General features: G+C 41.7%; 3 protein-coding genes across 15 annotated transcripts; 2 read left to right on the top strand and 1 right to left on the bottom strand.

Annotated features, from left to right (window-relative positions):
• Positions 1-5,226: 5,226 nt before the first annotated feature.
• Positions 5,227-12,982, top strand: LOC139368044 (COMM domain containing 9). Its single transcript, XM_071106580.1, has 6 exons — positions 5,227-5,334; positions 11,046-11,171; positions 11,520-11,659; positions 11,787-11,821; positions 11,932-12,035; positions 12,371-12,982. The coding sequence occupies exons 1-6, from the start codon at positions 5,284-5,286 to the stop codon at positions 12,506-12,508; spliced, it is 594 nt and encodes a 197-aa protein (XP_070962681.1). The 5' UTR covers positions 5,227-5,283; the 3' UTR covers positions 12,509-12,982.
• Positions 12,983-14,351: 1,369 nt separating this feature from the next.
• LOC139368036 (L-fucose kinase) lies at positions 14,352-56,981 on the bottom strand. Of its 3 annotated transcripts, none has more exons than XM_071106547.1 (23): positions 56,651-56,981; positions 45,335-45,489; positions 45,021-45,071; positions 44,718-44,843; positions 36,078-36,150; positions 35,878-35,975; positions 32,952-33,032; positions 32,501-32,620; positions 32,086-32,257; positions 31,881-31,987; positions 27,228-27,329; positions 26,950-27,123; positions 26,779-26,852; positions 26,320-26,675; positions 25,787-26,003; positions 25,443-25,609; positions 24,334-24,561; positions 22,374-22,517; positions 21,874-21,993; positions 18,072-18,259; positions 17,387-17,486; positions 15,772-15,995; positions 14,352-15,572 (listed from the first exon to the last, which is right to left on the bottom strand). In XM_071106547.1, exons 1-23 carry the CDS (start codon positions 56,730-56,732, stop codon positions 15,501-15,503), a joined length of 3,231 nt encoding a protein of 1,076 aa, XP_070962648.1. In that variant the 5' UTR covers positions 56,733-56,981; the 3' UTR covers positions 14,352-15,500. The 3 variants fall into 3 exon arrangements, with proteins under 3 accessions (XP_070962648.1, XP_070962669.1, XP_070962659.1); XM_071106568.1 differs by having other exon boundaries at positions 32,501-32,594; positions 56,651-56,963; XM_071106558.1 differs by lacking the exons at positions 36,078-36,150; positions 44,718-44,843; positions 45,021-45,071; positions 45,335-45,489; positions 56,651-56,981 and having other exon boundaries at positions 25,787-26,021; positions 32,501-32,594; positions 35,878-35,909.
• Positions 56,982-69,294: 12,313 nt separating this feature from the next.
• Positions 69,295-143,674, top strand: LOC139367989 (nucleosome assembly protein 1-like 4a). Of its 11 annotated transcripts, none has more exons than XM_071106500.1 (15): positions 69,295-69,357; positions 70,418-70,464; positions 86,426-86,498; positions 89,552-89,696; positions 93,763-93,849; positions 99,501-99,632; positions 99,797-99,868; positions 100,151-100,290; positions 102,794-102,939; positions 129,904-129,923; positions 130,285-130,404; positions 130,595-130,630; positions 130,734-130,772; positions 140,075-140,113; positions 141,874-143,674. In XM_071106500.1, the coding sequence occupies exons 2-14, from the start codon at positions 70,437-70,439 to the stop codon at positions 140,078-140,080; spliced, it is 1,044 nt and encodes a 347-aa protein (XP_070962601.1). In that variant the 5' UTR covers positions 69,295-69,357; positions 70,418-70,436; the 3' UTR covers positions 140,081-140,113; positions 141,874-143,674. The 11 variants fall into 11 exon arrangements, with proteins under 11 accessions (XP_070962601.1, XP_070962565.1, XP_070962626.1 ...); XM_071106525.1 differs by having other exon boundaries at positions 69,322-69,357; positions 70,423-70,464; XM_071106509.1 differs by lacking the exon at positions 69,295-69,357 and adding an exon at positions 69,358-69,436.
• The last annotated feature ends 505 nt before the right edge of the window (positions 143,675-144,179 follow it).

Genomic DNA, 144,179 nt, shown 5'->3' with positions numbered 1-144,179 from the left:
TGTTCTGCCATGGCAAGCAAAGAGCCCGGATCTCAATCCCATTGAACACGTCTGGGACCTGTTGGATCGGAGGGTGGGGGCTAGGGCCAATCCCCCCAGAAATGTCCGGAAACTTGCAGGTGCCTTGGTGGAAGAGTGGGATAACATCTCACAGCAAGAACTGGCAAATCTGGTACAATCCATGAGGAGGAGATGCACTGCAGTACTTAATGCAGCTGGTGTCCACACCAGATACTGACTGTTACTTTTGATTTTTATCCCCCCCCCCCCTTTGTTCAGAGACACATTATTCAATTTCTGTTAGTCACATGTCTGTGGAACTTGTTCAGTTTATGTCTCAGTTGTTGAATATTTACACGTTAAGTTTGCTGAAAATAACCGCAGTTGACAGTGAGAGGACATTTATGTTTTTGCTGAGTTTATATACATACAAGTGACATTATTTAAAGTGACTAGTGTTCCATTTATTAAAGTGGCCTATGATTTTAACTCTGTGTATGTAGGCTTCAGCCTTTCTGTGCTAGTGATGGCTATTTAACAGTCTGATGACCTTGAGATAGATGCTTTCCCACCTGGACAAAAGGAACACTATGTGAGAATGCTATTCATTGACTACAGCTCAGCGTTCAATACCATAGTGCCCACAAAAATACCCCCTCTGCAACTGGATCCTGGACTTCCTGATGGGCCGCCCCCTGGTGGTAACGGTAGACAACAACACATCTGCCACGCTGATCCTCAACATGTGGGCCCCTCAAGGGTGCCTGCTTAGTCCCCTCAGATCCTCAAAAAGTAGGCTGTTCTATCTGCTACCGCACGGCAAGAGGTAGCAGAGCGCCAAGTCTAGGTCGAAAAGGCTCCTTAACAACTTCTAGCCCCAAGCCATAAAACTGATGAACAATTAATCAAATGGCCACCTGGACTATGTGCATTGACCCCCACCCCTTGTTTTAACACTGCTGCTACTCGCTGTTTATTATCTATGCATAGTCACTTTACCTCTATATGTACAAATTACCTTGACTAACCTGTACTCCCGCACACTGACTCTGTACCGGTACCCCCTGTACATAGCCTCATTATTTTTATTTGATTGTGTTACTTTTTATTTTATTCTTTTTTTAATGTGTTACTTTATTATTATTTTCTTTTGTTTATTTAGTAAATATTTTCTGAACTATATTCTTAACTGCATTTTTGGTTAAGGGCTTGTAAGTAAGCATTTCACGCTAAAGCTACACCTATTGTATTCGGCGCATGTGACAATTACAATTTGATTGGGAGAGAGCGAGATGAATAAACTTATTAGGCCTACCTGTAATGATTGATAGACTGGCAAATTGTTCTTCAGAGGATTGGTGGAGTGACCCACTATTTTCTTACTGTATCCATAAACGGAAAAAACATGGGTCACGCAAAACATGACAAGCTTTCCGTTTTGGTCAACATGCAGTTTATGACCAATGTACTTTGTGTTGTATGGTACAGCATTAAGATTCTGTGCACCCTAATAAAAAGCCCCCCCAAAAAAAATCCTTTATCAAATAATATGGAAACCTGCCATGTTTTGGCATAGCCTTGTATCTATAATCAGAGGGATTCTTCACTTTTAGCTAGATCATTAACTATAATTAATTATAATTATAGAAATATTCCATAAGCTTTTCTGACTTTTTCCATCATAAAAACAAACTGGTTGGTAAAATGGCTCTGTTTCATTGTGCTACAGGTTTCTTGGCAAAGGAGTAGGGTAGAACCCTTAGAAGATAGAAGGATTCTATGTATAGGTTCTAGGTATCAGACTGTTAAACAGCCATCACTAACATTGAGTGGCTGCTGACTCAACTCTAGCCACTTTAATAATGGAAAAATTGATGCAATTAAATGTATCACTAGCCACTTTAAACAATGCCACTTTATATAATGTTTACATACCCTACATTACTCATCTCATATGTATATACTGTACTCGATACCATCTACTGCATCTTGCCATCTTGATGTAATTAAATGTGTCACTAGCCACTTTAAACAATGCCGCTTTATATAATGTTTTCATACCCTACATTACTCATCTCATATGTATATACTGTACTCGATACCATCTACTGCATCTTGCCTATGCCGTTCTGTACCATCACTCATTCATATATTTTTATGTACATATTCGTATTCATTCCTTTACACGTGTGTGTATAAGGTAGTTGTGAAATTGTTAGGTTAGATTACTTGTTAGATATTACTGCATGGTTAGAACTAGAAGCACAAGCATTTCGCTACACTCACATTAACATCTGATAACCATGTGTATGTGACAAATAAAATTGGATTTGGGTTCTAGGTAGAACCTTTAACAGAGGGTTCTACATAGAACTCTTCATATACCTAGAACCATAAAGGGTTCTCCTACAGGGACAAGCCGAATAACCCTACATGGTTTTAGTTGGAACCCTTTTCTCTATACGTGTATGTTTTGAGACTACATTGCTGGGTTTACCTGGCATCGTGCCTGATGATAGGGTTGACGCATAGATCTCAGCAGCCTTCCCACTCGACCGGCCGATGCAGCGACCCTTTCGAAGACAGATAGCCAGTCATGAACTTCCGTCCACATGTCGGTCCCGTCTGTTGATGAAAGAGATTAGCAAAGACTTAAGTAGAAGACGAGTAACTAAACGTCTGGTGAAAGTCATTGATGTTGTCTGGCAGCCTGGGATTGGTGCCAACAACAAAGCAACTTCCCTTAATGTATCCTGGAGAGAAAGAGAGAAACCATGTGGCAGTGGAGGGATCATTCAAATGATGTGAAAGGGATGCAGTATTCTAACAATCAGGTAACAAGTAAAATGCCTGATGTGGACACCAATTCAGAAGCAAACTATGTTAGGAGTCATCAGTAGGTAATACCACACAACATGAAAGAGATACCTTGAAAGCATCATGCACAACAGGAAGTGTAAAGAAGGTACTTTCCTTAAAAGATTGAGAAGAGAGGAATGAGAAGAGAGTCTTAGCTGCAGTCCAAGCATTCTGATACAGTAGGTTCAGTTCAGTTGCCCCTTAAACAGGCCTGCAGATGCCTTCAACCACCCTAAATACAGTTGAAGTCGGAAGTTTACATACACCTTAGCCAAATACATTTAAACTCAGTTTTTCACAATTCCTGACATTTAATCCAAGTAAAAATTCCCTGTCTTAGGTCAGTTAGGATCACCACTTTATTTTAAGAATGTGAAATGTCAGAATAATAGTAGAGAGAATTATTTATTTCATTTATTTCTTTCATCACATTCCCAGTGGGTCTATGCAGCAGGTACCTCTGGCCGGGCAGCTTCATCTTGTAGCAGGTTGAGGAACACACTTACTTCCCTAGCTACTACTAGCTAGCATGTGTATAGCCAGTAGCCAGTTATGTCTAGCTAGCCTGCCAGCAGTAATGTTAGACAGCTAACCAGGCAGTGCAAGGCTAATTTATTCAGTTGTTGTTGAGTTTGTTCTATTGGCATGCTAACATCATGATAAGTTAAGCATCTTAGCTAACATTACTATTTTTATCTTCCTGTCACACAAATGTCTAATCCTTTCTCTGTGCTGCAGACACTGCAGCTCAACCCAGACTGGAAACAAACACCCTGCTATGCACAGTGAACATTATATTAGGGGGTGTGTACTTCCAGGTATGAAGAAAAAGAAACTGGGATAGAAATGTTATCATTTATTTTCTATTACTCGATGCCATTAACGAGAAAAACTAGTTGACATCTGATTTTCGTTCATAAAATGATGAATCCAAACCCAATAAAATGAGTAATTTTCAGGTTTTTCCACAATTTGATTTGAATGAAAATCAAACTGCCAAAGCACTCACGGACCTGTGAGTTATCCTGTTAGAGTTTTTGTGCTGAACCCACTGCTGTGTTTCTGGTGCCATGTGTATAGTCATGTAACAGGAGGGAGATTTCAATATGTGGGAAGTGTGCAGGAGGGCATGGGACAGAGGATTGTGTAGTTTTGGTGGAAAAACATAGGGATTCCCCCATGTTGCCTGGGTTCGGAAGTTTCCGGTGCGAGAGAGGCATGTTGAGGTGGCTAAAGTAATGCAGAAGATGTCATATGCTGAGGCAGTGAAGATAGTAGGAGGAGGATGGGTCAAGGGTGAGGGATCCTGAGAGGATCCCTGTCAGTAGTAGATCTGTGCCAGCACAGAGGGATAAGCCAATGAGTATATATGCTTCAATAAGGTTGGCTTCTTAGCTATGGTTATGAACTGTACTGCAGAAATGGAACATAAATCACAGAAAATCGATATTGTTGTGGCAGTTGCAGAGAAGTACTTGGGTGTACAAGATATGACTTCAGAAGCGTTGCATGGTGTGTTGAGTGGTGATGTCCTGTGCTCCCAGGCCGTTGGCATGGTGTAGGAGCAGGTAGAATCAAAGAAGTGGAATGGGGTAGTGACTTTTTAATGAGTGTAGGGTAAGTCAAAAGGGTGTTTTTTTAATGTACTTTCTAAAAATAAAAAGTGTAATTTTTTATTTATTTTACCTTTATTTTACTAGGCAAGTCAGTTAAGAACAAATTCTTATTTTCAATGACGGCCTAGGAACAGTGGGTTAACTGCCTGTTCAGGGGCAGAAATGGTTTACACTCCAGTCCAGTTGGTGAGTGTAAAGCCCGATGAGATTGCAAACTGCTTTTTAAAAACCAAATAAGAAAAATAAGAAACTGTGCCCCCTAGTCTTTGTTGAGCACATGACTCCATGTTTACAGATATTTCAACAAAGATTTTTATAACTAACCCAAGATAGACCAGAGCCTGTCGTTTCCAATGGTAGCACATTAATCATAATGAGCAGAACAAGCAAGGAGGTGGGCAGGGCCAATGACGAACTAGTGAGATCCTATTTACGCTTGTAACATTTATTTGTATATTTCCGTAAGGGGATTCCTACTCAGTGAAATTCGCATTAACTTAAACGCAACAACAACAACAAAAAACTTCCGCAAAGGGTAAGTCTACAAAATGCAGTCCACTCTAACAGATTTTATTTTTGAAAACATAAAACTATACGAGATTAAACGTTTCATCGATGAGAACATTTGCAAAATTTCGGCCAAAATCCATCTCGCTCCATCTTCTCCCACTGCTGGCCACTTGGCTTCCTCTCCTCAACATATTTGGTAGTGAGTGGAATTGCCAACCGGATAGTTCACATTTATACATCCGGTGAAATATCTGGAACATCTTTCTTGCTGCGATTGCCATCTGTGTCACGTGGCAAGATGGCTGCCATTTCAGATGAATATTTTTCTTCCTTGCAAATTCTTTTAAAGGTAAGCTATCTACTGTTTGTCGGCATTGCTGTATTTATTAGTGTGATAATCTGTGTGTGTTATCGGTTTGTTATATTAGTCGAAGTATCGGTCGCTTTTGTTCATTTCGTAACGTTAGCTAGTTGAGGTTAACTAGTTTGATTATTATGGCTGGCTTGCTGTATGGAATAGGCTCTGCTAAGTCTACAGTACTATAGCGGTGCGTAAAATCACTCGGGGAAAAGTGGCGTGTATGCATGGGTGCCAAGGGAAGACAGTCTTTCCTCAAACTGGACCAAGAAAAAAACTTTGTTTTCCTTCTTGTCCTTCAATTCCCAAAAAGCTGAATGCATATCACCGGGAAAGCATCCGAGCGAGACGGTGCCCCTTTGAAATATTATTGGAATCTGTGTGGGTAGCTGGACAGGTAGGATGATTGACAGTGAGGGTGAACAGGAGGTCATGGGTCAGGTGACAGAGGAATGGATGAGACTGAGGCAGGAATTCCTTTAACCACAAAGTGGTATATTTACTGGGCAGTTTGTGCTGCATAACAAAGGAAACAGAATAACATGTATCCAATCAAATTCATAATCACAAAGATCAAATCATTCTCATTAACATAATTAGGTAATTCAGGTCAATAGGAATCATTGAGTCATTTAGGCTCGGAAATATTCATCATAATCATGAGAAGAATAATACAATCAGTTATCGGTTATTCAGTCTAATCCCCATCAGTTTCATATCAGAATTAATCAGTTCAGCAAACAATGACATTTCATATTTCATCCTTTCAGGTTCGTCTTCATATGTACATGTAATGTCATTACATATTAACCATATCGATGGCATAATTGGCCTGTGACGATCCCGTGATCATTGTCCATTTACATTACACAATAGGTTTGAAGCATGCACTCCAAGGTTAAAACTATAAACAATAACTGATGGCCTGCTCTCCCGATCGCAACAGATTACCTTTCATCTGAACTGATTCGGTGGATTTACGTTGATTCATGGACGCACAAAACATCTGGATTAGAAGGAGTTAAGGCTCGTATGAATGTCCTGCTTAATGTTTGTCATTATCGTAAATCAACTGCATTGTACTTACTGTAAGGGCTGTAACATAACAAAATGTGGAAAAAGTCATCGAGTCTTTGTTTGCGTGTCCAAGTAGAAGAAAAAAGACCCTCTCTACTTGTAGAGAAATGCCAAACCGCTCGTTCATCTATGACTCTGTCATACAGTAGGCTACATGCTTTTAGTTTTTTTGTCCTAACTAAAATGCTTGTTCACTAGCCTTACTTTCATTGGCAACGAGGAGCCAGCTAGTTAATATTAGCATATATCTAGCTACATATTGAACTTTCATCTTCTCAGGCATTATGTATGAATTTATGGTTGGATCAGAATTGCCATTATAATCATTGGCCAGTATGGAAAATTAAGTAAAACCACAAGTCAAATTCCCTATCTCCATCCATGGCCAATTTTAGTTACAGTGCATTCAGAAAGTATTGAGACCTAACTTTTTCCACATTGTTACATTACAGCCTCAGTCTGAAATTGATTCGTTTTCCCCCTCAATCTACACACAATACCAAAGAAAAAGCAGGCTTAGAAATGTTTGCAAATGTATAAACAAATAATTTACAGAAGTATTCCAAACTTTGTTGAAGCACCTTTGGCAGCAATTATAGCCAAGTCTTTCTGGGTATGATGCTACAAACTTGCCACACTTGTATTTGGGGAGTTTCTTCCATCCTTCTCTGCAGATCCTCTCAAGCTCTATCAGATTGGATGGGGAGCGTCGCTGCACAGCTATTTTCAGGTCTCTCCCGAGATGTTCGATCGGGTTCAAGTCCGGGCTCTTCCTGGGCCATTCAAGGACATTCATAGACTTGTCCCGAAGCCACTCCTGTGTTGTCTTGGCTGTGTACTTAGGGTCATTGTCCTGTTGGAAGGTAAACCTTCACCCCAGTTGGAGTTCCTGGGCGCTCTGGAGTAGGTTTTCGTCAAGGATCTCTCTGTACTTTGCTCCGTTCATCTTTCCCTCGATCCTGACTAGTCTCCCAGTCCCTGCGGCTGAAAAACATCCCCACAGCATGATGCTGCCACCACCATGCTTCACCATAGGGATGGTGCCAAGTTTCCTCCAGGCGTGACGCTTGGCATTCAGGCCAAAAATGGTTCAATCTTGGTTTCCTCAGACCAGAGAACCTTGTTTCTCATGGTCTGAGAGTCCTTTAGCTGCCTTTTGGCAAACTCCAAGCAGGCCCTTGTGCCATGTGCCCTTTACTGAGAAGTGGTTTCAGTTAGAGGTCAACCGATTATGATTTTTCAACGCCGATACCGATTATTGGAGGACCAAAAATACCGATACCGATTAATCGGACGATTTAAAAATATATATATATATTTTTTTTATTTGTAATAATGACAATTACAACAATACTGAATGAACACTTATTTTAACTTAATATAATACATCAATAAAATCAATTTAGCCTCTAGTAAATAATGAAACATGCTCAATTTGGTTTAATTAATGCAAAAAAAAAAGTGTTGGAGAAGAAAGTAAAAGTGCAATATGTGCTATGTAAGAAAGCTAACGTTTCAGTTCCTTGCTCAGAACATATGAAAGCTGGTGGTACCTTTTAACATGAGTCTTCAATATTCCCAGGTAAGAAGTTTTAGGTTGTAGTTATTATAGGACTATTACCCTCTATACCATTTGTATTTCATTAACCTTTGACTATGGATGTTCTTATAGGCACTTTACTATTGGAGGTGTAACAGTATAGCTTCCGTCCTGCTCCTCGCTCCTCCCTGGGCTCGAACCAGCAACACAACGACAACAGCCACCTTCGAAGCAGCGTTACCCATGCAGAGCACGGGAAACAACCACCTCAAGGCTCAGAGCAAGTGACTTTTAAAATGCTATTAGCGCGTGCTAACTAGCTAGCCATTTCACTTCGGTTACACCAGCCACATCTCGGGGCTTGAAGTCCTAAACAGCGCAATGCTTGACGCACAACGAAGAGCTGCTGGCAAAACGCACGAAAGTGCTGTTTGAATGAATGTTTACGCGCCTGCTTCTGCCTACCACCGCTCAGTCAGATACTTGTATGCTCAGTCAGATTATATGCAATGCAGGACACGCTAGATAATATCTAGTAATATCATCAACCATGTGTAGTTAACTAGTGATTATGATTGATTGTTTTTTATAAGATAAGTTTAATGCTAGCTAGCAACTTACCTTGGCTTACTGCATTCGCGTAACAGGCAGTCTCCTTGTGGAGTGCAACGAGAGAGAGGCAGGTCGTTATTGCGTTGGACTAGTTAACTGTAAGGTTGCAAGATTGGATCCCCCAAGCTGACAAGGTGAAACTCTGTCGTTCTGCCCACCGTTCCTAGGCCGTCATTGAAAATAAGAATGTACTCTTAACTGACTTGCCTAGTTAAATAAAAGGTATACATTTTTTTTTTTTTAATCAGCGCCCAAAAATACCAATTTCCAATTGTTATGAAAACCTGAAATCGACCATTCCGATTAATCGGTCTACCTCTAGTTTCAGTCTGGCCACTCTACCATAAACGCCTGATTGTTGGAGTGCTGCAGAGATGGTTGTCCTTCTGGAAGGTTCTCCCAACTCCACAGAGGAACTCTGAAGCTATGTCAGAGTGACCACTGGGTTCTTGGTAACTTCACTGACCAAGGCCATTTTCGCCCCAATTGCTCAGTCTGGCCGGGCGGCCTGTTCTAGGAAGAGTCTCGGTGGTTCCAGACTTCTTCAATTTGAGAATGAGTGAGACCACTGTGGTCTTGGGGACCTTCCATGCTGCATAAATTTTTTTGGTACCCTTCCCAGATCTGCGCCTCGACACAATCCTGTCTTGGAGCTCTATGGACAATTCCTTTGACCTCATGGATTGGTTTTTGCTCTGACATGCACTGTCAACTGTGGGACCTTATATAGACAGGTGTGTGCCCTTCCAAATCATGTTCAATTATTTGAATTTACCACAGGTGACCTCCAAGGATGATCAATGGAAACTGGATGCACCTGAACTCAATTTCAGTCTCATAGTAAAGGATCTGAATACTTATGTAAATAAGGCCTTTGTAATACATTTGCAAAAATGTCTAAACATGTTTTCGCTTTGTCATTATGGGGTAGTGTGTGTAGATTGAGGGAAACAATGTATTTAATACATTCTAGAATAAGGCTGTAACTAGTGATGTACTGATATGACATTTTTGGCCAATACCTAATATTTTCCTTGCCAAAAAAAGCAATACCGATATAAAAATAGTCTAACAACTTTATGGGCTTTCCTGACACCACATATTATATAGGTCCTGGATTGCAGGAAGCTTGGCCCCAATAGGGTTAAGTAGCTAGCTAGCTATTTATTTTAATGAACATGAAGGTCAATTGCAATAGGCGAAAAAGTGGCTACCTAGCTAATACTTACAAGGATTCCTAAATCTTTGCTAAGAATAATGGAAAGGACTGCAGTTTCTATTGGTCATTGTTTTATTGGTGCTAGCTAGGTACCACGCTAAAGCTAGGTTTTTATTACCAACGCGGTATTGTAAACACATAGTTTGTGGCCGGTGTTTGCTTGTTTGTAGACTTTTGTACAGCTTTGACAGTGCTACTTATAGTGGCGGCGCTTGGCTTGCACATGCAATTTCAGAACACACAACATTCTATAATATAACTGTTATTTGATGTAAAAATTAAAAGCTTATTTAACACTAACACGCAAAGACCCAAACAGCGTTCCGTTTGCTACTACTGTGTAACTCCTTTAGGGCAACATCTGAAAAATAGCACACTTGGTAGTGTACCGGTGCTCAACCAGTTGGCGAAAGCCAACATCACCCACAACAGAACAGTTGATTGTCAAGGGCAATGAATTCCATTATCTTGGCGTTTAATGGATTTCGCCTTTGAGTTGTCTCGCTGAAATTGTCTTACTCTTTCAAATGAATACTCAACTTGACTGCTCGATCAACACAGCAGACATTGTGGGATAGGTTAGGAATGCTGTGTAGTGCAACATTTTACGTGGCGTCATTATCATGTACCTACGCACGTAGGCTTTGAAATCGGTGTTAAACTGGACAGACATCGGGCCGATACCAATGTTGGCATTTTTATTTAATGTCGTCTGATTCCGATATCATGCATACCTAGCTGTAACATAACAAAATGTGGAAAAAGTCAGGGTTCTGAATACTTTCTGAATGCACTGTAGCTAGCCACTGGAGAACAATTCTAATTCTGTCAACGACATCTGGCTTTTGTTGTGAAGCCAAATCCAAACTGGCTTCCTTTGACTTTTTTTGGGGGTGCGCCAGGACCATTTATAGTTGAGCTCGTTCAGTTAGCTCAACGCTGTTTGGATTATTTGATTCAAAAAAAGGGTGGCCAAATGCTCGCTGGCTTCCCTTGCATTCAATGATAGATGGGCTACACATACAGAGGGGCACTTATTTGCTTGCTTTCTCCGGTGAAATACATTCAGCCTCTTGTGAATTGAAGGAAAATGATGGCTTCCCTTGGCACCCATGAATACACGCCACTGTAAAGGCTAGTCTTACCTATCCCATAATGTGCCTCTGTAGTCTATAGATGTTCACTGTGAGATCATTCAGGGCTCGTCTGTCTCTAATCCCTTTCATGTCGACTCACTACCATGAATGAGAGAAGGCTCCATCGAAGGATGCGGTGCGGCAGCTATGTGCTGACAGTTTCCCTTCTGGAGCCCCTGAGTCATGGCGACTCGCGGAAAGTACAGCAGGGACCCTGTCTGTATCTGCCATCGAGGCAAAGGAGGTGAGTGTGAGAAAGTAAAGTAATTGCAATATCAGTCATCAACCAAGGAGAGAAACAGGTTGCACTTCACACAGATGGCAGCTTTCTAATTCTAACTGCCATTCACTAATTCTCATCAGATTCCAAGAAGCGTTTACATGTCAGGGATCTAGTAAAGCCCGGCGACCCGGGGTCATAATCTGCGAAGGGCATTGTACTGTCGCTGTTTGCTACAATATTATTACAGAATGCAGGCCTAATGTATAGAACCACCAACATGACTCTTTACACATCTCTCAAACCACCAGTGTTTGTCAAACTGATCATCTGGGAGAGGACACCAATTGATCCTGTGCTCTTCTATTTCAGCTTATTGCAGCCCTGCACACCCTTTCTCACCACATCCTGTTCCATAACCTGACAGCGCCCGAGCAGATCCTTGTACTATTCCCCAAGTCATTCCACCCCAGCCTCAAGATCCTCATTACCAAGATTATGCTTGAGCACAGGTCTGTAGCCATTCCTCCCACGCTCACCAAGGACCACTTTCTCATGGTTCTTCAACGTACATGTCTAATTTTGGGAACTGAAATGGTGTCAAATGTTTGAAATACAGTTGCTGTTTTTTTTTTGTAGCCCCACATGGAGAAATGAGGTTCTGTCTAATCAAAGTAAGCATGTTCTTTCATATTCCAGCTCTCTTCTTTGAACTATCTGTTACTGAATGAGTGTGAACGTGTGGTACCAACCCTGACACAACTGTTGGTTGAATGTTCTCCAGTTTCGCTGCCCCATCTAGTGGAGATGGACTGGAGAGTCGACATGAAGACTGCATCTGACTCGGTCAGTCGCATGGCTGTGCCCACCTGCCTGGTGCACATGAAGGTATGCCAATGTGCGCCATGCACTGGTCTCAACAAACATGTGTTCTCCTCACTTTAATATTACAATTTTCGGCACTTTGTCACATACATCCAGTGCTTAACATGTGCAGGGGCTCACTGGAGCCTCAAATGTTCTACTGCTTGAGCTCCTGCACCTCAGAATATTAGCTAAAAAATATTGTACTTGTACCCATTTCAGTCAGTCAAGCACTGCTTTACATCCATACATCACAAGCACTGCAATAACATTTATAAATGTGTAGATGCTACAACTAGGGCTTGTTGAAGTTGGTCTGGGTATAAGTGACTGTCACTAACAGTGTGTTGCCATTGCAGGTGGAGGACTCCAGCTGTCTAAGGGGCAGTGGCGCTCTCTCATCGGTCACGGTGGAGTTGAGCAAGGAAACTCTGGACACCATGCTGGACGGCCTGGGCCGGATCCGTGACCAATTGTCAGTGGTGGCCGGAAAATGAGACCCCTCACCAGAATGGCCACACCGTAGGCCTTGGGTACATCATTCTTGATACTCTAAAGTGACTTTTACTCATCTCCTCTCATTTATCTGCACAAATCTGAAAACAGAGAAATCAATTATGGGTGCCCATTTTCTACTAATAAACATAAGTCTCAAATGTAAACACTTGATAAAGTGGCTCACACGACGTCAGTGACACTGCCAGGGTATCAGCCACAAAAGTTGTGTGTCAGTGCCGTTTTAAGGAAGGTGGGAAAGAAGAGGTAGCAATTTTAGACATGGGCTAAAAGATGGAAAAGAAGAAGAGACTTGTTCCTCTAGTCCCGGAGGGAAGAAACAAACAAGTACACACAATCCCATCATTAGCACTGATCTGGTAGTGCCACTACATTCCTCCTTGTTCTGTCAGTACAGTCAAGAGGGTCTTTTGAATTCAATGTTTATGTCAATAAATGAAGAGATTAATGCTGAAGTTTGTCTTTTTACTGCTCTTGTACTAGGACCATCAAATCAGTCAATACACTGGACCAAGATATTGCAGAGCTGGATTACATGTATTTTAGTCTCAGACCGTAAACAGTTAGTTACGAAACAAGTTATGGTTCATCTTCATTCAAGTATGTTATTATTGGCTCATTTCCCTTACAATTATATTGTACACTGCAAATACATCAAGGCTACAATCTCTTATCACAGCATTTTTGTTAACAGGAGGCCCCTACATTTAACAAGCCAAATCTTTGGTGTTAGGATAATTTTCAAACATTTCTATAGACAAATATTCCCATATCAAAACACAGTAAGAACCTCACATCAATACCATATTAAACATTTTGATCAAGTGTGTTGATCTTGTTGCATGGGAAAGTAGCAGTTAGTAGTGTGACGAAACCCATAACTAGCCTACAGATATTGTTGCACACGCTTTGTCTAGGGGTCCTGTAACATGAATGTGTGCATTTGTGAGAAATCAACGTATGTGCCGAGATGTTGCAAAGGGAGACCGCAAACTTGCCTTGGTCCAGGGCCGGCTCTGTCTCTTGACCTCTTGGTTGGCCATCCAAGCGGATTCTTATTTGTTCAGATGGTGACGAAACACATGTACAAAAAGGAAACCACCAGCAGGCATGTCCAAACGAACCAGCAGCCTCACAGCTTACAAGCTGAGACGCTGACTGACGATCACCCTAATTGGCAGCACCAATGTGTGCCGATCAACCAAGCTCAGCACCTGGACCCGGTCGCTGCCACCTGAGGGATTGAGTGTGAAAGGGTATCCTTGACAATGTCCATTAGTAGTAGAATTTGAACCCTTTTTTACAGATAGCCACGGGCACACTCCAACACTTAACACTGTTTAGTGAGTCCGCCAGATCAAAGGAAGTAGGGTTGACCAGGGATGTTTGCTTGATAAGTGTGTGAATCTTCCTGTCCTGCTAAGCATTCAAAATGTAACGAGTACTTTTGTGTGTCAGGGAAAATATAAGGAATAAAAAGTACATACTTTTCTTTAGGAATGTGGTGTAGTAAAAGTTGTCAAAAATGTAAATAGGAAAGTACAGATACCCCCAAAACTACTTAATACTTTACACCACTGTTACAGTATTTTGCCTGGTAAATTGTTTTCTCCCAATGTTTATATGACCCCCAAACAGGCCCATTGTTGCCTGCATACGCCTTTTATACCTCCCGTGCACGAGTGGTTGTAGTGGTGTGCAGATGTGGGTGGTTGTCTATTTTCATAATTCCATTGAATATACACCATAACAAAAATCCATTATTCATTTGTTTAGGCAGATCCTAAGAAACATAAGACTAATAAAAAAGGATAGAATTTCATATTTTGAGTTGAATTATGTTACTTGTCTGTGCAGCCTCTATGGTTGTAGCATGCACATGAATATTGATTGTTTATTAAACAGAAAATACACAGTCACACATTTGATAGTAGGCTAAGAATGAATAATATAATAAAATACAAAGAATATCCCACACAACTTGCATCATGACAACATAAAAATATTTATCAGAGCCCAAATTAAACCTGATTATTATTATTTTTAAATCTACGTGTCACCTCTTTCCAACCCTCACTCTGCTTTGTTAGGGAGCAGGTGTAGGATATTACATTGATAGTATCTTCATCACGACACCGATAGAAAATAATAGCAATCTATATTTTCAAAAGCATTGGAGTCTCGTGTTCCTACTGCGTGTGATCAGTGCTAATAAATGAGCCAATTTGACAAGATGATCATAAGCAGCACTCAAATCAAATGTAGGCCTATTATAACAATTGGATGACTTTGCGAGTTTAAGTAAACAATAATTTGATGCCTTCAATTGCATTAGCCTACTTTATTCCAATATTTTCATCATTCAGTGATATGTTTTCACAGTTGTGGTTAAGGAAATTGCATGTGGTGGGCTATGCGAAGAGATGGGTGACATGCCTCGCAAAGTTTCTAACTGCCAGGATGATAGTAGTAACGGCCGCTGTCTAGCAACCATCAAGAGCTTAAGAGCGGAGTGCGTGCCAATGCCGCCTCAGGTTTTTATGGCTACATTTCATTCTAAGCCGTAGGCAGAACTTTACCGTAATCATGACTAGGTCGGTTGGCGGAAATAAACATATGGGCTTTGTCTCGCGGGCTTTCTTATATAGAGAGAAGTCAGCATGAAGTTGGCAGAATAATGTCTCAGTTTGAAAGGTGTACATGTCCCAGTGGAGGCTGCTGAGGGGAGCGGCTTATAATAATGGCTGGAAGGGAGCAAATGGAATGGCATCAAGCACCTGGAAACCATGTGTCTGATGTATTTAATATCATTCCATTCATTCTGCTCCAGCCATTAGCACGAGCCCGTCCTCCACAATTATGGTGCCACCAACCTCTTGTGATATGTCCTAACACTAACCGTCCCCCAATAGATCATAAAAGTTAGAAATGTGTATAAAAATGGCTTAGGGTCCAGACGTCCATCTGTCTGTCTCAAGAAGACTTCAGCAGTGAGATGCCTTCCATGTCCAGCTCAACTGGATGGACACTGAAGTCTCGGAGGCCCTGGGACACAAACAGTCAATGTCAGCTGAAACGCTGAGCATACCTCAACTCTGCTTTTAAATTAGTTATTTTGGTTTCTTTTTAAACTCAAGTTTTAAACACATAGGACTGATATAACTGCCCTGTTCGTTCCCTGCCATCTTCATTTGAACTATACCTGATCCTTTCAGTATATCGCCATCTGTCTATATATACTCACTTGTGTGTTGTTGAGGACCTGACGCACTGCCTCCCCCTGCTGTGGCTGGCGGGTCAGCAGGTAGAGGAAGCCCCCTCCGCCCGCCCCAGCCAGAGTCTGTCCCAGGGCCAGCGGGCGCAGGGCATCCATCATGGTCCGCACAGCTGCCGGCTCACACCCCGGAGCCATCACCTTCTTCTGGCCCCAGTAACGCTCCAGACAAGCCCCCAGCCTGGGGAGAGAGCCTAGAGGGAGATGGAGAGGATTAACAAACACATTTAGCATCTCCTGCCTTCCACATTTAGCCTACAAGCCACTGATGCAGACCTTTGGAACATCTACATTTTAAAAAGTCTAATAAATCCATGTAATACACCATCACAATAAATCCATGATGTATTTTAGACAGGACTAAAGAAACATGATATGAAGAAAATGTATATTTCAGAAGAACAGAATAGCATACTCTGAGTTGTCCTTATGTTAGGTCCTGATCTGGCTATGCCAAATGGCTGTGGGCTACACTACTTCATTTAGCAGACAGGATTTCCTTAGAATTCTGTGGCATTATTTTATAGTATGAAGAATACAATTGAACAAAGCTGAATAAAATAGAAAGTATATTTTCTCAAAATAATTTGAGTGTGCGCGCACATGAAGCCATTCTGTGCACGTTTTTAACCAATTCCGAGGTGCGTATTGAAGATATTGGAAGAACTGTCCACATTTACTTTTCGTCAGTTAACAATATGAGTAGGCCTAACGAACAGCAAAAGCACTAGACCATAGTACAAAGGTCGACCTACTCTATTCTGTGCGAGAAATAAATATTCCAAACATAGTCTGGGACAGTTGTGTGATGCGACAGATCCCAAATTAATACAACCACTAGCATAAAAAAAATGTTTTAAACGATGAGCCTGACACAGCAGATGAGAACATTTAGCTGAAAATTTTGATAAACTATGCTATTTCTTCACATTATAAGCACAGCAATGTGCACACGGCAGTAGGCTACAAGCACGAATGTCCCACTAGCAGGAAAACACCATTCACAAAAAAGTGACCACAAATGTGATTATGCATTAAATGCTTTTATTATCAAGATGCATTTTTATGGTGAAAATTATCTTCCCCAAACTTGAAACTATTTAGACTCTACACCTGTTGTAAAGCGGATGAATGTGCTTTATTTGGCCACTTTAGTTGTAATATAAACCTTATCAAAACATATAGGCCTATGGGCTAGGCTACATGAGGTGTGCGACTGAGTTAAAAAAGTCACCCAAAAAATAATGCACTGTTTACCTTAAGCAGGGCATCATTCACGAGTGATAATTTATCATTCACAAGTGATAGGCTAATATTGTCACCATCACACTATTCAATATATATATATATATATATATATATATATATATATATATATATATATATATATGTATATGTATATGTGTGTGTGTGTGTGTGTGTGTGTGTGTGTGTGTGTGTGTGTGTATATAATTTGTTTTCATTTAGAAGGGACCATTATCATGCGCCCATCTCAAAACAGGTGCAGCTAGAAAACAAATCTGACAATTAAAATATGCAGCCCCACTTAGGTACGAGTTTAAAAGACCATTCCTCTCCCTCTCACCTTCTGTACAGGCGCGGGCACACTCTTCTGCGTTGTCCACTAGCTGCCCGGCGTTCTCCACGATGGAGGGCACACGGCTGTACCAGCGCCGCACTGTGTCCTGCACAACAACATGGCAGCCATTTTAGAGACGAGACACCCAACATCCTTCAAACTGCACCAGGGGTACAGCTCAGTAGTCTGAAGTTTCTTCCTCTCCTTGGCTATTCCTCTAAGTAGCTGTAGAAGTTGACATTCTGTTTTGATCATGTAGTTTTGAAAGATTTCAGCTAGTAAATACATGGTACATGTGAAATGACAAAATGCCTGCAGCACTGAGAGGAGGTGTTCTACCACAACTGTACACTGTAAACAAGAAGTGATCAGAAATATTATTGTGGAAACAGGAAGTGTGGATGCTTGGTGAAAATATATTAAAAGGAACTTTACAGAACCTCATTAAATCCCAAAGCGATATTTTGAACCCTAAACTTGACTAAAAGCACGAAACAAGGTGTTCTAGCACACAGTCAGAAAGCGTTGGATTTATTACAGTGGAGATTTAAACTCAATACAGACTAAAAGGCCTGATTTATAAGTTACAATTATTTTTTGAAAGTACAAAAAGTCAGTCTTTTCAATGAATGGTATAAAGTTAAGGGGTTAACATTGTGACTTTGAATAAGTGGAAGGCTGGATGGTTAACCTGCAGCAAGTTTCGTGCAAGCCGAGTCTTGCCGGTGTAGACCAGCAGGAGGTGCTGTTGCAGTGAGAGCAGAAAGTCGTCGGAGAGAGGGAGACGTTCCACTTCCACCCGGAGGGGGAGACAGGCTTTGGAGCGCGCCACCTTTACTCCCCCCACCAAGCCTCCGACCTGGTCCTGCCAACCACCACCTCAGGAGGGAGATCGGGAGAGAGAAGGAAACAGAATGAGTGCATCATAACAAATAACATATCATAATATTCTATTAATATAATATGCCATTTAGCAGACGCTTTTATCCAAAGCGACTTAAAACCCTTTGACACGGGTGGTCCCTGCTGTGTACGCTCAAACCGGTGTGATTAGAATGTCTAGTTACGATTGACATGTTTGAGCTGGCCACACTGTTTTATACCAAAACAATGTTGCAATTATCATTGTGTTTTATAGGCTACATTGGTCCTAGCGCTAACTGAGAAAAGAAACACAAGCTGTCATATTTAGACAACTCTTGGCTGATAGAAACCATAATATGAATTAACAATGACTATTTACACTTCATCACATCATGGGTGAGCTCACCAGTGATCAAAATAATTGAATAAAGTCCTTGCTAAAAGTCTAAAGTAGTCCAATGGTGTGTAGTTGTGCGCGCCGCCATGGTTGTTTTTCTCCATCAACCAAAGATAAGAGGTAAAAAGATGAGTTGGGTCTGTTTGCAGTATGCATGTTAAAGACGAAGGGGATGTGTCGTCTCCCATCATTCACTTCCAGAAGTTCTCGAGTGAACCATCCTTTCACCTTGCTATACCATCGTTTGTCTGACAGACGTTTTCGTGACTCAGAATGCATTGAATGATGTCAACAAACATGGCTCCACACATAGCCGGCAAACAGCTTAGCAAAATATATTTATAACGGACTTAAGCTGGTTAATCTGTGTCGTTTACAGTGGGAGCAAATGAAGCATAGTGGGCAGAACAATGAAGAAGGTGAGCAAAGCCAAGCATGAGCTAGTGAGATCCTATTGGCACATTGTAGCGTATATTTGCATTTTCAGTCAGGGAGCGCCTCCTCTGAAGAGTGCGTGTACACAAACTCAATTCGAACTTGCATTCTTAAACAACGCAATTTTTTTTTACTTTGGAAAAGTGTCAAATCTATAAAACGTAGTGCACTGTGTTTGTAGCGGATTCTAGTTTTGGGAACAGAAAAATGTATTGAGATCCAGATGTTTCATAGATGAGAAAATGACCAGAATCTCGGCCCAGTTTCACTACTAACGACTGGACTTCCTCTCACTTCTATATTTGGTGGTGAGAAAACGTTCTAAACTGATGCTTCAGCTTCATAGCCCCTGTGACGTGCCTGTGGCTTAGCATTAGCTCATCATAATCAGAACAACCTTCAAAAAAGTATTTTACACACGTGTCCATTACAATCTATGCAAGAATCCAAAGTTATTTTAAGTAAGGAAAAGAACAATGAAGGCAACATGGGCGCCAGGGTTACGGCTAGAAGGGATCCCAGCTTTTGTCAGATTTGACTTTTCGTAGCAGGTTAGGAAAATTAATGTAGCAGGTTAAGATAATTAGGTTAAGGTTAGGAAAAGGGTTAGGATTAGCTAAAATGGATCCCTTCTAGCCATGTCCGGACGCCAGTCGGAAAATGCGCCAGGGGGAAAAAAGTTAGTACAGGTTCTGTTCTCACTGGAGATGCAAATGTCTGCATTCTTGATCCTAAGAAACACTGGGGAAGTGCTTGGGCTCTCATCTAAGAGAGAAGTTTGAGGCATTACAATGAGCCGGACAAATGTAAATTGTTCGCCACAGTGAAATGGGCTGCTTCTATGTGAATTATTGAAGAGGGCGAAACACACATCAATTCAAATTGTTAAATAAACCTTGTTTGAAAATAATTTGAGATTGACAAGTTGAAACATAGCCTATAGATAATTAGCACGCAGCACGCCATGGTTTAAGGGCAGAGCGGGTTAACTGTCCTGATGCGTAACAATCACATTTTGCAACAGTGAAGGCATTCTTCACAAGCATAAAAACATCTCATGCTTTGGGGACAGTTACAGATATTTGGAAGTCACATGTGGGTGAATAGATTTTCGTATCAGTGGCCCCAGCGGTAATTGATCCCTCTATCCTAACGTTGCAAGCACAATGCCTTACCTGAGCCACACAGCATAGGATGTGAATGGTATCCTGTGTACAGTGCATTCGGAAGGTATTCAGACCCCTTGTCTTTTTCCACATTTTGTTACGCTACAGCCCCATTACAAAATGTATTACATTTTTGGTCATCAATCTACACACAACACCCCACAATGACAAAGCAAAAACGGTTTATTTTTAAATGTTTGCAAATTTATTAAAAACAAAAAACTGAAATATTACATTTACACAAGTATTCAGACCCTTTACTCAGTACTTTGATGAAGCACCTTTGGCAGCAATTACAGCCTTGATTCTTCTCGGGTATGACGCTACAAGCTTGGCACACCTGTATTATATTCTCACGCTCTGTCAGGTTGGATGGGGAGCGTCGCTGCACAGCTATTTTCAGGTCTCTCCAGAGATGTTTGATCGGCTTCAAGTCCGGGCTCTGGCTGGGCCACTCAAGGACAGTCATAGACTTGTCACGAAGCCACTCCTGCGTTGTCTTGGCTGTGTGCTTAGGGCTGTTGCCCTGTTGGAAGGTTAACTTTAGCCCCAGTCTGAGGTCCTGAGCCCTCTGGAGCATGTTTTCATCAAGGCTTTCTCTGTACTTTGCTCCGTTCATCTTTCCCTCAATCCTGACTAGTCTCCCAGTCCCTCCTGCTGAAAAACATCCCCACATCATGATGCTGCCACCACCATGCTTCACCGTAGGGATGGTGCCAGGTTTCATCCAGACGTGAAGCTTTTGCATTCAAGCCAAATAGTTCAATCTTGGTTTCATCAGTCCAGAGAAACTTGTTTTTCATGGTCTGAGAGTCTTTAGGTGCCTTTTGGCAAACTCCCAACGGGCTGCAATGTGCCTTTTACTGAGGAGTGGCTTCCGTCTGGCCACACTACCGTAAAGGCCTGATTGGTGGAGTGCTGCAGAGATGGTTGTCCTTTTGGAAGGTTCTCCCATCAACACAGAGGAACTCTAGAGCCCTGTCAAGAGTGACCATGGGGTTCTTGGTCACTGACCAAGGCCTTTCTCCCCCGATTGCTCAGTTTGGCTGGGCGGCCAGCTCTAGAAAGTGTTGATGCTTCCAAACTTCTTCCATTTAAGAATGATGGAGGCCACTGTTTTCTTGGGGACCTTCAATACTGCAGAAATATTTTGGTACCCTTCCCCAGATCTGTGCCTAGACACAATCCTGTCTCAGAGCTCTACGGACAATTTGTTTAACCTCATGGCTTGGTTTTTGCTCTGACATGCACTGTTAACTGTGGGACCTTTTATAGACAGGTGTGTGCCTTTCCAAATCATGCCCAATCAATTGAATTTACCACAGGTGGACTCTAATCAAGTTGTAGAAACATCTCAAGTATGATCATTGGAAACAGGATCCACCTGAGCATCAAAAGTTCTGAATACTTAAAGGTATCCGTTTATTTTTTTTTGAATACATTTGCAAAAAATTCTAAAAACCTATTTTCACTTTGTCATTATGGAGTATTGTGTGTAGATTGACGAGGATATGTATTTATTTCATCCCTTTTAGAATAAGGCTGTAACAAACTAAATGTGGAAGAAGTCAAGGGGTCTGAATACTTTCTGAATGCACTGTGTGTGTTTTTGTGAGTGCGTGTTGTCTCACCAGTGGTCAGCATCTGCTCCAGGTGGAGAACAGCGTGAATGAGAGAGTCTGTGTCGTAGGTTCGCCCCGTGCATCTATAGACAGCTGCCAGCACCGCTCCCGCCAAGATACTACTGGTACCTGCAGGTGCAACAACAAGCAGTGCGAGAGAAAACGGGGAGAAAGATGGAGAAAGAGTGAGAGAGGGGATGTGAGGGGAAGGGGAGAGAAGGGTGAAGGAGTGAGTGGGCAATGTGTGCCACTTGTCATTGATGACCATGTAGTGTTTTTTGCTTTTTCTGCAGCACCACAACAACAAGAGACAATGTGGTGGTTTATGTGTTATGAGACGCTGACACTGGCCCATGGTCATGTGCATTAGGCACCAAATGGAAGAAAACAGACTGAAACAGGGAGGGACTACTTAGACTCTCTAATAAAAATGACAATACATTTTCCATTGCAAAACATTCTGTTTTCTGTTACATGCCCTATTGAGCACAACCCATTGCTCTTCTTACCCAGTCCTGAACCGTGCGGCAGGAGGGACCAGGTGTGGATCTCCACCCCTCCGCCCCAGCGCTGCAGGAGCTGCTCATCCAGGGACTGCCGAGAGGGATAGGTAACCAGGCCGCTGCATACACACACTGCCTTCAACAGGGCAGCTGGGACACACACACACACGGGAGCAGATGACCAGATATGACCAACAGGGATGTAGTGTAGCGTAAAGACACATCGATTCTGTTCACGCACCCTTTTAATTGGTGAGCATTTAGTGTTCACAGTGACAGCTGCCAGTTTTACCACAACATGATTGATGATTGAACATGATTGATCACAAAGCATGACCTGGACTGAGTTATCAAACATGACAACTAGAAATGTGCCTTTATGAAAAACTGGATCACGCAATAGAAGTCAACAGACAGCACAAGGATATAGAATTATTATTAAGATCGTTTAAAAAACAAAACATGGAAAAATGCCACACAATACTCCACACACATACTGATCAGCACGGCCCACATACACTACCGTTCAAAACATACATGAAATGAGTTGCAAAATGAATAGGAAATATAGTAAAGATGTTGACGAGGTTATAAATAATGATTTTGAATTGAAATAGTAAATTGTGTCCTTCAAACTTTGCTTTCGTCAAAGAATCCTCCATTTGCAGCAATTACAGCCTTGCAGACCTTTGGCATTCTGGTTATCAATTTGTTGAGGTAATCTGAAGAGATTTCAACCCATGCTTCCTGAAGAACCTCCCACAAGTTGGATTGGCTTGATGGGCACTTCTTACGTACAATACGGTCAAGCTGCTCCCACAACAGCTCAATAGGTTTGAGATCCGGTGACTGGCCTGGCCACTCCATTATAGACAGAATACCATGACTGCTTCTTCCCTAAATAGTTCGGAGCTGTGCTTTGGGTCATTGTCCTGTTGTAGGAGGAAATTGGCTTCAACAAAAATTAAGTGCCGTCCACAGGGTATGGCATGGCGTTGCAAAACAGAGTGATAGCCTTCCTTCTTCAAGATCCCTTTTACCCTGAACAAATCTCCCACTTTACCATCACCAAAGCACCCCCAGACCATCACATTGCCTCCACCATGCTTGACAGATGGCGCCAAGCACTCCTCAAGCATCTTTTCTGCATCTCACGAATGTTCTTCTTTGTTATCTGAACACTTCAAACTTAGATTCGTCGGTCCATAACACTTTTTTTACAATCTTCCTCTGTACAGTGTGTGTTCTTCTGCCCATCTTAATCTTTTATTTTTATTGTCTAAGATATGGCTTTTTCTTTGCAACTCTGCCTAGAAGTCCAGCATCCCGGTGTCGCCTCTTCACTGTTGAAGTTGAGACTGGTGTTTTGCAGGTACTATTTAATGAAGCTGCCAGTTGAGGACTTCTGATGGGTCTGTTTCTCAAACTAGACACTAATGTACTTGTCTTCTTGCTCAGCTGTGCACCGGGGCCTCCCACTCCTCTTTCTATTCTGGTTAGAGCCAGTTCTGTTCTGTGAAGGGAGTAGTACACAGTATTGTACGAGATTTTCAGTTTCTTGGCTGTTTCTTGCATGGAATTGCCTTCATTTCATAAACTGACGAGTTTCAGAAGAAAGTTACTTGTTTCTGGCCATTTTGAGCCTGGAATCGAACCCACAAATGCTCCAGATACTCAACTAGTCTAAAGGCCAGTTTTATTGCTTTATTAAAACAGATTTCAGCTGTGCTAACATAATTGCAAAAGATTAGCTAACAACGTGACATTGGAACACAGGAGTGATGGTTGCTGATAATGGGCCTCTGTACGCATATGTAGATATTCCATAGAATAAAAAAAATCTGCCGTTTCCAGCTACAATAGTAATTTACAACATTAACGATGTCTACTGTATTTCTGATCAATTTGATGTTTTTTTTTTAAATGGACAAAAAAATGGACATAAAAATGCCCATTTAAGTCTTACCAGGTGCATATGGCACACAGTGGTCTTTCAGATCCTCCAGCCTCTCGCAAACTGTCTCCATGGCGATAGCATCATCCTGCACTCCGCTGGAACTGACCAATAGCAGACGGGGCTCTTTGATGCGACGAGCTCGGGCACCAATGGGCCGTCTCCCGTCGACCTTCACTGCCACGTTGACCACTGTGCCGCCATGTTCAAAGGCAATGGGCGGAGTGTCGCTCCAGCCACCTGTGGGATAGAGCCTATTGTGAGAAGTACTCCGACGGGCTTTGTGGCAAGAAAACACAAACTGATATAGGACCAGGCTAATGACTTTCCATTCCATTTTTTGTTAAACTAAGCATCCCATAGCATTGTTGGGTTCCAGTATGAAATACATGCTATACACGGCGTTAATGGGCACATGTATGAGGAATGTATATGGTGGGGTCAATGGAGGTTGGATAAGAGCCAGGGGTTTGGCATATTACTAAGTAAGGGAAAGGCAATCACATGGTTGCGGTCACTAATAAGGGTGGATAGCTGTGGATTAATGAGGAATGGGGGCTGAGGTCAGGTCACATGAAGGTAGAAGGGACAGTTTATTGCCCACATCACTTAACTTCCTGCCTAACAACAAAGATGTAGTGTTTATAGAAAAGGAGGAGACTCCACCTAAAAGGGGGTTTAAACACTTGTGCTGGTGGAAACACGTCTTTGCAGCTGTTTGACACAGTGGGTGAATAAACTTGGTTTGAGCTTTGACTAGATGTCTGTTAGGTTCTAAATAAACAGAGTAGAAACTTACGGCATGTTTTTAGGGGTATTGTCCCGGTTTAAAAGAGTAGGGATAACTCCTCAAAAGAGCTTTGCCATTAGAGTTTGGCTAAGGGAAAGATCTAGGGCAGAGTTCCCAAACTCGGTCCTCGGGACCCCAAGGGCTACACATTTGGGTTTTTGCCCTAGCGCTACACAGCTTATTTAAATAATCAACTAATCATCAAGCTTTGATCATTTGAATCAGCTGTGTAACATTAGGGGAAAAAACAAAAAGCGTACCCCTTCAGGTCACGAAGACAGAGTTTTAGAAACGCTGTTCTAGGGGTGAAAGAACAAGGCTATTGACTCACCTGAGAGGTCCAATCTGGCAGGACACTCCACATCTTGCCATTCCCCAAGGGGCGGGACCTCACCTTGACCAATGTAGATAAATCTCTGTGATAACATCACAGCCTGTCGTAACAGCACCTGCCCGGCCGCCTCATAGTGCCGTGCAGCACGCACCAGCAGGTCTGGCCTGCAGGGGGCAGTCATATACTGTCATTTCTGACTTAATTTAAATGTATTATAATAATTAATGGTTTCCTTCCCTTCTTGACCACAGTCTTAAGGAATTGATATTGCAGAGAGTAAACATTATGGTGCATATGCAGATGTCAGCAGTTAATAGTTAATAGTATCAGTATGGTCTGACCTGCTGAGCCACTTGGCTCTCTCGGTGGCCAGGGCCTGGACGCCACCCAGCAGGTCTCCCTGCTCCAGGATGGAGAAGGCATGGCTCCAGGCGGGGTTAGCAGCCGGCCCGCTCCTCAGCCCCCCTCGGCCCTCCCCGGCCAGGCAGGCCAACACGTCAGCTATACAGGCCAGGCAGCGGGCCGCCACTCCCAGGTTCTCCCCGCTGCCCGCTGCAACTGGAGCACACAAGGTTACTATTGTCATTGAGAGCGTGTCTGCACGTAGATAACAGTATGTCTACTTGGTCTCCACCAGCCTTTTTTCCATTCTTATGGCCGTCTGACAGCAGGAGTGCAAAATGAACCTGTATAATGCATTCAGGCATCTGCACCCCCAGGAATTCACACAAACACACATTTAGAGAACATAAACTTCAAGTGTTGAAAAGGTGAAAGAAATAAGATGGTGCCTGAGACTCCTCCACACTGCAACTCCTTGCAGTGTAAATGCCCATGTGTTCTCACGGTCAAATAAAGGAACATCAATACTCACTGGAGTCTAGTGTGCAGAGGAGCTCCTCATGCTGGCCTCCAAGCACGGCAGCCCTGAAGCTGGGTAACAACCCACGATCGCTCTGGCTCTTCAGGTTGTCCATCACTCTCCTCCTCCCCACCTGGAAGAATAGAGTCTCCCTCCAGCGCAGCTCCCCCTCCTGGTCAGTAAGGGAAAGGACCTCTCGGAGAGAGAGCCTCCACACGGCCCTCCACTGCTCCAGTGCCCCCGGCCCACCCAACAGCCAGCACACCCCCACCTCCAGCCCCACCGCACCACCCCGCGGCTGGAAGACTGGGAACAGGCGGGCCTCCATGAGTGACTGGGACCTCCCGGACCCCCACAGATCCTCAGGCCTAGGGAGAGAAAGAGCAGAGGGACCCAGCAAATATAACATTCATCATTCCAAGGGTCCAAATCATGAGCAGAGTAGGTTAGCAATCAAGCTAACATGCTTACTGTATTCCAGTGCGGCTGTAGAGGTCACTCCATCTGTGATTCAGAAAGGTGGCACCATCGTCATCGCATGAAACCTATGGGAAAGCAAAGTCTGTAAGAGACCAACAGACATTCTATACATATCTAAAGAAGGTGGAAGGGAGGAGGAGAGAGAAGACAGCGCCCTGCTACCTTAAGATCATCGTAAGCCCCCAGCACTGTATAAACAGTAATCTTCATCTCTCCCAGTTGTATGTGGTGCCCTTGGATGATGTGGTCATTGGTTAAGGCCAGCTGCTGGATGTGCGAAGATGAGGTCACTTCCAGGCCTGAGAGTAAACAACCTGAATGCACATCCATTGGTCCCTGGGAAAAGAGGTCAAAGGTCATAAAACATCCAAGCATACGGGGACACAGTGAAATAAATGTTTTAAATACACATTTTATTCTACGTTTGAGTTCCTCCAGACCTGAAGGTGGCAGTGCTGGATAACTGCTCCTGGCGCAACAATGACGTCCCCCTCCAGAACACTGTTGATCACCCTGCCTCCATCACTCACACACTGAGTATTCTGAGGACAACACAGACAGAAATACATGGACAGATATTAAACACACACAATACTTGGTCCAGGGTTGGGTCCAGGGTTATGACCAAGGTTGGGATCAATTCAATTTATTGTTCCTGACACGTTTATGGCAGCTTTATGTAGACCTTACGAGTGAAGGGTTACCTAGTACGTAGTGGAAGATCCTAAGAGGAGGAAGAGGAAGACCATGCTCCTCAGAAAATGTCATAAAAATAAAATAGTGAAACAATAAAACAGTGATCCTTTTTAGTTAAAACTATTCTAAATATATTCACAAGTCACCAAATAATTGATTTAAAAAAAACACTATTCTGCCATGAAGATCTACAGTAGCTTTAGCAGCACTTGGTGGAGCCGGAGGAAAGCTAGCTTCTGTCCTCTGGGTACATTGACTTCAATACAAAACCTAGGAGGCTCTTGGTTTTCACCCCCTTCCATAGACTTACAACCTATCAGAGCTCCTGCAGCATGAACTGACATGTTGTCCACCCAATCAAAGGATCGCAGAATGAATCTAGTACTGAAAGCATACTAGTACTGAAAGCATAAGCTTCAGATATCTAGCACTGCAGCGCATAAAATGTGGTGAGTAGTTGACTCAGAGAAAGACAATAGTTGAACAGATGAACAAATTAATTTATTCCAGAATAAAGGAGAAGCAAGAGAGAAAGAGCTAGCTGAATGCAACTAGCTAGTTTAGCCTACTCAAACAGAAAAGGATGTTAGCTAGCTGGCTATGGCTATCCAACACTGGAACTCTTCCAAGTCAAGGTAAGCTTTAGGTTTTATTAATTTATTGCCAAAGGGGCCCGCCGATGTAACTGCTAAGCTGATTTGACTGTACTGCATGATTGTAGTGGGTTTACAAATGCATTAGTATAGTAGCTACATTATATGACCAAAAGTATGTGGACATCTGCTCGTTGAACATCTCATTCCAAAATCATGAACATTAATATGGAGTTGGTCCCCCCTTTGCTGCTATAACAGTCTCCACTCTTCTGGGAAGGCTTTTCACTAGACGTTGGAACATTTGTGTGGGGACTTGCTTCCATTCAGCCACAAGCGCAATCGTGAGGTCGGGCACTGATGTCGGGTGATTAGGCCTGGCTTGCAGTCGGCATTCCAATTTCTCCCCAAGGTGTTCAATGGGGTTGAGGCCAGGGCTTTGTGCAGGCCAGTCAGGTTCTTCCACATCGATCTTAGGCTTGTGTGCAGCGGCCCGGCCACAGAAGCCCATTTCATGAAGCTTCCGACAAATAGTTATTGTGCTGACATTGCTTCCAGAGGCAGTTTGGAACTCGGTAGTGAGTGTTGCAACCGAGGACAGACGATTTTTACACGCTTTACACGTCCAGTCCTGTGAGCTTGTTACCTACCACTTTGCGGTTGAGCTGTTGTTGCTCCTAGACGTTTCCACTTCACAATAACAGCACTTACAGTTGTCCGGGGAAGCTGTATGAGGGCAGAAATCTGATGAACTGACTTGTTGAAAAGGTGGCATATTATGACAGTGCCACATTGAAAGTTACTGAGCTCTTCAGTAAATTAATTATACTGTCAATGTTTGTCTATGGAGATTGTATGGCTGTGTGCTCGATTTTATACACCCGTCAGCAACGGTGTGGCTGAAATAGTCGAATCCACTAATTTGAAGGGGTGTCCACATACTTTTGTATATATAGTGTATGTTGACTATGATGCAGGCTGTGTGTAGTGGTTGGTAATCATTATATGGCTTCTATTGTGTTACCAAACTCACTAAAAGTGAAAAACTATCGGCCTATATTGAATCTTCCATTCCTCTCAAACATTTTAGAAAAGGTTGTTGCGCAGCAACTCACTGCCTTCCAGAAGAAAAACAATGTATACGAAATGCTTCAGTCTGGCTTTAGACCCCATCATAGCACAGACTGCACTTGTGAAGGTGGTAAATTACCTTTTAATGGCATCAGACCGAGGCTCTGCATCTGTTCTCGTGCTCCTAGACCTTAGTGCTGCTTTTGATACCATCAATCACAACATTCTTTTGAAGAGATTGGAAACCCAAATTTATCTACACGGACAAGTTCTGGCCTGGTTTAGATCTTATCTGTCGGAAAGATATCAGTTCTTCTCTGTGAATGGTTTGTCCTCTGACAAATCAATTGTAAATTTCGGTGTTCCTCAAGGTTTCGTTTTAGGACCACTATTGTTTTCACTATATATTTTACCTCTTGGGGATGTCATTCGAAAACATAATGTTAACTTTCAGTGCTATGCGGATGACACACAGCTGTACATTTCAATGAAACATGGCGAAGCCCCAAAATTGCCCTCGCTAGATGCCTGTTTCTCAGACATAAGGAAGTGGATGGCTGCAAACTTTCTACTTTTAAACTCGGACAAAACAAAGAAACAAATATCTTCTGTTGAATCTGACAATTAATCTTAGTGGTTGTACAGTCACCTCAAATAAAACTGTGAAGGACCTCGGTGTTACTCTGGACCCTGATCTCTCTTTTGACAAACATATCAAGACTGTTTCAAGCATAGCTTTTTTCCATCTACGTAACATTGCAAAAATCAGAATGCAATGCTCTACTTTCCGGCAACCCGGATAAAGCACAAAATAAACTTCCGTTAGTGCTAAATACAGCTGCTAGAATCCTGACTAGAACCAAAAAATGTGATCATATTACTCCAGTGCTAGCCTTCCTACACTGGCTTCCTGTCAAAGCAAGGGCTGATTTCAAGGTTTTACTGCTAACCTACGAAGAATTACATGGGCTTGCTCCTACCTATCTCTCTGATTTGGTCCTGCCGTACATACCTACACGTACGCTACGGTCACAAGACGCAGGCCTCCTAATTGTCCCTAGAATTTCTAAGCAAACAGCTGGAGGCAGGGCTTTCTCCTATAGAGCTCCATTTTTATGGAATGGTCTGCCTACCCATGTGAGATAAGCAAACTCTGTCTCAACCTTTACTGAACCTTTACTGAAGACTCATCTCTTCAGTGGGTCATATGATTGAGTGTAGTCTGGCCCAGGAGTGTGAAGGTGAACGGAAAGGCTCTGGAGCAACGAGCCGCCCTTGCTGTCTCTGCCTGGCCGGTTCCACTGGGATTCTCTGCCTCTAACCCTGTTACAGGGGCTGGGTCACTGGCTTTCTGGTGCTCTTTCATGCCGCCCCTCGGAGGGGTGCGTCACTTGAGTCACTTATGTGATCTTCCTGTCTGGGTTGGCGCCCTCCCTTGGGTTGTACCGTGGCGGAGATCTTTGTGGGCTATACTCGGCCTTGTCTCAGGATGGTAAGTTGGTTGTTGAAGATATCCCTCTAGTGGTGTGGCGGCTGTGCTTTGGAAAAGTGGGTGGGGTTATATCCTTCCTGTTTGGCCCTGTCCCGGGGTATCATCGGATGGGGCCACAGTGTCTCCTGACCCCTCCTGTCTCAGCCTCCAGTATTTATGCTGCAGTAGTTTATGTGTCGGGGGCTAGGGTCAGTTTGTTATATATGGAGTACTTCTCCTGTCTTATCCCGTGTCCTGTGTGAATTTAAGTATGCTCTCTCTAATTCTCTCTGAGGAGGACCTGAGCCCTAGGACCATGCCTCAGGACTACCTGGCCTGATGACTCCTTGCTGTCCCCGGTCCACCTGGCCGTGCTGCTGCTCCAGTTTCAACTGTTCTGCCTGCGGCTATGGAATCCTGACCTGTTCACCGGACATGCTACCTGTCCCAGAGCTATTATTTGACCATGCTGTTCATTTATGAACATTTTAACATCTTTGCCATGTTCTGTTATAATCTCCACCCGGCACAGCCAGAAGAGGACTGGCCACCCCTCATAGCCTGTTTCCTCTCTAGGTTTCTTCCTAGGTTCTGGCCTTTCTAGGGAGTTTTTCCCAGCCACCGTGCGTCTACACCAGCATTGCTTGCTGTTTGGGGTTTTAGGCTGGGTTTCTGTACAGCACTTTTGAGATATCAGCTGATGTACGAAGAGCTATATAAATAAATTTGATTTATTGGCTTGGAAAGCTTTTTTCGCCTGGTCACAGAAAGCTGAAAGCTGAAGCCCACAAGCGAACGGAAAAGGTGCGAGAAGGAATTATATATATACACACAAGGAGGAAAGTGATCTATGTTTGTGTGTGATCAGGGGCGTCTTCGCTCTGCCGATTCTGTTGAAAAACTTTTCTTAAAATGTCAGCAAACGGAACATACCTGAATTTGTCCAATAGAAACAGATGGACTAACGATTACATCCTAGATCAGTGTCACCGTCTGTCACCTTGATAACTTAAAATTGTCTCGACCTGTGCACCTACGTTGTAAACTTTCATTCATAGGCTAGGTTGTAGCAACCTCATGATGGGCACAGGGAAAATGAGTATCATGTAGTAGCCTAAACCTATCGATTTTACATTGAGCTGGGTGAATGGAATATGAATGACAGTCATCAAATATGCTGTAATAGACATAAGGCCATGCTCATTAACAAGGAAAATACTCCATCTTAAAAACGGCACCGACCGCCACTGCCAGTACGGTACCTGTATGTGTGACAAAGTGTCTCTCTCTGTCCCCTTCTTTGTCAGGCGGCCAATGTGCTCTCTACCGGACAGAGTCAGGTAGTCGTAGCAACCGCCAGGAACGTAAACTGCAAGGAGAAAACCAAACACACTTATGAACCACTTGTAATAGGATGGCACATTTGGCATGTACAGAGAATGATGTACCACATAGAAAGAGACATACCCATATGGAGAGTAGTGCCTCTCAGTATCCTCCATAGCAAGGCCCGTGCGCTCCTCACTACTGCTCCCTGTTGACTGATGGGGGAACTGCAGCCCGTCCTCTCACCATTCACAAACTCTGACTCACTCAGGTCTGAGCAAAGACACATCAACAAATCCAGGAAGAGGGAGATCTGCAGATAATAAATAACCATGGAAAGAAAGACAATGAAGGGATGTAACAGAGGATAAGGCTGTATCAGAATAAAACCAGCTTTGTGTAAACCTAGAAAAAAACAGAACAGTGTTTGAGGGGGGAGGGTGCAAAGATATGGAAGAGTGAAATTGAACCAGAAGATGAAATGGAGCGTGACAGGCACAAGAGAGGTAAAGAAAATGAGAATTAGAAATGAGAGGTAAAGATGAAGACTGCATACCTGAATGGGTGGTGCCCCAGAGTCCATGCCCATGTACGTGCAGCCGTCAAGGGGAGGGGTAACATGGGCCTTCAGCAATCGCTCGACTACCCTCCTGCAGAAGAACACAGGCCCTGACACCTGAATGGAGTTACATCATTACATGTGTTGCAGGCTCATAAAATAAAACGAGGTTATTTTATCACATACAGTGCACGCAAGAGGTACAGTGAAATGGGTTGTTTCACAGGGTCAGCGAGTGCCCCTGGAGCAAATTAGGGTTAATTGCCTTGCTCAAGGGCACATAATTTTCACCTTACCATCTCGGGTATTCGAACCAGTAACCTTCGAGTTACTGGCCCAACGTCCTAACCGCTAGCCTACCTGCCGTCTAGGTATTCCCATTACTCTTTTTATTGAAGGGAAAAATACGTTTCTGGATATTTTCCTATATTCACTATCTTTGACTTACCAGTGGCACCATCCCATCAGGCTGTGCGGCTCGGCGAATCCGCTCCTCTGACCCCTTGTAGATGATGTCACGTACTCTACCCTATGAGCAGAGAGAAACCACCATTTGGCACTACTTATGAATGATCATCTTCATGCAGACAATGTGTACAGTGCCTTCAGAAAGTATTCATTGGCTTATTCCACTTTGTTGTGTTACAGCCTGAATTCAAAATACAAAAACATTCTCACCCATCTACACACAAGACCCAATAACGACAAAGTAAAAACGTGTTTTTAGTTTCCAAATGTATTGAAAAATTAAATACAGAAATCAAATTCACATAAGTATTCACTCCTGAGTCAATACTTTTGTAAAAGCACCTTCGGCGGTGATTACAGCTAAGAGTCTTTTTGGGTAAGTCTCTAAGAGCTTTCTACACCTGGACTGTGCAACATTTGCCCATAATTATTTTCAAAATTCTTCAAGCTCTGTCAAATTGGTTGTTGATCATTGCTAGACAACCATTTTAAGGTCTTGCCGTAGATTTTCAAGTAGATTAATTCAAAACTGTATTGTCAGCTACTCAAGAACTTTCACTGTCTTGGTATTGGTAAGCAACTCCTACTGAAAGGTGTGCAGTGCCTTCAGAAAGTATTCATTGGCTTATTCCACTTTGTTGTGTTACAGCCTTAAAAACCTCCGTCCTCAATGATTACAAGCATACCCATAACATGATGCAGCCACCACTATGCTTGAAAATATGGAGTGGTACTCAGTAATGTGTGTAGTGGATTTGCCACAAACATAACACTTCGTATTCAGTACAAAAAGCGAATTCTCTTCGCCACATTTGTTTGCAGTATTGCTGTAGTGCCTTGTTGTACAGGCTTATTTATTTTCACTACCAGTTAGGTTAGTATTGTGGGGAGTAACTACAATGTTGTTGATCCATCCTCAGTTTTCTCCTATCACAGCCATGAAACTGTTTTAGTCAACATTGGGCCTCATACTAATCTACCAATAGGTGCCCTTCTTTGCAAGGCACTGGCACTGGAAATCCTCCCTGGTCTTTGTGGTTGAATGTGTGTATGAAATTCACTGCTCGACTGAAGGACCTTACTAGGGATTAACACAGGTAACCGGGATCCCTCTTCACATTTCCCTAAAAAATAAAAACTACAAAACAGGAAAATTACAAAAATATTCCCTCAATGTCACAATAATGCAATACCACAAAATACACAACATGTACAGCAGCAGATTGGATAATATGCCACTACATTTTTTTCCAAACAGGTTGTTGGATAGAAGCCTTTAGCCTAGCGTATTTACTTCACACAAAGTCGCCATTAATTCAAAGCACACGCATAATTGACACTGCACACGAGACCAGAATGCAGTTTAGAGTGTTAAGTTCTAATTCTCAGAGTAAAACACTCAACCAAGTTTATTCTTCCCAATATAGCTGCATTCAGACAAAAACATTTTTCACACAAGCACTGATATTTAACTGTTCCTCATAGGCTGAGTCCCCTCCTACTCATCTGTACAAACGTCATTGTTTACTGCTAGGCAGGACACTGGTGATACAGGCAAAAAACGTATATTTCTCCATCACCAATCCATGGCTCTTTTGGTCTAGACCCTCCACTATATACCTTCCTCCTATAATCATTAACTTCTGGTGTAGACCCTACACTATATACCTTCCTCTTATAACCATTAACTTCTGGTGTAGACCCTCTAAACCTCAGCACTGCCTCAGTGACATAAGTATATTTCATATTCTCAGAACCCAACGAGAGTTCGCCTACGCATGTCAAAATACCACTAGAACATTTCCCCTGCTTCTCTGTGCTGTCTCATATTGCTGCCCATATGAGAGCGTCGTTTGAGAATGTGTGATCAACAAACGGTATGAGAGTAGATATGAATATTTTTAACAGAATTGGTCCCCGTATTGGAGACCTTAATATTTAAAACAACTTCCTCTCTTTATCTCCCACGTTATTCATGAGCTGATCTGCTATCTGTATAATCGTCAACTCGATTTTAACAAATAGGAGATATTCTGTCATTCATGGGAGGTTATCTAGCAAACTTATCAACTTTGGTGATTTGACTTTTATTTAACTGGCATTGCAAAGTTTGTATGATTCGACAACGCTATGGCCTACTCGGGGTGCGCTCTGTGCGTCCTGAGCAAGCTCTGTGTCGAGATAGCCTAGGCCTACTGCTGAAATAATTAAGGAACATGATAATGCTCTGAATTTATAAAAGGCCTGTTCACAATTAATGTCAGTGACAATCAAAGCTACTCTATCATTACGAAATATCAGTTTCACTTGCTGTGAAATCTTTACATAGGAGGTGCAGCTAAGAAGGCAAAGTGGCGCAGCAGCAATCTTATTTTGGGAGAACCCTGACCATATCTTGGTTTCAAACACTTTAAATTGGCACTTACAGTTTCTGTGGTATTTCCCGGGACTCTCGGGATGAATTATTCCCGGTATTGAAACTTGGTAGATTTCCGGAAAAATATTCATCCCTTACAGATAAATTGTATGTGTGGAGTAAAGAGATGAAGTAGTCATTCAAAAATCATGTATATTATTGCACTTATGCAACGTATTATGTGACTTGTTAAGCAAATGTTTACTCCTGAACTTATTTAGGCTTGCCACAACAAAAGGGGTTGAATACTTGACTCAAAACATTAGTACTTTAAAAAAATTTTTTTTACAAATTCCAATCCCCTTTGGCTTTATGGGGTATTGTATGTAGGCCAGTGACAAAATAAATCTTACATTTTATCCATTTTAAATTCAGGCTGTAACACAACAATATGTAGAAAAGGTCAATGGGTGTGAATAGTTTCTGAAGGCACTGTATCTAGAGTTTGTCATTCCATTCAGTAAGAGTCATATCCTTAAAAGTTATGTACCTGCTCATCAGCAAAGTAGACTCCATGATTGGCGGCGTAAGAGACATCACCAGGTAGTGCCAACACACGGACCCCAGAAAAACCCTCCCATGACATTTCTGAAAGACAGAAGAGAAATAATATTAAGGGACAGTGGGGGAGACCGGTTTTTAAAAATAAATGGTTAAAATATAATCTGAATGGAATTGTAGAGATCTAACTGAAGGTAGTCGGCATGGTCAGGATCATGTCAGTGCTGCACACCCAAACACCCGGTGGAGAACCAGGGCACACCTACAGATGGATCAAACAAGGCAGAGACAAAAAACTGTGTGAGGCAGACAACACAACAAGTGAGTTCGGCCATTGACCCAAAAAATGGAGGTAGGTAATTTGTTCTAGACCTGGGCCCAGATTCACAAAACACTTCTTATGCAAAAACTTCAGAAGCTTATTAAGAAAGAAAACAAGTACGTAAGTGCAATTCCTCAACAATATCTTAAGATTAAACCATTTTCTCAAATATCTTCTTGTTGCTAGGCAACCGTTTTAGCTAGCTATCTAGCTAGCAAATGGCAATCATGTTAGCATATTTCTTATTGAGATTACTGTTCTTAAACATGTTGGGTTTAAAATAATCAATACTGAAACTTTCAGGTGAAGTTTGTCAGTGAATTAAACATGTTCAATAGCTTTCATGAGTTTCCAAGAACTTTATTTTCAATCATTTTCTTCCTTTTTGCTTAATAAGAGAAACATAAGAAATAGCACAATGTAACACTCATCTGATGAAGGAGTGGACCAAAGCGCAGTGTGGTACATGTTCATGATATTTATTTAAATCTGAACACTAGAACAAAAATAACAAAGCGAGAAACGACCAGTTCTGTAAGGTAACTCAAATAATTACCCACAAACCCAGGTGGGAAAAAAGGCTACCTAAGTATGATTCTCAATCAGAAACAACGATAGACAGCTGCCTCTGATTGAGAACCACACCCGGCCAAACACAAAGAAATAGAAAACATAGAAATAAAGAAACTAGAATGCCCACCCTAGTCACACCCTGGCCTAACCAAAATAGAGAATAAAAACCTCTCTATGGCCAGGGCCTGACACACGAGAACATTTCCAACATCTTTTTAGGAATAGCAACTTTGCTTAACGTTCTTCTTAAGTCTATAGTTAAGGAAAAAAATGTCAGTTAAAAATACATTTCTTAAGGTTTTGTGAATCTGGGCCCTGGTTACGTTAAATGTATTCAAAAAGCACTGACCCCAAACATAGAGCCTTGTGGCGCACCATATTCAAAGCAATTGATTAATCAGTTTATTATGTATATTATTTTAAAATCAGAAGTACTAACCAAATTTGGGCTAAGAGAGAATGGTATAGTCAATGTTGTAACCAGTTTATCATGCCCGAAATCGCAGCTAATACAAACAAAGTCCATGGACATGACACACAAAACAAACATCAACAAATTAACTATTTATCAATAAAAAAAGACTATAGTCCTACTAAAAACACAAACAATTCACTATGGGCTAATGAATTGTTTTAAGAAAAAACAGAAAGCATTTGGTTTCAGAATTCAGATCAACCTGCTATTACTGTAATTACATTGGTAGCAATTATTTATTTCAGGAAGCACCGCCCCAATGCATTATATTTCACAGCGAAGGTTGCAGCAGAAGTTAACTCCTTTGTCGACGACTCTTTCATCCGCGTGTGCATGATTGGCTGGGGAACGATAGGGTAATCTCGTTTAAACCGGTCTGAAGGCTCTCATATTGGGTCCCTAATGCCCTAAAACACATGGTTCATATGGGAAGAATATTGTATATACACTTGTTGATATGGGCTGACTATTGTATAAAATAAATGTGCTGCATTCACAGTCTTCCTTTTCAGACGGAATAAATACAACAGGTTTGGGCAAATAACTTAAAATGTCATCCATAAGCCTACTAATTAATTAAAAACATGCACATAAAGAAAAGCAATTTCAGGCCTCCCGATTGGCGCAGCGGTCTAAGGAGTCACTACGGAACCGGGTTCGATCCCGTGGTCGCGACTGGGAGAACCATGAGGCGTCTCACAATTGACCTGGCGTCATCCAGGTTAGGGGAGGGTTTGGCCGGCATGTCCTTGTCCCATCGCGCTCTAGCAACTGTGTGGTGGGCCGGCTGTGAGCAGTGCGGCTTCGCCTCTCCCAAGTCCGTCCGGGAGTTGCAGTGAACGGACAAGCCTATAACTACCAATTGGGAAGTAAAATGGGGTAAAAAGTAAGTTTTTTTTAAGTAAAAAAAATCATAAAATACATTTCAACCTTGTAATAATGAATTTTCTTTCAATTTGATAAATAGAAGATAATTATCAATATAACAAAACTAGGCCTATGATATTTCCTTCCGACCCCGTATGAGTCATCAGCGGGACAAAAGTCTTGCTGCGTCTATGAGATAGTGCCCTATTAATGGCAGCACCGCTTTATCAAATGTTCATATTGATATTTTAGGCTATGCCGTGAAACCAGTTTTCATGGGCACACAAATCCAAAATGACGCATGCAACTGCTAAATCAAATGCTTCTAGACCGAAAGTCACCTAATTTACGTGGTACTTCTATAAGCTATGCGTAGGCTAATAAACCTACTTGTTGAATGCGCATTTGGTATCCAGCTGATAGTTAGGCCTATGGATATTGTCGACTATCAGCTGATCCAGGAAATATTTTTCTGAACAACAGTTAAGTGACAATCAGCTGTTGTGAAATAGCATGCAATGCAAAAACAGCCGGTGCGGAAAACGTCAGAAGTCAGTCCAGAATATTTTGATGTCTCGATCGTTGCGTCAGTTAAGTTGTGAATCACAACTTCACTGGCACAACGAACGAGACATCAACATTTTGAATCCAATGCCCCTACATTTATGTGGATTATCTGCTTGATTTACAGCACAGTCTAGAAGATTTAACAGAGAAAGTACGAAGGTAATGAGTTTGTGTTTAATGTGAATGCTACCATGATTACGGATAGTTCTGAATGAATCGTGAATAGTGATGAGTGAGAAAGTTACACGCACAAATATCATACCCTAAAATGGTGTAACAGTGCGAGGTTAGCATGTCTTGGAGGTATTATATTTGTGCGTCTAACTCTCACTCACAATTCATTCAGGACTATCTGTAATCATGGTAGCATCCACATTAATGTAGAAGTGTTTAGAAACATACTCTATTCTTGTTTACAATAAAAGTGACTCCAAAATGACAATACATTACCCACCATTCATTTAAATTGGGCACAAAACAATCTGAAACAACCAAAATGAACAGCAAATGCATTCAACAAGTTTATAGAGTCACAAGCTTGACGTTAAATTTGCCTGCTAGGAATAGAAGACAAAATATGAAACTTTTGACTACTTCAATACGCAAATGAATGTGTAAAATGGGGGGACTATGTACAAAAAGTGCTGTCATTTCTAAACGGTTCAACCGATATGGATGAAAATACCCTCAAATTAAAGCTGACAGTCCTCACTTTAACCTCAGACATTGTAACATTTCAAATCCAAAATGATAAGAGACAAACAAAAAATGTGTCACTGTATAATAATTTTAGAGCTCACAGCATTGTTCTGCATTTCTGCAAAGCTTAAGCCTCCACTAGGTTTCACACTATTTAAAAAAAAAAAGAGATTCTCAGGTGCTTTTGTATACTTTTTAGCCAGTAGTTGTGAAAGTAGCTCTCACAAGCAGATATGTGCACCACGTCATTGCTCTCTCTTTTGCTCTGCTGGGTGTGTATCTTGGTAGCTGTCACTCAAATGGCGAGGGGCTAAAGCTCATTGGCTGGAACTCGAATTGCTAGGGGGCTGACCCACGTCGGCAAAAGTGGCGCTGCACAGCTTCCAGCAAACAGTCACTTTCAAACTTGGGATTTCGTGGCTAATTGAGATAAAACAGTAATTCTCCCCATAGACTATGCACTGGCCAGATACCTCACAGAGCTCGATTGGTTGCAAAAGATAGGTTGGCATGGAAACCTACATTCACTGTGATTTTACCACAGTCCTTATAGTGTCCTAGGCTTGAAATTAAGTGTATTGCTGTTTAAAATCAGTGGCGATGCCTCATTCAGCCCCAACTGTTTTGAGCCACCTGTTTAGCTAATGCGTGAAGAAGATTACAGGCTACAAAGGCATTATGTCGACCAACCAAATTTTAAAGGGAACATCAAGCACGATGCAAAACAACATTTTGGAATGTATGTATGAAGTGTACAGAGAAGCTGTAGCTAAGGTGGTATCTGAGACTCCTTTTGCGTCTGTACAGGCAGACGAGACCACTGACGTCTCCTGTAAATCACAGATGGTAATAGTGCTGCGCTACATATTAGCAGACAACAGTGTGTGAGAGGTTTTTGTAGAGGTGAATGACAAAACTGGTGTTGGCCTCTCCAACACCATGAAACAAGTCCTAGCGCCACTGAATGTCAAGGAGAAGCTGGTTGCACAAACCTATTACAGGGCAGAGGTGATGAGTGGTAACGTACATTGTATCTTAACACTACTGAAGGATTCTGTGCTAAAAAGCTATGGCCTATGGGAAACAAGGAAAAGTTGAAAAGGGAGCTGTTCACTGTCTAGGCATCCTGAGCTGCACACCGAAAAGACAGCCCTTTCTTTATTAAAATCACTCTACGAAAACAACGTGCAGGAGGCCTTGTCTGAGACGGTCTTCTCAAATTCATCATCCCCACTCCGATGATAACCGTCCGAGATAAACTTTTACACCCTTAAAAGGATAAAAACCTTACGCAACTCCATGGCCCAGGAAAGGTTAAATGCATTGGCCATGCTGTCAAACTAGCATGACTTCATCCAGAGAATGCCAGATTTTGATGAAAGTAATTGAGAAGTTTGCCCACAAGAAGTACAGCCGTGCCAACTTTCTGTTTAAGTGAGCACAACAATGTTGAGACCATAAATAAACTCAGCAAAAAAAAAGAAAAGCCCCCTTTTTAGGACCCTGTCTTTCAAAGATATTTGGATTTTTCGAATTAACTTCACATATCTTCATTGCAAAGGGGTTAAACACTGTTTCCCATGCTTGTTCAAGGAACCATAAACAATTAAAGAACATGCACCTGTGGAACAGTCATTAAAACACTAATAGCTTACAGATGGTAGGCAATTAAGGTCACAGTTATGAAAACTTAGGACACTAAAGAGGCCTTCCTACGGACTCTGAAATACACCAAAAGAAAGATGCCCAGGGTCCCTGCTCATCTGCGTGAACATACCTTAGGCATGCTGCAAGGAAACATGAGGACTGCAGATGTGGCCAGGGCAATAAATTGCAATGTCCGTACTGTGAGACACCTAAGACAGCGCTACAGGGAGACAGGACGAACAGCTGATCATCCTCGCAGTGGTAGATCACGTGTAACAACACCTGCACAGGATCAGTACATCCGAACATCACACCTCCGGGACAGGTACAGGATGGCAACAACAACTGCCCGAGTTACACCAGGAACGCACAATCCCTCCATCAGTGCAATAGGCTGAGAGAGGCTGGACTGTGGGCTTGTAGGCCTGTTGTCTGGTGAGGACCTGCCTTACATCACCGGCAACAACGTCTCCTATGGGCACAAACCCACCGTCGCTGGACCAGACAGGACTGGCAAAAAGTGCTCTTCACTGACAAGTCGCGGTTTTGTCTCACCAGGGGTGAAGGTCGGATTTGCGTTTATCGTTGGTGTAACGCTCATTTCTTCGAGGCCTGTACTCTGGAGCGGGATCGATTTGGAGGTGGAGGGTCCGTCATGGTCTGGGGCGGTGTGTCACAGCATCCTCGGACTTAGCTTGTCATCATTGCAGGCAATCTCAACGCTGTGTGCATTACAGGGAAGACATCCTCCCCCCTCATGTGGTACCCTTCCTGTAGGCTCATCCTGACATGACCCTCCAGCATGACAATGCCACCAGTCATACTGCTCGTTCTGTGCGTGATTTCCTGCAAGACAGGAATGTCAGTGTTCTGCCATGGCCAGCAAAGAGCCCCCCATCCCATTGAGCACGTATGGGAACTGTTGGATCGGAGGGTGAGGGCTAGGGCCATTCCCCCCAGAAATTTCCAGGATCATGCAGGTTCCTTGGTGGAAGAGTGGGGTAACATCTCACAGCAAGAACGGGCAAATCTGGTGCAGTCCATGAGGAGGAGATGCACTGCAGTACTTAATGCAGCTGGTGGCCACACCAGATACTGACTGTTACTTTTGACCACCCCTTTGTTCAGGGACACATTATTCCATTTCTGTTAGTCACATGTCTGTGGAACCTGTTCAGTTTATGTCTCGGTTGTGAATCTTGTTATGTTCATACAAATATTTACATGTTAAGTTTGCTGAAAATAAATGCAGTTGACGGTGAGAGGACATGTCTTTTTTTGCTGAGTTTATGTCTAGTATGCTGCTGCATAAGTGATGTAATATGTCAGGGAAATGTGTATACTGTAGCTAAGAAAGGAATACTAAGTGTATGTTGTGTAGTAAGCAGTTAGTAGCCCATGTGCCTCATGCTAAGAATGTGATCCCTTTCCCCCTCTTAGAACTTAGCTTACTGTTCTGACTTGGTGGTGCACATGTAGCTTATAGCCAGTTTTAGAGCAATGTAATAATCAAATATTTTAACAGCTTTCATTGCCCACTTACCTGTTCACATTGTAAGATCTTTCATAGTTTATTTTATTAAACTAGGCAAGTCAGTTATGTGCAAATTCTTATTTACAATGATGGCCTACCAAAAGGCCTCCTGCGGGGATGGGGGCTGGGATTAAAAATTAAAAATAAATACAGGACCAAAAACACACATCACGACAGGACACCCCACAACACTACATACAGAGAGACATAAGACAACATAGCATGGTAGCAACAACATGGCAGCAGCACAAAACATGATACAAACATTATTGGGCAAAGACAGCAGCACAAACGGCAAGAGACAACAATACATCACGCAAAGCAGCCACAACTGTCAGTAAGTGTCCATGATTGAGTCTTTGAATGAAGAGATGGAGATAAAACGGTCCAGTTTGAGTGTTTGTTGCAGCTCGTTCCAGCCGCTAGCTGCAGCGAACTGAAAAGAGGAGCGACCCAGGGATGTGTGTGCTTTGGGGACCTTTAACAGAATGCGACTGGCAGAACAATTGTCTGCTTATGTGCCCCTGTTAATTTAGCCTAGAGACAGTTTTAGAGAAAAGTAATCATTGAATATTGTAACAGCTTTCATTGCCTGCTTATGTGCCCGTTAATAATTTAGCATACTGTTCGGACTGGGTGTACAGGGAGAATACTGTAAGAGTGGCACATGTTCTGAATTATTGCATTTAATCTTTTCTTACTTTGTGTGTTATAATTATCTCTGGTGCTTTTCTCCACAAGGAGGGTGGTAAGTTACAGACCCAACAACATTATATTATAGTATCCCCTCCTCGTAACCATGTTGACAGGGACAGCCTCTTCCCATTCAAATACTTTTTTTCAACAAAAAGTTCAGTACTAGACCCATGTAATTCCAGTTGATATCGCAAGGGTTGTTTTGTTTGCTCAATGAGCTCTCAGTATGTATATTGTCTATAAAAGTGGATCCTCGTGATTGTATTTTCCTTCCTTTTTACTTACTTACTTTATTGTCCCCATGGGGACATTTTGTTGCAGTGTCATGTACACGTTTAAAGTGGCGTTTAAATACCAAACAAAATTGACAATACAACTTTCATAACAGTGACATACCAATAAAAAAAAATAAAAAAATGTTTTAAGACTTACTGAGTCGATAGGAACATTAGCCCGAGCTACAGTGCCTTGCAAAAGTATTCGGCCCCCTTGAACTTTGTATTTATCATCATTAGTCATTTAGGTCAACATTGGATCATTCAGAGATCCTCACTGAACTTTTGGAGAGAGTTTGCTGCACTGAAAGTAAAGGGGCTGAATAATTTTGCACGCCCAATTCTTCAGTTTTTGATTTGTTAAAAAAGTTTGAAATATCCAATAAATGTTGTTCCACTTCATGATTGTGTTGTTGATTCTTCACAAAAAAATACAGTTTTATATCTTTATGTTTGAAGACTGAAATGTGGCAAAAGGTCGCAAAGTTCAAGGGGGCCGAATACTTTCGCAAGGCACTGTATTTAGGAGGGATATCACACCTGGCACAAATGATTGTCTAGCTCTGTTTTTCCTGGTGAGGGGTGCCCTATATCTGCGCCCAGTTGGGAGTAGTTCAAAGTCCGGGTACAGACCAAATAAAATACTTCAAAATGGAAGGCTAACCGCTGAGTGACTTAAAGAAGAGTCAAGTTAAGGCCTCAACATTTTGCTGAATTTATCTGAACTCCTCTCATTGTCCATTTCAAAATTGCTGCAAGAATAGGCCTGCCTCATCCCAGCTCGTTTGCTTGCACTTGCTTATACTTCAGAGCTAAGTGTTAATTATAAGAACAAACATTGTGAATTTATTGAACATAAATGTATTAATGTCTTGTGCATGGTTCAAAAGTCAAAACTCATTCCGATATTCATTGTTATTGAAGGAGAACGCAGTTCTTATCCAGTTACACAAATGGATTTACACATGCTAAAATCGCCACTGTTATCGTCACACTTAATGACGGAAGGTAGCTTGAAAACCTGAGAAAATATTACAGAGCAGCCTGTATTAATGGATGACACCAAGCCACTTGTACCAACTGCCCCATTAACGGAGAAGTAATCCCACTCCAGGACCAGAGTAGGAGACCCTTAGTCTAGATGGTGTCTCCGACAAACAGGATTATGGCTAACCTGATTGGAAAGGCAGTCAAGCAGCATATCCAGGCAGCAGACAGGTCCCTGCACAGTCTGAGCTGGCTTTTCCACAGGTAGCCAGCAGAAGGCCCTGCCACAGCTATCCCAGGGAAAGTCACGTCCCTGCAGAAAGACAGGAGAGTTGGGGAGAGAGAAAAATACAGAAGAGAGAGATTACTCCCATGTCCGTGTGAATAATAATAAATGAAATCTCACAATTGAAAGCTCGATCCTGATCCATTCAGTCTCTCTGCCCCACTCTCTCCTTCTCCCCGTCCTCTGCTACCACTCCAGTCTTACCGTGTGCAAGATCAGAATATGGGCATCGTCAAGGACATCCGCGGTAACAACCTGAAAACAACATTGGATAAGTGCATTGTTCACCTCCACAATTAATATACCCCAACAAGAGGTTTACAATAATATTGTATATTTCAGTTACAAGAATATATTCCACCTGTAAAGTATACAAAAATGTAATCAATCTACAAATACTATGGTCTGATAAACTAAAATGCACAAACTGACTCACAATACTTGCAGTGGAATTTGTCCTTTGTCTCTAACTTCTATCTTTATGATATTTTATGGACATATTGTGTGGAGTCACTTACAGTGTATCCAGCTCTAGCACTCAGGTGCTCGGCTGCCACCAGCAGTGCATTGAGAGTGGCTCCCCCACTGCCCAGTCCAGGCTTCTGGGGGTCTGACACAGTGAGCAGTAACGTCCCCTGTAAGAGACCTCCACGCTGCTGCCGGACCTCCAGCTCTGAGACACAAAACACACATAAACACCCTTTCTTTAGACAGTGAAGCTAAAACTTTTAATTTGGCTCTATAGTTCAGCATTTTGGATTTGAGATCAAATGAGACCGTACTGAATGTAACCTTTTATTTGAGGATCTTTTCATATAAACAGTGCCTTCGGAAAGTATTCAGACCCCTTTACTTTTTCCACAGTTACATTTCAGGTGCATCTTGTTTCCATTGATCATTTTTTAGATATTTCTAAAAACTAAATTGATTGGACATGATTTGGAAAGGCACACACACCTGTCTACATAAGGTCCCACAGTTGACAGTGCATGTCAGAGCAAAAACCAAGCCATGAGGTCGAAGGAATTGTCCATAGAGCTCCTCAAGAACACAGTGGCCTCCATCATTCTTAAAAGGAAGACGTTTTGAACCACCAATCAGGACTTTATGGTAGAGTGGCCAGACAGAAGCCACTATTCAGTAAAAAGGCATATGACAGCCCGCTTGGAGTTTGCCAAAAGGCACCTAAAGGACTCTCAGACCATGGGAAACAAGGTTCTTTGGTCTGAGGAAACCAAGATTGAACTCTTTGGCCGGAATGCCAAGCGTCACGTCTGGACGAAACCTGGCACCATCCCTACGGTGAAGCATGGTGATGGCAGCATCATGCTGTGGGATGTTTTTCAGCGGCAGGGACAGGGAGACTAGTCAGGATAGAGGGAAAGATGAACAGAGCAAAGTAGAGAGATCCTTGATGAAAATCAGCTCCATAGCACTCAGGACCTCAGACTGGGGCAAAGGTTCACCTTCCAACAGGACAACGACACTAAGACAATGCAAGAGTGGCTTCAGGACTAGCCTCAATGTCCTTGAGTGGCCCAGCCAGAGCCCAGACTTGAACCCGATCAAACACCTCTGGAGAGACCTGCAAATAGATGTGCAGGGACGCTCCCCATCCAACCTGACAGAGCTTGAGATGATCTGCAGCGAAGAATGGGAGAAACTCCAAATACAGGTGTGCCAACAAATACAGGTGTGCCAAGCTTGTAGCATCATACCCAAGAAGACTCGAGGCTGTAATCGCTGCCAAAGGCGCTTCAACAAAGTACTGAGTAAAGGGTCTGAATACTTATGTCAATGTAAGAACAGTTTATTTTTAATAAATGTGTCAACAAAATTCTAAAAAGCTGGTTTTTGCTTCGTCATTATGGGGTATTGTGTGTATTGATGAGGGGGAAAAAAACAATTTAATACATTTTAGAATAAGGCTGTAACGTTACAGGCTGACTACACCTTTCGTGTCCCGTGCGCGAGCATTGCAAAATACATTTTGAAATCTATATTATTCAATCATTGCACCCACAACAAGCTTCTGCGTTGCCAAGGGCTAAAATAGAAGTCAGTTCTATTTGTGACGCAGATTGCGCTGCAACTCCTGCCTCTCCTATTTCCTCATTGGTTTATAGAAGCAGGTACCCACATGCCATCTCCTCATTGGTTATACCCACGTGGGTGACTGAAAGATGAACGAGGTCAGTGGCAGTAATGCACCTAATTTATGAAAGTTGCCAATTGCAATATAAAGTCAAGAGAAAAAAAAGCCTAGGAGGTGAGATGACTGGAAACGATTCGGTTGACCGTTTTATGTGTGGATTAATTGTCGAAGTAGAGGACCTTGTGCATTTCAGGTACAATAACAACTCAATGTTTATATCCCAGGACAAATTAGCTAGCAACAGCAAGCTAGCTAGCTAAATTGCAATAAATGTTTAAAGCTTTTCGACCTGTCCCCAAATTAATATAATTGGTTCAGAGTTTGTTTTGATATTTTAACCTGCGTGTCGTGATCGCATTTGGTGTGGGGGGACAAAATACATTTATGCACAATGGCACGCGACCGGTTAGGGATCCGTGTAATATTTCTTTTTGAAAAAGTCAAGGGGACTGAATACTTTCCTAAGGCACTGTACACTACATTACCAAAGTATGTGGACACCTGCTCGAATGTCTCGTTCCAAAAGGGGCAATAATATGAAGTTTGTCCCCTTTTTCTGCTATAACAGCGTCCACTCTTCTGGGAAGGCTTTCCAATATTGGAAAGCCTTCCCAGAAGAGTGGACGCTGTTATAGCAGAAAAAGGGGACCAACTTCATATTGGAACATTGCTGCGGGGAATGGCTTCCATTCAGCCACAAGAGCATTAGTGAAGTTGCCAATGATGATGGGCGATTAGGCCTGGTTCGTAGTCAGCGTTCCAATTCATCAATGGTGTTCGATAAAGTTGAGGTTAGGGCTCTGTGCATTCAAGTTCTTACACACCAATCTCGGCAAATAATTTCTGTATGGACTTCGCTTTGTGCACAGGGGCATTGTCAAGCTGGAACAGGAAACGGCCTTCCCCAAACTGTTGCCACAAAGTTAGAATCACAGAATCGTCTAGAATGTCATTGTATGCTGTAGAGATAAGATTTCCCTTCACTGAACTAAGGGGTCTGAACCATTAAAAACAGCCCCAGAGCAATATTCCTACTGCACCAAACTGTACAGTTTCCACTATGCATTGGGGCAGGTAGTGTTCTCCTTGCATACACCAAACCCAGTTTTGTCCGTCGGACTGTCAGATGGTGAAGTGTGATTCATCTAGGGTTGCAAAAGGGTCAGAAATTTTCCATGAGAAGTTAAGGCCGGGAATTTAGGTAATTATGCTTAAATTCATTTTTTAAAATGTTTTATTAGCTTATAACAGTGAACCATTTTTGTGGGATACAAGGTAATTCTAGGTCTTGTGGCATATTTTGGTTAAACTACCATCAATTCAATGGAATTGCAACCCTCTGCATGCACAGTGCATTCTTCCATCACATGTACAGCTGATTCTCAAGATCTTGCACACTAATGAGATGCTATTGACTACTACACTGCCTGAACCTAGGACTACACGCTTTCTGGTAAGTTTTGATTACAATACTGGGTGAGGTGAATATATTTTATATGACATACATTATTTTTTGTTAACTTGTAAACAGTAGCCTACAGAAAAGTGTGTTTAAATCATTTCTAACTTGTTAACAATTTCTTCTAGTTAGTTTTTGCTACCATGTTGGGTTTAGCTTGCTTGAGCCTAACTGTGTTAATTCACCTGTAATTCACCTGTTCCAATACACATTTCATTTAAAACATGTATTTTACAAAGGAGGTGTTTAATCTAACTGCTTAATTATTTATCTGTACATGGAATTGTATTACATTTTCACAAACATTTTTTCTAATCTTTACAGGAAAATGCCACAGGCACTATCTGATGTGTGGAGACATTTCACTGCAGCTAATGTAGAAGGAAAAGCTGTGTACATTTGCAAATACTGTGCCAAATCATATGTGAAGATTGCAATAATGATGCAGAATCATCTGACCAATGGTTCAAGTTATAGACCAATGGTTCAAGTTATAGCAGCAATCTACCTCACCAAGCAAAGTGAGAAGAACAAGACCACGACATTGAAGCTGCCCAGCAACACCCGTTGGAGTAGTGTTATCATCATGTTTTTATTTATTTTACCTTTATTTAATTAACTAGGCAAGTCAGTTAAGAACAAATTCTTATTTTCAATGACGGCCTAGGCCCTGTTCAGGGCCTAGGCCGCAGAACGACAGATTTGTACCTTGTCAGCTCAGGGGTTTGAACTTGCAACCTTCCGGTTACTAGTCCAACACTCTAACCAATAGGCTACCCTGCCGCCCCATATTTGACAGTCTCCTGGAGGGGAAGGAGTCTCTCCAAGAAATGGCCATATCCTGTCTGCCGATATGGACAGCCCCATCAAGAGGATCCTCCTGGATGATGTATTTGGGAGAGTGGTAAGCCGCCTGAAACTCCTGAAACCTATTGCAGTAGCCATTGCACGGATTGAGGGGGACAATGCCATCCTGTCTGATGTTCAGACTCTGCTTGCAGATGTAAGAAAATAAATCCGTACTGCCCTGCCCACTTTTGCTCCAAGCAGAGGAAACTGCAGTTCTGAAATACATCAAAAAGCATGAAGACTTCTGCCTGAAGCCCATACACGCTGCAGCGTACATGTTGGACTCCAAGTATGCTGGCGGGTGCAGAGATCAATAAGGCCTATGGTGTCATCACTACTGTGTCTCACCACCTTGGCCTGGATGAGGGCAAGGTTCTTGGCAGTCTGGTAAAGTACACTTCCAAGCAAGGGCTTTGGGATGGAGATGCAATATGGCAGTCATGCCAACATATCTCATCAGCCACCTGGTGGAAGGGAATTTGTGGATCTGAGGCTCTTTCTCCTGTTGCCTCCATCATCCTCTAAATCCCACCAACATCAGCCGCCTCAGAGCGCAACTGGTCCTTGTTTAGGAACACACACACACCAAATAACACAATAGGCTGACCAATTCAAGGGTTGAAAAATTGGTGGCCATCCGGGCTAATTTGAGGCTTTTTGAGCCTGACAATGAGCCATCCTCAACAAGGTTGGAAAGTGACAGTGAAGATGAGGCCCCAGAGTCTGATGTTCAAGGGGTGGACATTTAAGAGGTCCAGGGAGAAGACATGGAAGCCTGAGAGGAAGACAACCAAAGCATTCGTTTCTAGACTATCATTTTACAGATGCGATGGATCATTGGGGATCATTTAATATTCCCATTTTTTGTTGTTCAGTGAAATCATGTGAAGTGAACTAATTTAAAAAGTTCAACTCGTAACTAAATTGTTTTTATTTCTATTTGAAGGATTTAAATAATTTGCAATGTCTACTTATGATAAGGTAAAATGTTATGTTTGTCTCCATAAGATATGGTAAATATATCCAATGCAAAAACCATCACATTTAAAATGGTATTAATATTAATTTGCATATTTCCATTAATTCGCATATATTCCCACGTTAAATTTCCACCTCTGAATATTCCCCAAAATGTGCAACCTTAGATTCATCACTCCAGAGAAAGTGTTTCCACTGCTCCAGAGTCCAATAGCGACAAGCTTTACACCACTCCAGCCGACGCTTGGCATTGCGCATTGTGATTTTAGGCGTGTGTGCAGCTGTTTGTCCATGGACAACCATTTCATGAAGCTCCCGACGAACAGTTATTGTGCCGACGTTACTTCCAGAGGCAGTTTGGAACTCGGTAGTGAGTGTTGAAACTGAGAAAATACCATTTTTACAAGCAACGCTCTACAGCAGTCTGCGGCCCCATTCTGTGAGCTTATGTGGCCTACCACTTTGCGGCTGAGCCATTGTTGCTCCTAGACGCTTCCACTTCACAATAACAGCACTTACAGTTGACAGGGACAGCTCTAGCAGGGCAGAAATTTGACTAACTGACTTGTTGGAAAGGTAGCATCCTATGACGGTGCCACGTTGAAAGTCACTGCGCTCTTCAGTAAGGCCATTATAGACAAACATTGGAAGTATAGAGATTGCATGGCTGTGTGCTCAATTTTATACACCGGTCAGCAACGGGTGTGGCTGAAATAGCCAAATCCACTAATTTCAAGTGTTGTCCACATACACAAAGTATATGTTTTACCATTTAGAAATGAAATTACTTCATGCATTTAGTCCCCCCCCCCCCCACTACACAAAACCAGGGAACTCATCAAGAGGGTCCTACCAGAAGAGTTCCTGCAGGTGTTGCTTTGCCTGCAATCCAGCTCTTCTGCCATAGGGTAGCAGGGCTTTAGGTCAACAACATGCACCTTCCTGACATCTTCCCCCGTTTCCTCCAAAGAGACCAAGTAGTTCACCGGGTCCAACTTCTGCACCACAAAGAAAGGACCTTTCCATCTCATAGCTTGTTTTGCAGTAAACTGCTTGGACGCCTTTGACAGATGAGAACGGATCAGACATGAGACTCGGGTGGGAAACACACGTCTCGCCTGTTTGTCATAGTTTATGAGCTGTCGTTGTTTGGCTAGCAAGGTATGGTGGTGGTGGACTGCATCAAATGCTGGGAAGTCAGATGAAACGGGGGAACTTTGCAAGACTCTGTCCATCGGATCTTCTAGTGGTCTTCCCAGGTGGAGTATGGCGGGAGTGACCCCAAAATGCTGCGGTCCAGGAGACTTCAATGCAAAGTGAAACTACGGAAGATGCTGATCCCACCTTGTATGCTGGTCCCCCAAGAATGACGCAATCATCCTCTTCGGGGTGCGGCTTACCCTCTCGTCAGGTTGGTCTGAGGATGATAGGCAGTGGTCAGCTTGGCAACTACACCCCAGTAGGTGCAGGGTTCTTTGTAGATTCCTGACATGAACTTGGGACCTCGGATCAGAGAGAATGTGGTCTGGAATCACAAATCTGGTAAAGACCTCCATTCGCAGAATTAGAGCAATGGCGGATGCAGTGGCTTTGCGGAGTGGAAACAACGTAGTAGTCCACTACCACCAATAAGAATTAATTTCTGGTACCCCGCCTGGGAGGAAAATTTCCAGCATTTCATGCAGATGATCAGTGACAGAGGAATAGATTATGTCATCCAGATACACAATTTTTCCCCCTCAGATCTCCCAGGGCAGTCTCCATCAGCCTTTGGAAGGTTGCTGGAGTGTTCTCCAAACCAAAAGGCATGAATTTGAATGAGTACAAACCAGCTGGGGAGATGAACACAATCTTGTTCTGAACGGCGGGATTCATTGCCACCTGCCAATATCCGATGTTAAGATCCAGATTACTGAAGAAGGAATAAGGACAACTGGAGAAGCCCATATGGAAAAGGAAGGTTTGACAACTCCAGTCGCCAACATACTCTCAAGCTGTTCATTGAGAAATCAGCAGTTTGGCGGGGGACAGCCTGTAGGGACGCTGCTTAATGTGGCCTTCATGCCAGGTATAGATTTTGTGTTGGAAGACTGCTGCATGGCCGGGTGTAAGAGCACAGATCTCACTGTTCATTTCCAACATCTGGGAGAGCTGCCACCTCTCATCTGACAGACATGACTGTTCCATTGCTTGTTTGATGTAGAAATCAGCATCAGTTTTGCTTTTGCCCTGGAATATATACCGCCCTGGGGGGTGGTATGACTGTAATCATTGTGATAGTTGGGTTTCTGGCTTCCCTGGTGGAACACTGAAATCAGTGTATTTCCAGGTTGAAATGGATGAGGCCGGAATGGTCAGAGCGCAGCTGACATGATGGTTCGGACATTGAGATGGTTAGTCCGCTGAAGAACATGCAGTCCAGGCCAAGGTCTACAGCAAATGCAAGGCTCGGATTGGCAATAATAGCCACAGGAAAATGAATAATGTCATCATACAGCTTAATTTTCATCAGTCCAGCCCAAGGGATTGATCGGTTCACCATTGGCCACGTTCAATGGTCCTTCATCCCAGGTTCGAAGCACCTCATGCAGTAATGCCATCTTTTGCCACAGGGGCTCCTGCATCAGGGTATAAGTTGCTCCTTTGTCCATTATGGCCTCCCCTCTCTTGTTCCTACCAGTCAGAGGAACCAACATTTGTTGCAGAATAGGAATAAGACAGCTAGGTGAGCTGTCTGAAGGCTTCATGGTGGGCATTGAGGCCGTTCTAATTGTACCCAAGCCACCACGCCTGTTGGTCTTCTGTTCTTTCTAACCTTTTTCTGAATCCTGATGCTAGCCATAGACAGGGCAAGAACCTGAAGGATGTTGGATCTTACACTTCCAGCACGTCACTGGACTTTTGTCTTGGTTCTTGGGCACAAACGGCTAAGCCAGTTTAGCCCCAGGAGAGTTGTTGGGATACCGGAATGAGGGAACAGGGTTAAGTTTGGAGGTGGTTCCAGTCCTTCTCAAACAGAGTCCCAAGACACACCAGATCATCCACATTCTGCACACGTTCACAAAGTTGACTGGCATGGTAGCATCCACATTAGTGTGGATGTGTTCCGAAGAAACATTCTATTCTTATTTACAATAAAAGTTAGACAATTCATTATTTACCATTCATTTCTATGTGGAACAACAATCTGAAACACAACCAAAACAAACTAGAAATGCATCAAACAAGTTTGTCGAGTCACAAGCTTGATGTAGTCATTGCGTTCTAAGAATATTGGACCAAAAACGAAATTTTTGACTGCTTTAAATACACACACGTGAATTTGTCCAAATACTTATGACACCTTCAAAATGGGGGGACCATTTACATAAAGTACTTTCATTTCTAAACAGTAAAACAGATATGTATGTAAGAAAATACAAAGACAAATACACAATGCAGAGAACTAAAGATCAATGGAACAAGTTGTTTTTCTGTAATGGGGAACTGAAGAATAATTGGTCAATGGAACGGGTTGTTTTTCAGTTCAACATCTGTGTAGGGGTTCCAGTCCGGGACTCATAGCTACATGTGGCAAGTTCTCATTGGTTCAAATTGTCTATACATTAAGCCTGAAACTTGGTAGCTGGCTATCGGCCAAATTCTATTGCAAGGAATTCTAATTGGTCAAACACAGACGATGTTTTGGTATAAACCACATCCGGTCTCTTTCTTCAGTGGAGAAAACAACAAGAACAAGGAAGAATGAACATCTACCATCCACTTTACAGCATAACTATGATCTGTTCTCTTGGAAAAAAAGTATTTTCTCTCCCTGATTTGCATTGGGGTCTGCGTAATTGAAGAATAACATCAAATAAAAAGGTGACATTCTGTACTGTCACCTCATGAGACAAATTAAAAATTTTAGCTTTATTGTCCAAGTAAATAGGTAGTGAAGTGTATATGTTTTCTAATGAAAAATAACAAAATTTAAAGTAATTTGACAAAGTCACGAGTACAGGGTTAACATAAAAAATAAAAATACATTTTGACAGCTCATTCAATGTGTCCATAGTAGACTGTGTAAATCTGTGTGAAGTTAGCCACAATACTGAAATTTGCGGTTCAAAATCGAAATGTATTAGTCGAGTACACATATTTTGCATTTGCTATTGCAGGTGTAGCAAAATGCTATGTTCCTAGCTCCAACTGTGCAGTAATGTCTAACAGCAACAAAAAACATTACACACAAATCCCCCCCCCCAAAAAAAGTATTTAACAAAAGTAGAAATATTAGAACGAGCAATGTCAGAGTCTGGAATATAAATATGAGTCCATAATGTCAGTACAAACAGTATATGAATAGAAAAGGTGTACATAGGATGAGCCTTGACCAGAATACAGTATCAGTCAAAAGTTTGGACACACCTACACATTCAATGGTTTTTCTTTATTTTTTACTATTTTCTACATTGTAGAATAATAATTAAGACATCAAAACTACAAAAAAACATATGGAATCATGTAGTAACCAGCAAAAAAAAGTGTTAGACAAATCCAAATATATTTGTATTTGAGATTCTTCAAAGTAACCACCCTTTGGCTTAATGACAGCTTTGCACAATCTTGGCATTCTCTCAACCAGCTTCATGTGGTAGTCACCTGGAATGCATTTCAATTAACAGGTGTGCCTTGTTAAAAGTGATATTGCTGAATTTCTTTCCTTCTTAATGCGTTTGAGCCAATCAGTTGTGTTGTGACAAGGTAGGAGTGGTATACAGAAGATGGTCTTTTACCAAATAGGGAAAGAAAGACCCAGTGTTACCTCTGCTGCAGAGGATAAGTTCATTAGAGTTAGCAGCCTCAGAAATTGCAGCCCAAATAAATGCTTCAGAGTTCAAGTAACAGACATCTCAACATCAACTGTTCAGAGGAAACTGCTCTGAATCAAGCCTTCATGATCAATTTGCTGCAAAGAAACCACTACTAAAAGGACGCCAATAAGAAGAAGTAACTTGCCTGGGCCAAGAAACACGAGCAATGAACATTAGACTGGTGGAAATCTGTCCTTTGGTCAGATGAGTCTAAATTTGAGATTTTTGGTTCCAACGTTTAAGTCTTTGTGAGATGCAGGGTAGGTGAACGGATGATCTCTCCATGTGTGGTTCCCACCGTGAAGCATGGAGGAGGTCTGATGGTGCTTTGCCGGTGACACTGTAATTTATTTAGAATTCAAGGCACACTTAACCAGCAGGGCTACGACAGCATTCTGCAGCGATACGCCATCCCATCTGGTTTGTGCTTAGTGGGACTATCATTTGTTTTTCAACAGGACAATGACCCAACACACCTCCAGGCTGTGTAAGGGTTATTTGACCAAGAAGGAGAGTGATGGAGTGCTGCATCAGATGACCACAATCACCAGACCTCAACCAAATTGAGATGGTTTGGGATGAGTTGGACCGCAGCGTGAAGGAAAAGTAGCCAGCAAGTGCTCAGCATATGTGGGAACTCCTTCAAGACTGTTGGAAAAGCATTCCAGATGAAGCTGGTTGAGAGAATGCCAAGAGTGTGCAAAGCTGTCAAGGCAAAAGGTGGCTACTTTGAAGAATATAAAATATTTACATTTGTTTAACACTTTTTTGGTTACTACATGATTCCATGTGTGTTATTTTGTAGTTTTGAGGCAGTCAGTCACATTTGGGGATGTTTTTTTCTCCCCTCTTCAGAGAAATTAGTAATTGAGTTTGTTAGCTTCATGTCCCATCCTACATCCTTATATCACCAAGTTCTGACCACTAGGTGGTGTTGTTGCTACTATGATGTGATTATTTGTTTTTAAAGAATCACCCCATATTAAAGGGATAGTTCACCCAAATGACATATTGTTTTCCTTACTATGTAAGCAGTATATGGAGAAGGTATGACAACAACCCATTTAGTTTACCTGGAAACTGTTTAAAAATGATAACTTTTCAAGACAATGGTACCTATATTAGCGTGTCTGGGCTTCATTTTAAATGTTTCTTAACTGTTCTGTTTTATCAAATTAATAAAGAATGTATTTTTAAGTTATATAACATGGCAAAATTGTTTAGCATCATCTTGTCGAAATATGGTATTATTCCACTATTTGTTTGGATCTGTTTCAAATAGGGGACTTTTATTTTAATAGGGGACATTTAGCGGACTTTTATTTTGACAGCTCATTCACAATCCTGCTTCAATAGTTTTAGATTGGTAAACACGAGAGTAAAATGAAGTTTAGTAACTTATTATTCAGTACATTTAGTAGATTTAGGCCTACAGAAGGCTACGCATGCATCTGGTCTATTCCTCATCTTTTGCATTATTAGACTACAGTGGGCAACTGTGCATTACTGTAAACAAGAAGAGGAATAAGAGACTCACCTCTTTGAAAGGCGTAAACGCTATCTTTATGTTGACAGGTCAGGACTACTACAGTCCAGCTGAACACCTGCTCGCTTGACATGTTGACGTATTTATGAAAACAATATATCTTCCAATTGAGCCACGAAAGTAGTCTGCTGTCTTCATACACGGAACATTTAGCCTAATTTACCAATCTAAACTAAAACGCCATTGGCGGAAAGTAACAGGAAGCAAACATTACGTCCATGCAAACAATGCTAAAACCGTTCAACCAAGGCAATAGCTAAAGAGACTACACTGTGCTATTCTTGCAACAGTGTAGCTCCCGAATGAGTGGAGACCGCAAAATCAATCGTTTGCGCGACCAGTTCTTCTTCTTTGATGAGGTTTAACGCCGGTTGGCATCCAATTAAATGTTGATTACCGCCACCTACTAGACTGGAGTATAACTCTCTTATTCTTTGCATATTTTTTTCTCCCCCCCAAAAAAATTTTTAAAATAAAAAAAAATAAAACAAATACCCTACCATCTAACACTACACTCACAATTAATAATAATAAATACCATACTCCACTATTTAAATCTATTTAGTCCAAATTAAGGCCAACAGCCTGAGAGGATGGGACACCACCACTCAACACACACTGTAACTCTTCTGATGTCAAGTCTCGCACACCCAAACACCTCTCTGCAGTTGCCACCACAACCTCTATTTTCTGCAACTTACATTCCATCCCTGCAGTACAGTTGATGAACATAAATGCCCTAAATCAAATCTTACTGAAACATACACCACCAGTCAAAAGTTTGGACACACCTACTCATTCAAGGGTGTTTCTGTATTTTTACTATTTAATACATTGTAGAATAATAGTGAAGACATTTCAAAACTATGAAATTGCACATATGGAATCATGTATTAACCAAAAAAGTTTTGTTTTAAAGTGTTAAACAAATAATAACATATTCCAGCTTCACCTGGAATGGATTTCTCACATGATGAGCAATTGGCTGCTTTTCCTTCACTCTGTGGTCCAACTCATCCCAAATCACCTCAATTGGGTTGAGGTCGGGTGATTGTGGAGGCCAGGTCATCTGATGCAGCACTCCATCACTCTCATTCTAGGTCAAATAGCCCTTACACAGCCCGGAGGTGTGTTGAGTCATTGTCCTGTTCAAAAACAAATGACAGTCCCACTAAGTGCAAACCAGATGGGATGGCGTATCACTGCAGAATTCTGTGGTAGCCATGCTGGTTAAGTAAGCCTTGAATTCTAAATAAATCACAGAGAGAGTCCTATTGATTTAAACAACAATAACAAGGTGTGCTATCTTTCCCTATATGCACATCAACAACAACAAGGTCAACACAGTCAGATGAGTGCTCTGAAATCGAAGTATATAAATCAAATCAAATCTGATTTGTCACATGGTTAGCAGATGTTAATGCAAGTGTAGCGAGCGAAATGCTTGTGCTTCTAGTTCCGACAATGCAGTAATAACCAATGAGCAATCTAACAATTTCACAACAACTAGTGGTCTGATACTCCTTCCATTTCAATATTATCGCTTGCACAGTGCTCCTTGGGATGTTTAAAGCTTGGGAAATCTTTTTGTATCCAAATCCAGCTTTAAACTTCTTCACAACAGTATCTCGGACCTGCCTGGTGTGTTCCTTGTTCTTTATGATGCTCTCTGCGCTTTTAACGGAACTCTGAGACTATCACAGTGCAGGTGCATTTATACGGAGACTTGATTACACACAGGTGGATTGTATTTATCATCATTAGTCATTTAGGTCAACATTGGATCATTCAGAGATCCTCACTGAACTTCTGGAGAGAGTTTGCTGCACTGAAAGTAAAGGGGCTGAATAATTTTGCACGCCCAATTTTTCAGTTTTTGATTTGTTAAAAAAGTTTGAAATATCCAATAAATGTCGTTCCACTTCATGATTGTGTCCCACTTGTTGTTGATTCTTCACAAAAAAATACAGTTTTATATCTTTATGTTTGAAGCCTGAAATGTGGCAAAAGGTTTCAAAGTTCAAGGGGGCCGAATACTTTCGCAAGGCACTGTACATGGTTATCGAAACATCACATCAGGGTAAGCTTACACAAAACATAGCCCTTGAACGTTTTCCCTATGGGAAAAATGAAAGGGGGAAAAATTATTGTAACCATTTCCCTGTTTGACAGCTAGGTTTTATGGGTATTATGACACCTCCACTGTGGGGCTCGGTTAGGCTCTTAGAATTAAGAGTGGGAAAGTGATCTTGTCAGGTGAAAATTACATCAAACGTTTTACCATTGCAACATTTGATGCAGTACATAATTGGCGATCACTATTGCTTACTCCCATCATTTGGTATTTCCTTTGTGGTACCTCAAACTTTCAATATTACCAGCTGAGATTAAGGTTTTGGGATGATGTTAAGACACTGCTCAGACAAACTCTGAGCCAGGAGTAAAATCAACTCATAAAAATGTATCTCAGCTGGTAATGACTACAGTTTGAGGTACCGCAAGGGAAAAATAGTAATGACGACCATTGACATTGTTGCAAATTATGGGAATAATCAATCGAGATGAGGCATCGCCGGCTGTGCACGCTTCAGCCAACCAAGGTGAATGTGACTGTCAAATGTTGCAATGGTAAAACGTTTAATAGAATTTTCACCTGCCACAATCAATTTGCCAACTTTAACCAATTCTGATGGATGTAAAAAATTAATAAAAAATACAAGTATTATAGTACCATTATATAAACATACTCGTCTATGGAAGCATTTAGCTGCCGAAACTCAATTGGAAACTTAAATGGAAAAATTATAAATCAATTTCATTTTTGCAATTTATTTTCCTAAATGGGTATGCACATTTTGTGACAAAATTCTAATTGAAATGCAAAAAAAATATGTTACATTATCATTTTCATGATTGAGTGTGCATAATGAAGGCCAATTGGAAAAAGAAATAGCAAAAAGTGTGTTTAATATTTCATTTACATAGTACTAACCAGTACAACACTGACACATTTAAAAACTACATTTAAATGCTTAAATGACAAATAATTTCTCACGTTTGCCATGTTATTTCCTAGTGACAGCATGAATTGTGACAAAAATAATTGCAACTGATAATTATTTTCCATACTGAGTGGTTTCATGGTTATGGGCTTAAAAAAAGAACACCTATACCAAATACTTTTTATAACTAACCCAAGACAGACCACTGGGAGCAAATTCATCATAGTGGGCAGAACAAGCAAGGAGGTGGGCAGAGCAAAGCATGAGAGTCTATTGGTGCGTTCTAGGATGTATTTGCATATTTCCTTTAGGGAACACCTACTTTGTGAAGTGCGTGTTTGCAATAACTCAGTTCGTCCTTGTACTCATTCTAAACAACGCATTTTTTTCTACTTAGGCAAAAAGTAAAGTCTACAAAACTAAGATTTGAAAACAGAAAACTGTATTCAATTTGCAGGACGTCCATCTCGCTCCATCTTCTCCCACTGCCGGCCAATGGGCTACCTCTCACCATCATATTTGAATGTGAGTGGTAACGCCAACTGGATGCTTTACATTTATACATCAGGGGAAAGATCTTTCTTATTGTTCTATCTGTGCCGGTACCATGTCAGATATAGAGTGGAAATGTATTACATTTAGAGTTTGCCTCCCAATATTACACTTTATACAGTGCATTCGGCAAGTATTCAGACCCCTTAACTTTGTCCACATTTTGTTTTGTTACAGCCTTATTCTAAAATTGATTAAATAAAACAATTCCCTCATCAATTTACACACAATACTCCATAATGACAAATTTATAAAAAATTAAAAACAGAAATACCTTATTTACATAACTATTCAGACCCTTTGCTATGAGACTCGAAATTGAGCTCAGGTGCATCCTGTTTCCATCATCCTGGAGATGTTTCTGCAACTTGATTGGAGTCCAACTGTGGTAAATTCCATTGATTGGACATGATTTGGAAAGACTCTTCCTAGAGCTGGCCGCCCGGCCAAACTGAGCAATCGGGGGGGATAAGGGCCTCGGTCAGTGAGGTGACCAAGAACCAAGTAGCTCTAGAGTTCTTCGGTGGAGATGGGAGAACCTTCCATAAGGACAACCATCTCTGCAGCACTCCAACAATCAGGCCTTTATGGTAGAGTGGCCAGACGGGAACCACTCCTCAGTAAAAGGCACATGACAGCTCAATTTGAGTTTGCTAAAAGGCACCTAAAAGACACTCACACCATGAGAAACAAGATTCTCTGGTCTGATGAAACGAAGATTGAACTCTTCGGCCTGAATTGCAAGCATCACGTCTGGAAGAAACCTGGCCCATCCCTACAGGGAAGCAAGGTGGTGGCAGCATCATACTGTGGGGATGTTTTTTAGCAGGAGGGACTGGGAGACTAGTCAGGATCAAGGCAAAGATGAACTGTGCAAAGTACAGAGATATCCTTGAAGAAAAACCTGCTCCAGAGCACTCAGGACCTTCTAATAGGACAAAGACCATAAACACAAAAGCCAAGACAATGAAGGAGTGGCTTCGGGACAAGTCTCTGAATGTCCTTGAGCCCGGACTTGAACCCGATCTAACACCTCTGGAGAGACATGAAAATGGCTGTGCAGCGACGCTCTCCATCTAACCTGGCAGACTTTGAGAGGATTTGCAGAGAAGAATGGGAGAAACTCCCCAAATACAGGTGTTCCAAGCTTGTTGCGTCATACCCAAGAAGAATCAAGGCTGTAATCTCTGCCAAAGGTGCTTCAACAAAGTACAGAGTAAAGGGTCTGAATACTTAATGTATGTAACTGTTTTATTTTTTTACATTTGCTTTGTCGTCATGGGCTATTGTGTTTAGAGTGATGAAGGGAGAAAAAAAAAACAATTTAATATATTTTAGAAAAAGGCTGTAACGTAACAAATGTGGAAAAGGCAAGGGGTCTGAATACTTTATTAATGTACTGTATGTGAACATGCTTGTTAACAACTTTGCAGTAGATTTTTCAGTAGATACGGGTGCTGAAGTCACTGCATTGACCACTTCTTATGCAAAACATATATTTACTGAGTACACTGGCAAGAAGATGAGAGCAACAAGGGGTGGGGGGCTGGGGGAGACAGATATGAAACAGACCAAACCATTATCAGTTTCTATTGATCCAATTAAGATTGATGCAGGGGTGTGAATAGGCTCCTTTGAACAACCTATTTTAGGCCTTGATGTTATTATGCAACTTTACTCTACACATTTTTGAAGGAAAGGTGACATGGCGAACTGCAGGGCTCTACAGTTCAGAACCATCCTATTTTGACTACAAAGAAAAAGGAGTGTGGAATTTTGGACATGGATCCAGGGCGCTTGACAGGTGTTGCCCCACCGTGCACAAAACAATATCCCATCATCAGGGAAGCTATGGCCGCTACTAAAGAAGTGATTAGAGATCTATGTGACATGGGTATTGTTGAAAAGACACACTGCCTCTAACTAACTGTCCGGTATGGCCAGTGAGGAAATCAAATGGTGACTGGCGGGTGACGGTGGACTACAGGAATGCAAATTAATCTCCAAGTTCACTGCAATGGTGGCTAACCCCTCAACTATTTTTTCCTCTTTGTCACTCTGTGTTCTAGGTCATTGATATGTCTTTCTTTTTCTGTGGATAGTCAACAGTATCAATGTACTATGACTCCTATGGGCCTTCATAATAGTTCTTCAAATTTACCATCAAGCATTGCAACGACATCTCCAAGATCTCCCTCCGATGTCATCTGTTTTCATAAGATAGGTTGATGATATATTGTCGACTGCACAAGATGAGGCAACACATGCCAAGGACCTAAAATCACTGTTTGACCACTTGCATGCCAAAGGCCTAAAGCTAGCCCTGATAAAGCCCAACTCATGCAATCACAGGTTATCTACCTCGGTCAACTGGTCTCGCAGGGAAAAAGATAGCTGACACAAAGTCGTACTGCCGCCATACAAGCCGCCAAGGAACCCACTACTATTAAAGAACTCAGCTCCTTCATGGGCTTGTGCAACTACAACAAATGCTGCATGGACTCCTTTTCCGAAATTGCACAATCCCTTAACGACCTCCTCAAGGGAGACCCCGATTCAAAAGACCTTGTAGTCTTCACGGAAGAACAGAAAGAGGTTTTTGGCAAGCTTAAACTAGCTCTGTCATCAGTTCCGGCTTTAGCCATTCCGGACTCAGGCCAACCGTTCACCCTCTTTGTGGCTGAAAAATATGGCACATGACCTCAGTGCTGACACAACACCATGGTGATTGTCAGAAACCTGTAGGCTACTATTAGAAGAAACTAGATGATGAGGCATTGGGGTTGGCCCTAAGGCACTACATTTCAGTGCAAGAGGCGTCATTACAGTCCCTGGTTAGACTCCAGGCTGTATCACATCTGGCCGTGATTGGGTGTCCCATAGGGCGGCGCACAATTGGCACAGCATCATCCGGGTTTGGCCGGGGAAGGCTGTCATTGTAAATTTGAATTTGTTCTTAACTGACTTGTCTAGTTAAATAAAGGTTACACAGGGCCAAAATGGGAAGGTCCTTATCAAATTTTGCTCATACTGTAACGAGGTCAGCAGTGAAAGTCCAGGGCAAATCACGATGGATACATGTCATTCATTGCAAGGTTGTCCATTTTGACGACAAAGCGGAGCCTGGAGAATAAAGACCTGATTGATTAGCAATCGGGGGGCGATCTCGAATGAAAAAGCATAGTAAGTCGATCAGAACCTGATAAGCTTATATGTTGTACACCGCAGTTATCATATTAGGGATATCTAGGTAAAATGCCCACTTTTTCCTGAAAATCGGGAGAATTAGGGAGGTGTAAGTGAAATAACCATTTCTCCTGAAACCAGTACATGTTTACTTATCAATTAGCTGGTCTAATATCAGAATTGGGCTGCCTGTGTTAACGCAGCCAGTGTGGCTCAGCATAAGCCCATGTAAAAGACACAGGAGGCTGCTGAGAGGAGGGCGGCACATAATAATGGCCGGAACGGAGTGAATGGAATGGCATCAAACACATGGAAACCATGTGTTTGATGTATTTAATACCGTTAGACTAATTTCGCTCCAGTCGTTACCACGAGCCCGTCCTCCCCAATTAGCTGCCACCAACTTTCTGTGGTAGAACAGGGGTCTCCAAACCTGTTCCTGGATATTTTCCCTCTGGGTTTTTGTTCCAACTCCAATTGTAACTAACCTGGTTCAGCTTATCAACCAGATAATTAAAATCAGGTGTGCTAGATTAGGGTTTGAGTGAAAACCTACAGGACTGTTGCTCTCCAGGATCAGGGTTGGAGAGCCATGACATAGAACCACCATAAAATACATATGCAACTTTTCTATCAATCTTTGAAATGTGTATTCCCTATTTATTTAAGCTGTACGGGGCTCTGTAGCATCAAAGAGATGCTAGACATTCAGATATTCAAGGTTGGTTGAAAATTCACAGTTCTACACCAAACAGTACCTATCCTATAACTCCCAGTAATGGATACCAGAAATCTTTGGCTAAAGCACATTATCTGGTGTAACAATCTGTAGCTAAGAGAACTGGTGATCACAGCAGATGATGGGAGGGGTGGTCATGCTGAAATTACCATCCCAAAGAAACATACAGTAAGTTCAGGGAATACTTGTAAAGGTGTGGGAGGCGTGTTGTCATGATCAGACTGCCATTCAGCTCCTCATGAGAAATGTTCCCACAATTTTTTGGGGGGCACTGAACAAATTTCAGGCCTGTGTGCAAACTTCCAGGTTGTAAAAATTCTGTGCAACTTCCAACATCTGTTTACTATGAACACTGAGGTTTACCCACTTTATGTTACAGTTTCAGACCATGGTTAAGTAGGCTACTTGATCATAATTTAGTCTTACCAGAGCGGCCTACCATCACAAACAATGGAGAAAATACATCCCATAACATTTTTACATGGAAATAGCTGTTCTGTCATTCAGCCTACAGTAGCAGCCAAAGTATGGTGTTCAATGTAGGCCTACATTCCATGAGCCCTTTGAAGAAAAACATGCAGGGCTTCACATGAACCTGTTTATCCACTTGTCCTTCAGACAAGGATGTGACTGAAAATGTTGTTGTGTTTGATGCAAGAAACCACTTTACAAAATAAAAGGCATTATTATTCCCATACCATTAGTACAGAGAATCAGACAAATTATGCTACCCTCTGCCTATTGGCTATTTAGCATATTCAATCCTTTCTCAAAATACAAATCAAATCAAATCTAATTTTATTTGTCACATACACATGGTTAGCAGATGTTAATGCGAGTGTAGCTAAATGCTTGTGCTTCTAGTTCCGACAATGCAGTAATAACCAACAAGTAATCTAGCTAACAATTCCAAAACTACTACCTTATAGACACAAGTGTAAGGGGATAAAGAATATGTACATAAAGATATATGAATGAGTGATGGTACAGAGCAGCATAGGCAAGATACAGTAGATGGTATTGAGTACAGTATATACATATGAGATGAGTATGTAAACAAAGTGGCATAGTTAAAGTGGCTAGTGATACATGTATTACATAAAGATGCAGTAGATGATATAGAGTACAGTATATACGTATACATATGAGATGAATAATGTAGTGTATGTAAACATTATATTAGGTAGCATTGTTTAAAGTGTACAACACTGCCCCTTTAAGACAAAAACAGTAGTTTACCCGACTGATTTAAAAAAAATGTCTAGCAATGCTAACATTTTGTGCTGTTGTAGGAAGCAATCACTCCTCCATTGCTGACTATAAATTATTATTTTTAGATGGGCTAATAACTCATTAACTAGCAAATATGAACAAATGTGCACATATCTGATTGGATACGCCACATTGGCTGAATGGTGCTTGTCAATGCATTAGAATCATCCTCCAATGCGTTATGCCTACTACAAAATATCTTGCATAGTTAGTTTTGCATACTAAGTCTTGGATAGTTTGTTTAGTTGCTAATATTGTGTTGATTCATCACAATTCTCACAGGAAAGGGAAAGGTTTTTAACACATTTTAGTGTTAAGAGGGAAAACTCTAGAAACTCTAGAAAGTTGAGTGATGTTCTATCTTGTGGTTCTCTGCGTGGTTTCTTCTGTGTGGCAGTCCCGGGGAACTGTGCCTGCAGTTTAGAGGGAACATTGGTGGGGGAAGGGAAGTGGTGTCCATTGCTCTATTTCAACTTCTAAGAGGAACAGGAATAATGAAGCTAATTTAATGTAGGTAGGCCATTACTGGCCTCACACTCCAGTACAGTAGGTGGCGCTTTAAAAGTTGGATGCGATCCACCATCCCAATCCCAAAGAAGAAGAAGGAGCAAGAGCAGCACAGACCCTGAGGTAAAATGGCAAGAAAGATAGTGAAAGTGGATGTTGGGTTCGAATCAAACAGCACGTTGAGCAAAGTTGGTGAAGACAAATGTTCTGAATGGACAACAGGAGTATCAAAACTGGAACAAAAAGGAAATTGTCTAAAATTGGAGGATAATGAATCGCTTCTTGTTTGGATATGTTTGTTGAGTAAGGATGCATATGTGGGAGACCCATTTCAGGTGTTGAAAATGGTGAGGTATGCACTGGGAAAAGTCTGTCAGTGACCAGGAGCGGTCTTATTTAGATTAATTGTATTTCTGAAGAACAGAGGAAGATTGCAGTGAGCCTCAAAAGAATACGAGCAACAGAGGTTTTGTGTTTCTAACTTCGGAGTAGAGCACTTCAGAGTCATCTAAGGGGTGACGACAGATGTTCAGGTTGAATACCTGAATAGAATTCCCGGAGTAGTGGTGCCTGGCGTCTGACCCTCTGGGTGAATGGAGAAAAAGAAGAAAGTCTGTATGTCCTGTTGTTTTTTGATAAAGAACAAATACCAACGCATGTGAAGCTTGGTTATGTAAGATACGCTGTAAGAGCTTTCGTCCCAAAACCATTGCAGTGCAAGAATTGTAAAGAATTTGTCCATGTTTCAAGTGTGTGCAGACGGACAGAGTATATTGAAGAACTGTGGGTAGAAGGACGACAGTGTTGCAATTGTGGTGGGGCTCATGATCCCGAGTTCCTGGAGTGCCCCGTAAGGGTGAAGGAGATTGAAGTGACAAAAGTTAGAGCGGTAAATTGAATCTCCTATGGGGAGGCGATTAAAATAATTGAGAAAACAAGTGAAGCTAGTGACGATATGGTTGTGGATACACCACAGCCTGTAATAAAGGTTTGCTGCCAGTCAAAAGATACCCTGTGTGTTACAAATGTGGATTTTGTGGTGTTCATTGCCACAGTTATAAACTTTATAGCACAAGTCTCAAAGAAGTCTAAGAAACTGGACATTATTGTGGCTGTGGCAGAAAATATTTTGGGACTTAAGGATTTTACATTTGAAGACTTGCGAGGAGTACTGGTGGCAGAAGACCCTCCCTCCCAGGTTCCCCTTGAACCTATGTAGGGATCAGATCTGATTTAGTTAATTTATTTTTTGATAGTTTGGTAGTTTTTTTTGTAGTTTGGTAGTTTAGTTTTTTTTGTGAATCTTGTTTCCATCCTGCACAGTAGGTGACAGGATGCACATTAAATTGTGCGACCAGCAATTTACCGAAGAAGAAGACCTAGCTGGGCTGAAGGTCAACCATCTCTCTTTGCAAGTTCAGCTGAAGGCAACGTTGAAGTTCTCAGAATCCCAATGCACGTCCAGAGTGATTGAGGAGAAAGGATTAGCCAGGGGAAAATGACTGCCCTTAAGAGGGAAAGAACAAGATGTACAGTATGTCAGGAGAAGTGCAGTATTATCATAGTGAGATGTATACTTGGAATATGGAGGAGGAATGGAGGGAAAATGAGAGGCAGAGGAGGTTGAAGAAAGATAGTGAGCTTGAATTGGTTAAATATGGAGGGAAAAAATGATATGTTTTGTTAAAGAAGAATGGTAGAAAGTGTAAGCCGAGTGAGCTGAATGCTGATTTGAGGACAGGAGGAGAAATGGAAGTGCGAAGTATCGGAGGTGGTAGATGTGGTGAAGTTCTCGAAGCCCGAGGTTTGCACCGAAAGTCAGAATAAAGATGAGTCTGTGACGGTAGGAGTGCATTTTTTTGGAAAAAGTGAACCCTTGCCTTTTGGCTCATCCATTTGTAGTTTCAGGGTTGGTGAAAACAGAGTTGGGTACTGTGGAATCGGTGAAGGTATCCAGAAGTGGTCTTATGATAACTGTTTGTGATTTTGCTGGTCAGAGGGAGCAGGCGCTCAGCGTTAAATAAATGGGGACACGAGGTGTAAATTGTTTTGCTCCCAAGAAAAGGGCGCCATTGAAAGGAGTGATTACTGGGGTAACTGTAGGTGTGAAAGTTGACCAACTGAAGGGGGAGGATTCAGTGTTTGTGATGCTTGTTGTTGGGTGCAACGCACCAATCACGTGACAAGGTGACGTGATTGGTGAAACAGAAGAGTCGTTGTCTGTTCTTTTGAGTTTTGATGTTGAGTCTTTTCCTGACAGTTATGTTAGGGTATATAACTTATACTGTTCAAGCTTTTGTGCTGAATACATTACGTTCTTCAAAACGACTGACCAGAATAGTAGATGGCGTGCGGAAGCCCACTCCATCCATTCTATTGTTTCCTGAAGAAGAGTCTCTCCCTTCTCACATGTATTTGGGTTAAATGAGATTCCCTGTGAGAGCCTTCATGCCCAAACCAATGCAGTGAGATAAGTGTCACTTATTCTGTAATGTGTCAAGTGTATGTAGATGAGATGAGTATTATATGCCAGCTGAGCCTAAAAGGTTCAATTGTGGTGGTGAACATGCACCCGGATTTCTGAAGTGTCCCGTTAGAGTGAAGGAGACTGATGTGGCAAGAATAAGTGCTGTCCAGAATGTCTCCTATCCGGAGGCAAAGAGAAGAGTGTAAAAAAAGGTGTTACGTTGAATAAGTAATGGTAGTAGGAGTAGAGAAAGAAGTTGATGTTCCTTGTCAATGCAGCGGCATTGCAAAGAATCTTGTTGATGAATGCTCCACCCTCACAGGCACCTGAGCCTGTGTAGGAGTTGGTTGTTTTGATTTAATTTTGTATTATCTCACCAGCAGCATATCCCACTGCTGGCTTGCTTCTGAAGCTAAGCAGTGTTGGTCCCTGGATGGGAGACCAGATGCTGCTGAAAGTGGTGGTGAAGGGCCAGTAGGAGGCACCCTTTCCTCTGGTCTAAAAAAAAATATATCCCAATACCCCAGGGCAATGATTGGGGACATTGCCTTGTGTAGGATGCTGTCTTTTGGATGGGATGTTAAATTGATGTCCCAACTCTCTGTGATCACTAAAGATCCCATGGAACTTATCGTAAGAGTAGGGGTGTTAACCCTGATGTCCTGGCTAAATTCCTAATCTGGCCCCCATACCATCACGGTCACCTAATCATCCCCAGTTTACAATTGGCTCATTCATCCCCCCTCCTGTCCCCTGTAACTATTCCCCAGGTCGTTGCTGTAAATGAGAATGCGTTCTCAGTCAATTTACCTGGTAAAATAAGGGTAAAAAAAATATATATATCTGGTCCCCCTTCCCGCAATGGAATATATTATTTTTTGTTTTGTTTCAAAACCCTGTACAGTAGGTGGCGGCAATACGTCAATAGGTGTAATCTGTATAATAAAACTCTCAAGAAGAAGAAGACCCTGAGGTAAGAGAGCAGAATTCGCCAGATATCTACGTAGCTATTCTCATTGGATTTTGTTACATTGTTTGTGTTTCAACAGGAGGTATTGAACAGTGAAATTGTAGAAGCTGTCAGAGGCGTGTTGCTAGTGTCAGAGAAGTTACTGTTTGTGACATTTGATTGTTAGCAACAAATGCCTGGCTAGCTAGCGAGATTCCCACATGTCATGTGGCTCGTTGAGTGGGGGCATTTGACTTAAGGAGAAACAAGCTTATATGAACAGGTTTTTCCGTCGTGGTCGACCATTAATATTCGTCGTTTGGTAGTGTTTTCTGTGTGTGACGTTAGCTGACTAACTACTTGCTGTCGTGTTACCGGGTTTTTGTTGGCCATAAAATCTGTTTCTGAGGGGCAGCATGCGAACATGCTATCAGCTAGCACGCTAACGTTACTGCTAGCTAACGTTTACTGTCAAATAATTGTGGCACCGCCCATAGTTATTTGTGGATGCTAGAATTGTCTAGCAGATAGGCAACTAATGCGTACAGACATAACATGTCAATTTCGTTGTTTTGAGGATCTGGTAATACGACATTTCTCTTCGCGACACGGTCCGACGTAAAACAATCTTAGCTAGCTATTGTAGGTACGCTAGCAACGTAGCATGTCAATGTGTCATTATTGCCAAAGGCAAGCATAATTCGTGATCTAACTGCGCTCTTGAGGCTTGTTGTGTTCCAGTTACTGGAGCAAGCTAGTTCATTTTGATTTCACAATACCTATTAAGGCCGTCACTTTAACTTTAAATATTCGATATCCAGCCAAACAGCAGATCTTAGCTAAGTTAGCTAGTCAACTAACAGGCTTGTTTGGTTACTGACAATAGGTTTGTCAGGAACTCTTGGTAGTAGCTACGTTAATTTAACAATGCTAGCAAAGTTACCTAACCACTACTGTCGCACTGCCTATGAACATAGGTTGTTAAAACTATCATTCCAGTTATGTTTCACACAAGCATGCCTCGTTTATTAAGAGCATAAGTCACTTAATTCCCAGATTGACCCCTGTATCTATTTTGCTACAGAGCAGAAGGAGCTGTTACGATGGAGGCCAACAAAGCTGAAGGCAGAGGTATGTTCTGTGTGATCTAATGTGGTGAAGGAATGTGGCAAGTATCTGCTCTGCCCGTGTAAGACCAATTATATTACTCATAATCAGTTTACTCAAGTGTCTCAAATCAGACGACACTTGTATTTTCAATTCTATGAAAGACAGCTATTTCCTAGTGAGGATTTGAGGATACAAAATCTGATTTTAAAATATGAAATGAAGATGTAGGAATTAAACTTATTTCAGCCATCCGGCTGAGTTAGATGAACCTCTCTACTCTGATGGCCGGTTATGGAACAATCATGTCTCAATTTGTCATCTGTTTTATCTGACAGCCTCTGATCTAGGCTGTCATACGGTCATGGATTTTCCTGCACTGTACCTAACCTCGGCATCGTGCCAATTCTGTCACCTCCGGAAGACAAATACATTTTAAAAGCATCATTCTATGTCTGCATAACATTCCTCTTAGTTGGATGCTGTGGAAATACTTTGTATTTTCTTCCTTTTGATAATAGCTTTTCAGATCCCCTAGGATGTGCACATTTCTTTGTACACACAACCCTTTTTCAGGAACATGGCACCCTCTTTGTTAGAGTTAACAGGAACTTGGTGCCCTGTGTTTATTTGTATGTATGTATGTATGTATGTGTGTATGTGTGTGTGCTTTGCAAGTAAGTTCACAACACAAACTGAGCTATTGGTTTAACCCAAGTGCCTCCTTGCCCCACCATTAGATCACTCCTTCTATGCCTCAGCTCATTATTTCACAGCAGACTATTTTGCATGTAGCATCTCACTGCCTTAAACAGAAGTCATGGGCAGGGCTATGATAAGATTGAAAGAGGTATGAACAATCATTCGCTGCATCTTTGCTATCATAAAGAGGGCATTTATTAATATAAAGGGAAGCAAAAGCCTGTTGGATCAGCACAAACTGCCTGTCACTCGTCTTAGGCAACGAACAGAAGAAAACGGAATGAAACAGGGAGGGACTGCCTAGACCTGTCGGATTTGAATCACCCATTTTCTTTTTCCATCGCCAAATATTTACAAATGTTTTCCATTGTGGGACATGATGAACACGACCCTGGTCACAGAGCTGCTGACATGTTCTTATCTTGATAGCTAGCATCTAGAGATATGAATAATGGAACATTTGTAAAGGTCCAATACAGCCGTTTTTATCCCAAAATCAAATTTCTGTGTAACAATTTGTATTGTGATTGTTTTCAATTCAAATGGCCAAAAAGAAATATAGTATCTTAGAAAATAGCTATTTATCAAGTAAGAATTTGCTAGTACTGTCTGGGAGGGGAAAACTGAGAACTAGCTGTTATTGGCAGAGGTTTGGAACTCTTTCTTATTGCTCTATTAACCATCCCACCTAAACAGGCTGAAATTCAAGGCAGTCTTTTCAAACAGTTCTTACACTAAAAGGGTTACCTAGGGCGGCAGGTAATCAAGTGGTTAGAGCGTTTGGAAGAGCGGTTAGAGCGAATCCCTGAGCTGACAAGGTAAAAATATTTTGTTCTACCCCTGAACAAGGCAGTTATCCCACTGTTCCTAGGCTGTCATTGTAAATAAGACCATGTTCTGAACTGACTTGACAAATGACATTTAAACTTTTTTTTTTGTTGTCATTTTCACAGTATTATTCCAACTTCAGTGTGAAAACGTACGTAATATATATCGGCAAAAAAATAAACGTCCTCTCACTGTCAACTGTGTTTATTATCAGCAAACTTAACTTAAAAATGTGGTTGAACATAACAAGATTAAACAACTGAGACATAAACTGAACAAGTACTACAGACATGTGACTAACAGAAATTGAATAATTCGTCCCTGAACAAAGGGGGGTAAAAATCAAAAGTAACAGTCAGTATCTGGTGTGGCCACCAGCTGCATTAAGTACTGCAGTGCATCTCCTCCTCATGGACTGCACCAGATTTGCCAGTTCTTGCTGTGAGATGTTACCCCACTCTTCCACCAAGGCACCTGCAAGTTCCCGGACATTGCTGGGGGGGGAATGGCTCTAGCCCTCACCCTCCGATCCAACAGGTCCCAGACGTGCTCAATAGGATTGAGATCCGGGCTCTTCACTAGCCTTGGCAGAACACTGACATTGCTGTCTTGCAGGATATCACGCACAGAACAAGCAGAATGGCTGGTGGCATTGTCATGCTGGAGGGTTATGTCAGGATGAGCCTGCAGGAAGGGTACCACATGAGGGAGGAGGAAGATGTCTTCATGTAACGCACAGTTTTGAGATTGCCTGCAATGACAACAAGCTCAGTGATGATGCTGTGACACACCGCCCCAGACCATGACGGACCCTCCGCCTCCAAATCGATCCCGCTCCAGAGTACAGGCCTCGGTGTAACACTCATTCCTTTGACGATAAACGCAAATCCGACCATCACCCCTGGTAAGACAAAACCGCGACTCGTCAGAGAAGAGCACTTTTTGCCAGTCCTGTCTGGTCCAACGACGGTGGGTTTGTGCCCATAGGCGATGTTGTTGCCGGTGATGTCTGGTGAGGACCTGCCTTACAACAGGCCTACAAGGCCTCAGTCCAGCCTCTCTCAGCCTATTGCGGATAGTCTGAGCACTGATGAGGGATTGTGCGTTCCTCGTGTAACTCGGCAGTTGTTGTTGCCATCCTGTACCTGTCCCGCAGGTGTGATGTTTGGATGTACCGATCCTGTGCAGATGTTGTCCTCACAGTGGCAGACCATGTGTAACAATCAGCTGTCCGTCCTGTCTCCCGGTAGCACTGTCTTAGGCGTCTCACAATATGGACATTACAATTTATTGCCCTGGCCACATCTGCAGTCCTCATGCCTCCTTGCAGTATGCCTAAGGCACGTTCATGCAGATGAGCAGGAACCCTGGGCATCTTTCTTTTGGTGTTTTTCAGAGTCAGTAGAAAGGCCTCTTTTAGTGTCCTAAGTTTTCATAATTTTCTACCGTCTGTAAGCTGTTAGTGTCTTAACGACCATTCCACAGGTGCATGCTAAGTAATTTATGGTTTCTTGAACAAGCATGGGAAACCGTGTTTAAACCTTTTACAATGAAGATCTGTGAAGTTGTTTGGATTTTTATGAATTATCTTTGAAAGACATGGTCCTGAAAAAAGGATGTTTCTTTTTTAGTTTATATTTGTAATAATACAGTTCGGAAGTTTACATACACCTTAGCCAAATACATTTAAACTCAGTTTTTCACAATTCCTGACATTTAATCCTAGTAAAATTTCCTGTCTTAGGTCAGTTAGGCTCACCACTTTATTTTAAGTATGTGAAATGTCAGAATAATAGTAGAGTGAATGATATATTTCAACTTTTATTTCTTTCATCACATTCCAAGTGGGTCAGAAGTTTACATACACTCAATTAGTATTTGGAAGCATTGCCTTTTTAAATTGTTTTAACTTGGGTCAAAGGTGTCTTTCCTGCAGCCTTCACAAGTTAGGTGAATTTTGGCCTATTCCTCCGGACAGAGCTGGTGTAACTGAGACAGCTTTGTAGGCCTCCTTGCTCGCACACGCCTTTTCAGCTCTGACCACACATTTTCTATAGGATGAGGACAGGGCTTTGGGCCACTCCAATACCTTGACTTTGTTGTCCTTAAGCCATTTTCCAAAACTTTGGAAGTATGCTTGGGGTCATTGTCCATTTGGAAGATCATTTTCGACCAAGCTTTAACTTCCTGACTGATCTTGAGATATTGCTTCAATGTATCCCCATAGTTTGTCTTCCTCATGATGCCATCTATTTTGTGAAGTGCACCAGTTCCTCCTGCAGCAAAGCACCCCCGTGCTTCACGGTTAGGATGGTTTTCTTCGGCTTGCAAGCCTCCCCCTTTTTCCTCCGAACATAACAATGGTCATTCTTGCCAAACAGTTCTATTTTTGTTTCATCAGACCAGAGGACATTTCTCCAAAAAGTACCATCTTTGTTCCCATGTGCAGTTGCAAACCGTAGTCTGGCTTTTTTATGGTGGTTTTGGAGCAGTGGCTTCTTCCTTGCTGAGCGGCCTGTCAGGTTATGTCGATATAGGACTCGTTTTACTGTGGATATAGGTACTTGATTTGACTGATTTACACTTTTCGCACTGAAGTACGTTCCTCTCTAGGAGACAGAAGGCGTCTCCTTCCTGAATGGTGTGACGGCTGTGTGGTCCAATGGTGTTTATGCTTGCGTACTATTGTTTGTACAGATGAACGTGGTACCTTCTGGGATTTGTTAATTGCTCCCAAGGATGAACCAGACTTGTGGAGGTCTACACATTTTTTTTCTGTTGTCTTGGCTGATTTCTTTCGATTGTTCCATGATGTCAAGCAAAGAGGCACTGAGCTTGAAGGTAGGCCTTGAAATACATCCACAGGTACATGTCCAATTTACTCAAATTATGTCAATTAGCCTATCAGAAGCTTCTAAAGCCATGGCATTTTCAGGAATTTTCCAAGCTGTTTAAAGCCACAGTCTACTTCTGACCCACTGGAATTGTGATACAGTGAAATAATCTTTAAACAATTGTTGGAAAAATTACATGTCATGCACAAAGTCGATGTCCTAACCGACTTGCCATAACTATAGTTTGTTAACAAGACATTTGTGAAGTGGTTGAAAAACAAGTTTTAATGACTCCAACCTACGTACATGTGTGTAAACGTCCTACTTCAACTGTGTGTGTGTGTATGTATGTGGACATCCCTTGAAATTAGTGGATTTGGCTGACAGGTGTATAAAATCGAGCACACAGCCAGTTGGAGAGCTCTGTGATTTTCAACGTGGCACCGTCATAGGATGCTACCTTTCCATCAAGCCAGTCAGTCAAATTTCTGCCCTGCTAGAGCTGCCCCAGTCAACTATAAGTGCTAACGTCTAGGAGCAACAACGTCTCAGCTGCGAAGTGGTAGGCCACACAACCTCACAGAACTGGATCGCCGAGTGCTCAAGAGTGTATAAATAATCTGTCCTCCGTTACAACACTCGCCACTGAGTTCCAAACTGCCTCTGGAAGCAACGTCCGCACAATAACTGTTCGATGGGAGCTTCATGAAATGTGTTTCCATTGCAGAGCAGCCGCGGACTAGCATAAGATTGCCATGCACAATGCCAAGCATTGACTGGACCTGTGTAAAGCTCGCCCCATTGAACTGTGGAAACACTTTCTCTGGAGTGATGAATCACACTTCGCCGTACTGACAAATCAGTGTTTGGTGGATGCCAGGCCCTTTAGTTCCAGTGAAGGGAAATCTAAAGCTGCAGCATACAATGACATTCTAGATGATTCTGTGCTTCCGACTTTGTGACAACAGTTTGTGGAAGGCCCTTTCCTGTTTCAGGATGACAAAGCCCCTATGCACAAAGCAAGGTCCATAAAGAAATTGTTTGTCGATCGGTTTGGAAGAAATTGACTAGCTTGCACAGAGCCCTGACCTCAACCCCATCAAACACCTTTGGGATGAAATGGAGCGCTGACTGCGAGCCAAGCCTAATTGCCCAACATCTGTGCTTGACCTCACGAATGCTCTTGTGGCTGATTGGAAACAAGTCCCTGTTCCAACATCTAGTGGAAAGCCTCCCCAGAAGAGTGGAGGCGGTTAAAGCTGCAAAGTGTGGACCAACTCCATATTAATTCCCATGATTTTGGAAATGAATGTTAATGAGCAGGTGTCCACGTACGTTTGATCGTGTATGTGTGTGTATGTGTGTATATATATATATATATATATATATATATATATATATATATATATATATATATATATATCAGTGCCTTGCGAAAGTATTCGGCCCCCTTGAACTTTGCGACCTTTTGCCACATTTCAGGCTTCAAACATAAAGATGTAAAACTGTATTTTTTTGTGAAGAATCAACAAGTGGGACACAATCATGAAGTGGAATGACATTTATTGGATATTTCAAACTTTTTTAACAAATCAAAAACTGAAAAATTGGGCGTGCAAAATTATTCAGCCCCTTTACTTTCAGTGCAGCAAACTCTCTCCAGAAGTTCAGTGAGGATCTCTGAATGATCCAATGTTGACCTAAATGACTAATGATGATAAATACAATCCACCTGTGTGTAATCAAGTCTCCGTATAAATGCACCTGCACTGTGATAGTCTCAGAGGTCCGTTAAAAGTGCAGAGAGCATCATGAAGAACAAAGAACACACCAGGCAGGTCCGAGATACTGTTGTGAAGAAGTTTAAAGCCGGATTTGAATACAAAAAGATTTCCCAAGCTTTAAAACATCCCAAGGAGCACTGTGCAAGAGATAATATTGAAATGGAAGGAGTATCAGACCACTGCAAATCTACCAAGACCTGGCCGTCCCTCTAAACTTTCAGCTCATACAAGGAGAAGACTGATCAGAGATGCAGCCAAGAGGACCATTATCACTCTGGATGAACTGCAGAGATCTACAGCCGAGGTGGGAGACTCTGTCCATAGGACAACAATCAGTCGTATATTGCACAAATCTGGCCTTTATGGAAGAGTGGCAAGAAGAAAGCCATTTCTTAAAGATATCCATAAAAAGTGTCGTTTAAAGTTTGCCACAAGCCACCTGGGAGACACACCAAACATGTGGAAGAAGGTGCTCTGGTCAGATGAAACCAAAATTGAACTTTTTGGCAACAATGCAAAACGTTATGTTTGGCGTAAAAGCAACATAGCTGAACACACCATCCCCACTGTCAAACATGGTGGTGGCAGCATCATGGTTTGGGCCTGCTTTTCTTCAGCAGGGACAGGGAAGATGGTTAAAATTGATGGGAAGATGGATGGAGCCAAATACAGGACCATTCTGGAAGAAAATCTGATGGAGTCTGCAAAAGACCTGAGACTGGGACGGAGATTTGTCTTCCAACAAGACAATGATCCAAAACATAAAGCAAAATCTACAATGGAATGGTTCAAAAATAAACATATCCAGGTGTTAGAATGGCCAAGTCAAAGTCCAGACCTGAATCCAATCGAGAATCTGTGGAAAGAACTGAAAACTGCTGTTCACAAATGCTCTCCATCCAACCTCACTGAGCTCGAGCTGTTTTGCAAGGAGGAATGGGAGAAAATGTCAGTCTCTCGATGTGCAAAACTGATAGACATACCCCAAGCGACTTACAGCTGTAATCGCAGCAAAAGGTGGCGCTACAAAGTATTAACTTAAGGGGGCTGAATAATTTTGCACGCCCAATTTTTCAGTTTTTGATTTGTTAAAAAAGTTTGAAATATCCAATAAATGTCGTTCCACTTCATGATTGTGTCCCACTTGTTGATTCTTCACAAAAAAATACAGTTTTATATCTTTATGTTTGAAGCCTGAAATGTGGCAAAAGGTCGCAAAGTTCAAGGGGGCCGAATACTTTCGCAAGGCACTGTATATATATTTTTTTACCGGTACTGGTTACCTTCGGACTAGTCACGTAACACTTGTGGGGGTTGTAGTGTAAAATGAAGAACACCTTCGTGGGGTCTCATTAATTTGTAGCCCAAACGGTTTGGACGCTACCAAACAAGTTGGCACCTCAGTGGTACCGACTTCAGATGAGTCTCCTGACACTTGTGGGTGTCGAAGAACAAAAGGGAGAACACCATAGTGTTCTTGGGTGTCTTCTTTCAATAGAGGGATCATAGTCAAACAATTTGGACGCTATAGACGTCTTTGAGAAAACAGATTTTCGCTGATCCATGGTCTGACAAACACGGCTTTAGCTTTGCTATCTTTCACTGCAGATGCCTTGGCGGATGCAGTGGATTGTGACGCATCCAATGCAAACAAATCCATGATTCGGAGTCCCATAGGGCGGCGTACAATTGGCCTAGCATCTTCTGGGTTAGACTGTCATTGTAAATTAGAAGTTGTTCTTAACTGACTTGCCTAGTTAAATAAAAGTTAAATATTTCTCTCGTTTAAACTGAAAGATTTTGATTTTTTTATGTAACTTAGATTCCCAGTGTGTCAATTCATCCAAACTGCTCGTGCACGTCAACAGAGTTCTCCGTTTAACACGCTGCAAGTCCTGCCTCTCCCATCTACTCATTGGTTTTAACGAGAATACTAATTGAATGAGGTCCCCAGTCCAGTTGGTGGTGGTAATACACCTTAACCTCTTGGATCTCTAGGGGCGCTATTTCATTTTTGGATAAAAAACGTTCCCGTTTTAAGCGCAATATATTGTCACTAAAAGATGCTCGACTATGCATATTATTGATTCTGAAGTTTCAGAATCTGCAAAGATATTGTCTGTAAGTGCCCCAGAACTCATTCTACAGGCGAAACCAAGATGATACGTCAACCAGGAAATGAGCAGAATCTCTGAAGCTCTGTTTTCCATTGTCTCCTTATATGGCTGTGATTGCGCAAGGAATGAGCCTACACTTTCTGTCGTTTCCCCAAGGTGTTTGCAGCATTGTGACGTATTTGTAGGCATATCATTGGAAGATTGACCATAAGAGACTACATTTTCCAAGTGTCCGCCTGGTGTCCCTGCGTCGAAATTGGAGCGCAAAGCCAGGTGCAATTATTTTTCCATTTGAGAGCAAGGAGAAACCAGGCTTCCACGAAGGATATATCATCGAAGAGATATGTGGAAAAACACCTTGAGGATTGATTCTAAACCACGTTTGCCATGTTTCAGTCGATATTATGGAGTTAATTTGGAAAAAAGTTCGCGTTTTGAGGGCTGAATTTTCGTTTTTTTTTTTTTTGGTAGCCAAATGTGATGTACAAAACGGAGCTATTTCTAATACACAAAGAATCTTTTTGGAAAAACTGAGCATCTGCTATCTAACTGAGAGTCTCCTCATTGAAAACATCAGAAGTTCTTCAAAGGTAAGTTATTTTATTTGAAGGCTTTACTTGTTTTTGTGATAGTTGCCTGCTAAATGCTAACGCTAGCTAGCTACTGTTACACAAATGATTGTTTTCCTATGGTTGAAAAGCATATTTTTAAAATCTGAGATGAGTGTTGTTAACAAAAGGCTAAGCTTGAGAGATAGCATATTTATTTCATTTCATTTGCGATTTTCATGAATAGTTAACGTTGCGTTATGGTAATGAGCTTAGGTCTATAAATAGAATCCCGGATCCGGGTTTGGTCGTCGCAACAGGTTAAAGTTGGTTGCCAACTGCCAAATAAAATCCACAGAAGTTGAACGAAGAGAGAAAACAAACCCTTTTATCTCTGGATTAATTGTTAGATTAGAGAAAATACGATTTTGTATGACTCAAAATTCTACAAAGATTCTGCAAAAAAAGAACCTTAAACATTGGGTGAATTTACCTGAAATGCATATCTCAATTTATGAATTAGCTAGCAACAGCAAGCTCGCTAAATGTCCATGAATACTTTTTTTTTGTCTCTATGGTTGGTTTTTGCATTTTAACCTGCGTGTCATGAATGCGTCTGGTGGGTATAGACAAAATCAACATACGCATGTGCGGCTCCGGCTTGGTCGAGGTCTAAGAAAAAAATCTTTAAACATGTTAATTCACAATACAACTGCGCTGCTTGTTGCCAGCAACGGTTTGGGTCTCAGTGCGTACCTTTTCAGATGGTGATGCATTGCACCTGTACTACTACTGGCTTGTGTTGATGCACAGATCTGGGGAAGGGTACAAACATATTTCTGCAGCATTGAAGGTCTTTAAGAACACAGTGGCCTCCATCATTCTCAAATGGAAGAAGTTTGGACCCACCAAGACTCTTCCTAGAGCTGGCCGACCGGCCAAACTGAGCAATCGGGGGAGAAGGGCTTTGGTAAGGGAAGTGACCAAGAACCTGCTGCTCACTCTGACAGAGCTCTAGAGTTCCTCTGTGGAGATGGGAGAACCTTCCAGAAGGACCACCATCTCTGCAGCACTCAAACAGGCCTTTATGGTAGTGTGGCCAAACCTTACCTATTCCTCAGTTAAAGCTACATGACAGCACGCTTGAAGTTTGCCAAAAGAACCTGATGAAACCAAGATTGAACATGTATCACGTCTTGATGAAACCTGCTTTGGGGATGTTTTTCAGACCAGTGTCAGGATTGAGGCAAAGTACAGAGAGAGCCTTGATACTCCAGAGCGCTCAGGACCTCTGACTGGGGCGAAGGTTCACCTTCCAACAGGACAAAGACCCTAAGCACACAGCCAAGATAATGCAGGAGTGGCTTCGGTACAAGTCTCAATGTCCTTGATTGGCCCAGCCAGAGCCCAGACTTGAACCTGATCAAACACCTCTGGAGAGACCTTAAAATAGCTGCTACAATGCTCCCCATCCAACCTCACAAAGCTTGAGATGATCTGCAGAGAAGAATGGGGTAATGTAACGTGGAAAAAGTCAAGAGGGCTGAATACTTTCCGAGGGAACTGTCTTGCACTCTGCAGGAATGCGCAACACCTGCCCTTTCTCCTCTGCTTTTCTCTCATTTCAACCGTTAACTAGTTAGTCTTTGGTTTAGTGATCCATTTTGTCACAGTATGCATTGTGACTAGAGGTCGACCGATTTATGATTGTTCAAAGCCGATACCGATTTATTGGAGGACCAAAAAAAGCCGATACCGACTAATCAGCCACTTTTTTAATATATATATGTGTGTATCTATCTCTGTGTAAATGTATGTAAATCTGTATGTGTATATATACACACACACACATACTGCTAAAAAAAATAAAGGGAACACTTAACCTCTTGGATCTCTAGGGGCGCTATTTCATTTTTGGATAAAAAACGTTCCCGTTTTAAGCGCGATATTTTGTCACGAAAAGATGCTCGACTATGCATATTCTTGACAGTTTTTGAAAGAAAACACTCTGAAGTTTCAGAATCTGCAAAGATTTTGTCTGTAAGTGCCCCAGAACTCATTCTACAGGCGAAACCAAGATGATGCATCACCCAGGAATTAGCAGAATTTCTGAAGCTCTGTTTTCCATTGTCTCCTTATATGGCTGTGATTGCGCAAGGAATGAGCCTACACTTTCTGTCGTTCGCCCAAGGTCTTAGCAGCATTGTGACGTATTTGTAGGCATATCATTGGAAGATTGACCATAAGAGACTACATTTTCCAAGTGTCCGCCTGGTGTCCTGCGTCGAATTCGGTGCGCAATTGCCAGCTGCTTCCACTTTACCATTTGATTCAGGGGAGAAAGCATGTGTCCAAGAACGATGTATCAATGAAGAGATATGTGAAAAACACCTTGATGATTGATTCTAAACAACGTTTGCCATGTTTTCAGTCGATATTATGGAGTTAATTTGGAAAAAAGTTCGCGTTTTGAGGACTGAATTTTCGTTTTTTTTTTGGTAGCCAAATGTGATGTATAAAACGGAGCTATTTCTAATACACAAAGAATCTTTTTGGAAAAACTGAGCATCTGCTATCCAACTGAGAGTATCCTCATTGAAAACATCAGAAGTTCTTCAAAGGTAAATGATTTTATTTGAAGGCTTTTATGTTTTTGTTGAAATGTTGCGTGCTGGATGCTAACGCTAATGCTAACGCTAAATCCTTTGTTTGCTAGCTACTGTTACACAAATTATTGTTTTCCTATGGTTGAGAAGCATATTTTGAAAATCTGAGATGACAGTTTTGTTTACAAAAGGCTAAGCTTGCGAGATGGCATATTTATTTCATTTCATTTGCGATTTTCATGAATAGTTAACGTTGCGTTATGGTAATGAGCTTGAGTCTGTATTCCTGATACCGGATCCGGTATGGGGAGTTCCAAGAGGTTAAACAACACAATGTAACTCCAAGTCAATCACACTTCTGTGAAATCAAACTGTCCACTTAGGAAGCAACACTGATTGACAATACATTTCACATGCTGGAATAGACAATAGGTGGAAATTATAGGCAATTAGCAAGACACTCCCAATAAAGGAGTGGTTCTGCAGGTGGTGACCACAGACTACTTCTCAGTTCCTATGCTTCCTGGCTGATGTTTTGGTCACTTTTGAATGCTGGCGGTGCTTTCACTCTAGTGGTAGCATGAGACGGAGTCTACAACCCACACAAGTGGCTCAGGTAGTGCAGCTCACACTTTGGATGGCACATCAATGCGAGCTGTGGCAAGAAGGTTTGCTGTGTCTGTCAGCGTAGTGTCCAGAGCATGGAGGCTCTACCAGGAGACAGGCCAGTACATCAGGAGCCGTGGAGGAGGCCGTAGGAGGGCAACAACCCAGCAGCAGGACCGCTACCTCCGCCTTTGTGCAAGGAGGAGCACAAATGACCTCCAGCAGGCCACAAATGTGCATGTGTCTGCTCAAACGGTCAGAAACAGACTCCATGAGGGTGGTATGAGGGCCCGACGTCCACAGGTGGGGGTTATGCTTACAGCCCAACACCGTGCAGGACGTTTGGCATTTGCCAGAGAACACCAAGATTGGCAAATTTGCCACTGGCGCCCTGTGCTCTTCACAGGTGCTCAGTGTGAACCTGCTTTCATATGTGACAGACGTGACAGAGTCTGGAGACGTCGTGGAGAACGTTCTGCTGCCTGCAACATCCTCCAGCATGACCGGTTTGGCGGTGGGTCAATCATGGTGTGGGGTGGCATTTCTTTGGGGGGCCACACAGCCCTCCATGTGCTCGCCAGAGGTAGCCTGACTGTCATTAGGTACCGAGATGAGATCCTCAGACCCCTTGTGAGACTATATGCTGGTGCGGTTGGCCCTGGGTTCCTCCTAATGCAAGACAATGTGGCCTCATGTGGCTGGAGTGTGTCAGCAGTTCCTGCAAGAGGAAGGCATTGATGCTATGGACTGGCCTGCCTGTTCCCCAAATGTTTTCAGTCTTCACAAGGTTTTCACACACTTGCTGGTATTTTGCTCCGTTCCTCCATGCAGATCTCCTCTAAAGCAGTGATGTTTTGGGGCTGTTGCTGGGCAACACAGACTTTCAACTCCCTCCAAAGATTTTCTATGGGGTTGAGATCTGAAGATCTTGAAATGCTTCTTACGAAGCCACTCCTTCGTTGCCCGGGCGGTGTGTTTGGGATCATTGTCATGCTGAAAGACCCAGCCACGTTTCATCTTCAATTCTCATGCTGATGGAAGGAGATTTTCACTCAATCTCACGATACATGGCCCCATTCATTCTTTCCTTTACACGGATCAGTCGTCCTGGTCCCTTTGCAGAAAAACAGCCCGAAAGCATGATGTTTCCACCCCCATGCTTCACAGTAGGTATGGTGTTCTTTGGATGCAACTCAGAATTCTTTGTTTATGGTTAGGTACAACATTGGTGCAATGACAGTGCTTTTTTTTCATGAATGCGCTTGTTAAATCACCTGTTTGGCGAAATAGGCTGTGATTCAATGATATTAAACAGGCACTGCATAGATTATATGCAATGCAGGACAAGCTAGATGAACTAGTAATATCATAAACCGTTTGTAGTTAACTAGTGATTATGTTAAGAGTTTTTTACATTTTTTATGAGAAGTTTAATGCTAGCTAGCATCTTAACTAGGCTCCTTGCTGCACTCGCATAACAGGTAGTCAGCCTGCCACGTAGTCTCCGCGTGTAGTGCAATGTAATCGGTGTCCAAAAATGCCGATTACCAATTGTTATGAAAACTTGAAATCGGCCCTAATTATTCGGCCATTCCGATTAATCTGGCAACCTCTAATTGTGACTATCCCTCGCACTTCTGTGAAACATTGCTGCCAATGTGTTGGGCTTACTTCTCTCTAATGTTCTCCTGTGTACTGTCCCACGTTGCTTCTCTCTGTCTTGGAACCATCTACTTTTGTCTGTCAGATTAGCCTTTCTCTCTCGGCCTCTTTCTGCAGGAACCTCATGATTTTTCACACTGAGAACATTGTCATACCCTTTTTGATTAACCAGAGCTCTTCTGTGATAATTTTTCTTAGTATTTGGCATTGTAAGTTACTTTAATTGGTCTCGTCAACTCCCATTGAGTCTAGACTGTGGATTTGGATTTCAAATTAAATTTAAAAAAATTGACACGTGCCAAATACAACCGGTTTAGATTTTACCTTGAAATTCTTACTTACAAGCCCTTAAAGAAGTTTAAGAACATAGAGGTAGGACATTTACCGAAGTCGAAAATAAACAAAGTAACACAATAAAATAACAATAATGAGGCTATATAAAGGAGGTCCCGGTGCTTCGTCAATGTGTGGGGATACAGGTTAGTCGAGGTAATTTGTACATGTAGGTAGGGGTAAAGTGACCTTGCATAGATAAACAGCGAGTAGTAACAGTGTAAAAACACGGGTGGGTGGGGGGGGGGGTGTGTCAATGCAAATAGTCCGGGTGGCCATTTAATTAAATGTTAAGCAGTCTTGTGGCTTGGGTGTAGAAGCTGTTAAGGAGCCTTTTGGACCTAGACTTGGCGTGCGTGTACTGCTTGCCGTGCTGTAGCAGAGGGAACAGTGTATGACTTGCCGTGCAGTTGCCATACCTGACGCTGATGCAACCAGTCAGGATGCTCTCGATGATGCAGCTGTAGAACATTTTTAGAATCTGGGGACCCATGCGAAATCTGAGGCAGAAAAGTCATTATCGTGCCCTCTACAACTTTCTTGGTGTGTTTAGACTGTGATAGTTTGTTGGTGATGTGGTCACCAAGGAACTTGACGCTGTCAACCTGCTCCACTTCAGTCCCGTGTGGGGGTGTGTTCGGTCCTCCATATCCTGTCGTCCACGATCATCTCCTTAGTCTTGGTTATGTTGAGGGAGATGTTGTCCTGGCACCACACTGCCAGGTCTCTGAACCCTTCCCTATAGGCGGTCTCATCGTTGTCTGTGATCAGGCCTTCAACTGTACGTCTGAAGTCACTTGAGCTTGTTTGTGTGCACATTAATGACCTAGATCTTTACTTCCAAATCGTTTTGGATTGCATTTTCTTGTCATTATTTAATGCTAGACCTTCAACTACATTTGCAGCTGTACCGGTTAGTTGAATTTACAGTGTTCTGACTTACTGAGATTTGGGTTATTTTCAATTGTTGTGTTTGACTGAAACGTTTGCCATTGGCTAATGTCCCCAGAGATCTTTTCAATAACCAGTTTGGGTAGTTTCACTGATTTCACACATTGTTCAAACGATCGGAAGTAGAGCGTGCATTGTCCTCCATTTGCATTTTTCATAAACCGTTTAAGTGTTTTACTGACCTTTTTAAGTCCATATAACTCATTGCACTGTTCACTTCTTGTTTTAAGTCCATGCGAGTTTCATTTTCAATGTCCCGTTCATACTCATTCAATGTTTGTTTCTTTACAATCAGTTCCATAACCCTCATGTTAATGTCTTGGAGGAATTTCTTCTCCTAGTACCTGATCAATTCTGAATAACAGCCTTGGAGTTGCCGTCCTTGTCTTTCCCTGACTCCGTATTTCATCGTGCAAGTTGCTCGGCCATGGTTTCTGAACTCCACGTTTCCAATGTAATCCTCAATATCCCTTGTCATTTTCCCATTAAGGAATCCCTCCCTTCTGGGTTTCGGTAGTAATTTGTGGCGTATAATCAGGAGTCCCAACACAGTACTTGCAGTTGAAAATAAATCGGGTTTTTATTTCCTATTGTTTTACAAATCTAAACTTTGGGGGAATAATAATAATACAGATCAATGTAGTGTTTGCCAAGGTAGGAGAATAAACAATTATCTGTAGTATCTGCTCATTAAGAGCTCTCCACTGCCATGTTGCTGAAGTGAGTGGTTTCTCTTGCGCTTGGTTACGGTCCCTTCGCTGTGGTCCTTAAAATATTCTCTGGCTCACAGGTTATGATGACATTTCTTCATATAGTTACAGCACCCCTGACCTCCTTGCCTCCTCCTCAAAGCACATTGGAGGAGATGGGACATGAGGAATGATGGAAATACATTTTAGATTCCGTCTAAATTTGCAGATTTGGAACGTGGCCAGCATGATTCACACAGTGAATTGGTGAGGAGTAGTAGTGCTCAAGTGTGAGTCAGTGTGTGTGCTCTGGTTTGATTGACAGGTAAGGGAGACCATGGCATGCAGATCCCAGGAGGACCGTTGGACAGACAGGACAGCCTCCACAACATGGAGAGGTGAGCACTAGTCACATATATTTTATGGGCGATTCCAGCACTATGGATGTTACGTTTTCACGCAAAATAAATGTTTTCATGTCTTGCATGATGGACTAACCAAATATAAACCTAACTTTTGATGTGTGTGCCTAGGGCTGTGGCGGTCGTGAAATTTTGTCAGCCAGTAATTGTCATGCAAAGTCTGCCGGTGTCACTGTAATTGACCGTTAACTAACATAAAGGTGTTTAGCATCACTGCGTTTCTACGCGTACAAGCTGCTGCTGCGTGGCTTTGGAACATCTACATTTTAGAAAGTTGAATAAATCCATTTAATATAGCCTACACCATCACAATAAAATCCATGATTTATTTTGTGATAGGCCTACAAACCTGAGAATGTCTTAGAAATCAAAGCATAAGGGCACTATATTGTTGTTCTGGAAAAGTTTGGGGGAAAAAGCATGCTTTCTGATCCTTTCAATGTGCTCGCTGTGGAGAGGCAGTTGCAATTGGTGCTCTGCTGGACGGAAAGCAAGTTAAGAGATCTAATCGATGGAAGATGGAATTAAAATGACATAATTAAAGGTGAACTGAAAGAGGCTACAACTAGGGCTGCATAAATTCCTCACACTGTTGTCACAAAGTTGGAAGCATAGAATCATTTAGAATATATGCTGTAGTGTTAAGATTTCCTTTCACTAACTTTACACTCCACCAAACTTTACAGTTTGCATTGGCAGGTTGCGCTCTCCTGGTCTCCTCCAAATCCAGATTTATCCGTTGGACTGCTAGATGGTGAAGCGGGATTCATCACTCCAGAGAAAATGTTTTCACTGCTCCGTAGTCCAATGGCGACGGGCTTTACAGCCAACACTTTTAATTGTGCATGGTGATCTTGGGCTTGTGTGTGGCTGCTCGGCCATCGGAACCCATTTCGTGAAGCTCCTGACAAACTTATTGTGCTGACGTTGCTTCCAGAGGCAGTTTGGAACTCTTGTGTATTGCGGTCCCGTTCGGTGAACTTGTGTGGCTTACCACTTTGCAGCTGAGCCGTTGTTGCTGCTAGATGTTTCCACTTCATAATAACAGCAGGGCAACAATTTGACTAACTGATTTGTTGGAAAGGTGGCATCCTATGATGGTTCCATGTTGAAAGTGACTGAGCTCTTCAGTGAGGCCATTCTACTGCCAATGTTTGCCTGGAGATTACATGGCTGTGTGCTCGATTGTTTACTCTGGTCAGCAACCGGTATGGCTGAAATAGCCAAATCCACTAATTTCAAAGGGTGTCCACATACTTTTTTGAATAGTATATGGTCATTATTTAAACTGGCTAGCCAGCTAATGTAACGTTTAATTGACCAGACGTTTTAGTAATAACTTGTTTAGGGCGTCCACCCACAGTGCTCAGAATGACAAATCACATTTTGAATATGGTCATTCATATTAACAGAACATGCAAGTCGAGATTGCAATGATGTGCAGTCCTTACTGAATTCTAATGTGCTCTTTGAACTGTCCACATTTTACTTTTCCTCAGCCAACAAGACGAATAGTAGAAAAGTTTAAAAGTTCTATTTGTCAGCTTGTCTAGAAAGAAATTGCCTATTCCAAACACTCTGGGACAGTTGCGGGATGATAGATCCCAAATGTATTCAACCAGTAGACCTAGGCTACATAAACTTAAAAAAAAAATACATTAAAAAGCAATGAGTCTGATGCAGCCGAAGAGAGCGTTTAGCTTAACGTTGACAAACCATTATTTCTATACATTATAAGCGCAGCAATGTGCACAAGGCAGTAGGCTTCTTGCGACTCTTCGCTCCATAATGCTATTAGCGGGAAACCACCATTGTCAAAATATCACTGCACATGTGAACAGTTTCATGTGATAGAATGAAATGTCCATTAGCAGTTTAGAAGAGTGATCTAAGAGGCTGCTTGGAAGCAAGGTAAGACATGCCTCGTATTAAAACGTTCAGGTTTCAAATAATGAAGTATATGTTTTGGTAAATGCATACTGCCTCCATCTCATTGTAAAGTGTTGTGTGACGCGCTGATGAAGCCTGCCTTCCGTTGCCGTTTGCCGCCGTGTTGAAAACAACTGAACTGGTTAAATAAAGGTTAAATAAATAAAATGTGTGAGTTCAAGACAACTGGGAACTGGGGGGGAAAAAAATTGCTCAGACTGGGGAAAAATAGTTTTGAATGGTAGTCCAACTCGGGACCTCGGGCCTCTTTCTAGAGCTCCGACTTATCAACCTGAATATGTAATGATTTTACCTCTGTATTTTTCAGAGTTCCTAGTTGTCTTGCAACAGCTCTTGTGCTGTGTGACAGATTTTCCACTCAAAGGCTCTATCTGTATGCTGTTCGGATGTGAGAAGATGTATAACAAATATCCTGTGCACTCCAAATTTAACTGCACTTAATTATGCAAAAATCAGACAAACGCTGGCTATTACCGGCTAATGGGCTTCCGAGTGGTGCAGCGGGCCTAAGGCATTGCATCTCAATGCAAGAGGCGTGTCCCTGGTTCGAATCGAGGCTGTATCACAACAGGCCGTGATTGGGAGTCCCATAGGGCGGCGCACAATTGGCCCAGCGTCGTCCGGGTTTGGCCGGGGAGGCCGTCATTGTAAATAAGAATTTGTTCTTAACTGACTTGCCTAGTTAAATAAATGTAACGTTTAACTGGTTAGGACAGCTCATGAGGTCTAGGTAGGAATCTTATGACTAAAGAGGCTTCATGCATAGCTTTTGATTTCTACCCCCAAGTCAAATGTATATTCTGGGCACTTACATCCAATTTTCTTCTCTGAGAGCCTTTGTTGACACAGCCCCATTTGCAAATGACAAACTTTATTTTCCATGCTCCAATTGACTTTCCCACAGAATTGCCCTCATAGAAACATGCTACTATACTTTATTTTAAACATGCATGGCTCTGGGTTCTGGGATGTTATATATTCACTTAATCTGTCCTTTCTCCTTATGTGTGCACTTTGCTACATGGATTTACCATTTTGTGATGAGTGTGCATGATTATGCCTCTCCCGCTCTTCCCCAGCCTGCTCCCCAAGGCTGTGAAGAGGCGAGTCTACGCCCTGAAGAAGCTACAGGTGCAATGTGCCAGCATAGAAGCAAAGTTCTATGAGGAAGTCCATGAGCTGGAGAGGAAGTACGCTGGCCTCTACCAGCCCCTCTTCGACAAGGTACAGTCACACTACAGGTGTTATCTCTGTGGCTTCTTCTTGTGTTCTTTCATCTCCTGTGCACTGAGCACAGGATTAGTGAAAGCAAATGACGGACATATACTAGGAATTTCTTAACAATTTGTACAGACTAAGGGCAGGAAACCACTTTTAGATAATGACGCCCCACAGGAAGGGCAAGAGGTGGACTACTTCCAACAGTGACTCACTACTCAATGCAAAAAAGAGGGAGCGCTGCTTTGGCATCAAGTATGAAGACCGGTGCTCATCGGACAACAGGTTATAATTTATAGCGAACAAATTAAGTTGCAGCTACCATTTACGTATGCCTTCTGAGAGTATTCAGAGCCCTTGACTTTGTCCACATTTTGTTACTTTACATCCTTACACTAAAATTGATTTAAACAAATATATATGTGTGTGTATATATATATATATATATATATATATATATATATAAACTCAGTAATTTACACGATACCCCATAATTACAAAGCAAAAATTTTTCTTTTTTTTTTTACACTAGCAAATTTATTACTAATAAAAAAAAATACCTTTTTATTTACATAAATATTCTGACCCTTTGCTATGAGACTAAAAATTAAGCTCCGGTGCATCCTGTTTCCATTGATCATCCTTGATGTTTCTAAAACTTGATTGGAGTCCACCTGTGGTGAATTCAATTCATTGGACATAATTTGGAAAGGCACACACCTGTCTATATAAGGTCCCACTATTGACAGTGCATGTCAGAGCTAAACCAAGCCATGAGGTCGAAGGAATTGTCTGTAGAGATCCAAGACTGGATTGGGTCGAGACACAGATCTGGGGAAGGATACCAACATATTTCTGCAGCATTGAAGGTCCTCAAGAACACAGTGGCCTCAATCATTCTCAAATGGAAGAAGTTTGGAACCACCAATACTCTTCCTAGAGCTGGCTGCCCCGCCAAACTGAGCAATCAGGGGAGAAGGGCCTTGGTCAGGGAGGTGACCAAGAACCATATGGTCAGTCTGACAGAGCTCTAGAGTTCCTCTGTGGAGATGGGAGAACCTTCCAGAAACACATTAATCTCTGCAGCACTCCACCAATCAAGCCTTTATGGTGGAGTGGCCAGATGGAAGCCACTCCTCAGTGAAAGGCACATGACATCCCGCTTGGAGTTTACAAAAGGCACCAAAGGACTCTGACCATGAGAAACAAGTTTCTCTGATCTGATGATGGCATGATTGAACTCTTGGGCCTGAATGCCAAGCGTCACATCTGGAGGAAACCTGGCACCATCCCTATGGTGAAGCATGGTGGTGGCAGCATCATGCTGTGGGGATGTTTTACAGCGGCAGGGACTGGAAGACTAGTCAAGATCTAAGAAAATATGAACTGTGCAAAGTAGAGACCCTTGATGAAAACCTGCTCAGGACCTCAGACTGTGGCGACGGTTCACCTTCCAACAGGACAACAACCCTAAGCACACAGCCAAGACAGCGCAGGAGTGGCTTGGGGACAAGTATCTGAATGTCCTTGAGTGCCCAGCCAGAGCATGATCTTGAACCCGATCTAACATATCTGGAGAGACATGAAAATAGCTGTGCAGCGACGCTCCCCATCCAACCTGACAGAGCTTGAGAGGCTCTGCAGAGCAGAATGGGAGAAACTCCCAGAAATACAGGTGTGCCAAGCTTGTAGCATCATACCGAAGAAGTCTCGATGCTGTAATCACTGCCAAAGGTGCTTCAACAAAGTCCTGAGTAAATGCTGAAAAATGTAAAAGCGATTAAGTTTAATTTTTAATAAATTAGCAAAAATGTATAACCTGTTTTTGCTTTGTCATTATGGGGTATTGTGTGTGTGTGTGTGTGTGTGGGTTAATGAGGGGCGGGAAACAATTGAATCAATTTTAGAATAACGCTTTAACGTAACAAAATGTGGAAAAAGTCAAGAACTTAATTATTTTCGAAGGCACTGTAATATCACCAGTAGTACATTTACCCTTAATCTGCATTGTTTATAATCTACAATGTTTGGTTATGCTATTTTCTGTTAATGCATTCAATTTATTGTTATTCGTTTACTCTTCTCATTGTCAGATTGGACATTTTGTTTGCGGAGTTCACAAAGCCATGCTACACTTGTGAGAAGCAAGTTTTGGTTTATTTCATCCCATTTGAGTTCTTCATTTATTCATTGTCTTTTGTTTGAAACATTTTATTCTCTGATCCAGTAGAAATGTCTTAATATACCTGGGTACTTCTTATCCCTTGCGCAGATACAGATGTCTGTCCGGAGCTCACTATTATGGAAACTGAGGGCCTAGAATAGTTGATGCAATGTTTCAAGTTCATTGCAGACAGGCGGAGTAGAGCAACGACTATGATTTGAAAGAACATAAACGTGCGAGCCAATGTGATGTTAGTATCAGCTTGAAATGTAGAAAAATCTAATGGTCTACTTTGAAACAAGGTAAGACATGCCTCGTATTAAAAGTTCAGGTTTGAAAATGCATACTGCCTCCAGCTCATTGCAAAGTGTTGTGTGACGCGCTGATGAATTCTGCTTTCTGTTTGAGCTGCTGCTGCATCTCAATCAGATTTTCCACTCAAAGGCTCTGAATCTGTATGCTGGTACGGTTGTGATAAATAAGTTGAATATACTGTAGCTTACGCACGTGCCAATTTAAAGCAAAATAACCTGTAAACTAAGCATGACCAGTCAAATGTATTTACATTGACTGGTATTTCCATCAATGAAAAGGCAAATATTCATTATTTCTCTTTTTTTGTATTCTCCCGGACAATTGACCGCCACCATTTTTATTTATCGGCTTTTCAATTTTGTGGCTAGCGGAAACACTGCCTGGGGGCGTATTCTGTTTCATTGTTTGCTTACGTTTTAAGAAACATTTTGTAATGGGGAGGGACCTACCTGATTTTTGTCCTATAGAAACTTGTTTTAGTTTCTGTTTTGCAACTGTTTGGCCTAATGATTACAGACCCCTGCTCTTTCTCAGTCTTTGATCTACTGCGTGTAGAATGTCCTAGCCTATTCATTCATTGGTCCCCGCTTTGCTGAAGTTGCGAGACATTGCAAGATACAGCTTTCCATTGCGACATACGCCTTTTGATTTCCGATAGATAGGCCTAGTGCACAGTTTTGACTGTATGCCTGGTGGCCAACCTGCCTATACTGATAGATGGGCCTAGTGCACAGTTCTGACTGTATGCCTAGTGGCCGACCTGCCTATACTGATAGATGGGTCTAGTGCACGGTTCTGACTGTATGCCTGGTGGCCGACCTGCCTATACTGATAGATGGGCCTAGTGCACGGTTCTGACTGTATGCCTGGTGGCCGACCTGCCTATACTGTGCCCCTCCCCTCTCTGTCCCTCACTAGCTCGCTATGAAATATGCAAGTGTTTGTTCTCGGAAGTGCGGCAACTAATCAGTCTCCTCTGTTCCAAAAATACTTCATCTCAAGAGTCGATTCCTAGCGCAATCTAATCTTGACACACAGAAATGGGAGTCAATACCAGGAGTTGGCGTGCATGGAGTTGAGGAATAAATTATTTTGGAGGTAATTTTCTTTACCAATTGGGAAAATGGCAGAGAAATATCTGTAAGGCAATACTTTTGAGAAGTTAAATGAGAAGGAAATTGAGTTACAGTAACAGTAGTACAGGTGCAATGTTTAACCATCTGAAAGGGATGCACCGTGAGACCTAAACAATTACTGGCACCAGTGCCGCTACGTTGTGAATTCACTTTGATTTGAATGGAAAACCGATAAATTGTCACGTTGTCACATCCCTCGTAGTTAATATTTTATTTGACCTTTATTTAACTAGGCAAGTCAGTTAAGAACAAGTTCTTATTTTCAATGACTGCCTAGGAACAGTGGGTTAACTGCCTGTTCAGGGGCAGAACGACAGATTTGTACGTTGTCAGCTCAGGGGTTTGAACTTGCAACCTTCCGGTTACTAGTCCAATGCTCTTTTAAAAAGTTAGTGCGTGCTGTTTCTTGCCAGTCACTTTTTTTGTGTTCTTTTTTTTTGGTGTGTTTTACCCACAGAGACGAGACGTGGTGACAGCCACAGTGGAACCCACAGACGAAGACTGTGAGTGGCACAACGACAGAGAGGAGGAGGAAGAGCTAGCGGTTAGTGAACTGATTGGCTCAAATGCATCATGCCCCTCAAACATCTTGTAGCCAGTCACAGCTCTGTTTAGATGGAACCTTCAAACAAGGAACCAGAGTATTCATATTTGTTGTTGAAAATGAGAACGCTTCCTCATTAGTCCCATTTTCAAATTATACATGGTGCTTGGTCACCTCACCAAATACTAATTTTGGTGCGTTACCTGTGTTCGATCTAGTTTGAATCATTACTTAATAACCTGTTATGGCTGCAATCCCCGTACAGGGATCAACATCAGGGGAAATGTCAGAGTGACAACTAAAAATACAACTTCGTAACATTAACTTCTTGATCCTACTTGAGACGCAGACGTCTCAACTAGGCACCTGGAAATGCAAATGCGCTACGCTAAATGCTAAATGTACTCGTTAAAACTCAAACGTTCATTAAAATACACATGCAGGGTATTGAATTAAAGCTACACTCGTTGTGAATCTAGCCAACAAGTCAGATTTTTAAAATGCTTTTCGGCAAAAGCATGAGAAGCTATTATCTGATAGCATGCAACACCCCAATATACCTGAAGGGGACGTAAACAAAATAATTAGCGTAGCCGGCGCTACACAAAAACGCAGAAATAAAATATAAAACATTCATTACCTTTGATGATATTCTTTGTTGGCACTCCTATATGTCCCATAAACATCACAAATTGGTATTTTTCCCGATTTAAATCCGTCCATGTATGCCCAAAATATCCATTTGTATAGCCTGTCTGCTTCAGGAAAAAAGCTCTCTTCCAACACGCAACGTCATTTTTAAAAATTATATAAGTTGCCTATATTCTTTGACAAAACACTTCAACCTACTTTTGTAACCCAACTTTAGGTATTTGTAAACGTTAATAAGCGATCAAATTGATCACTGGGCGATCTGTATTCAATAGCAGCTACTCAAGAAAACAATGTCCATTTTTCAATCTTCCAAAATCGATTGTTGTAGGCTGGATGGAATGAGGGATCAATCTATTGGTTACGTCTCAAAGGATTTTTGTCAATGAAAATGACGTTTTTGGCGACATCGTGTGGAAGCTGTAGGAATTGCATCCGTGTCCATATTAAATTTGGTGTCGTTTAAACAATACATGAAAGTGGCGCATGGATACTTTTTTCAGCTTTCAGTGACCAGTTTTTCTTGCGCTTTTCGATGAAACACACGCTCTGTTATAGTCACAGCCGTGATTTAACCAGTTTTAGAAACTTCAGAGTGTTTTCTATCCACACATACTAATCATATGCATATACTATATTCCTGGCATGAGTAGCAGGACGCTGAAATGTTGCGCGATTTTTAACAGAATGTTCGAAAAAGGAGGGGGTAGGATGAAGAGGTTAATTAAACATTCTTGAAAATGCAAGTGTCTTACACCCTTCAAAAGATTAGATTCTTGGTAATCAAACTACGTTTTCCTATTTAAAATGGCTATTACAGAGAACAAATCCCATGCTTTTGTTTGAGAAGAGCAATCAACAGAAACATTTTCCGCCATGACAGTTTTTACACATTCACATCTGAAGGTAAAATTATGACTTACATTCTGATATCTTGCTCTTATTTCTCTTCCTGAGGGTCCCAGTGATCAAATGAAGTGCCGTTTTCTTTGATAAAAATCAATTTTTTATAGCCTAAATCAAAACATTTTGTAAACCGTTTGTGCCGTGAATTCCATCTCTATCCATTTTTTACGGAGCATTCGACGTGATTACCCCCCGTAAACAATCGTTTATCTAGTCATGGTTGGTTTCAATGCATTCCACTGGAGTATTGACCGAAGTGAACTGATTTGAAGACAAAGAGCAATGACTGCCTTACACACCAATAATTTTAGCGAAGCTTCATTGATTGACTATATTTCTGCCCAATGACCACTGATCTTCTTGAAATCTAGCTGGGTAGATAGCCAATGAGCTGAGGTAAACGTCAGTATGTAATGGTTTGGGGTTGGACCACAATTCCTTGTTTGTAATCGCACGCACAGGGAACTCCATTCTCCCCTTGACGATCAGAGGAGTTACTGTAAGGCTTTTTACGCGCAGCTGTTTTTCGGTTAAGTTGTAGTTTCAATGATTTCATTGAAGATATCATGGCGAATAAATCAGGTAAAGCAAAGTCTAAAGTGAAAGTGAGACGATTTTTTTGTTTGAGGAATCTTGAAGTGTTATGATTCAAACGAACTGAGGAGCTGTTTCTGCAAGGACAGGACGTACTTCTGGACGGGTAAGTGCTAATGCCCTTTTATGAAATATATTTTAAAAATGCAATGAAATGTGTTGTGTTTGTGTGTGTGTGTGTATGTATATATGTGTATGTACAGTGCCTTGCGAAAGTATTCGGCCCCCTTGAACTTTGCGACCTTTTGCCACATTTCAGGCTTCAAACATAAAGATATAAAACTGTATTTTTTTGTGAAGAATCAACAACAAGTGGGACACAATCATGAAGTGGAACGACATTTATTGGATATTTCAAACTTTTTTAACAAATCAAAAACTGAAAAATTGGGCGTGCAAAATTATTCAGCCCCCTTAAGTTAATACTTTGTAGCGCCACCTTTTGCTGCGATTACAGCTGTAAGTCGCTTGGGGTATGTCTATCAGTTTTGCACATCGAGAGACTGACATTTTCTCCCATTCCTCCTTGCAAAACAGCTCGAGCTCAGTGAGGTTGGATGGAGAGCATTTGTGAACAGCAGTTTTCAGTTCTTTCCACAGATTCTCGATTGGATTCAGGTCTGGACTTTGACTTGGCCATTCTAACACCTGGATATGTTTATTTTTGAACCATTCCATTGTAGATTTTGCTTTATGTTTTGGATCATTGTCTTGTTGGAAGACAAATCTCCGTCCCAGTCTCAGGTCTTTTGCAGACTCCATCAGATTTTCTTCCAGAATGGTCCTGTATTTGGCTCCATCCATCTTCCCATCAATTTTAACCATCTTCCCTGTCCCTGCTGAAGAAAAGCAGGCCCAAACCACGATGCTGCCACCACCATGTTTGACAGTGGGGATGGTGTGTTCAGCTGTGTTGCTTTTACGCCAAACATAACGTTTTGCATTGTTGCCAAAAAGTTCAATTTTGGTTTCATCTGACCAGAGCACCTTCTTCCACATGTTTGTGTCTCCCAGGTGGCTTGTGGCAAACTTTTAAACAACACTTTTTATGGATATCTTTAAGAAATGGCTTTCTTCTTGCCACTCTTCCATAAAGGCCAGATTTGTGCAATATATGACTGATTGTTGTCCTATAGACAGAGTCTCCCACCTCAGCTGTAGATCTCTGCAGTTCATCCAGAGTGATCATGGGCCTCTTGGCTGCATCTCTGATCAGTCTTCTCCTTGTATGAGCTGAAAGTTTAGAGGGACGGCCAGGTCTTGGTAGATTTGCAGTGGTCTGATACTCCTTCCATTTCAATATTATCGCTTGCACAGTGCTCCTTGGGATGTCTTTTTGTATCCAAATCCGGATTTAAACTTCTTCACAACAGTATCTCGGACCTGCCTGGTGTGTTCCTTGTTCTTCATGATGCTCTCTGCGCTTTTGACGGACCTCTGAGACTATCACAGTGCAGGTGCATTTATACGGAGACTTGATTACACACAGGTGGATTGTATTTATCATCATTAGTCATTTAGGTCAACATTGGATCATTCAGAGATCCTCACTGAACTTCCGGAGAGAGTTTGCTGCACTGAAAGTGAAGGGGCTGAATAATTTTGCACGCCCAATTTTTCAGTTTTTGATTTGTTAAAAAAGTTTGAAATATCCAATAAATGTCGTTCCACTTCATGATTGTGTCCCACTTGTTGTTGATTCTTCACAAAAAAATACAGTTTTATATCTTTATGTTTGAAGCCTGAAATGTGGCAAAAGGTCGCAAAGTTCAAGGGGGCCGAATACTTTCGCAAGGCACTGTATATATGTGTATATGTGTATATGTGTATGTATATATGTGTATGTGTGTATATATATATATATATATATATATATATATATATATATATATATATATATATATATATATATATTTGTGTGTGTGTACATATGTGTATATATATCACACACACACACACAACAATAATAATAATAATGGCCAGAGTTGAATGGAACAGCACTTCACCTTAGTGACTGTTCCCTCTGCTCTATACAATACATATCTGTTTATTTTATGTGATGATAAAAGGCTCATACAATACAAATCTTTTTTTGAACGTTTTCTTTCACAGTGATAGCGACTCCGACTGGGAGCCCCCGGTGCCAAGCTGCCCGCTCTGCCTCTGCCCCCAGTGGTGTTCATATGCCACAGTTCATTACTGCAGGCATGACTGTGCCTCAGGGCCAAAAGGGCACAGCATGGAGGCGTCGTTGTGTTCTGTGTCGCATGAAATGCACCACTTGTTCAGTTTGCCTCTGCTTTACATCAGAAAGAGACTGCTATGGGACATGGCACAGGCAGCAAAATATTGTGACGAGGACTTCCAAGGGGTGTACTGTTTAAAAAAATAAAAAAATAGTTATTTTCTAAAAAAAAAAAGTTTTTTTTTTTTTGTGTTTGTGTTAGAATTGCTTTTTGATATGTTGTATATAGTTATTTGCACTGCTGTATTTAGTTATTGGTCATTTCACCAATTTGGCCACATTTGGGCAACTTGTGTGGAACACCTGGGTGACTTCATGCTAAATGTCATGTAGTTCACCCATTCCAGAAGTTATCAGTCTGAAACTTTGCACACCTACAGTTGCCCTCTTGTGTTATCCATCAACATTATCTCCAGCATCCTATCTGACTGTGTGGCTATTCTAGTACATGTGAAAGATGATACTACAACAATAAAAAAACTGAAAACGTATGCTCTTTCTTTCTCTTTTCTTCCACCAGATCTACTGTGTTATATTCTCCTACATTCAACTAACATTTCCACAATCTTCAGAATGTTTCCATTCAAATGATACCAAGAATATGCATATCCTTGCCTCTGGGGCTGAGCTACAGGCAGTTAGATTAGGGTATGTCTTCAGGCGGAAATTGAGAACAAAGGGATGCAGCCATAACAGGTTTTAAGAAGGGACACACCATTGCTAATTGGGTGGGAAGCTTCTGCTCTAGTCCAGCTCTTTCAAAGTATTCTATATATTTCTGTATCGTACAGGTTATAGTAACTAAACTGTGGAGGTGTTTATTGGTTTAGTTTGACAAAGTGCAAGTGTTTCCTGTCTCCTGGTGCCTTATGGGAGGGTAAGATGGCTGCCTGTCTCTGCAGGGGTTAGTTGGTGTTTGGAGTCCTGGGGCTAGTCAGACTGATCTTCAATCTTTATATTTATTCTTTACTTTGAGCCTGGTCCAGCATTTTGTTTGATTTGTATATACCTGCTCCAAGAGCCTTAAAATTAAAAACCTTGCTCTGGATCTTCTGCTTCCTGCCTCTGCTGCTCACCGGCACCAGCCAGACAGCTCAAACCATCCAGGACAAGTACCATCCACCCTTAAAATGTGCTGTACTTGAACAAAAGGATAGCTCTCCAGGACAACTGTTGGTAACTGACAACTGCATAGTACATGCACAGATGGGAATACATGAGAAATCAAAGTATAGTAACAATTGTCTGCCTGTAGGAGGAGCTGAAGAAGAAGGCTGCTGTTGAGGAGAAGAAAGAGGATGCCGCCCCAGAGGAAGACCCCAAAGGCATACCCGAGTTCTGGCTCACCATCTTTAAGAGCGTGGACATGCTTAGTGACATGCTGCAGGTAGACTGTCTTACTTTCATGTGGGGCCTAGTCAGTGTGTGATTTCTCTCCTAACTAGTGCGCACACAGCGGAGTGGTGAGTGATATGCTACATCTGAGTGATATGCTACAATGTAAACACATTGGAGTGGAGTACTGCATTGAAGCGGTTTCTGTTCCATCAGGAACACGATGAGCCTATCCTGAAGCACCTTCAGGATATCCAAGTCAAGTTCTCTGAGCCTGGACAACCTATGGTAGGTATTACAATCCAACTGAGTCTGGGATCCATCTTTTTTTCCAGGATCATTGAGTCCTTTATCTGTGTGAACATAGAAAGTTGACATCGATAATTGAGTTCGTCTTCTGACTTGTTTTTTTCAGATCACATCCCTTTATTCATAGAATGAATACATTTTGTACAATAAACTAATCACATAGCTGATCAAATAACCTGTCTGTATGTGCGAGACAGTGGTTTTTGTGAAGGTATTTTTCTGTGTAATTTGGTCATTTGTCCCTCTGTTTCCCTTTGGCAGAGTTTCACACTAGAGTTCCACTTTGAGCCAAACAGTTTCTTCAACAACGCTGTGCTCTCTAAAGTTTACAAGATGAAGTCGGAGCCTGATGACGATGAACCCTTCTCATTTGAGGGCCCGGAAATTTTCGACTGTGAAGGGTGAGGGTCAACGGCATTAGGAGGTTATCACGATTCTCTGTCTCAATACTCATAGCAAGGAAACATAATTTCCTCAGTAAAGCGGTCCTAATGTTGTAAACAATTAATGCTTCCACCAAGAGTCAAATGTCTTTATTTTCTAAGCTATTGCACATATTTTACATGACAAGTTCTTAAAGGAAGTCAGCAATGCACGAAGTGAATGGCAATACCGGGTCAATTTCTGCAACAACTAATTGAAATGCTAGGCTTAACTTCCCAGCTGTTTCCAGACCCGCAGCTATCAAGTTGTAGCTGTTTAATGCGCATCTACCCTGTGAGTGCATTGTAACGCATCGCTCGTCTGTTACATGTCATATCGCTGAGTCTCTGTTTAAAAGACCATAGAGTTCACTGTTTTTCTTTTTTGCCATGGACAATTGTGGTATTGTGACAATAATAAACCAAAACCTCAAGGGACGTTTTCCCGCACATAGATTAACCCATAACTGTCTAAGCCTGTGGAGGGGGGGTTCTACTAAGCTATATGTAATTGTTATATGTAATTGTTTTAAGGTCAAACCAAGGATCATTTAGCTATTTGATTTGGAATGAAGTGTCAAATATATATATACATACACATACACACACACACACATACTGATCAAAAAAATAAAGGGAACACTAAAATAACACATCCTAGATCTGAATGAATGAAATATTCTTATTAAATACTTTTTTCTTTACATAGTTGAATGTGCTGACAACAAAATCACACAAAAATGATCAATGGAAATCATTTGGATTTGGAGTCACACTCAAAATTAAAGTGGAAAACCACACTACAGGCTGATCCAACTTTGATGTAATGTCCTTAAAACAAGTCAAAATGAGGCTCAGTCGTGTGTGTGGCCTCCACGTGCCTGTATGACCTCCCTACAACGCCTGGGCATGCTCCTGATGATGTGGCGGATGGTCTCCTGAGGGATCTCCTCCCAGACCTGGACGAAAGCATCCGCCAACTCCTGGACAGTCTGTGGTGCAACGTGGCATTGGTGGATGGAGCGAGACATGATGTCCCAGATGTGCTCAATTGGATTCAGGTCTGGGGAACGGGCGGGCCAGTCCATAGCATCAATGCCTTCCTCTTGCAGGAACTGCTGACACACTTCAGCCACATGAGGTCTAGCATTGTCTTGCATTAGGAGGAACCCAGGGCCAACCGCACCAGCATATGGTCTCACAAGGGGTCTGAGGATCTCATCTCGGTGCCTAATGGCAGTCAGGCTACCTCTAGCGAGCACATGGAGGGCTGTGCGGCCCCCCAAAGAAATGCCACACCATGACTGACCCACCGCCAAACCGGTCATGCTGGAGGATGTTGCAGGCAGCAGAACGTTCTCCACGGCGGCTCCAGACTCTGTCACGTCTGTCACGTGCTCAGTGTGAACCTGCTTTCATCTGTGAAGAGCACAGGGCGCCAGTGGCAAATTTGCCAATCTTGGTGTTCTCTGGCAAATGCCAAACGTCCTGTACGGTGTTGGGCTGTAAGCACAACCCCACCTGTGGACGTCGGGCGCTCATACCACCCTCATGGAGTCTGTTTCTGACCATTTGAGCAGACACATGCACATTTGTGGCCTGCTGGAGGTCATTTTGCAGGGCTCTGGCAGTGCTCCTCCTTGCACAAAGGTGGAGGTAGCGGTCCTGCTGCTGGGTTGTTGCCCTCCTACAGCCTCCTCCACGTCTCCTGATGTACTGGCCTGTCTCCTGGTAGCGCCTCCATGCTCTGGACACTACGGTGACAGACACAGCAAACCTTCTTGCCACAGCTCGCATTGATGTGCCATCCTGGATGAGCTGCACTACCTGAGCCACTTGTGTGGGTTGTAGATTCAGTCTCATGCTACCACTAGAGTGAAAGCCCCGCCAGCATTCAAAAGTGACCAAAACATCAGCCAGGAAGCATAGGAACTGAGAAGTGGTCTGTGGTCACCACCTGCAGAACCACTCCTTTATTGGGAGTGTCTTGCTAATTGCCTATAATTTCCACCTATTGTCTATTCTATTTGCACAACAGCATGTGAAATTTATTGTCAATCAGTGTTGCTTCCTAAGTGGCCAGTTTGATTTCACAGAAGTGTGATTGACTTGGAGTTACATTGTGTTGTTTAAGTGTTCCCTTTATTTTTTTGAGCAGTGTATATAAAAACATTTAATAAAATAATTTTCGGGCCTTGTTTTAGCCCATACAAATGCATTAAAAAAATATTCACTACGGGAAACCTCTTTTTGTTGGGCTATCTCAAGCTTAAACTGACAGGTTTTTATGGGGTGCGGACATCGACTAGGGGTTTACGGTCAGTCCTGGACTGAAAATATATTTCAATGGAGATTCTCCAATGACGTCCAGGACTTTGCAGAAACCGGCCCTCAAAGTTTTATTCGTCATGTCTGTCAGCACATAAAACAAAGTCCATTCAATTTGATAATTTCTCCTTTCTCTCCCTGCCCTCCATTCTAGTTGTCAGATAGACTGGCATAAGGGGAAGGATGTGACGGTGAAGACCATTAAGAAGAAGCAGAAGCACAAAGGCCGTGGCACTGTCCGCACAGTCACCAAGCAGGTGCCCAACGAATCCTTCTTCAACTTCTTCAACCCCATTAAAGGTGAGAACACCACAATCTAGTCTTTACACCCTTTGCACAGTTGTCACATTTGGCTCCCTTCAATTTAAATCTAACAATGGATTAAATTGGGATCCCCCTCCACTGATCTACATGACCTACTTTCAAAGTGAAACATTTTTATAGATGTTTTTGAAAATTAAGATGCATAGGTCTTCACACCCCTTGGAAGAAAAACCTTTGACAGCAATTACAAATAATTTTGAATACATTTCCTCCAACTTTGCAAAACTTTTGGGGCCCCATCTATCTATTGTTCTTGGCAAAATTGCTCAAGCTCATTCAAGTTGGTTGTAGATCATTGATGGCAGAGATGGGAACAAGTCACAATTTTGCTAGTCTTACCATTCAAGTCTCACATTAAATCCCAAGTAATAATAGGCAAGTCTCAAGTTCCAGAACTCAGGTCAAGTTTCAAGTCCCTAATTTGGGGTTTTATACCAATTTCAATGCCATTTTTAAGAAAAGTAAGTAATTTTCTCTTATCCGTATTTTAGCCCACTAGTACAATACATAGGCTTATGTAATAAACTCCACAGATCATGAAAATGTTTCCTTGAATCATCATTACTAATAGAAAGCCCATCCAAATTATTTACAGCTAGTGTTGATATTACAGTGGCTTGCAAAGGTATTCACCCCCCTTGGCATTTTCCTATTTTGTTGCCTTACAACCTGGAATTGAAATAGATTTTATTTTTTGGGGGGGTTGTATCATTTGATTTACACAACATACCTACCACTTTGAAGATGCAAAATATTTTTTTTTGTGAAACAAACAAGAAATAAGACAAACAGAACTTGAGCGTGCATAACTATTCACCCCCCAAAGCCTATACTTTGTAGAGCCAACATTTGCAGCAATTACAGCTGCAAGTCTCCTGGGGTATGTTTCTATAAGCTTGGCACATCTAGCCACTGGGATTGTTGCCCATTCTTCAAGGCAAAACTGCTCCAGCTCTTTCAAGTTGGATGGGTTCTGCACAGCAATCTTTAAGTCACACCACAGATTCTCAATTGGATTGAGGTCTGGGCTTTGATTAGGCCATTCCAAGACATTTAAATGTTTCCCCTTAAACAACTCGAGTGTTGCTTTAGCAGTATGCTTAGGATCATTGTCCTGCTGGAAGGTGAACTTCCGTGCCAGTCTCAAATCTCTAGAAGACTGAAACCGGTTTCCCTCATTAATTTCCCTGTATTTAGCGCCATCCATCATTCCTTCAATTCTGACCAGTTTCCCATTCCCTGCTGATGAAAAACATCCCCACAGCATGATGCTGCCACCATTGGTGGTGTGTTGTGTTTGCGCCAGACATGGTGTTTTTCCTTGATGGCCAAAACTAAATTTTAGTCTCATCTGACCAGAGTACCTTCTTTCATATGTTTGGGGAGTCTCCCACGTGCCTTTTGGCGAACACCAAACGTGTTTGCTTATTTTTTTCTATAAGCAACGGCTCTTTTCTGGCCCAGCTCTGTGGAATGTAGACTTAAAGTGGTCCTATGGACAGATAATCCAATCTCCGCTGTGGAGCTTTGCAGCTCCTTCAGGGTTTTCTTTGGTCTCTTTGTTGCTTCTGATTAATCACCTCCTTGCCTGGTCTTTGAGTTTTGGTTGGGCGGCCCTCTCTTGGCAGGTTTGTTGTGCCATGTTCTTAGAATGTTTTTATAATGCATTTAATGGTGCTCTGTGGGATGTTCAAAGATTCTGATTTTTTTTATAACCCAACCCTGATCTGTGCTTCTCCACAACTTTGTCCCTGACCTGTTTGGTGAGCTCTTTGGTCTTCATGGTCCCGCATGCTTGGTGGTGCCCCTTACTTAGTGGTGTTGCAGACTGGGGCCTTTCAGAACAGGTGTGTCTGTGTTTGTGTGTATATATATTTATATGTATATATATTTATTTTATATATATATTTATTTTATATATATATATATATATATGCTGAGATCGTGTGACACTTAGATTGCACACAGGTGGACTTTATTGAACTAATTTTGTGACTTCTGAATGTAATTGGTTGCACCAGATCTTATTTAGGGGCTTTTTTGAAACAAGTAATTTTTCACTTCACCAATTTGGACTATTTTGTGTATGTCCGTTACATGAAATCCAAATAAAAATCTATTTAAATTACAGGTTGTAACGCAACAAAACAGGAAAACCGCCAAAGGGGATGAATACTTTTGCGGGCACTGTACAGCTACATTTCGGCTGACATTAAGAAATATCCAATTTGAACGACGTGTTCCTATTTACCCCCTGACCACTACATGCGCGTTGAGTTCTGTGGTTGGCTGAGATTAAACATTCACGGAGACTCTTGCTCAGAGATCATATTTTCAAGCGACAAGTGTTGAAAATATAGGATAGTGTTCTATTTTTCCTCTTGCCTTTCTGCACCTTCTAGCGCAGTGGCACTAGGCAGAGCCAAATGTGATGGTCATTTCCCATATAACTCAATGTGATTCTCCGTTTTGAACAACGGAATTGCATGTTCACTGTAATGACAGAATTTAACAGGAGAGGAAGGTGGTGCTGCTCTTTTGGGAAATCCAAGTCTCGAGTGTTACAGCTCAAGTTAAGTCCAGAGTTGTAGACGCTGAATTCGAGTGTCAAGTGTTTATTATTTTTGCCAAGTCGAGTAGTACTCAAGTCCAAGTCACGTGACTCGAGTCCACAGCTCCGATCGATGAACCGCAATGTTTGAGTATTGTCTCTGGTTTTCACGTAGATTTAAGTCAGGGCTGAGACCAGGGCAGTGACGTTAACCTGTTGAGTGTAGGGGGCAGTATTTTGATGTTTGGATGAAAAACGTACCCAAATGAAACGGCCTATTTCTCAGGCCCAGAATCTAGAATATGCATATAATTGACAGATTAGGATAGAAAACACTCAACATTTTCCGAAACTGTCAAAATATTGTCTGTGATTATAACAGAACTGATATTGCAGGTGAAAACCTGAGGAAAATCCAACCCGTAAGTGCTGTTATTCCTGAAAGCTCTCTGTTCCATTGCCTGCCTTCGCTCCATTTAAAGGATATCAACCAGATTTCTTTTCCTATGGCTTCCACATGTTGTGAACAGTCTTTAGACATAGTTTCAGGCTTTTATTTTGAAAAATGAGCGAGAAAGATCACATCGTCATTGGATGGCTGGGTGCCAGCAGCGTTTTGCATGCGCTACAGCTTGGTGCAGACATTTTCTCTCTCTCTCTCCTATTGAAGCTACAGTCCGGTTTAAATATTATCGATTATATATTGTAAAAACAACCTGAGGATTGATTATAAAAAAAATGTTTGCCATGTTTCTACGAACTTTACGGATACTATTTGGAATTTTTGTCTGCCCGGTCGTGACTGCTCGAGCCTGTGGATTTCTGAACATAACGCGCCAACCAAACGGAGGTATTTTGGATATAAAATCTTTATGGAACAAAAGGAACATTTTATTGTGTAACTGGGAGTCTCGTGAGTGCAAACATCCGAAGATCATCAAAGGTAAGCAATTTAGTTTATTGCTTTTCTGACTTTCGTGACCAATCTACTTGGCTGCTAGCTGTTTAATGTTTTGTCTGTTGATGTCCTTACATCACCGCTTGGTATGCTTTTGCCGAAAAGCTTTATTGAAATCTGACACACCAGGTGGATTAACAACAAGCTAAGCTGTGTTTTGCTACATTGCACTTGTGATTTCATGAAAATTAAATATCTTTAGTAATTTAATTTGAATTTGGCGCTCTGCAATACAGAGGATGTTGACAAATGATCCAGCTAACGAAGATGGGTGCATCAAGAAGTTATACAACTTTACAGTTTGTATAACAACTAGTCTATACGTTTTGATCTCTAATACATTCTAAGGTAGCGTGATGCGACTAATGATTTGAAAAATGTCACAATTTGACAATTGATAATATTCTCACATCTGACTATTCTCAATTTAATCGGGTCTATACATATAGCCTACTAATGTCATTTTTTTTTTTCCGAATGTCTCACAAAAAAAAACATCTGTAGCCTGCACGCACAGCAAATGGAGGAAGCACTTTTAATATGCCAAGTAGGCTACACTGTTTGTAAAGCAGATGAATGTGCTAAATTTGAAACATTTAGCAATAAATATTGCAACATGAGAATGCTGGGATCCTCTTCTTAAATAGTGGCGATTCAAAACTGTTTATACACGAGATTGCGCAATGACTGACTGGGCTTATAAGAACATGTTTCGGTCAGCTATGGGGGCTCCAACCCTGTTCTATAGGTCCTAGGCCTTTAGTTATTTGGCCATTTCAGTTGTGAAACAAACCTTATCAAAACATATAGGCCTATGCAACATAGCATGCTAGGATTATTTTTAAGACGCAAAAAATGTTTCTTGCCTTGGACTGCACACGCTGGGCATCATTCACAAGTGATATTCTCACCCATCAGACTATTCTCAATGTAATCTTGTCTTAAATATTGTGTGCAAAGTTCATTTTGATTTAGAATGGGACATTATCATGCACTTGAATAGCGAATGGAGGACGCTTTGCCCATGGTTCATTTTCATGCCAGCCAGGTATGCTACTCTGGTTGTAAAGCAAAGCTATATGTTTAATATTAGTAAAGTTGACATATAAATATAGTAGACCTAGTCTATACTGCCCTACAAAGGCAAAACACAGTAACTACGAATATGGTATAAAATCTTTTGATCTGTTGTAATGGCCAGGTATATTATCTGACTAATGTGTGTATTTTGTTTCCTGACATATAAACAAGCCAGTTGATCAGAATATACAGTTGAAGTCTGAAGTTTACATACACCTTAGCCAAATACATTTAAACTCCGTTTTTCACAATTCCTGACATTTAATCATAGTAAAAATTGCCTGGCTTACGTCAGTTAGGATCACCACTTTATTTTAAGAATGTGAAACGTCAGCATAATAGTAGAGAAAATGATTTGTTCGCTTTTATTTCTTTCATCACATTCCCAGTGGGTCAGAAGTTTACATGCACTCAATTAGGATTTGGTAGTGTTGCCTTTAAATTGTTTAACTTGGGTCAAACGTTTCAGGTAGCCTTCCACAAGCTTCCCACAATAGGTTGGGTGAATGTTGGCCCATTCCTCCTAACAGAGCTGGTGTAACTGAGTCAGGTTTGTAGGCCTCCTTGCTCGCACACACTTTTTCAGTTCTGACCACACAATATAGGATTGGAGGTCAGGGCTTTGTGATGGCCACTCCAATACATTGACTTTGTTGTCCTTAAGCCATTTTGCCACAACTTTGGAAGTATGCTTGGGGTTATTGTCCATTTGGAGAACACATTTGTGACCAAGCTTTAACTTCCTGACGTCTTGATATGTTGCTTCAATTTAGCCAAATAATTTTCCTGCCTCATGATTCCATCTATTTTGTGAAGTGCATCAGTCCCTCCTGCAGCAAAGCCCCCCCAGAACGTGATGCTGCAACCCCCGTGCTTCACAGTTGGAATGGTGTTCTTCGGCTTGCAAGCCTCCCCCTTTTTCCTCCAAACATGGTCGTCATTATGGTATTTTGGATATAAAATCTTTATGGAACAAAAGGAACATTTTATTGTGTAACTGGGAGTCTCGTGAGTGCAAACATCCGAAGATCATCAAAGGTAAGCAATTTAGTTTATTGCTTTTCTGACTTTCGTGACCAATCTACTTGGCTGCTAGCTGTTTAATGTTTTGTCTGTTGATGTCCTTACATCACCGCTTGGTATGCTTTTGCCGAAAAGCTTTATTGAAATCTGACACACCAGGTGGATTAACAACAAGCTAAGCTGTGTTTTGCTACATTGCACTTGTGATTTCATGAAAATTAAATATCTTTAGTAATTTAATTTGAATTTGGCGCTCTGCAATACAGAGGATGTTGACAAATGATCCAGCTAACGAAGATGGGTGCATCAAGAAGTTATACAACTTTACAGTTTGTATAACAACTAGTCTATACGTTTTGATCTCTAATACATTCTAAGGTAGCGTGATGCGACTAATGATTTGAAAAATGTCACAATTTGACAATTGATAATATTCTCACATCTGACTATTCTCAATTTAATCGGGTCTATACATATAGCCTACTAATGTCATTTTTTTTTTTCCGAATGTCTCACAAAAAAAAACATCTGTAGCCTGCACGCACAGCAAATGGAGGAAGCACTTTTAATATGCCAAGTAGGCTACACTGTTTGTAAAGCAGATGAATGTGCTAAATTTGAAACATTTAGCAATAAATATTGCAACATGAGAATGCTGGGATCCTCTTCTTAAATAGTGGCGATTCAAAACTGTTTATACACGAGATTGCGCAATGACTGACTGGGCTTATAAGAACATGTTTCGGTCAGCTATGGGGGCTCCAACCCTGTTCTATAGGTCCTAGGCCTTTAGTTATTTGGCCATTTCAGTTGTGAAACAAACCTTATCAAAACATATAGGCCTATGCAACATAGCATGCTAGGATTATTTTTAAGACGCAAAAAATGTTTCTTGCCTTGGACTGCACACGCTGGGCATCATTCACAAGTGATATTCTCACCCATCAGACTATTCTCAATGTAATCTTGTCTTAAATATTGTGTGCAAAGTTCATTTTGATTTAGAATGGGACATTATCATGCACTTGAATAGCGAATGGAGGACGCTTTGCCCATGGTTCATTTTCATGCCAGCCAGGTATGCTACTCTGGTTGTAAAGCAAAGCTATATGTTTAATATTAGTAAAGTTGACATATAAATATAGTAGACCTAGTCTATACTGCCCTACAAAGGCAAAACACAGTAACTACGAATATGGTATAAAATCTTTTGATCTGTTGTAATGGCCAGGTATATTATCTGACTAATGTGTGTATTTTGTTTCCTGACATATAAACAAGCCAGTTGATCAGAATATACAGTTGAAGTCTGAAGTTTACATACACCTTAGCCAAATACATTTAAACTCCGTTTTTCACAATTCCTGACATTTAATCATAGTAAAAATTGCCTGGCTTACGTCAGTTAGGATCACCACTTTATTTTAAGAATGTGAAACGTCAGCATAATAGTAGAGAAAATGATTTGTTCGCTTTTATTTCTTTCATCACATTCCCAGTGGGTCAGAAGTTTACATGCACTCAATTAGGATTTGGTAGTGTTGCCTTTAAATTGTTTAACTTGGGTCAAACGTTTCAGGTAGCCTTCCACAAGCTTCCCACAATAGGTTGGGTGAATGTTGGCCCATTCCTCCTAACAGAGCTGGTGTAACTGAGTCAGGTTTGTAGGCCTCCTTGCTCGCACACACTTTTTCAGTTCTGACCACACAATATAGGATTGGAGGTCAGGGCTTTGTGATGGCCACTCCAATACATTGACTTTGTTGTCCTTAAGCCATTTTGCCACAACTTTGGAAGTATGCTTGGGGTTATTGTCCATTTGGAGAACACATTTGTGACCAAGCTTTAACTTCCTGACGTCTTGATATGTTGCTTCAATTTAGCCAAATAATTTTCCTGCCTCATGATTCCATCTATTTTGTGAAGTGCATCAGTCCCTCCTGCAGCAAAGCCCCCCCAGAACGTGATGCTGCAACCCCCGTGCTTCACAGTTGGAATGGTGTTCTTCGGCTTGCAAGCCTCCCCCTTTTTCCTCCAAACATGGTCGTCATTATGGTCAAACAGTTCTATTTTTGTTTCATCAAACCAGCAGACATTTCTCCAAAAACTACCCATGTGCAGTTTAAAACCGCTGTCTTGAACCGTAGGATTGTTTTGCACTTTTTCGCACCAAAGTACTTTCATCTCTAGGAGACAGGACACATCTCCTTCCTGAGCGGTATGACAGCTGTGTGGTCCCACGGTGTTTATACTTGCGAAATATTGTTTGTACAGATGAACGTGGTACCTTCAGGTGTTTGGAAATTGCTCCCAAGGATGAACCAGACTTGTGGAGGTCTACAATTATTTTTCTGAGGTCTTTCCTGATTGATTTTCCCATGATGTCAAGCAAAGAGGCACTGAGTTTGAAGGTAGGCCTTGAAATACATCAACGGGTACACCTGCAATTGACGTCAATTAGCCTATCAGAAGCTTCTAAAGCCATGACATTTTTCTGGAATTTTCCAAGATATTTAAAGCCACAGTCAACTTGGTGTATATAAGCTTCTGACCCACTGGAATTGTAATACAGTGAATTATAAGTGAAATAGTCTGTAAACAATTGTTGGAAAAATTACTTGTGTCATGCACAAAGTAGATGTCCTAACCGACTTGCCATAACTATAGTTTGTTAACAAGAAATTTGTTGAGTGGTTGAAAAACTAGTTTTAGTGACTCCAACATAAGAGTATGTAAACTTCCGACTTCAACTGTAGATCCTCTAGATACACTTTACAGGAACATTATATATATATATATTTAACACACACACACTGTACAGGAACTTGATCACTATATACAGGAATTGAGTAATATTTCAACCAAGAACACATGAACTGCTACATGATCCAATCTGCACACACATACACATCAGATATGCTTAACACCCCGGCAGTCCTTCAATCTAAGCTAGATGCCCTCAATCTCACACAAATCATCAAGGATCTCACCAGGTACAACCCTAAGTCTGTAAACAAGGGCACCCTCATAGACGTTATCCTGACCAACTGGCCATCCAAATACGCCTCTGCTGTCTTCAATCAGGATCTCAGCGATCACTGCCTCATTGCCTGTATTCGCTACGGGCCCGTAGTCAAACGACCACCCCTCATCACTGTCAAACGCTCCCTAAAACACTTCTGTGAGCAGGCCTTTCTAATCGACCTGGCCCGGGGATCCTGGAAGGATATTGACCTCATCCCGTCAGTTGAGGATGCTTGGTCATTCTTTAAAAGTAACTTCCTCACCATCTTAGATAAGCATGCTCCGTTCAAAAAATGCAGAACTAAGAACAGATATAGACCTTGGTTCACTCCAGACCTTACTGCCCTCGACCAGCACAAAAACATCCTGTGGCGGACTGCAATAGCATCGAATAGTCCCCGCGATATGCAACTGTTCAGGGAAGTCAGGAAAGCAAAGGCCAGCTTTTTCAAGCAGAAATTTGCATCCTGTAGCTCTCACTCCAAAAAGTTCTGGGACACTGTAAAGTCTATGGAGAACAAGAGCACCTCCTCCCAGCTGCCCACTGCACTGAGGCTAGGTAACACGGTCACCACTGATAAATCCATGATAATTGAAAATTCAACAAGCATTTCTCAACGGCTGGCCATGCCTTCCTCCTGCCTACTCCAACCTCGGCCACAGCTCCGCCCCAGCTTCTCCTTTACCCAAATCCAGATGGCAGATGTTCTGAAAGAGCTGTAAAACCTGGACTCGTACAAATCAGCTGGTCTTGACAATCTGGACCCTCTATTTCTGAAACTATATGCCGCCATTGTCGCAACCCCTATTACCAGCCTGTTCAACCTCTCTTTCATATCGTCTGAGATCCCCAAGGATTGGAAAGCTGCCGCAGTCATCCCCCTCTTCAAAGGGGGAGACACCCTGGACCCAAACTGTTACAGACCTATATCCATCCTGCCCTGCCTATCTAAGGTCTTCGAAAGCCTACTCAATAAACAGATCACTGACTATCCCACCGTACCTCCTCCGCTGTGCAATCTGGTTTCCGAGCCAGTCACGGGTGCACCTCAGCCACGCTCAAGGTACTAAACAATATCATAACCGCCATCGATAAAAGACAGTACTGTGCAGCCGTCTTCATCGACCTGGCCAAGGCTTTCGACTCTGTCAATCACCATATTCTTATCGGCAGACTCAGTAGCCTCGGTTTTTCTAATGACTGCCTTGTCTGGTTCACCAACTACTTTGCAGACAGAGTTCAGTGTGTCAAATCGGAGGGCATGTTGTCCGGTCCTCTGGCAGTCTCTATGGGGGTGCCACAGGGTTCAATTCTCGGGCCGACTCTTTTCTCTGTGTATATATCAATGATCTTGCTCTTGCTGCGGGCGATTCCCTGATCCACCTCTACGCAGACGACACCATTCTGTATACTTCTGGCCCATCCTTGGACACTGTGATATCTAACCTCCAAACGAGCTCTTAAACGCTAGTAAAACCAAATGCATGCTTTTCAACCGTTCGCGTGGACATCTATATGTACCTAGGTGTCTGGCTAGACTGTAAACTCTCCTTCCAGACTCATATCAAATATCTCCAATCTAAAATCAAATCTAGAGTCGGCTTTCTATTCCGCAACAAATCAAAATCAAATCAAATTTTTTTATATAGCCCTTCGTACATCAGCTGATATCTCAAAGTGCTGTACAGAAACTCAGCCTAAAACCCCAAACAGCAAGCAATACAGGTGTAGAAGCACGGTGGCTAGGAAAAACTCCCTAGAAAGGCCAAAACCTAGGAAGAAACCTAGAGAGGAACCAGGCTATGTGGGGTGACCAGTCCTCTTCTGGCTGTGCCGGGTGGAGATTATAACAGAACATGGCCAAGATGTTCAAATGTTCATAAATGACCAGCATGGTCCAATAATAGTAAGGCAGAACAGTTGAAACTGGAGCAGGAGCACAGCCAGGTGGACTGGGGACAGCAAGGAATCATCATGTCAGGTAGTCCTGAGGCATGGTTCTAGGGCTCAGGTCCTCCGAGAGAGAGAAAGAAAGAGAGAATTAGAGAGAGCACACTTAAATTCACACAGGACACCGAATAGGACAGGAGAAGTACTCCAGATATAACAAACTGACCCTAGCCCCCCGACACATAAACTACTGCAGCATAAATCCTGGAGGCTGAGACAGGAGGTGTCAGGAGACACTGTGGCCCCATCCGAGGACACCCCCGGACAGGGCCAAACAGGACGGATATAACCCCACCCTCTTTGCCAAAGCAAAGCCCCCACACCACTAGAGGGATATCTTCAACCACCAACTTACCATCCTGAGACAAGGCTGAGTATAGCCCACAAAGCCTCCTTCACTCACGCCGCCAAACTTACCCTAGTAAAACTGACTATCCTACCGATCCTCGACTTCGGCGATGTCATCTACAAAATAGCTTCCAATACTCTACTCAGCAAACTGGATGCAGTTTATCACAGTGCCATCTGTTTTGTTACTAAAGCACCTTATACCACCCACCACTGCGACCTGTATGCTCTAGTCGGCTGGTCCTCACTACATATTCGTCGCCAGACCCACGGTCATCTACAAGTCCATGCTAGTTAAAGCTCCACCTTATCTCAGTTCACTGGTCATGATGGCAACACCCACCCGTAGCACGCACTCCAGCAGGTGTATCTCAATGATCATCCCTAAAGCCAACACCTCATTTGGCCACCTTTCCTTCCAGTTCTCTGCTGCCTGTGACTGGAACGAATTGCAAAAATCGCTGAAGTTGGAGACTTATCTCCCTCACCAACTTTAAACATCTGCTATCTGAGCAGCTAACCGATCGCTGCAGCTGTACATAGTCCATCGGTAAATAGCCCACCCATTTTACATACCTCATCCCCATACTGTTTTTATTTATTTACTTTTCTGCTCTTTTGCACACCAGTATCTCTACCTGCACATGACCATCTGATCATTTATCACTCCATTGTTAATCTGCTAAATTGTAATTATTTGCCTACCTCTTCATGCCTTTTGCACACAATGTATATGGCCTTTTTTTCCCTACTGTTATTGACTTGTTTATTGTTTACTCCATGTGTAACTGTGTTGCTGTCTGTTCACACTGCTATTCTTTATCTTGGCCAGGTTGCAGCTGTAATTGAGAACTTGTTCTCAACTAGCCTACCTGGTTAAATAAAAGTTCAATTTAAAAAAAGATGGAGACCTAGCCCTACTGATTGCACTTTGAGGTTAAAAAAAAGTCAAAGAAATGCATACAAAGATAACCCGAGCCATTCCACCCCTCAGTCCCCATCCACTTGCCCGCATCTTCCCTCCCCAACCAGAAACATCCCACCCCGCCTAGCATCAAGTATATTTCCGACTTCAACTGTATCATGGAATATCAGAAATTGCTCTGTCTAGACAAACTTTGAAGTCAGATTTAGCAGTAAAAATGATTACGTAGTTAGTGTTTTAGGCTTTGTAGAGCAGAATAGACAGTTGATGGGCTATCAAAAATCTGTTTTCTCACACAATTCCATAGCCTATAATACATGTTGCACAACACTTATTTCATTCCATGCATCAACCAGCTGCACATCTAACTCTGAATGTTAGGGCTTGTGATCATCCATTTCATTTGCATTGATGTCAGTGATTAGAGGGACAATAGAGCACAGAGTACCAGACCATTAGGACCTGATGGAGGGACAATAGAGCACTGAGTACCAGGCCATTAGTGACTGGCTGTTAGCAAGTTTGGAAGGCTACTAATGACCATCAGTGGCATCAGAGCGCAGATTTGGAGAAGCCTAGTTACTGTGACTCAAAGGTCACGTGGAACTTGGCGGTCGTGACCCGTGACTGCCGACGTGGCAGAAATGTGGTCACCGTAACAGCCCTAGCTGAGCTTGGACCAATAAACACAACACTTTGTGGAAACTCTTTCTGGTGTGTCTTTGGCCTTATAATTCGGGTAAATGTCACCCTGAAAAATAAAACTCAATCCAATTGTAAAGTCTTGAAAAGACAGAGGTAGGTTTTCTTTTAAGGCAGGGATTGGCAACTTTGATAGGGGTGGGGGCAACAAACAAATCTCAAATAGTCGAGGGGCTGCAGTTGCACCGCCACCACCAATAATACATATTTTGCCATGCGGTGTAGAGTAAATGTTTGTTTTAAAGCAAGTTTGCTGCCATTCTACACCTTTTGTTTTGGAGTGGAGATATTTTGGAATTGTATGTCGTTTCTTTGGCTATGCCAGATTAGGTGATATGACATGCTATTCTATAAAATAATTTCTCTGTAATTAATATTACCTGATTTAAGCTGCAGAGCGCCAAATTCAAATACAGAAATAGTAAATTTAAAAATTCAGAAAACAAAACCTATTTTACATAGGTTTAAAGATGTCAAACGATGTTTACATTCAATCCTCAGGTTGTTTTTAGCCTAAATGATCTATAATATTTCAACCGGACAATAACGTCGTCAATATAAAAGCTAAACAAGAAATGCACTCTCTCGGGATTGCGCATGAAAAAGCTCTTGACACGTCAGGGTCCACTCATTCAGACTGCTCTTACTCCCTCATTTATCAGAATACAAGCCTGAAACAAAACCACAAAAAAGAAATACTTCCTGAATGGATTTTTCTCAGGTTTTGCCTGCCAAATCAGTTCTGTTATACTCAGACACTACTTTAACAGTTTTGGAAACTTTAGTGTTGTCTATCCAAATCTACCAGTTATATATATGCATATCATATCTTCTGGGCCCGAGTAGCAGGCCGTTTAATTTGAGCATGCTTTTCATCCAGAATTCCAAATGCTGCCCCCTACCCGACACATTGGTGTCCTCTGACACATTGTGACATCGGGCCGTGCATTATCATGCTGAAACATGAGGTGATGGCGGGAGATGAATAGCACAACAATTGGCCTCAGTATCTCCTTACGGAGATTCTGTGCATTCAAATTGCCATCAATAAAATGCAATTGTGTTCGTTGTCTGTAGCTTATTCCCGCCCATACCAAAATCCCCCCGCCACCATGGGGCACTCTGTTCACATTGTTGACGTCAGCAAACCGCTCGCCCTCAGGACGCTATACATGCAATCTGAAACTCCCCAAACTTGTAGCGTCATGCCCAAGAAGACTCAAGGCTTTTAAACGCTGACAAAGTTGCATCAACAAAGTGCTGAGTAAAGAGTCTGAGTATGTATGTAAATGTTATATTTCATTTTTCTATACAGTTGCTACAATTTCTAAACCTGTTATTGTGTGTAGATTGAGGGGGGGAAACTATTTAATCCATTTTAGAATAAGGCTGTAATGTAACAAAATGTGGAAAATGTCCAGGTCTGAATACTTTCCAAATGCACTGTATGTACAGTACCATTCAAGTTTGGACACATACTCATTCAAGGGTTTTTATTTTTTGCTTTTTTCTACATTGTAGAATAGTGAAGACATCAACTATGAAATTACACATAGAATCATGTAGTGTCCATCAAATCAAAATATATTTGATATTCTTCAAAGTAGCCATCATTTTCCTTGATGACAGCTTTGGCATTCTCTCAACCAGCTTCACCTGGAATGCTTTTCAAACAGTCTTGAAGCAGTTCCCACATATGCTGAGCACTTGTTGGCTACTTTTCCTTCACGCTGCTGTCCAACTCATCCCAAACCATCTCAATTTGGTTGAGGTCTGATGATTGTGGAGGCCAGGTCATCTGATGCAGCACTCTATCACTCTCCTTTTTGGTCAAATAACCCTTACACAGCCTGGAGGTGTGTTGGGTCATTGTCCTGTTGAAAAACAAATGATACTCCCACTAAGCGCAAACCAGATGGGATGGCGTATCGCTGCAGAATGCTGTGGTAGCCATGCTGGTTAAATGTGCCTTGAATTCTAAATAAGTGTCACCAGCAAAGTACAATCACACCACCACCTCCATGCTTCACTGTGGGAACCACACATGCAGATCATCCATTCACCTACTCTGTATCTCACAAAGACATGGCGGTTGGAAACAATTTCTTTAATTTGGACTCTTCAGACCAAAGGACAGATTTCCACCAGTCTGATCTCCGTTGCTCGTATTTCTTGGCCCAAGCAAGTCTTCTTCTTATTGGTGTCCTTTAGTGGTTTCTTTGCAGCAATTCAACCATGAAGGCCTGATTCATGCAATCTCTGAACTGTTGATTTATAGATGTCTATTACTTGAGCTCTGAAGCATTAATTTGGTCTGCAATTTCTTAGGTTGCAACACTCACTACTGCGTTCCAAACTGCCTCTGGAAGCATCCTCGGCACAATAATTGTTCGTCAAGAGCTTCATGAATTGGGTTTCCATGGCCAAGCACCTGCACACAAGCCTAAGATCACCATGAGCAATGCCAAATGTTGGCTGGATTGGTGTAAAGCTCGCTGCCATTGGACTCTGGAGCAGTGGAAACTACTCTCTGTAGTGAGGATTCACGCTTCACTGTTTGGCAGATGCCAGGAAAATGCTACCATAGTGCTGACTGTAAAGTTTGGTGGAGGAGGAATACTGGTCTGGGGCTATTTTTCGTGGTTCGGGCTAGGCCCCTTACTTCCAGTGAAGGGAAATCTCAACGCTACAGCATACAACTACATTCTAGATGATTCTGAGCTTGCAACTTTGTGGCAACAGTTTGTGGAAGGCCCTTTGACAGCAAGCGTACCCGTAACATGCCACCACATTACTTAAAATATGTAGGGTCAACTCTGTGATGTTGGATTTGCCCCAAACCTAAAATGTTTAATTTATGCCAAAATGTTTATTTCTGTGCGTTCTTCACTTAAAGCTTTTTTTCTTCTGTGGGTACACGCGGTCGGTCTGTGGTTATGCGGGGGAAAAAAACATGAAATGTGCTTTCTACATTGCCAAATATTCCGTTCTTCACAAATTGAACTGTCTGGCCTCTGTCAAAGAATGGTCCCCATTTTATGCTAATCTAGCGGTCCTTCTGTGTTTCTGCTATATTAATTTGGAAGTGAGACTGTGCTGCTGCTAAGTTGTTGCCACCACGCCAACTAAATATTTATACCGGAGCTCTTTAAAGATACTAGAGCTTTCCTCAGCCAACAAGATGGCTGACTGCAAAATCAGTTTACTATTCAATTGATCAGCTTGTGTCGCGTTCAATGCCAAGAACATAATATTCCTCTCGAGGCACTTTCAAGTTGATTGTCGTAGGGATAGAAACATGCATTCTGATAAACCCAGTCATTGTACAACATTCTTAATGCAAGCATGGGAAAAACACACTTTTGAAAGAAGATTTGATGGCCACTCCTATAAATGAGACCCACACAAATAACACAAAGGTATCCATGCATCGAAGGTAAGATGCATGGGTATCCATTAAAGGTAACTCAGCATGCAGAAAGCAAGATTATACTTCAGGCCATGTGTAGCATACAGTAGTTTCTCTGCAGTTGTTCAACACAACCAGCAGGTGACGGTAGACTCTCACTTCTGCCCGCTGCACCCTGATCTTGGCAGTGGAACAGGTTTCCCCCAAATACTAATTCTGCACAGACTTCAATGTATCATATTGATCTGCTTACTAAGACGGCAAGCACTTCTTTAGGCATTTTAAATATCTCTAGATGTGAATTTGATTAGTGAGTTTAATATGCTCTTTGTAATAATGAAAAGTGCTTTATAAAGTAGGCCTAAATGTGTTATTATATTTATACATCTGGAATGCGTCCATACTTAGAGATATACAGGACAGGGGCTGCTCACATTGCCTCTTACACAATGACTGTCTCTATTGATGGTTAGATGTTATTCACAGCCTGGTCTGTGTAGGCACAATCTCTGTTGTGGACTAGAATCAGACTTCTGTCCTACATACGTTGGACTTCAAAGCTTAGCTTACGTCAAAGACGTGAGCTTTCCATTTTTCGCCAAAACCGGAACTAAACTGTGTGCTTGTGCGACCCAAGATTTTGATTTGTTTACTTAGCTACAGCTCATTTACACATCACACACCTCCAGTTTGGAGTTCTTATTGTCTTGGTGAAGAATGGAACACACACACACACACACACACACACACACACAATTGTGTGTAAAACCAAAGGTGGTAGGACCATGTAAGGGTGACCCAACTAGTGGGTCTATATCACTGTCACAAGGTGATTTGCATATCTTAGGTAATCTGAATGAGTAAAAAAGCACCTTTTTATTTGAGCTCTTGACTCATATTTTTCTATCTATTAGTCAGCCTTTTTAAAACATGCATGCACCAATCCTGAACCCTCACCTTCAAACTCTGAATACCTCTTTGGTGTATCCTAGGCGTGTGATTGGTAGATATTAATACTGTAGCTCAGGTGTGTGCCCTCAGGGTGGGGCCTGCGTAGTCAAGTCTCTGAATCCGCTATCTCTCAGACAATAGTTCTTTGTAAAGAAAAATACATAAATTGTACACCTCACCCTCTCAGACTCACTTCCCGCCCTTCAATGTAAGCCAGCATTCAGTTCAATTCAGTGTAGCCAAAATGACATTCAACTCTTTCCTCTGTTCCATCTTTTATTTTTACTTCATTCGTAAGTCTCTACCTAATCTCCTTTCCTATTTTTATCTTCCCTTGAATAAAGTTAAGTCCATTCCATCTCCTATCACCCTGCAATCAGTGTTGTCTCTCAGGCTATGTGAGTGGGAAATGGGGAGAATGCTGGCTAAGGGCTAACCTTGACTCATCTGACTTTCCCTCCATAGCAGACTCTCTGGAATGTAGCCCTGCCTGCCTGGTACCACTGTGGGAATGTGTGTGCATGCGCACACCCACCCATGTGTTACTGTTAAAGAAGGTTTACACTTATGTGTGAGTGTTGTCTGTTTGACTGATTGTTTGTGGAACAAGCGTGTGAGAAGTGAATCGTATGTATGTACACTACCGGTCAGAAGTTTTAGAACACCTACTCATTCAAGGGTTTTTCTTTATTTTTACTATTTTCTACATTGTAGAATAATAGTGAAGACATCAAAACTATGAAATAAAACACATGTAAACAAAAACAAATCAAAATATATTTTATATTTAAGATTCTTCAAAGTAGTCACCCTTTGGGCATCAGGTAGCCTAGTGGTTAGAGTGTTGGGCCAATAACCGGAAGGTTGCTGGATCGAATCCCTGAGCTGATGAGGTAAAAATCTTTCTGCCCCTGAGCAAGGCAGTGAACCCACTGTTCCCCGGGTGCAGATGATGTGGTTTAAGGCAGCCTTCCCCACCTCTCTGATTCATAGGGGTTGGGTTAAATGCGGAAGACACATTTCAGTTGAATGCATTGTTGTTCAACTGACTAGGTATCCCCCTTTCCCTTGCCTTGATGACAGCTTTGTACACTCTTGGCATTCTCTCATCCAGCTTCATCTGGAGTGCTTTTCCAACAGTCTTGAAGGAGTTCCCACATATACTGAGCACTTGTTGGCTGCTTTTCCTTCACTCTGGTCCAACTCATCCCAAACCATCTCAATTTGGTTGAGGTCGGGGGATTGTGGAGGCCAGGTCATCTGATGCAGCACTCCATCCCTCTCCGTCTTGGTAAAATTTAATCATAGCGCTTGATGGTTTTAGTGATTGCATTTGAAGAAACTTTCAAAGTTCTTGAAATGTTAACTATTGACCAACCTTCATGTCCTAAAGTAATGATTGACTGTCATTTTCTATTTACTTATTTGAGCTGTTCTTGCCATAATATGGACTTAGCCCTATTTGGTAAAATACCATCTCTTTTATACCACTCCTACCTTGTCACAACACAACTGATTGGCTCAAACGCATTAGGAAAGAAATTCCACAAATAAACTATTAAGAAGGCACACAGGTTAATTGAAATGCATTCCAGGTGACTACCTCATGAAGCTGGTTGAGAGAAGGGAGAAGGGTGACTACTTTGAAGAATCTCAAATATAAAAAATATTTTGATAATTTATTTTTGGTTACAAAAATATAAAGGCAACATGTAAAGTTTGTCACATGAGCTTAAATTAAAGACCCCAGAAATCGAGTGAAATGCTTGTGCTTCTAGTTCCGACAATGCAGTAATATCCAACGAGTAATCTAACCTAACAATTTCACAATTACCTTGAATAAGAATATGTACATTAAAAAAATATTTATGAATGAGTGATGGTATAGAACGGCAAAGGCAAGATGTAGTGGATGGTATAGAGTACAGTATATACATATGAGATGAGTAATGTTGGGTATGTAAATATATGGCATTGTTTAAAGTGGTTAGTGATACATCATCAATTTTTACATTATTAAAGTGGCTGGAGTTGAGTCAGTATGTTGTCAGCTGCCACTCAATGTTAATGATGGCCCTCTAACAGTCTGATGGCCTTGAGATTAGAGGTCGACCGATTTATGATTTTTCAACACCGATTAATCGGCCTATTTTTATTTATTTGTAATAATGACACTTACAACAATACAGAATGAACACTTATTTTAACTTAATATAATACATCAAATCAATTTAGCATCAAATAAATAATGAAACACGTTCAATTTGGTTTAAATAATGCAAAAACAAAGTGTTGGAGAAGAAAGTAAAAGTGCAATATGTGCCATGTAAGAAAGATGACGTTTAAGTTCCTTGCTCAGAACATGAGAACATATGAAAGCTGGTGGTTCCTTTTTAACATGACTCTTCAATATTCCCAGGTAAGAAGTTTTAGGTTGTAGTTATTATAGGACTATTTCCCTCTAACATTTGTATTTCATTAACCTTTGACTATTGGATGTTCTTATAGGCACTTTAGTATTGCCAGTGTAACAGTATAGCTTCTGTCCCTGTCCTCGCTCCTCACTGGGCTCGAACCAGGAACACAATGACAACAGCCACCCTTGAAGCATCGTTACCCATGCAGAGCAAGGGGAACAACCACTCCAAGTCTAAGAGCGAGAGACATTTGAAGCACTATTAGCGCGCGCTAACTAGCTAGCCATTTCACTTCGGTTACACCAGCCTCAACTCTCGGGAGTTGATATGCTTGAAGTCATAAACAGCGCAATGCTTGACGCACACCAAAGAGCTGCGGGCAAAACGCATGAAAGTGCTGTTTGAATGAATGTTTACATGCCTGCTTCTGCCTACCATCGCTCAGTCAGATACTTAGATACTTGTTTGGTCAGTCAGATTATATGCAACGCAGGACACGCTAGATAAGATCTAGTAATATCATCAACCATGTGTAGTTAACTAGTGATTATGATTGATTGTTTTTTATAAGATAAGTTTAATGCTAGCTAGCAACTTACCTTGGCTTACTGCATTCACATTACAGGCAGTCTCCTGCAACGAGAGGCAGGTCGTTATTGTCTTGGACTTGTTAACTGTAAGGTTGCAATATTGGGTCCCCTGAGCTGACAAGGTGAGAATCTGTCGTTCTGCCCCTGAACGAGGCAGTTAACCCATCGTTCCTAGGCCGTCATTGAAAATAAGAATGTGTTCTTAACTGACTTGCCTAGTTAAATAAAGATTAAATAAAGGTGTAAAAAAAAAAAATCTGTGTCCAAAAATACCGATTTCCGATTGTTATGAAAACTTGAAATCGGCCCTAATTAATCGGCCATTCCGATTAATCGGCCGACCTCTACTTGAGAAGCTGTTTTTCAGTCTCTCGGTCCCTGCTTTGATGCACCTGTACTGACCTCGCCTTCTGGATGATAGCGGGGTGAACAGGCAGTGGCTCGGGTGGTTGTTGTCCTTGATGATCTTTATGGCCTTCCTGTGACATAGGGTGGTGTAGGTGTCCTAGAGGGCAGGTAGTTAGCCCCCGGTGATGCGTTGTGCAGACCTCACTACCCTCTGGAGAGCCTTATGGTTATGGGCGGAGCAGTTGCCGTACCAGGTGGTGATACAGCCCGACAGGATGCTCTCGATTGTGCATCTGCAAAAGTTTGAGTGCTTTTGGTGACAAGCTGAGTTTCTGCGACGCCTTCACCACGCTGTCTGTGTGGTTGGACCATTTCAGTTTGTCTGATGTGTACGCCGAGGAACTTAACTTACTACCCTCTCCACTACTGTCCCGTCGATGTGGATAGGGGGGTGCTCCCTCTGCTGTTTCCTGAAGTCCACAATCATCTCCTTTGTTTTGAGTGTGAGGTTATTTTTCTGACACCACACTCCGAGGCCCCTCACCTCCTCCCTCTAGGCCGTCTCGTCGTTGTTGGTAATCAAGCCTACCAATGTAGTGTCATCTGCAAACTTGATCATTGAGTTGGAGGCGTGCATGGCCATGCAGTCGTGGGTGATTTAAAGTGGAACGCACCCTTGTGTGTCCCCAGTGTTGAGGATCAGCGGGGTGGAGATGTTACCTACCCTCACCACCTGGGGGCGGCCCATCAGGAAGTCCAGGACCCAGTTGCACAGGGCGAGGTCGAGACCCAGGGTCTCGAGCTTGATGGCGAGTTTGGAGGGTACTATGGTGTTAAATGGTGTTAAATGCTGAGCAGATGGGTTAGGGCAGTGTGATGCGATTGCGTCTTCTGTGAACCTATTGGGGCGGTAAGCAAATTGGAGTGGGTCTAGGGTGTCAGGTAGGGTGGAGGTGATATGGTCCTTGACTAGTCTCAATGCACTTCATGATGACGGAAGTGAGTGCTACGGGGGCGGTAGTCATTTAGCTCAGTTACCTTAGCTTTCTTGGGAACAGGAACAATGGTGGCCCTCTTGAAGCATGTGGGGACAGCAGACTGGGTTAAGGATTGATTGAATATGTCTGTAAACACACCAGCCTTCTGGTCTGCGCATGCTCTGAGGACGCGGCTGGGAATGATGTCTGGGCCTGCAGCCTTGCGAGGGTTGACACGTTTAAATGTTTTGCTTATGTCGGCTGCAGTGATGGAGAGCCCGCAGGTTTTGGAAGCGGACCGTGTCAATTTGAATGCACAGAGCTACCGTAAGGAGATCCTGAGGCTCATTGTTGTGCTATTCATCAGCGGCCATCACCTCATGTTTCAGCGTGATAATGCACGGCCCCATGTCGCAAGGATCTGTACACAATTCGTGGAGGCTGAAAATGTCCCAGTTCTTCCATGGCCTGCATACTCAACAGACATGTCACCCATTGAGCATGTTTGGGATGCTCTACGTACGACAGCGTGTTCCAGTTCACTCATATCCATCAACTTCTCACAGCCATTGAAGAGGATTGGGACAACAGGAAACAGTCAACAGCCTGATCGCATAGAGTTGAAGGAGATGTTGCGCTGCATGAGGTGCATGGTCACACCAGATACTGACTGGTTTTCTGATCCATGCTCCTACTTTTAATTTTTTAAAGGTATCTCTGCAGATCCGTATTGCCAGTCATGTGAAATCCATAGATTAGGGCCTAATTTATTTCAATTGACCGATTTTCCTTATTAGCTGTAACTTAGTAAAATTGTTGCATTATTCATTTTATATTTTTTTCAGTTTATGAATACTGGTGTTGTGACATTCTTGGGTTGTTTTCCATGGGTGTGGCCTGTGGATGTATGGCATTGCCCACATGAACGTTGGTGACCAATTGTGATTTTGCAACGTACAGTATTCTTAGAATAATTAATTATACTAAACTAAAATATAAAAGCAACATGTAACCATTTCAAAGAATTTACTTTGTTACAATCCATATCAGGAAATCGGGTCAATGTGAAGAAAAAAATTCAGTAGGCCCTAATCTATGGATTTCACATGACTGGGAATACAGATATGCATCTGTTAGTCACAGATACATTATAAGAAATAGGCCTCAGGATAACGTCACAGTATTTCTGTGCATTACAAAATTGACGGCAATTTGAATTGTGTTCATTGTCCATAGCTTATGCCTGCCGTACCATAACCCCATCGCCACCATGGGGCACTCTGTTCTCAACATTGACATCAGCAAATCATCGCCCACATGACACCATACGGGTGGGTGGTCAGCAGTTGTTAGGCCAAATTCTCTTAAATTATGTTGGAGGTGGCTTTGGTGGACAATCTTAGTGAACATCCAATTGCAAGCTCCCTCAACTTGAGACATCTCTGGCATTGTGTGTTGACAACTGGACATTTTAGACTGGGCTTTTTGTCCCCAGCACAAGGTGCACCTGTAATGATCATGCCGTTTAATCAGCTTCTTGATATGCCACACCTGTCTGGTGGATGGATTATTTTGAAGGAGAAATTCTCATTAACAGGGATGTAAACATTTGTGCACAACATTTTAGAGAAAAAAGCTTTCTGTGCCTACGCAATATTTCTGGGATCTTTTATGAAACGTGGGGCCAACACATTGCATTTATATTTTGTTCAGTGTAGATTGAGATCAAGATTATTGGATGAAGGGTGGGTCGCACCAACATGGTTTAAATTCATCTAGGGTTAGAGCTAATCTAGGTTTTGTAAATCTAGGTTTAATTAATCAGATGTGTTGCACCACTTAATTTTAAATCTGGACCAGTAAATCTCTGATTAATGGTTTTAAACTGATTAGTGACATGTTACACCAATATGAGGTATTTCATGAGTTGAAAAGAAGTAGCTAGCCTACTTGACAAATCAGGCCACAAAGTTGCTGTTCCTTGATAAAATAATAACAATGTAACGTTAGAACTACTAACTCCATTGTGAAAGGTTCTCATTGGTTGGCTTATGGGGAAAAAAACTTGTCGTAGCTGATGGAGGAATTTAGTAATGTACTAGAGGATAAAAAGACAGACAACATGGCTGTCAAAAAGGAAGACACCTGAGCCATTTTATGCAACAAATGTAATGGATCAACACGGCTTAAAGAGAAGAGGGACCCGACTCGGATGAAAGCGTGCTGGAAAAAACTTGAGACAAAAAGGATGCGGTAGAGGAGAGGCACGGGCTATTTCAGACCGGAGTCGGAGGGGGGGGGCCTCCATCCAAGGGAATTGATCCTATCACCCAGAAGATGTGCGAGATGATTCACCAGCAGTTTGCCCCTCTCCATAACCCCCTATGATGACAATGGAAAACTTGACCCACCAATATTTAGTAAGCATAAATAACGGGTAAATATCCATGTCTATAATGCACTTTAAAACTAACGATAACTTCTTATGGCTGAAATCCCGCTAACGGGATCGATATGACAACAGCCAGTGAAAGTGCAGGGCGCCAAATCTCATAATTAAAATTCCTCAAACAAGTATTTTACACCATGGTAAAGAAACTTGTTAAGCCCACCACAGTGTCCGATTTCAAAAAGGCCTTACGACGAAAGCACACCAAACGTTTGTTAGGTCAGCATAGTTACAGAAAAACACAGCCGAGAGGAGTCACAAAAAGCAGAAATAGAGAGAAAATGAATCACTAACCTTTGCTCTCCATCAGATGACACTAATAGGACTTCATGATACACAATACATGTATGTTTTTTGTTCGATCAAGTTCATATTTATATCCAAAAATCTCAGTTTACATTGGCGCGTTATGTTCAGTAATGTTTTGCTTCCAAAACATCCGGTGATTTTGCAGAAAGCCACGTCAATTTACAGAAATTCTCATAATGAACATTGATAAAAGATAAGTGTTATGCATGGAATTATAGATCAACTTCTCCTTAATGCAACCGCTGTGTCAGATTTCAAAAAAGCTTTACGGAAAAAGCACACCATGCAATAATCTGAGTGCAGCGCTCAGACACAAAAACAAGCAATACAGAAGTCAGAAATAGCATTCTAAATATTCACTTACCTTATCTTCATCAGAATGCACTCCCAGGAATCCCAGTCCCAGTTTGTTTTGTTCGATAAAGTCCATTTATGTCCAAATACCTCCTTTTTGTTCGCTCGTTTAGATCACAAATCCAAATTCATGAGGTGCGAGCACTAGGTCCAGACAAAGTCAAGAAGTTCCGTTACAGTTCGTAGAAACATGTCAAACAATGTATAGAATCAATCTTTAGGATGTTTTTAACATAAATCTTTAATAATGTTTCAACTGGACGCAGCTAACTCTCACAGGCACACGCGAGACTGAGCTCATGGCACTCTGCGAGACCTCTGGTTGAAACGGCTCTCATTCTCTCCTTCACAGTAGAAGCCTCAAACAAAGTTCTAAAGACTGACATCTAGTGGAAGCCTTAGGAAGTGCAATCAGACCGAATTTACATTGTATCTTGGATATGCAAAGAGTTGAAAAACTACAAACCTCAGATTTCCCACTTCCTGTTTGGATTTTGTTCTGTTATACTCAGACATCATTCAAACAGTTTTAGAAACTTCAGAGTGTTTTCTATCCAAATCTACTAATAATATGCATATCTTAGTTTCTGGGCCTGAGTAGCATGCAGTTTACTCTGGGCCCCTTATTCACCCAAGCTACTCAATACCACCCCCCCAGCCATAAGAAGTTAATGCTACTTCACTACAATGTTACTGTTATCAGGCCCGTTACAGCAAGTTGCGTAACATCATTATTCAAACCAAGGCTGGGCATATCATAAGCCCCAATTCAATTGTTGTACAAAATGGGCATGTAAATAGCCTACTAATAGTGAGTTAATTATCGTAAAACTCAACAGGATTCAACCTGTCGCGAATTATTCTGAGGAACTCGTTTTGGTCTCTCCACAGTAGGATATGCTGCCATTTGATCAGTTAAACCATCTCAAGTGGCAGTTTTTAGAATGAATCACCATTTATTTTAATTCATTGAGCAACAGGCTTAAAGTGAAAACTAAACTTAGATTACAGGAAGGATTTAATTTAACTAGGATTAGTTAAATATTTAGATAAACCTTGATTTAACCTAGTTTAAGCATTAATCCCCAGGACGAGGACGCCGAGTTCACCTTAGCCACAGACTTTGAGATTGGCCATTTTTTCAGTGAGAGGATAATCCCCCGAGCTATGCTCTACTTCACTGGAGTGGCACTGGAGGACGACGAAAGTGTACGTGTCAAACACACACATATACAGTGGGGCAAAAAAGTATTTAGTCAGCCACCAATTGTGCAAGTTCTCCCACTTAAAAAGATGAGAGGCCTGTAATTTTAATCATAGGTACACTTCAACTATGACAGACAAAATTAGAGAAAAAATCCAGAAAATCACATTGTAGGATTTTTAATGAATTTATTTGTAAATTATGGTGGAAAATAAGTATTTGGTCACCTACAGACAAGCAAGATTTCTGGCTCTGACAGACCTGTAACTTCTTCTTTAAGAGGCTCCTCTGTACTCCACTCGTTACCTGTATTAATGTCACCTGTTTGAACTTGTTATCAGTATAAAATACAGCTGTCAACAACCGCAAACAGTCACACTCCAAACTCCACCTTGGCCAAGACCAAAGAGCTGTCAAAGGACACCAGAAACAAAATTGTAGACCTGCACCAGGCTGGGAAGACTGAATCTGCAATAGGTAAGCAGCTTGGTTTGAAGAAATCAACTGTGGGAGCAATTATTAGGAAATGGAAGACATACAAGACCACTGAAAATCTCCCTCGATCTGGGGCTCCACGCAAGATCTCACCCCGTGGGGTCAAAATGATCACAAGAACGGTGAGCAAAAATCCCAGAACCACACGGGGGGACCTAGTGAATGACCTGCAGAGAGCTGGGACCAAAGTAACAAAGCCTACCATCAGTAACACACTACGCCGCCAGGGACTTAAATACTTTTTTGCCCCACTGTAGGCATACAGCAAATGCATGTTATAACATGAGCAAAACTATTGAGTCTGTCATAAGTACATTGATTAAGAGTTTTCCATTTATTTTAATTAATTGAGCAACAGGCTTAAAGTGAAAACGAAACTTAGATTACAGGAAGGATTTAATTTAACTAGGATTAGTTAAACATCTATATAAACCTTGATTTAACCTAGTTTAAGCATTAATCCATGTTGGTGCAACCACCCGAATACCCTTTTAAGACTTGATGTTGAGTCACTCATTGCCATTGTTGGCGATGGAGTGATTTCTCAACTCAAGATAAAGAAAGCATTGACATTTCCGCCTTCCTTTGAAAACTCATCAATGTTTTGTCAGTGAGGGTGGTGCTCTGTCGCTTACCAGGGAGTGACTGAGAAAAATCGAGATCAAAGAGCACCTGGGTGATGTCACTAATTTCATGGAGGTGTAGTATAGAAGTTATCAGCAGTGTGAATGTAATTTTATCGTTGTTGAGTGATTGATCTATGTCGGGCTGCCCTTTCAGGATTGGCTTTGTGAAACGAAACGATTGTTTGCGAAATGTGAACTTTCTAAATCAAAGTGCAATAATCAAAGGTAATAATTTCCTTTCTCTTACAGTGTCACCTGATGGAGAGCCGGTGAGTAATATATGATCTGCATTTCAGACCCAAATTCCCAATTTATATTACTTTTATCAGTTTCTACATTTAATGGAAATATTGTTAGAGGGTCAGTTACTTGGACAGAAGCCTAATCCTGGACTAAAAAAGTGATTTCAATGATTTCCCATTCACAAGGCACTTTGTGCAGGGCCTGTATTTACAAAACATCTCGGAGTAGGATTGCTGATCTAGAATCAGGTTCCCCTTTCCATTAATTCATGTAAAAGCGGAAATGGATCCTAGATCAGCACTTCTACTCTGAGTAGTTTTCTGAATTCTGGCCCTGGTCTGGGCTGTGTCTAGGAAAGTGGCCTAAAAAAAACAACTGTCTCCGCAGGACGAGGACGCCGAGTTCACCTTAGCCACAGACTTTGAGATTGGCCATTTTTTCCGTGAGAGGATAGTCCCCCGAGCTGTGCTCTACTTCACTGGAGAGGCACTGGAGGACGACGAAAGTGTACGTGTCAAACACACACATACATATAGGCGTACAGCAACTGCATGTTATAACATGAGCAAAACTATTGAGTCTGTCATAAGTACATTTGATTAAGAGTTTTCCATTTCCACAACTTTGTATTTGGTCTGTATTTGCAATCGGGAGCTGTAACAGAATGTGTAACGCTGTTGTCCTCTTGTCTGTGCAGTTTGAGGAGGAAGAGCTGGAGGAGGGAGATGAAGAGGTAAGGAGAGGATTGGATATGAATATCTTTATTTGTTAAATGTTTGTGAAATGGAACATACTAAGCATAATTGTCATTATTTACTCTGTCTCTTGTGATTTAGGAGCAGGATGATGATGACGAGGGAGACTTTGATCCTAAGGTCAGTATTTAGGCAGTGCTGCTAGTGGACATGCTTCTTTTGAGTGTGTTCTGGTTCTCCTCACCCAGGTACATGTGTGTCAAAGGAAGTAGCCTCCTAGCCCCAACTGCTTATCATATTTCCCTTCACAAAACATTGTTATAACGAGGACTGTAAAACTTAATGTGTTAATTACAGGTCACTTAAATTTTTATAGCACCATTCATTGTTTTTATTGCATTTAATCATGTCTCAGTTTATTTTAATATTTTTTTTTTAAATGTTGTAATTTTCAGTTCAATTGATTTTAAGAAAATTATCCCAATTGTAGTTCATCGGCAGCTTATGAGTATTTTGAACATTTACAAGTAGGCTAGATCTAATAACAGTTTGATATTTTACATTTACTTTTATAATTTTACTATGCTTAATCATAGTATATTATTGTCACTTCTGTTATAGGCATTAGTTGAAACTCAGTGTTAAATTCAAATATCCCTACCATATATAAGCCAATATGACACCAATCTCGAATATTCGCTCATCAATTGATTGGAGGTGCACCACACACTCTGGTCATGAGCCAGCCGTCTGTCTGTTACTGAGTACCACATATCAGAATTTGAAGGAAAAAATGTACTTTTTTTTTTTTTCAATTTCGTGGTATCCAATTGGAGTAGTTAGTCTTGTCTCATCGCTGCAACTCCCGTACAGACTCGGGAGAGGCGAAGGTCGAGGGCCAACCCAACCTAGCCGCACTGCTTCTTGACACAACACACATCCAACCCGGAAGCCAGCCGCACCAATGTGTCGGAGGAAACGCCGTACACCTGGCGACCTGGTCAGCGTGCACTGTGCCCGGTCCGCCACAGAAGTCGCTAGTACGCGATGAGACAAGGATATCCCTGCCGGCCAAACCCTCCCTAACCCGGACGACGCTGGGCCAATTGTGCTTCTCTCCATGGACCTCCCGGGCGTGGCCGGCTGCGTCAGAACACATCAGAATTTTTAATTAGCAATTAAGTTTGGGATCGCTTGTTCAGCAACCACACAGCTACTTGCACTATGCTGCCAGTCATAAATGTATGCAAACAAACCTAGCTACTGTATATAGTAGCTAGGTTTGTATATAGCTATATATATATGGTGGTATTCAAGCTGAGGTTAATCTATAAATGCAAACATATGTTGATTGGCGATGTAGCAAACTAGCTAATGTTAGCGTGCTTATACAAAATTGCTGGATCGAATCCCCGAGCTGACAAAGTAAAAAATCTGTCGTTCTGCCCTTGAGCAAGGCAGTTAACACGCTGTTCCCCAGGCGCTGAAGACAAGGATGTCGATTATGGCAGCCCCCCACACCTTTCTGAATCAGAGGGGTTGGGTTAAATGCGGAAGACACATTTCAGTTGAAGGCATTCAGTTGTATAACTGACTAGGTATCCCCCTTGCCCCTTTATTATTTAGTATATGCGAAGACAAGATTACATCAAGAATAGTGTGATGGGTGACAATATTAACCTATCACTTGTGAATGATGCCCAGCATAAGAAACAATGCCGAATCATATCGTCACACCTCATGTAGCCTAGCCCATAGGCCTATATGTTTCAATAAGGTTTGTATCACAACTAAAGTGGCCAAAGGACTTCTTTTAAAATGAAGCACATTAATCTTAACTCCACTCACGCTATGCGTGAGTTTCAAGTTTAGGGAAGGTAATTTTTTAATTTTATAGTAAAAGCATTACATCCATAATTGGAAGTGGACATTAGCGCTTATCCTACTGCCATGTGCGCATTGCTGCTCCTATGTGAAGAAATAGCCTAATAGTTTATCAACATTTTAAGCTCAATGTCCTCATTGTTGCGTCAGGCTCATTGCTTAAAGCAGGTTTTTTGATGCTAGTGGTTGTATTCATTTGGGATCTATTGGAAAAAATCAGAATAAAATAGGTCAACTTTTGAACTATGGGGGATAGTAGGTTGACATAGGCTAGTGCTTTTGCTGTTCGTTAGGCCTACTCGTATTGTTGGCTGACAAAGTAAATGTGGACAGTTCTTCCATCATCTTCAATATGCACCTCGGAATTGGATAAGGACGCGCGCAGTTGTGTCCCCGATGTCTGTCTTCATTTGTAGTTCTGTGGGAGAGCCGATCACGTGATGGATCACGCAGCACTCAAGAAGGGTGCACTAGCCGCAAAATGCATGGATTTTTTTTTAGGATGTATTACAGCCACACAAAGGGGATGCCACTGTGAAATTCTAGGCATTATTAAGTGCTTGTCAAATTGTGAATGAGTGACCACCTGTGCAAAAAACAAAGCAGAACTCGTACCTTTTCAAGTGACTTTTTTTCAAATTATTAGTCGCATCATACAGCCTTAAAATGTATTAAAAATCACAACATATAGCCCAATGTTTGTAGAACAACTAAAGTTACGTGAATCACTCTAAGCACATGTACCTATTTCTTTAACTGCTCAACACAGAATAGCTGCATGTGCACTCCCTCAAATCGTTTGGTGAAAATATCCTATTTTATTCAGCTTTGTTCAATTGTATTCTTCATACTATAAAATAATGCCATGGAATTCTAAGGAAATCCTGTCTGCTAAATGAAGTAGTGTAGCCCACAGCCATTTGGCATGGCCAGATCAGGACCTAACATAAGGACAACTCAGAGTATACTATTCTGTTCTTCTGAAATATACATTTTATTCATATCATGTTTCTTTAGTCCTGTCTAAAATACATAATGGATTTATTGTGATGGTGTATTACATGGATTTATTAGACTTTTCAAAAGGTAGACGTTCCAAAGGTCTGCATCAGTGGCTTGTAGGCTAAATGTGGAAGGCAGGAGATGCTAAATGTGTTTGTTAATTAACGATCAATTACCGTGAGACCGACAATTATTGCGTGACAATCACCGGCTGACACAATTTTGTGACTGCCACAGCCCTAGCAGTGGTGGATTGTGGGCATGCGCCTGTCACTGAGAAATGCCAACACCAGCTAGTTGACAGGGCCCCGGGCCGTCTTTATGCACTTGTTAATGTCCTCCTCCCACTGAAACATCCAACATTCAGATGACTATCTACAAATCAGCTCGCATCTGAGTCATGACGGCTGTCCCCTTTGTTTCCCCCAAGTCATTTCTACCGAGGTGGATGACTATGATATAGTCACGGTCACACCTCGTCTTGCCAATTTGCTTTTGATCATTAGGATTATGAGCTGAGATCTTATCAATAAATTCAATAAAACACATAATATTGTGAGGGTTCACAAGGAGAGCATGTGTTATGCTGTATAAACTGCGGTTCAAGCCCTGAATGCTGGATGCCGTGGTATGGGTTTGACAACATTTTACTTTTTACTGTTCTAATTACGTTGGTAATCAGTTAATACTTTGCCTTACATTGAACAGCCCGTAGCTGTGGTATATTGGTCATATACCACACCCACTCAGGCCTTATTGATTAATTATGTTGTGCATCACCTTCCGGTGTAAAAAAACATGGATTAAAAACCAAAAACAGTGACAGTCTTTGAAGCCGAAAAAGGAACAACAATGCCTTTTCCACCCATGCTCTACCAAGGTTTTCCAGCACACAGCTTTGACCTACTACAGTAGCTATGTTGGTATTGTACTTCAAACTATGTGTAGGCAGGTTTCTTAGGATTCAAACCTTCTCAAACAGCCTAATTCATACTCTTAGAGGTGCTTCCACGATAATGTGATTTGTACCACATACAGGGTAAAGTATTGTATTCTTCACACCACAGTGACATTCCATTGCGCTACCTTTTCATGTTTTTATTTAATGAATTGCAAGCTTTGGTTTTATACTTACAAGACCATCAGGCTTGATTGAGCTGTTTTGTTTTGTAGTAATGTGGTGCATGCCTGTATTTACTTAACCTCTTTTGGTGCATGAAATGCTAGCGGGACACTTAAGACAACATCCGGTGAAATTGCAGAGCGCGAAATTCAAAATTCAAAAATCATAATATTAAACATTCATGAAATTACAAGTGTCTTATATCGTTTAATAGCTTAACTTTTTGTTATTCCAACCGCCTTGTCAGATTTCAAAATCTTTACGGCAAAAGCATACCAAGCGATAATCTGAGGACAGCGCCCCACACAAATACTTTTTCAACCAGCACAGGCATCACAAATAGTGATTTAAATTAATCACTTATCTTTTGAAGATCTTCCTCTGTTTGCAATCCCAAGGGTCCCAGCTACACAATGAATGGTTGGTTTGTTCTATAAAGTCCTTCTTTATATCCCAAAAATGTCCATTTAGGTGGCTCGGTTGTTTCAGTAATCCACTCGTTCAACATGCATACAAACAAATCCAAAAAGTTACCAGTAAAGTTCATCCAAACAAGTTAAACAATGTTTCTAATTAATCCTCAGGTATTCTAATATCTAAATATATAGGGAAGATAAATAACGAAGAGCGTGCACCTCATTCACGTGCCAACAAGACTACATTTGTAATGAAATACACCTTGGAGTTTTCCTCACTACTTGCTCATTTTTCAAAAAACAAGCCTGAAACCCTTTCTAAGACTGTTGACATGTAGTGGAAGCCAGAGGAACTGCAATCCGAAATGGCCTGTGACCTCAAATAAATATTTACGAATGGATTTTCCTCGGTTTTCGCCTGCCATATCAGTTCTGTTATACTCACAAACATTATTTTAACAGTTTTAGAAACTTCAGTGTTTTCTAGCCAATGCTAGAAAACCAAGTATATGCATATCCTAGCTTCTGGGCCTGAGTAACAGGCAGTTTTCTTTTGGCATGTTAGTCATCTGAAATTCCTGACAATAACCAGTATGCTAATGGTGATAAACCTTATTTTAGCAAAACATGTAATTGAAAAAAATTATCATAATAACATCTGTTTTAGGTGCCTAATATAACAGGTGTGTTGGACACAATAGCTCAGATGGAGCCTGTTTGCATTCCTGGTTTCTGTAACTGCTTACCTGGTGTAATATTGACAAGCTCAGAATAGTAAACGTGCTACATTTGCTTTATGAGTAGTGCGTGACCCTAGGGTGGCAACGCATCCATTCTGATTGTTTTAAACTGTTCAATTCAACCCAAAATCATTTTCAGCACTTTCATACATTTCTGCATTTCCTGCACTCATTTGAGATAATTTCTACACTTCTAGGCCATATTTTAACCAAGTGTTGCAATTGCGATTTGACTTTTGGGTGAACATTTGGGTGAACTGTTGGCATCATGGAAATATGATTATTCTATAGTTAGAGTATAATAATAGTGGGCACTTTGAATACAGTTGGTAGAAACCAAGATTGTTAAGTGTTTCCTAGGGGACCCAATAATCTTTGGCTACATTGCATGTTTTCTCTTAGCTACTTCTTGTAGCTTACATATTCATGCTTTGCGTATTCCTCTTTGAATTAGAAGATACTGTTGCACAAACATACCGGTTTAGGTCTACACCATCACTGGTATTATCAGGCTGTTTTGCTAATTACGTTTGCTCTGACTCAGTACATTTATTTGCTAGCTGGCGATTAGCATTAGCGGCTAACAAGATTTAGGCCCAACTTGCTAAGAAAAGACAAACTAGCTGTTTGAAGATGTAAGGAACACCAGCTAATGGTGTAATTATAGAATGCTAGTGGATTTATATTAAGAAGCAAAGTGAGGGTATTCCTTGAGTGACGGGGCGGGGCTAGGTCTGTGGAAAGTGGCACGGAGAGAGATGACTTAAGTAGCGAAGTAAACTATAAAAGTCCACATTACACACGTCGTATCGCATTAAACAAACATTCAAATACGTTATAGAAGGTAAAGTAAAAACCCAAACCGGTCCGTGCATCAATACCGGTATATCATAAAATACGGAACACCACCCAGCCCTAGCTTAGAAACACTTGTTTCAAACATGGTCCTGTTTTATCAATTGCTGTGCTGTTCAATGGACAGTTCATTAACTCTGTCAAAATGTGTAACTTTAAGCAAATATTTTTTACTTGTATTTTTTTAAATGTTTGGGTACAAGTTGAAGAAATTAACCTGTTGCGACAACCAAACCCGGATCCGGGATTCTATTTATAGACCTAAGCTCATTACCATAACGCAACGTTAACTATTCATGAAAATCGCAAATGAAATGAAATAAATATGCTATCTCTCAAGCTTAGCCTTTTGTTAACAACACTGTCATCTCAGATTTTAAAAATATGCTTTTCAACCATAGGAAAACAATCATTTGTGTAACAGTAGCTAGCTAGCGTAGCATTTAGCGTTAGCATTAGCGTTAGCATTTAGCAGGCAACTATCACAAAAACAAGTAAAGCCTTCAAATAAAATAACTTACCTTTGAAGAACTTCTGATGTTTTCAATGAGGAGACTCTCAGTTAGATAGCAGATGCTCAGTTTTTCCAAAAAGATTCTTTGTGTATTAGAAATAGCTCCGTTTTGTACATCACATTTGGCTACCAAAAAAAAAAAAAACGAAAATTCAGCCCTCAAAACGCGAACTTTTTTCCAAATTAACTCCATAATATCGACTGAAACATGGCAAACGTGGTTTAGAATCAATCCTCAAGGTGTTTTTCCACATATCTCTTCGATGATATATCCTTCGTGGAAGCCTGGTTTCTCCTTGCTCTCAAATGGAAAAATAATTGCACCTGGCTTTGCGCTCCAATTTCGACGCAGGGACACCAGGCGGACACTTGGAAAATGTAGTCTCTTATGGTCAATCTTCCAATGATATGCCTACAAATACGTCACAATGCTGCAAACACCTTGGGGAAACGACAGAAAGTGTAGGCTCATTCCTTGCGCAATCACAGCCATATAAGGAGACAATGGAAAACAGAGCTTCAGAGATTCTGCTCATTTCCTGGTTGACGTATCATCTTGGTTTCGCCTGTAGAATGAGTTCTGGGGCACTTACAGACAATATCTTTGCAGATTCTGAAACTTCAGAATCAATAATATGCATAGTCGAGCATCTTTTAGTGACAATATATTGCGCTTAAAACGGGAACGTTTTTTATCCAAAAATGAAATAGCGCCCCTAGAGATCCAAGAGGTTAATGGACGTATACTGAACAAAAAATATAAATGCGATATCCAACAATTTCTAAGATTTACTGATTAGTTCCTATAAGGAACTCAGTCAATTTAAATAAATTCATTAGGCCCTAATCTATGGATTTTGCATGACTCGGCAGGGGGTGGGTATGCATGGGAGGTTATAGGGAGCCAGGCCAACCCAATCAGAATGAGTCTTTCCCCACTGAATGGCTTTATTACAGACTGTAATGATCATGCTGTTTAATCATTTCTTTATATGCCACACCTGTCAGGTGGATGAATTATCTTGGCAAAGGAGAAATGCTCACTAATAGGGAAGTGTGCATTTCTGTGTTGAGAAATATTATTTGTGCATATTCAACATTTCTGGCATTTTATTTCAGTTCATGAAACATGGGACCAACACTTTACATGTTGCGTTTTTGTTCAGTGTAAATTCAGGATGAGTCAGGCAAAAGAATAATAGTTTCACATTTCGTCCAATTTAACCGACCACCATTAACCGGTTAACAAGTTAAATTCGTTCCAAATGGTAAAATGTCGGACCAACAAAATGCATCTGTAGCCAACAAGGAATGGATATTTTTCATTAAGCGCTTAATTGAAACATGCAAAAATGGCAAGCCTATCGTCTCACAACAAATGAGTCCAAATATGACTTATTTATTATTTTGAAACTGTTCTTGTGATGTGCAGTGTTGTGCCTTAAGCCCAGGATGAGTTGCGCCGCCTTCTCACTTTTTTTTGTAGGGAGTCCTCGACCAGGAGTTCATCATATTTGGGGATCCTTGACATGAAAAGGTTTCAACCCCTGGCCTAGGCTATCCATTTGGCAAATTGTACACGTTTAGCTTGTCCAATTAGGAACATGTTGGCAAATAAAATCTAATGTAACAAACTAAGCGTCTATTTTCAGAGCGATGACGTTACACACACCTTTGTCTGTCTGATAGCTTACCGTATTGCCTATGCACAAATTCAATTGATTGGACATGATTTGGAAGGGCAAACACCTGTCTATAAAATGTCCCACAGTTGACAGTGCATGTCACAGCAAAAAAATTAGCCAGGAGGTTAAAGGAATTGTCTGTAGCGCGCCGAGACAGGTTTGTGTCGAGGCAGATCTGGGGAAGGGTACCAGGGTCTGCAGCATTGAAAGTCCCCAAGAACCCAGTGGTCTCCATGCTTAAATGGAAGAGGTTTGGAACCACCAAGAGTCTTCGTAGAGCTGGCTGCCCGGCCAAACTGAGCAATCAGGGGAGAAGGGCCTTGGTCAGGGAGGTGACCAAGAACATGGTCACTCAGACAGAGTTTCTCTGTGGAGATGAGAGAACCTTCCAGAAGGACAACCATCTTTGCAGCACTCCACCAACCAGGCCTTTATGGTAAAGTGGCCTGACATAACCCACTCCTCAGCAAAAGGCAAATGACAGCCCGCTTGAAGTTTGCCAAAAGACACTTAAATGACTCAGACCATGAGAAACCACATAATTGCAAAAGGGTTTTCTAATGATCAATTAGCCTTTTAAAAGGATTAGCGAACGCAACGTGCCATTGGAGCACGAGTGATAGTTGCTGATAATGGGCCTTTGTATGCCTATAAAGATATTCCATATGAAATCAGCTGTTTCCAGCTACAATGGTAATTTACAACATTAACAAGTTAACACTATTTTTGATCAAGTTGGTGTGATCTTAATGGACAAATGTGATTTTCTTTCAAAAACGAGGACATTTCTAAGGGACTCAACTTTTGAACGGCAGTATATATCTAGGAGTTTATTTCAGGCTGACTATTAGCATCTATTGGGTTGCAATGTACAATCAATTGAATGTTTAAATCATTCTACAAAATACATTTTTGCAGCAACACAGAAAGGTTACAGCAAAACAAAATGTTTTACTGTTCAGGAGTTACAAATTATTTTTTAAATGTATTACCATGATACGATTCACTGCGATTAAACCAAACCCCAAATACTACATTGACGAAGTGAAACATTTGATTTGGCTTTTTTACTTTTATGTGAAGCGGGGTCTCTGTTATACAGTAAATTAAACGTGTATGGCCTTACAGAATATAATATAGCATAATGTAGATCCGACATCATCACTCCCTGTCAGTATATTGCGTTTCTATCTGAATAACCCTATGGTTTTGTTCCTGACCATTGTTATTGTCTCTCCCCTCCCCATGTACTTCCCATTACAGGCATAAGCAATCATTCATTCTCACCCCATGCATTTCTAGGTAAGGGAGAAATTAAAATGACACTGCATTCTGTACTTTGTATTTTTGTCTTGGCTCACTTCTCTCATTCTCTCCATCTACACCTTTATCCTTTTCTCTATCCAGACATTTCTTTATCCATCACTCCATCCTTCATTCTGTTGTCAAGCTTAACCCCCTAGAGTCGATGCCCGCTGCCCCGTGGAAATGTAATTAGCGTAATAAAACAATCCCAATCAAAAATCTGTTTAAGATGGAGATGTTTTTTGTTGTTGCATCTCAATCCACGTCACCCTTCTGCATCTGTTTGTCAGACCATGAGACATCCCGAAAATCCTTCTTCCCATGAAAACATCTGTAGCGTCCAAAAGGTTTACCCCACAAACTATTATGACCGCTCTATGGAAATATGGTGAACACAATGGTCTTCCCCATTTTGCTCTACGATCCGTTACGGTATTACGGTACATCCGATCTGCCAACTTCTGTCTGTAGCATCTGAACCTTTTGGGCTACACACTGTGACCCCTCTGCGAAGATGTGAGCCTCAAGACTAGTCTGAAGAGAGCCTGGCACCAGTTTGAGAAAATGTATCGGAAGTATACTGAACAAAAATATAAATGCAACATGTGAAGTGTTGGTCCCATGTTTCATAAGCTGAATTTAAAGATCTGACATTTTTCATACGCACAAAAGCTTATTTCTCAAATATTTTGTGCACAAATCTGTTTTACATCCCTGTTAGTGAGTGTCTCTCCTTTGCCAAGATAATCCATCTACCTGACATGTGTGGCATATCAACTATCTGATTAAGACAGCATGATCATTACACGGGTGCCCCTTGTGCCTGGGATAGTAACAGGCCACTCTAAAAATGTGCAGTTTTGTCACACGACACAATGCCACAGACATCTCAAATTGTGGGAGCGTGCACCTAGCATGCTGACTGCAGGAATGTCCACCAGCGCTGTTGCCAGAGAAATGAATGTTCATTACTCTACCATAAGCCGCTTCCAATGTCGTTTTAGAAGATTTGGCAGTACAGCCAACTGGCCTCACAACCGCAGACCACATGTAACCACGCCAGCGCAGGACCTCCACATCCGGGCTTCTTCACCTGCGGTATCGTCTGAGACCAGCCACTCGGACAGCTGACTAAACTGAGTGTTTGTCTGTAATAAATACTTTTTGTGGGGATAAACTCATTCTAATTGGCTGGGCCTGGCTATCAGTGGGTGGCCCTACGACCTCCCAGGCCCACCAGTGGCTCCTGCCCTGCCCAGTCATGTGAAATCCATAGATTAGAGCTTCTTTTATTTATTTAAATTGCCTGATTTCCTTATGAACCGTAACTCTGTAAAATTGTTGCATTTATATTTTTGTTCAATGTGTACGTGTGTAAAATATATAATAGTTTAGTGCCTAAAATAAGGGGGTATACTCTAGAGGGTTAACTCCCGTCTCTTCACAACCCGGTCAGAACCCTGTTTCTTTCACTCAATCTTTCCAATATGTTTATTTTTCTTAGTTGTACCGCTCTATCCTTTATTCTTAAGTCTCACTAAAGGCTAACTCTCTTCTCATTACTTGGTCAAAAACTTATTCCAGTCCAATTGAGATTCTCCCCTAGTCACCCTTCTCACTCGTCTCCTCACTCTCTTTCGTAACTTTTTCTCCTCTTGGCTTGATCCGTTCTTTTGACACTAGTTCAATTAGCTGACTATCTCTGCCTGGTTCCTTAAACCCCTCAGCTCTCATCTCTCTCTCCTTCCTCCCCTCAGAAAGAAGAGCCCCAGCCTGCCGAGTGCAAACAGCAGTAACCGTGGTGACCAGGGGAGATTGGCCGAGGTGCTGCTGTCCATCAAATCAGTCCTCATCCAATCAGCAGGTCTTCCTGCCCCTGTTGGCTCCGCCCCTTATGAACTCTCATACAAACGCAATAGAACACAACCAAACAGTGTTTTTAATACATGCATGCCCATTTTTCTGCTGTCCTGTCCCCCGCCCTCTGTTTTAGATTCATTCATAACCAATTAAGAAGTGACCTGGACTTTAAACAATTCACCACGGCAACGTAGAGTTAGTCTACTTCACAAGTAGGTGACTACTGCCGAGAACCTCAGAATATTCAAATTTAATTTTTTAACATTTTTTTTTAGATAGATCCCAAACTTTAGTTTTCACAAATCAGTTACTCAGGGTTTTATAAGGCTAATAAGATAAGTGTTAATTTACCAGGAAACTGCTGAACAGGTTTGACCTAATACATCACTGGGGTTGCTGACAAGTTTTTTTTTGTTTTTGTTTTGTTTTTTTTTCTTCTTCTTTATGGTGTTTTTAATACACGGTGTATTACTCTCAATTTGATTTTCTTTACTAATGTTCATGTCCTTGGACTATTTATTCTGGTTTCATGGAGCTGTATGAAGTGGTGCGTTATGGGAAAGTATTTTAGGTCCCACCCACAATAGATAAGGCCCATTCTCATTCACCATGCAAATGCCCAACAAACATTTGTCCCTTCTTTCCTAGGCTTTGCAAGACTAACAAAATGTTTATACTGCCAAATTGTATTTTTTAATATGTGAAATGGTTTTAAGCGTTTTGAAAATGTCTTGCCATACTACTGCTTTGACTGTGCCCGGACTCATAGGGCTTAACTAAATATGGCTACACTTCTCATGGTCAGCCATTCGAATACATTTGGAAACGATGGCATGATCCTAAACCTATCGTTCCTAATTCCTTATTTGTCCCTTTTAGCTGATCTGAAAGGACCTTGTAGGTTTAAGCAATATAACAGATATTATATAGTTGATGTTTTAACAATCCTGCCTTTTAGAGGTTTAGGTGGAGTTATTACCATACTGCGGATACGTGTACAGGGTTATTTGGTTTGAAAGTGCAATTTACAAATCGTCACAGCACACTAAACAAGAAAAGGGATAGCAGTACAGATGGTAAAATGTAAAGCTTAACGTTAGTAGAATATAAAACATACCTATCCAGTCCTCGGATATATGTTAGGGGAAGGAAATAAGGGTGTTTGTGTATAAGTTTGGAATTGGGCCAGAGAAGGTTGAGGTGTTGTGGCAGTTCATGAAGCCATCATAAACAGTGCCCATCGTTACAGAAGGCTCCCAATCCAACCCCTCCACCACCAAACCACCATGTTCTGTCCATATTTCTGCTAACATACAATGACATTTAAACATGTATTACTCTCCTAAGAATGCTTATTTGTCTATAGAATGTCTCCCCAAACGTGGGACAACCGGTTGCCCATGTACTTGATCTAATCAGCACATTGATGCTGGTTGGTATGGTGGTCAGCGTGGTAGCAATGGTCATCGTTACAGTGCTTTACCACACATATCCCCTCTTTTTTAATAAAGATTGTAGAGCCCTCATTTTTGAAAGAACCGATCTCTTGAAGCCACGGTGATGTCTTCATCCTCCCCACCTAATTGGACCTTGTGCTAGAAATGGCCTTATCTGGTTCCTCACAATTTGTTACTTGGGCAATATTATTTTCAATTTGTACAGAATTAGTTAATATTCTATTAAAGTTGTGTGACAGACTGTTTCTGTTAATTGTTTTTGTGTGTCCAGCCATGTTTATTGCAGTGGGTGGGTAATATCTGATATACATTCATTTAAAGTAATTGTACCACTGAATAGTGTTACATTAAGCTTGAGTTACACATGCAGGTGTTATGAAATGTCCCTTCTGTGATGAATAAAGTAGCAATCTACTGGTAGTACCGGTCTCGAGACCACATATAAAGTGTCTTGGTGTCGGATACATTTGTACTAGAAAATTAAATAAATAAAACCGCTCTGCCAGGCTGTGTGTGTGTATATATACACACACACATAATCCTTTGTTTAAACCGATATAAAGGCTAAGATTATAGACCTGTTTATGCAGTGGCGAACCTGTAGTAGGCCTTCAGTTTGTGACGGCAACCTGTCAATCCCTATTGATGCTTACCAAAGTAATGTGGTTGAGGTATAGGACTTATCAATTATGCAGTACAATAGAGTAATCATGCACAAAGTAGCCTACACAATCTCAATGTGAATC

The sequence above is a fragment of the Oncorhynchus clarkii genome, chromosome 2, assembly GCF_045791955.1.
Source record: "Oncorhynchus clarkii lewisi isolate Uvic-CL-2024 chromosome 2, UVic_Ocla_1.0, whole genome shotgun sequence".
In the NCBI taxonomy this organism is placed as follows: domain Eukaryota; kingdom Metazoa; phylum Chordata; class Actinopteri; order Salmoniformes; family Salmonidae; genus Oncorhynchus; species Oncorhynchus clarkii.
Note: the sequence above shows the minus strand (reverse complement) of the source record. Positions and strands in the feature narration are given on the sequence as shown.

What these genes read in the sequence shown, in the direction of transcription:
- LOC139368036 (XM_071106547.1), bottom strand. Translation starts at nt 56,732, where the DNA reads ATGTCAAGCGAGCAGGTGTTCAGCTGGACTGTAGTAGTCCTGACCTGT. An exon ending in TGCCAGATTGGACCTCTCAG is followed by an intron (nt 24,562 to 25,442) that starts GTGAGTCAATAG and finishes TCTATCCCACAG; the next exon opens with GTGGCTGGAGCGACACTCCG. An exon ending in GCCGCACGGTTCAGGACTGG is followed by an intron (nt 21,994 to 22,373) that starts GTAAGAAGAGCA and finishes TTGCACCTGCAG; the next exon opens with GTACCAGTAGTATCTTGGCG.
- LOC139367989 (XM_071106450.1), top strand. An exon ending in AGCCTCCACAACATGGAGAG is followed by an intron (nt 86,499 to 89,551) that starts GTGAGCACTAGT and finishes GCTCTTCCCCAG; the next exon opens with CCTGCTCCCCAAGGCTGTGA. An exon ending in TGGAGGAGGGAGATGAAGAG is followed by an intron (nt 130,631 to 130,733) that starts GTAAGGAGAGGA and finishes CTTGTGATTTAG; the next exon opens with GAGCAGGATGATGATGACGA.
- LOC139368044 (XM_071106580.1), top strand. Translation starts at nt 5,284, where the DNA reads ATGGCTGCCATTTCAGATGAATATTTTTCTTCCTTGCAAATTCTTTTA. An exon ending in TGAGGTTCTGTCTAATCAAA is followed by an intron (nt 11,822 to 11,931) that starts GTAAGCATGTTC and finishes AATGTTCTCCAG; the next exon opens with TTTCGCTGCCCCATCTAGTG. An exon ending in CCTGCCTGGTGCACATGAAG is followed by an intron (nt 12,036 to 12,370) that starts GTATGCCAATGT and finishes TTGCCATTGCAG; the next exon opens with GTGGAGGACTCCAGCTGTCT.